Source organism: Megascapheus bottae, chromosome 37, assembly GCF_031878675.1.
Source record: "Megascapheus bottae isolate mThoBot1 chromosome 37, mThoBot2.hap1, whole genome shotgun sequence".
Lineage (NCBI taxonomy): Eukaryota > Metazoa > Chordata > Mammalia > Rodentia > Geomyidae > Megascapheus > Megascapheus bottae.
In genome coordinates, this window is record NC_143545.1 from 1,796,563 (window position 1) to 1,923,119 (window position 126,557).

General features: G+C 57.7%; 10 protein-coding genes and 1 long non-coding RNA gene across 15 annotated transcripts in view; 5 read left to right on the forward strand and 6 right to left on the reverse strand.

The window, feature by feature from the left end:
* The first annotated feature begins 11,207 nt into the window (after window positions 1-11,207).
* Window positions 11,208-30,630, forward strand: Cd9 (CD9 molecule). The gene is made up of 9 exons (XM_090325093.1): window positions 11,208-11,231; window positions 11,517-11,672; window positions 21,597-21,699; window positions 27,952-28,049; window positions 28,463-28,537; window positions 29,039-29,137; window positions 29,463-29,552; window positions 29,833-29,916; window positions 30,541-30,630. Exons 2-9 carry the CDS (start codon window positions 11,607-11,609, stop codon window positions 30,604-30,606), a joined length of 681 nt encoding a protein of 226 aa, XP_090181219.1. The 5' UTR covers window positions 11,208-11,231; window positions 11,517-11,606; the 3' UTR covers window positions 30,607-30,630.
* Window positions 30,631-48,353: 17,723 nt separating this feature from the next.
* Window positions 48,354-59,874, forward strand: Plekhg6 (pleckstrin homology and RhoGEF domain containing G6). Its single transcript, XM_090325101.1, has 15 exons — window positions 48,354-48,517; window positions 49,699-49,848; window positions 50,492-50,656; window positions 51,331-51,426; window positions 51,655-51,705; window positions 51,921-52,070; window positions 53,358-53,468; window positions 53,615-53,764; window positions 55,000-55,137; window positions 55,226-55,345; window positions 56,080-56,212; window positions 56,301-56,416; window positions 58,018-58,166; window positions 58,857-59,486; window positions 59,682-59,874. Exons 1-15 carry the CDS (start codon window positions 48,395-48,397, stop codon window positions 59,689-59,691), a joined length of 2,292 nt encoding a protein of 763 aa, XP_090181227.1. The 5' UTR covers window positions 48,354-48,394; the 3' UTR covers window positions 59,692-59,874.
* A 245-nt stretch (window positions 59,875-60,119) lies between these two features.
* Window positions 60,120-73,040, reverse strand: Tnfrsf1a (TNF receptor superfamily member 1A). The gene is given in 9 exon segments (XM_090325108.1): window positions 60,120-60,628; window positions 60,708-61,190; window positions 61,540-61,653; window positions 61,757-61,833; window positions 62,275-62,353; window positions 63,073-63,222; window positions 63,872-64,000; window positions 65,219-65,372; window positions 72,799-73,040. Coding segments are annotated over 9 exon segments (1,509 nt in total). The 5' UTR covers window positions 72,838-73,040; the 3' UTR covers window positions 60,120-60,344.
* Window positions 73,041-74,711: 1,671 nt separating this feature from the next.
* Scnn1a (sodium channel epithelial 1 subunit alpha) lies at window positions 74,712-87,825 on the reverse strand. Its single transcript, XM_090325104.1, has 13 exons — window positions 87,732-87,825; window positions 86,029-86,393; window positions 82,860-83,139; window positions 81,511-81,701; window positions 77,941-78,044; window positions 77,239-77,402; window positions 76,607-76,705; window positions 76,394-76,511; window positions 75,849-75,927; window positions 75,725-75,782; window positions 75,440-75,492; window positions 75,267-75,342; window positions 74,712-75,073 (listed from the first exon to the last, which is right to left on the reverse strand). Exons 1-13 carry the CDS (start codon window positions 87,795-87,797, stop codon window positions 74,795-74,797), a joined length of 1,932 nt encoding a protein of 643 aa, XP_090181230.1. The 5' UTR covers window positions 87,798-87,825; the 3' UTR covers window positions 74,712-74,794.
* Window positions 87,826-90,059: 2,234 nt separating this feature from the next.
* Window positions 90,060-91,207, reverse strand: LOC150041986 (uncharacterized). The gene is made up of 3 exons (XR_016533662.1): window positions 91,118-91,207; window positions 90,963-91,018; window positions 90,060-90,143 (listed from the first exon to the last, which is right to left on the reverse strand). It is a non-coding gene; the product is annotated as an uncharacterized LOC150041986 (long non-coding RNA).
* Ltbr (lymphotoxin beta receptor) lies at window positions 90,071-95,967 on the forward strand. Of its 4 annotated transcripts, none has more exons than XM_090325084.1 (10): window positions 90,071-90,161; window positions 92,252-92,348; window positions 92,590-92,699; window positions 92,805-92,954; window positions 93,407-93,503; window positions 93,587-93,678; window positions 94,179-94,286; window positions 94,432-94,457; window positions 94,597-94,813; window positions 95,726-95,967. In XM_090325084.1, the coding sequence occupies exons 2-10, from the start codon at window positions 92,338-92,340 to the stop codon at window positions 95,965-95,967; spliced, it is 1,053 nt and encodes a 350-aa protein (XP_090181210.1). In that variant the 5' UTR covers window positions 90,071-90,161; window positions 92,252-92,337. The 4 variants fall into 4 exon arrangements, with proteins under 4 accessions (XP_090181210.1, XP_090181209.1, XP_090181207.1 ...); XM_090325083.1 differs by having other exon boundaries at window positions 90,073-90,161; window positions 92,574-92,699; XM_090325081.1 differs by lacking the exon at window positions 90,071-90,161 and adding an exon at window positions 91,852-92,127 and having other exon boundaries at window positions 92,574-92,699.
* Window positions 95,968-98,036: 2,069 nt separating this feature from the next.
* Window positions 98,037-101,931, forward strand: Tapbpl (TAP binding protein like). 2 transcript variants are annotated; one of them, XM_090325079.1, is made up of 8 exons: window positions 98,037-98,136; window positions 98,355-98,456; window positions 98,996-99,226; window positions 99,322-99,534; window positions 99,943-100,287; window positions 100,378-100,686; window positions 101,314-101,400; window positions 101,537-101,931. In XM_090325079.1, exons 2-8 carry the CDS (start codon window positions 98,399-98,401, stop codon window positions 101,578-101,580), a joined length of 1,287 nt encoding a protein of 428 aa, XP_090181205.1. In that variant the 5' UTR covers window positions 98,037-98,136; window positions 98,355-98,398; the 3' UTR covers window positions 101,581-101,931. The 2 variants fall into 2 exon arrangements, with proteins under 2 accessions (XP_090181205.1, XP_090181206.1); XM_090325080.1 differs by having other exon boundaries at window positions 98,040-98,128.
* Window positions 101,932-102,950: 1,019 nt separating this feature from the next.
* Vamp1 (vesicle associated membrane protein 1) lies at window positions 102,951-108,525 on the reverse strand. Its single transcript, XM_090325100.1, has 6 exons — window positions 108,468-108,525; window positions 105,745-105,871; window positions 105,172-105,330; window positions 104,482-104,533; window positions 104,301-104,368; window positions 102,951-104,089 (listed from the first exon to the last, which is right to left on the reverse strand). Coding segments are annotated over exons 1-5 (360 nt in total). The 5' UTR covers window positions 108,470-108,525; the 3' UTR covers window positions 102,951-104,089; window positions 104,301-104,348.
* A 2,760-nt stretch (window positions 108,526-111,285) lies between these two features.
* On the reverse strand, window positions 111,286-113,820 carry Mrpl51 (mitochondrial ribosomal protein L51). The gene is made up of 3 exons (XM_090325099.1): window positions 113,285-113,820; window positions 112,985-113,095; window positions 111,286-111,585 (listed from the first exon to the last, which is right to left on the reverse strand). The coding sequence occupies exons 1-3, from the start codon at window positions 113,361-113,363 to the stop codon at window positions 111,389-111,391; spliced, it is 387 nt and encodes a 128-aa protein (XP_090181225.1). The 5' UTR covers window positions 113,364-113,820; the 3' UTR covers window positions 111,286-111,388.
* A 2,679-nt stretch (window positions 113,821-116,499) lies between these two features.
* On the reverse strand, window positions 116,500-120,719 carry LOC150041991 (vesicle-associated membrane protein 1-like). Its single transcript, XM_090325155.1, has 5 exons — window positions 120,677-120,719; window positions 120,461-120,614; window positions 117,803-117,929; window positions 117,489-117,647; window positions 116,500-116,863 (listed from the first exon to the last, which is right to left on the reverse strand). Exons 1-5 carry the CDS (start codon window positions 120,717-120,719, stop codon window positions 116,675-116,677), a joined length of 672 nt encoding a protein of 223 aa, XP_090181281.1. The 3' UTR covers window positions 116,500-116,674.
* A 5,175-nt stretch (window positions 120,720-125,894) lies between these two features.
* The window catches only part of Ncapd2 (non-SMC condensin I complex subunit D2), a 17,666-nt gene continuing 17,003 nt past the window's right edge, over window positions 125,895-126,557 (forward strand). Inside the window, exon 1 of the mRNA XM_090325180.1 lies at window positions 125,895-126,126. Within this exon, the coding sequence (XP_090181306.1) occupies window positions 125,895-126,126 (232 nt within the window). The remainder of the gene's footprint in view (window positions 126,127-126,557) is intronic.

Sequence of the window (126,557 nt, forward strand, 5' to 3'; positions counted from 1 at the left end):
ATCTCCAGTGAACCCCCCAGAAAACCCGCAGACTAATGGGGTCAACCCCTTCCGCCACCAGATCGCCCCCCAGACTTCTTGATCAGCCAATCACACCCAGTAATAGTTCTTTTTCTAGTGTTGGGTCTTGAACTCAGGGCCTGAGCACTGTCCCTGGGTTTTCTCAAGGCTAGAGCTCTGCCACTTGAGCCACAGCACCACTTCTGGCTTTTTCTGTGTATGTGGTACTGAGGCATCGAACCCAGGTCTTCAGCCCTGAGTTCAAGGCCCAGAACTGGCAAAATAATAATAATAATAATAATAATAACCATAGGCCCTACAGAAGCAGGAAAACCAGGGTACAAACCGCCCTGGCTTTGTCTCTCCCTTTCCAACAAAACCCTTCTTTTGCATCCTGTATCTCCCCCCAAAAGTAGGAACCCCCCCAATCCTCTCGCCATCTATGACAGCTCTTCTTCCAAAAGGTGGGGAAAAGAAATCACACCTACCTTCTGCTGAGAACAGGGAGGACACACCAATCTCCACGGCCCACGGAAACAGCCTCTCCTGGGCCAGGCCCCGGGCCGGGGGCCTCAGACTCTAAAGCTCTGCCTTGAGCCCCGGACTGCCCTGCTCTGAAGTAGCCCAGAGAAATCTGCTGGGTTTCTCCAGCAGGGGAGATAAACAGAATGCCCCCCCTTCCTCCTGCCACCCCAGCCATGAGATACCCCAACAGTTCTTAATTACCACCGGGAAACAATGCCAGGAAATGATATTAGAAACACTGCCAGCTTTGATAAAGCCCAGAGCCATTTACAGGGAGACCTTTTGACAGCTGGCTTCACCAGTTCACGGCCTGTTCCCCAAGGCTCACCCCCCCCCACACACACACACGCACCCCCAGACTCTTGGGGGGTCTCCCCATTCACACAGACTTCCAATCCTGTGTTCCCCAAGTTGGGGTGAAGTCACTCCAGCTCCCTCTGCACCCGATTTCCACACAGACATGGGGTCCGGGGACAACACTAGCCAACATGGTGGGGATGAAGAAGAAAGATCTCAGGGTCGCTTTGCCCTTCCTGCCCAGCCTGCCAGCCGGACTCACACACCGCCCTGTGGGTCGACACCGTCCTGGAGCATTTGTGTCCCAGGCTGGTTCTCTACCGCTTGAGCCACAGCTCCATTTCCAGCTTTGTGCTCATTTGTTGGAGATAAGAGTCGTAGGGATTTTCCTGCCAGGGCTGCATTTGAACTGCGATCCTCAGATCTCAGCCTTCGGGGTAGCTGGGGTGACAGGCGTGAGCCACTGGTGTCTGGCTATAGCTTGATTCTAAGGCTCGTGGTTCAAAGCCAGCCTGGGCAGGAAAATCCGTGAGACTCTTGATCTCCAATGAACCACCAGAAAACCACAAGTGGAGCTGTGGTTCAAGTGGTAGAGCGCCAGCCTTGGGCAAAAGAAGCTCAGAGACAGTGACCAGGCCCTGAGTTCAAGACCCAATATGAGAGAGGAGGGAGGGAGGGAGGGAGGGAGGGAGGGAGGGAGGGGACCTGGGAATCTTACAGGTCCCGCCAGCAGGCGCCAGCCGCGGAGCTTGAGTGCCAGGCACAGTTGATTTCATGGCGGGGGGAGGCAGGAAGCCACCATGGGGAAATGGAAATGTAATGGAAGGGAATGGAAACCGGCCAGGAACAATGTTTATTGACCCAACCGCAAGTGAGTGGCAGAAGGGGGAGGGCCGTGAGGAACTTGGACTTGAAGCTATCCCCACTCCGGAGTGTAGAGATTGGGGGTTAAGGGCTGTACCCCAGAACTCCAGCCCCCACCACTTAGAGACTCCAGGAAAATCCCAGAGGAGTCAGGGAGGGAGCGTAGCTAAGTCACCATTCAGGGAACGAATGTCCTACCTTTCTGTTTGCAGAGGGAGGGAGGGATGGAGGGAGGGAGGGAGGGAGGGAGGATGGAAATTAAACTTAGAAAGAAAGCCTGATCCCATGGCTCACGCCTGTAATCCTAACTTCACAAGGTTAAGATTTGGAAGATGGAGGTTCAAACTCAACCCAGGCAGAAACTAGAGACCAATGACTCTTATCTCCAATGGACCCACAAAAATGTCAGGCTTAAAGGTGGGGCTCAAGTGGTAAAACTCGGTGCAAGAGAGTCAAGTGAGAACACAAGTGTGACTCATATAGTAGAGGGCCAGCCTTGTACCAAGAAAATAAAGAAATAAAAAGAAGTAAAAAGCTAGCCGGGCTGGGTGACTTCCACCTGTCACCCCAGCTACTCAGGAGTCTGAGGTCTGAGGATCACAGTTCAAAGCCAGCCTGGTTGCTAAAGTCCATGAGACTCTGATCTCCACTGAACCACCAGAAAACCAGAAGTGGGGCTATGGCTCCAGGGGTAGGGCGATACCCTTGAGCTGAAGAGCTCAGGGACAGCGGCCAGGCCATGAGTTCAAGGCCCACAACCAAACGAATGCAGAAAGAAATACAGTTCACAGAGGTAGCAAACACACCTCCTTTTCTTTGAATGGTTGAGATTATTGTCCCCTCGTCACTGCTTAGTTTAGACTTAATTTCTAAAAGAGTGTCCACATTGGTTGTAGGGGTTAGGGGAGTTGTGGCTTTGGGGATAGAGACCAGAAAGAAGTCTGAGGGGGTGCAGAGGGGGTGGGGCTTGCAATGTTCGATGTCTTCACCAGAGACTGGATGGGAAGATAGGGTGTTTATCGTGTAAAAAATATATTCAGCCGATGTGTTTATCATCCGAGTCCTTTTCCTTGAATAATTACGTCGATATCAAAGTTTTCCAAATGGGGGGGAAAAAAAAAAAGAAAAGGTCCATAATGGTGATTAAAAGCTTAAAAAGCACACTTGGAATTTATTTTCCTTTCTTGGGGTTTATGGTTCCTGAAAGACCCATGGAGCTTGCTAGCGTGAGGATGAATAATTCACATCTCCCAGGCTAAGCTCCAGACACAGCGCCATCCACAAATGTGTGTCCTGTCTCCTCTGTACCCCGAGATGTTCACACCCCACCCCGGGAGAAGGCTCGGAGAGACCCCTTTTTAATAATAATGGTGGCTCAGGTCTGGCACCCCAACCACTCAGGAGGCTGAGATGTGAGGATCGCGGTTCAAAGCCAGCTCAGGCAGGAAAGTCCAGGACACTCTGATCTCCCACGAACCCCCAGAAAACCAGCAGGGGCGTTGTGGTAGAGCTGTACCAGGTATCCCAGGAGGGTGATTCAGGGGTGGAGGGGTAGCAGCCGGTCAGGGCCAGAACCAGGGAGAGATGATGCCATTGCCAGACCCCAGCTCTTGGAGGTGAAGGAGCCCCAAGGTCAATTGGATAAAGCAGAGGAAGTACAGAGGTCCCCTCAGCTGGGTTGGGTGTCTTTGGGGGAACAGAAGCTCCTGTCCTCCAGGGACCAGCCCAGGATATACAGATGGTGTCAAGAACTTCCATCCCTCTTCTGTCTGTCTTCCTTTTTTGTCCACTGTAGGATTTGAACTCAGGACCTGGGCTCTGTCCCTGAGCTCTTCAGCTCAAGGTTGGCGCTCTACCTCTTGAGCCACAGCACCACTTCCAGCGTTTTGCTGGTTCATTGGAGATCAGAATGCCATAGACTTTCCTGCCCAGGCTGGCTTTGAACCACGATCCTCATATCTCAACCTCCAGGTGTGAGTCACTGCGCTCAGCTTAACGGTAGTTTGGGGCCTGAAAGAAATAATTCCTAGCTGCCGCAAATTAGACATTTGTTTCTTTTTTTCATTATTCTCAAGTTCTGAAGCTATTCTTATTAAAGAAACCCCCGTCTCCTGAAGGTCCGGTTTCATCTGGATAAATGTACTTCCGCGCCTCCCACCCCGGCCAAGAATCCTGAAGCAAAAGGCGGGAATCATGGTACGTTTGTTCAGACAGATGGGTTTTCTTTTCTGTTTGAATCACACCTGGCATCCCAGCCACTCCGGAGGGCGAGGCCTGAGGATGGTGCTGGGAGGCCAGGCCGGATGGGGTGGGGAAGGCCAGAGATTCTGACCTCCAGGAAACCCACCAACGAGCTGGGAGTGGCTCCACGTGGAACAAGAAAGAAAACAGAGCTCAGGGACAGCGCCCAGGCCCCGAGGCCACCCCCAGGAGTGGCAACACCCCCAAAAATGGCTGCTTGAGTTCAGAGACCGACACGCCCCGATCTAACCCTGACTCAGAACACCACTCCAGCTGTCTCTGAGTCTCCAGCGTGACTCAACCTCCAGGCACTCACCACACGGCAGGGAGGGGGTGCAGGTGAGTCTCCAGCTTGGCCCACTGTGGCTTTCCTGCCACCAAGCCACACCCAGCTGGCCACGTCCCTTGGGGGGCCTGGGACAAAGTGACGGCCAGCTTCCCTGGTTTCCAGGGCCAGGACCCCTCCAGACACCCCCGCCCCCACCCCTACATCCCCCCCAAAACACAGCACCAGGGGTGTGGGGAAAACACACTCCCAGAATGCCTCGCCATTGTCAAGGTCACCCCAACCAAGAGAAGGGGAGGAGATGTCACCATGAGGACACGTGAGACGGGGGGGGGGGGGGGGGGGCAATGTCCTGCGTGGAGTCCAGGAGGAAAGGGGGAGCATAGGGGAGGAAGAGAAGGAGGGAGGGAAGGAAGGAGGGAGGGAAGAGGGAGGGAGAGGAGGGGGAAGAGAGGAGGGAGGAAGGTAGAGAAGGGAGGGAGAGAAGGAAGGGAGGGAGGGAGGGAGGGAGGAGAGGAGGGAGGAGAGGAGGGAGGAGAGGAGGGAGGGAGGTCTGGTGTGTGCAAAGCCCTGGGTTCGATTCCTGGTCCAGTCCACAAGACCCAGGGTGGTCAGCTCCTGGCTGCCCAGAACAAAGGCCGGGAGGGAGGGGGAGGGAGGGGTGAGGGAGGGAGGGAGGGGAAACTTCGGCCTCCAGTGCTCCCCATAGGAGTAGCTCCTAAGGAGAAGGCCAGAATCAGGAGAATCCACTCCAGATCAACCTCCTCCCTGCACGTGTGTGTGTGTGTGTGTGTGTGTGTGTGTGTGTGTGTGTGTGTGTGTGTGTGTGTGTGTGTGTGGTCTCACAGACTCCCTGCCCCCTGACTTCTCATCGGGATCCTCCCATCTCAGCCTCCTGAGTGGCTGGAATGCCAGGGCGTCTGGTCAGGGGCCCTGGGAGTTCTCACCTCTCCTCCCCTCTCCACCCCACCCCGTCCCCACCCACCAGACACCGCAGGGCTGGCTCACGGGGAGCCCTGTTGTTTGTATTCCCAGGCCATGGTAACCAAATACCACAGAGAGCGCCCTGGAAACAGGCGAGCACTGTCTCACGAGGTGTGGGCAGGGCCTGATCTGAGGCCCTGAAGTTTCTGGGGGTTGGGGGGTAGGTTTCCTTCTCCCCGAGTTTCTGAGCCAGGCACAGTGACCCACAACTGTAACCCCAGCACCCAGGAAGCTGAAGGAAGAGGATCACGAGTTTGAGGTCAGACTGCCACCAAATACACACGTGTCCATGCACACATAACGTGTGTAGGAAATCACACACACACACACGAGGTAAAGATAGTCATCTGACATTGTTTTTAACGGGTTTGGCCTCTAGAAAGCAGCCTGGTTTTCTGGGCTGAGGATAACCGATGCATGCGTTGGTTTCCTGGTGTTGTATGGCTGGGTTTGGTCAGAATTCCACTTTTATATTGCATTGTCCACTGTATAAGCAAACTTTGAATCACCAGGCCTTCTGTTGACAGGGCCAACAACTGGACTGTGGGCTTTGAGATGAATCTCACCATTTGTTACAGCAAAATAAATGGAGAGGCAGAAAGAAAGAAAGAAAGAAAGAAAGAAAGAAAGAAAGAAAGAAAGAAAGAAAGAAAGAAAGAAAACATGGGTAAGAGAAGTCACACATAGATGAATGCAAACTAGGTAACAAAACTCCTTTAACCTTTATTTATTTATTTTTTTTGCCAGTCCTGGGCTTGAGCTCAGGGCCTGAGCACTGTCCTTGGACTTTCTCAAGGCTGCAGCTCTACCACTTGAGCCTCAGCACCACTTGTGGCTTTTTTCTATGTATGTGGTACCGAGGAATTGAACCCAGGTCTTCATGCATGCTAGGCAAGCACTTTAACCACTAGGCCAAACTCCTGGCCCCTATTTTTACTTTTTTTTTTTTTAAATGAGGATTGATAAATACTACAGGCCTCCCCCAACCCATTTCTTGGCTGGTGCTCTACCAGTTGAACCATGCGTCTAGCCCTGCTTTTGGCTGGTTATTCTGAAGATGGGTTTGGGTGTGTGTGTGTGTCCTGAGGCTTGAAACTCGGGGCCTAGGCACTGTCTCTGGCTTTTTGTTGCTCAGCGCTTTAAGCCACCGTTCAACTTGCAGCTTTTTGGGGTGTTTACAGGGAGATCAGAGTCTCCTGGACTTTCCTGCCCAGGCTGGCTCTGAACCCCGATCCTCAGATCTCAGCCTCGTGAGTGGCTGGGGTGACAGATGTGAACCGCCAGCCTCTGGGTCGTCCCATCCCTTATGACGTCCCTGGACCCAGGGTCTCATCTAACGCTACCTCATCTCCCATAGGGGATGAGAATGGCCGGGGGGGGGGGGCAGGACAAGGACTAGCTTGTTTGTTGACCTCCTACACTGATGGCAGGCCATTGCCCCCGGACAGTTCCCCTTCCTGCCTGAGTCACTGCACAGGAAGGGAAGGGCAGGGGTTGGCCCAGGGAACCCCTCACCCTGGACCAGGCCCTCCTCCCCCTCCTCCTCCCCTGCTTCTCCCTTCCCCCCCACTCCTCCTCTTCTCATCCCTCCTCATCCTTCCCCTCCTCCCCTCCTTCTCCCTTTCTCCCTTTTCCCCCACTGCACTCCCCCTCCCCTCCCTCCTCCCCTTCTCCCCTCTCCCCCACTCCACTCCCCCTCCTCCCCTTCTCTGCCTCCTCCTCCTCCTCTTTCTTGGTTGACAGCATCCTTGCATTTTCCACATGTCCCCAGCCCTGCATAGCGGGCAATTGCTCAACCAGATTGTGGGGGACCATTAAGCAGAACCCCCTCTCCGGCTCAGTGGTAGGACATCCGCTGGCGGGAGAGAAGTCAAGGGAGAGCACGTCTGTCCTCCCAGCTCCTCAGGAGGCGGAGATCTGAGGATCGCGGTTCAAAGCCAGCCCGGGCAGGAGAGTCTGTGAGACTCTGATCTCCAGTGAACCACCAGAAAACTGGAAGTGGGGCTGTGGCTCAAGTGGTAGAGCGCCAGCCTTGAGCTGAAGAGGCCCCGAGTTCAAGACCCACCACTGACAAAAAAGAAAAAGTCAAGGGAGAGAGTGGTGAGGCCTGAAGTTCAAGCCCCAGCACACGCACGCATGCGTGTAGCTAAGCCGAGTTTAGTAAGACTCCAGACACCAAGGGCAGTGAGAAGGAACACACTTGTGAGGTTTCCATGGTGCTGTGGAAAGATCTAGAAGATACAGAAGGAATCCTTCCTTCTGCAGCATTGCTCAACAAGCCAAAGCACATAGGTGGTGTGGACCACAGGTATTTCAACAGGCCACGGGTCTGCCATGAGGCCCCACATAGCTGGCCTCAAGACAGAAGCAGAGGAGACTTCTCTCCTGAGAATCCATTTCCTCATCTTATGCAACGTCTTCTCTCAATCAGCAAAACCAGCATTCTAGATCTGTCTGACTCTCCAACCCTGGCCAGCATGCAGAGTCTGTGTGTGTGCCAGTCCTGGGTCTTGAGCTCAGGGCCTGAGCACTGTCCCTGGGTTTTCTCAAGGCTAGAGCTCTACCACTTGAGCCACAGCACCACTTCTGGCTTTTTCTATATATGTCGTACTGAGGAATCGAACCCCGGTCTTCATGCATGCCAAGCAAGCACTCTACCATTAGACCAAACCCCCGATCCTTCTTCTTCTGCTTCTTATGAAGCAGCCAGGCACTGGGGTTTCACATCTGCCATCCTAAACGAATCAGGAGGCTGAGAGATGAGGATGAGAGTTGGAGGCCAGACAGGCAGGAAAATCCAGCTTCAATGAACCATCAAAAAGCTGGAAGGTGGAGCTGTTTGTCACCTGCTAGAGCGCCAGGCTTGAGTGAATCAAGCTAAGGGACAGAGCCCAGACCCTGGTGCAAAATAAGGAGGAGGAGGAGAAGGAGGAAGAGGAGGAGGAAGAGGTCAGAGCACTGGAATGACGATTTAGATGGAACCACAATCATATGCCAGTGTCCCCTCTGTCCCCCCCACTTGTTTTTGTCTCTTTCCTAAGTTCAGTTTATTACAGCAACCCCACCCAAGACTTATTTACAGAGATTTCACCACGAGCCAGAAAGGACTCTGGAACCGTGGAGGAAAATGAGTAAGTCAGAACAAACAGTTTGGGAGTCGCTGCTGCCCACCAAAACGTGCAGGAAACACAGAAGAGAGACTGAGTCACCCAGGAGACAGCCAAGCCACATAATCCTAGATTATGTGGTAGATTCCAACCTTAGAAGAAGAGCTGCAAGCCGGGTGCCTGCCATCCCAGGAGGCTGAGATCTGAGGATGGTGGTTCAAAGCCAGCCCGGGCAGAAAAGTCCGTGAGACTCTGATCTCCAGTGAACCACCAGAAAAACCACAAGTGGCGCTGTGGCTCGAGTGCCAGAGGGCCAGCCTTGAAAGACAAAGAGACTCAGGGGGACAGCGCCCAGGCCCTGAGTTCAAAGCCCAGAACCTGGAGGAGCTGCCAAGAAACTTCTAGAAGTACACGTGAATCAAGCCGGCCACTGCCCGGGTGACCCATAGAATGGAAATGTGGGGCTCAACTGGAGATGGAGGGAGGGAAAGCTCACTGGTGGGGTGTGGGGAGTTGGGGGGAATGGCTACCCTCCCCACAGGGCCAAATCTCACCGCCAGGGGGCGGGGAGGAGCCAAAATGGAATCTGATCTGAGCCAGATCTGTTATTCCCCCCCCCCCCCATAAACACACACACACACACACACACACACACACACACACACACGGACAGACGGAAGGGAAGAAAAGTTTGGGGTTTTTTTCCACTCCAACTCACAAGTCTGAAGGCCCAGCCCTTTCTGCGCGCTCTCTGACTTGGGGGGGGGGGTCACCCACTTTTTCCTCTTCCAGTTGAGTCAAACCATGTATATATATATACATATATATATATATATATATATATATATAATATCCTTTTCTCCTTTCCTGGTTGCTTGGAACAGACACACACTTTGGCCCCAATATGTGTGTGTGTGTGTGTGTGTGTGTGTGTGTGTGTGTATTTAGCCTGACCAAAACCGCTCACCCCCACCCCCCGTAAGCCTAACAAGCTCAGCAGGCTGAGATCTGAGGATCAAGGTTCAAAGCCAAGCCAAAGCAGGGAGGAAAAAAAAAAACAACAACAATTCTGTGAGACGTTTATTTCCAAGGAACCACCAAAAAAAGCCCAAGTGGAGCTGCGGCTTCAATGGAAGAGAGCCAGTCTTGAGCAGATAAAACCAAGTTGAGAGCACAAGACTGAATTCAAGCCTCAGTATCCCCCCTCCACACACACACACAAATAAAATAAATAAAATTAAAGCGCTCCCTGATGATAGGTGAAGTGGTCTATGCGCTGCCCGGCCCTTGTTTTCTGAGTAGAAACAACAGTAATAAAATGGTCACTCTCCAAGCTCTCAGGAAACTTTGTACCCACACGGAGGGAAGAGCTAGTGTGTACTGTAAACAGAAATGTTAGCCGAATTCTTCCCTCTGGCAACAGGAAGAGGGGGACAGGGAGAAATTGAACCTCTTTTTTTTTTTTTTTTCTTTCCTTAGACCTGTTCTCTGGAGACAGATGGACTCTGGCCAGAATTGCACAATATGACACTGTCCCACCCCGCCTCTGTCCCCACCACAGAGGACACATTACATGGACACGGGTGAAATTTGACTCAAAACATCCCAAATCTGCTTCTCCTTCCACCAGCTGCTGCAAGTCTTCTGGAAGGCCCCTGGGCCTTTGCACAGCCAAGTCCTCTATCCCCTGGAATTGGCTCCTCTGCCAAGCCATTAAAGCCACACACACACCCCAACCCCTTCTTTCCAACTTGTGCCTCTAATGAAGCTGGGAGGGGCAAAAAGACTGAGTCCAACCCTGAAGCAAACGTAAAGGCAATGAAGAATAAAATAAGAAAGCCACAGCCCAGCTGACTTACAGTGGTGTGGGGAGAGGGGGGATTTGAACTCACGGCCTGAGGGCTGTCCCATAGCTATCTCTCTCAAGGCCACTCTTCTGCTCCCAGCTTTGTTTGTTTGTTTTGTTGTTGGTTAATTCGAAAACCAAAGTTTCTCCTGCTTGGGCTATTTACTGATCTGGATAGCTAATCTGGACTGCAGCTAAGCGAGCCACCCCTACTGCCTTTGACTTCAAAGTCTTCTGGCCTCCTGAGATTTGTCTCTGTCCTGGGTGTGTTTTGCTTTTCCTAGAATAAAAGGACCCTTTTACAGGAATTGCCATTTGGAAAGAAAGAAAAGGAAAACAACCGTGGCCAAGTTTGTTTTCAATTCTCACATCACTTGCTGGGGGTCCGCCCAGGTGGAATGGAGCTGGAGTGGGGTTCTCCCCCCACACCCCTCCACCCAGAGAGCAGCTCAGAGGCTGGGGACCAGATGGAGCAGGGGTGTCCTGGCCCTGTCTCTACCCCTGTGGGCAACAAGAAAGCCACCACGGGCCAGCCAGAACTGGATGCCTGCCTGGGCCAGCGGCCCTGGGGTCACCTTATATTTATTTCCATCCCTCCGTCTCCCCCCTGGTCTTTTTCCAACTCGGGGTGTTTGCAAACTGCTGAATTCCTCTTCCAGTACCTGCTGCGAAATAATGGGTTGATCTTGAATAAAATACAAGTTTACAAAGATGCCAGAGAGAAAGCAAGCCAACATGGGGAGCTGGTAAGGGGAAATACCCAGAACCCCACCTATGTGTCCCTCCAAAGCCAAGATCCGGGCAAGAGGCCGCGTCTGGACCCCAAACCTTGACATTAAGGGCGTATTCTGTGTTTGTTTTTGTTTTTTTTCTTCGTTTAGACCACCCAGGAAGCACCCAGAGTTAAAGGCTGGGCTGAGACAGCACCGCCCCCTCCAACCCCATCAACCGGGAGAACCGGAAAGGCGAGACTTCCCTTTGGTTAAAAGCGGCCGGCAGGGAGGTGAGGGAGGCGGTGACCACCTGGAGAGGCCCCAAGATGGTCAGAAGCAAGAAGAGGGGGGACCAGAAGGAGGATGGGGTGAGTAGTGCAGGAAGCCCTAAAGCTTGGACCCCTGGGTGGGCGTGGCCTTGTCGGGGTGGGCGTGGCCTTGCCGGGGTGGGCGTGGCAGCGAGGTGGTGGGCGTGGTTTGGTGCGTGGTGGGCGTGGCGGTGCCGTCCGGTGGGCGTGGCTGTGAGGCGGTGGGCGTGGCGCGGCGCTGGGCGTGTCCCCGTCGGTGGGCGTGGCGGGGTGGGGCGGTGGGCGTGGTCTGGGTCCCGGGGCGCCTGCGCGCCTCTAAGGAGTGGCACTTTTTTAAAAGTGCAGCCGCAGGCCCAGTCCGGTGTCCGCCTCCGCCGCCGCCGTCGGGTCCCCTCACTCCGCCCGGTCCCCCCGAGTCTGCACGCAGCCCGCACCATGCCTGTCAAAGGAGGCACCAAGTGCATCAAATACCTGCTCTTCGGCTTCAACTTCATCTTCTGGGTGAGTGAGGGAGGAGTGGGGGGGCTCCGATCTTGGGGTCCCCCCTGGGATGTGGGGGGGAAGGGTCCTGGCGCTGCTTTCCCCCCCCCGACGGCCACGGCAGGAGGACGCAGGGGGACACCCGGGCTGGGAAGATGGAAAAAAAAAAACCAAAAATAATAATAATAAAAGTGGGGTTCAGGTCTGTTGGCACCCCGAGTTTCCAGAGGGCTCAAGGATCCGGGCACCCACACACCCATACACACTTCATGGGGGAAATCGAGGCCCCCCTGGCCGGCAGGACCGTGGGGGGCAGTGGGGCCGGGGTCCCCACAAAGTGTCACAGAAGGGGGTGCAGGCGGGAGAAGAAGGGGGGCCCCCCGTTTCCCCAGAGCCCAGCTCTCCTCCTGAAAGACTGGCTTGTCCTGACTGGAGGTTTTTGTGTTATTTTTTTCTTTCCCCTCCCAAGTGTGATAAATATCTTCAAGTCTGGAGAGCCCAGCAGAGGCTGCAGGGAGGGATGGGCGATGCCTATCTCGGGGGGCAGGCGAGGGGGGGCTGGCGTTTCCGGCTGAGAGCCAGCGTCCCACCTGACCTGCAGGCCCCCACCCGTCCTGTCCACCCCCAGGGCCTGGCCCTTCACCTGCACCCCAGGTAGAGCCTGCACCCCCAGACACCCACCAGCCAGCCTGCCGTGCCAGTGAGAAACCCCAGGGAGAGGCCACAGACCCAGCACCTAAGGGATTTGGGGGGGCAGAGGGGTGAGGAGACACCCAGCCGGCGTCAAAAGGACCTTTTATGCCCCGATTCGCCTCCTACAAGCTGACATTGGCAGGCAGGAAAAAAGACTCCAAGCTGCCTGGCCTGAACTGGTGGCTCCCGGCCTGTCTCGGCCTAGCTACTCATAGGTCGTGGAGAGATCTGAGGATCACAAGTTCAAAGACAGCCCGAGCCTTAAAAAGAAGAAAAACAAAACAAGACCGGGAGTGTGGCCTCGTGGTAGAGTGCTTACCCAGCATGGCAAAAACCCGGGTTCGATTCCTCGGTATCACATACATAGAAAATGCCAGAAGTGGTGCTGTGGCTCAAGTGGTAGAGCTGTAGACTTGAGAAAACCCAAGGACAGTGCTCAGGCCCTGAGTTCAAGCCCCAGTAGACACACACACACACACACACACACACACACACACACACACGACGAAAGGTCGAATTTTTTTTTTTAATTTTTATTTTTCTTTTGCCTGGCAACCCCTGGCAAACTATCTCAGGAGAGATAGCCGTAAGAGACAAATTGTAAGTCACCAGGGGCTTGTAACAAAACAACAATAAAACAAAAATTTTAAGTTTCTTGGCCCTGGGGCTGGACATTCAAGCCCGGCCAGAGGGGACGAGAAGGAAGAAAGTAAAAGACATCAAAGTAGACACCCCATCTCTCGCTATTCCCCACCAGGCCTGTCACCATACCAGCTTCCCGGTATCTCTAATTCCTCCTACACACACACCCCAAAAAAATGTCTGCTGGCTTTTCTAGGCAGGGTTGGCCCCACCCTGCCCCACCCTAGCTCTTTGGAAATTTTTTTTCTCTCCCTCTGCCAAAGTGTCTTAGTTAAAGTTCCAATCTCTCTGCCTAGAAAGCTTGAAACTCTGGGGCCAGGGGTGACCCTGTCGTCTGTCCTAGCCAGAGCCACGTGCTGGGGTTAGGTACGATGGCTTAGCTGTCTTCCTCCAGGCTGGGACTGTGAAGCTGTGTTGTAGGGCTGGGAATAATTAAAGATGAGGTCCTGGGATCCCCCCGTTTATGGTGAGGAGGCAGAAAACCAGAGACAGGGGGAGTGAGGTGTGTTCAGAAGCCCTGGGTGGCAATATTCTTTCCTTCCTGTCTCCACCGTGGGGAGGGAAGCAGAAAATTTTAGTGGATGAATTATCATCCACTTGTATCATTTTGGGGGGGTCTTCTACAGTCAAAACCCTGATCCCCTGGAATATAGTTTCATAAAGGAATCTCCCAAAGCTAGCACTCTACCACTTCCAGCTTTTTTTCTTGGTTCCCTGGTGCTAAGAATCTCAGGGATTTTTCTTCCCCAGGCTGGCCTTAAATTATGATCTTCAGATCTCAGCCTCCAGAGTAGCTGGAACGACAGGCGTGGCCAGCCCCCGGCAGATTAAATGATTTATCCAAGGTCAAGAAGCACCAGAAGGTACCTTACTTAGTGGGGGTTGGCTGGTAGAAAGGTAGGAAAAGCTCCCTCCCCCCCAAAAAAAAAATATATATATATTTCTTTAAGACCTTGAAAATAGCCAACACACACCCTAAAAAGAAAGGAGTGGCTAGAGGTGTGACATAACTGGTGTATAGCTCATTTGGCTGCCAATGCAAAGTGAAAAAGGCCCAAAGTTTAATCCCCACTCTAGAAGGTGTGTTGGAATTTATTGAGATCCATTCTTGTATTCTCTCGTGAGACCAGTGATTTGAAAGGCCAGAGGTGTGGTTCAAAGAACAGAGCGCTTGTGTATGTAGCAAATCCAGGGTCCTGGATTCAATCCTTGGTGTTTTGTTTTATTTGTTAAGTTGTTAAGGCAGGGCACGTCATCCTAGCTACTCAAGAGGCTGAGATCTGAGGATCAGGGTTCAAAACCAGCCTGGACACTAAAGAAGGAGAGACTCTTATCTCCAGTTAATCACTAGAAAATGGGGAAGTGTAGCTGTAGCTCTAGGGGCCAGGGCGGTAGCCTTGAGCCCCACAGCCCAGCCAGCAGTCAATCTGGCTTTTCCAGCATCCCCCAGAGCCAGACTCTTCCAGCCTCATTTCGGCAGTCCTCCCGTGTTGGCCTCAAACCTCCCCAGTTGCTTTTTCCTCCTGCCCCTTGAATAGACTGAGCGAGAAATGTCTTCCTTGGATCTGAGTTGTTGGATATCCACAATTATTCCAGGCTGGGAAATAGGGAGATCCAGGCTTTGGCTGAGCCAAAAATAATGTGGTGTGTGTGTGTGTGTGTGTGTGTAGGGGTTAAACTTGAGGCCCTTTTTCTTGCACTTGGTAACCACGTGCTTATCCCTTAAGCCACGTTTCCAGCCTCCCCCCCTCACACACTTTTTCTGTGTGCATGTGTTGACTATTTTCAGGGTTGCATCTAGTTGTATTCCTGAGCCAATCTGGACTGCGATCCTCCTATTTCTGTTTGTCCCCGGGAGAATGCAGGCTCCCACCATTGTGCCGTTACTGACAGCCAGTTGTTCCACGTGGCCCCAGCCTTTGACGGAGATGGAGTCTCATGAATTTAGAGACCCAGGCGGGCCTGGAACCCCTGTTCCTCAATCACTGCTTTTCAAACCAGCCCTCTGAGTTTCTACGGTTGTTGTTTTGAGACCGGGATCTGGTGATCTAGCCCTACTTAGCCTTGAGCTCTTTTTCCTCCAGCATCTGCCTTTATCTTTTTCCTCTCTTTTTCCCCACTCCACCCTACCTGCTATCTAAGAGAGGGCTTTCTGTCCTTCCTGATTAGAAAGGAAGAGTTGATGGTAAAGATGGGACAGTTTGGCTGTTTGGGAAAGTGTCAGGCCTTGAGTTCAAGCCCCAGAACTGGTACACGTGCGCACACACACACACACACACACACACACACACACATCCTTGGGGCTTGAACTCAGGGCCATGCCTTGCTTTCTTAGCTTTTTCACTCAGGGGTGGCACTCTACCTGGGATTCCACGCATTGAGCCACAGGCGTCTGGCACCACCGCTCTCTTTTCTGTCTCTTTGGCATCGGTGCCAGCCTCCCGCCCGACAGTAAAACCTGACGCCATTTCATGTGTTGTTACAAGTTTGAAGAGGTTCGCGGTGGGGTGGAGTGGGGGAGAGAATGTCTGAAAATAACACTGCCTTGCCAGGAAAGGAAATTTCCGGAAGGCCTCTGAGTTTCTGGTGTGGGGAGGGCATGGCGGGATCGCCTGGGCCTTTTCTGCCTCCCCTGCCTGGCCGGGCGTCTCTCGGCTTGGGGCCTGAGCTGGGGGAGTGGACACTGCCCTGCTTGCTTAGAACAGGTGAGCTCAGGCCAGGTGTCTTCACAGTGAAAGAAAAACAGGATCTGGAGCCGGGCATGGTGGCTTCCGCCTGGCATCCCAGCTACTCAGGAGGCTGAGATCTGAGGATCGCGATTCAAAGCCAGCCTGGGCAGGGAAGTCCATGAGACTCTGATCTCCAAGGAACCACCAGCAAACCAGACGTGGTGCTATGGTTTAAGTGGTAGAGGGCCTAGCCTTGAGCTGAAGAGTTCAGGGGCAGCACCCAGGCCCTGAGTTCAAGCCCCACCACCACCAAAACAAGAAAAGCAGGGTTTGTTCAATTCCCCTGTCCCCTGGCCAGATCCCAGCTTGCCAGTTTCCAGGATCCTGATAGCTAGGTGAGCGAGATTCTTACACACACACACACACACACACACACACACACACACACACGCACACACACACACACACTCTTCCCCTGTGTTCTGACTGACAGCCTTAGCCCAGACCTTGCTCTCTGCCCATGATGAAAGCCTAAATTTGGAAGGATTTTGTTAAGCAACTGCATCCAGTGAGCCACCCCTCTTCAGGCTCTGAACCCCAACACCAGCCTTCTGCAGTCTGCTGGGCCCCTACGTCGAGCCCCCCCCACCCGTTCCCTGGAGGGGTGCTTGGGGCTGAATCTTCCTGGGGGAGTGGGGTCTTCCGGGAGTTTCCTGTCTGGTTTGCTTGGAGAAGGAGGTGTGGTGTCTGCGTGGAAGTTAATGACAGCTTGAACACACCACGTTCTTTGTCTTCTCCACATCACAAACCTGGGCTGTTGGATAGGGGAACCCAGATGGTGAGGCTGGGAGCTGAGAGGCCCAAGGCCTCTGTCGCCGTGTCACCCTGTGTGAGAACTGTGACTTTAGTGTCCCAGCCCCCGGGGCAGTGTGACTCACACCTAGAATCCAGCTCCTCTGGGAGGCTGAGATCTGAGCACCTGAAACTTATTCCCCCAATGAACCACCAAAAAGCCACACGTGGGGCCGTGGTTCAAGTGGTAGAGCGCCAGTGTTGAGTGGAGAAAGCTCGGGGACAGCACCCAGGCCCTGAGATCAAGACCCCTGGACTTGAACACACACAACGCACACACACACACAGACACACGCGCACACACACACACACCTGGGTCTCAGGCTCTGAACTATCGAGAGAAAGAAGTTCCTTGCCAGTGGGGATATTCATCTTCATCCATGTTGTAGCTTTCTGGATGGGAGCCTGGGTGCATGGAAAATCCACGGCATTTTCCTGCTTTCCCGTCAAGGGACGTGGGAGAGCTGGGGGGGGGAGAGGGGGCGGGCAGAGTCCTGTCCCCAGATGAAATTGTCTCATCGTGGCACTGGCCAGCATTAATTGTCCCCCCCCCAAAAAAAAAGAGAGCCAGTGGCTTAATGGTTGGTAGTTTGAAGTTCACCCTCCCTCCCCTTTTCCCCTCCTTTCCTTCTCCCCCCTCCTGTCCCCTCCTCCGTTCTCCTCCCCTCCCCTCCCTTCTCCTCCCCTCCTCCGTTCTCCTCCCCTCCCTTCTCCTCCCCTCCCTTCTCCTCCCCTCCCCTCTCCTCCCCTCCCCTCCCTTCTCCTCCCTTCCCCTCTCCTCCCCTCCCCTCCCTTCTCCTCCCCTCCCCTCTCCTCCCCTCCCCTCCCTTCTCCTCCTCTCCCCTCCCTTCTCCTCCCCTCCCCTCCCTTCTCCTCCCCTCCCTTCTCCTCCCCTCCCTTCTCCTCCCCTCCCCTCCCTTCTCCCCTCCCTTCTCCTCCCCTCCCTTCTCCTCCCCTCCCCTCCCTTCTCCTCCCCTCCCCTCCCTTCTCCTCCCCTCCCCTCCCTTCTCTTCCCCTCCCTTCTCCTCCCCTCCCTTCTCCTCCCCTTTCTGCCCAGGCTGGCTTTGAACCTTGATCCTCACATCTCAGCCGGCTCAGCTCTGCCACCTGTTTGTCCTGTGATCTCTGACGAGTGACCCTTTACTGCTGGGCCTCTGTCTTCTCATTTAGGAAAAGAGAGGCTAGAAGCCAGTAGAATATTAGCCAGGGAGCAAACGTGTCAGGTACCGAGTTCAAGTCCTGGTTTCAGACCTTAAAAAAATAGATAATTAAAATGAGGTGGTAGAGTTTGGAAGCCCCTTTCCGTCTGAGTTCAAGCACACACACACGGAACCCTAAAAGAGCAGGCATTTCCCATCTCCGAGGAGCGAAAGGCGTGGAAAGGTGGTCGTTAAGTCAGACAAGCTCTGGCCCCCTGTGGTAAAGTGTGTAAGCAAGCCCGCGTGTTTACACAGTCTCCTGGAATTTAAGGCGAAACATCCACAAACAGTCTTTCACAGCACATGATTTTGGTTAAGACCAGAGTGCCTGCTTTCAGGGGAGGGAGGAAAAAGGAAAAAAAACAAGAATGAGAGATTTATTTATGGACTCGGAATCTGGCAGGCCTGCAGTGGAAAGTTGCATGAGCTGTCTACTTGGAGAAAGAATCTCTCATGCGGGGCAAAATTCTAGATCCAGCTGGTTTTCTCTCTGGTTTGGTTCTAAGGTGGGTTGTTTGTTGTTAGTTGTGGTTGTTTTGGGGAAAGGAGGGGGCACCGGACCACCTGAACCACGCCTCCCGTCCTGATTTTTGCCGGGTGTGTCCCTGGCTCTGGTGAATTTGGGGCCTGGAATCCTCCAGGTTTCCGTCTCCTCGTAGGCAGCCATCCCGGGTGCTTAGCCAGGGGTGGCCTTCTAGAAGTGTCATCAGGGCCACCAATATCAACCCATGTTAGGTTTATTGTCATTATTACGATCAACAGTGTCGTGGTCATTGTTCATTTCCTTTCACCATCACGGAAAGAAATTCAGAAGCCAGGGGGTGACCAGCCAGTGTCTCTCCCTTCTAACCTGTGTGTGTGTGTGTGTGTGTGTGTGTGTGTGTGTGTGTGTGTTTCCTTCAACCCTGGCACTGGACCATTTGAACCCCAGAGATGTGGTTCTTCTGGCTTTTTGGTGGCTCACTGGAGATCAGAGTCTCACAGACTTTCCTTCCCTGGGTTGGCTTTGAACCAAGATCCTCAGCCGGGATAACAGGTGTGAGCCCGGGTGCAGTGAGTTCACGGCGGTCTCTGAAGTTCTCCCCATGAGCTGGTCGTCTTACTCGGGGGTTCTCGCATTCCTTCCGCTCACGGGAGCAGAGTTTTGTGGTTGCATGACCAACGTGGGCCTAGATGCCAGAGAGAGCATCTGCCCCCTCCAAGAAAACTTCTAGAACTTTCCGACGGCCTCCGCGCTTGGCCTGTGCTCTTGTGCTGGGAAGCATTAAAGGAGCTTGTGGTTGGAATCCTGTTTGTTCTTGTTGAAACTGCCCAGGCCTGCCAACTCCCTGCCCGGCCTGGTTGCTATGGAGATGCTTGAGCCTCAGAGGCCCTAAGGAAGGTTTGACTGGCCTGACTTTTGTTTTGAAATGGCAGATGTGTGATCAAGCTTAAGGGGTGGGGTGGGGGGGATGGAGGGAACCCCCTCTCCCCCCAAAAATATCCACCTGACATCGACCGAGGGAGGGCATTCCGAGCAGAAACGAGCCCAGGCTGCTGACAGCTCGCTGCTGGAATCCCAGCTCACCATTCAAAGCCAGCCACGGCAGACACAGCCATGAGAAATTGAACTCCACCAGCCAGAAAAATGCTAGACGAGGAGCCGTGGCTCAAGTGGTGGAGCGCCAGCCTTGAGTGGGAAAAGAAAAAGGCTGAAGGAGACCAATACCAGGGCCCTGAGTTCGAATCTCACTACCATATACACAGAATATAATAATAATAATAATAATAATAATAGTAAAATGATGATGATAAGCACAAAGACAAACCAGGAATGGTTGTTTTCTTTCTTTCCTGGGCTTTCCAAGACAACCTGGATAATGAGAAGTATTTTTGTCCTTTATTTAAAATTTGAAAAAAAACAACACCCGTTTAGCCCCAGGCTAGGTGCCAGTAGCTCACGCCTGTGATCCCCGCTGCTTGGCAAGCTAAACACTGGAGGCTCGAAGTTCAAGGTCAGCCTGGGAAGAAAAGTTCCTACGACTGATTTCCTTCTTAACTCCTAGCTGGGCACAGTCTGTAATCCCAGCTACCCGGGAGGCTGAGATGACGAGAGAGAGAAGCTGGGGACAGCGCCGTGAAACAAGACATCTGGAAAGGAAAATAGGGAGAGAGGGGTGGGTCCATACGCCGCTTTGACATCCCCCAAGGACCTGAGTTCAAAACCCCAGTGCCACCGCCACCACACTGTAGGAAAGGAAGCATGGAAGGATCCCGCCAAGGCTGTCAGGATTTTCGCCATGGAAAGCTTTTTCTTGGACCCAGAAGCTGACAAATGTTTTCCTCCACCTCTTCCTCCTCTCTCCTTCCTCATCTTTTCCGTGTGTGTGTGTGTGTGTGTGTGTGTGTGTGTGTGTTCCAGTACTGAAACTTGAATTCAGTGCCTGGACGCTGTCTCTGAGCTTTTCCTCTCCAGGCTGGCACACTACCATCTGAGCCACAACGCCACTCCCAGATTTTTTTTTTTGCTGGTTCATTGGAGAGAAGAGACTTCCTCACCCTGGCTTGGCTTTGAACCCGAGATCCTCAGATCTCAGCCTCCTGAGTAGCTGGGATGATGGGCGGGAGAAACAGTGCCCGGCTCTTTCCCAACTTTCTATACTTTAAGGGTGTCTGTCCCTAAATATGCATGCATAGCTCCCCAACTCCTCCCTGGACTCTGCGCTGCAAGCTTTCCAGGGGTCCCCCCCTCCGAGCAAGCCACGCACCCTAAGATCCACTGCCTTGGTTGTTGTTGGCGTCTAATTCTTTGGCGTGGGAACCAGCCGGGTTCAATTCCAGGTGTGCGTCTCAGGGTGAGGTTTCTGGTGGCCACCATGACTCCCCAAACTCCTGACTGTCACTGATGGCCTCGGGCCAGGGGTGCTTTTCGGGGTGAGTAATTTGGGTAGATGGAGAGAAGCTGGGGTGTAACACCATGGGAGAATGCTTACCTGGCATGAGAGGAAACTCAGCCATGCTGGCACCCGGGCCACTGCTTCTTGCCTGAGGAAATCACACCTGGCATCCTAGCTACTCAGGAGGCTGAGACCTGAGGATCTCAAGTTCAAAGCCAGCCCAGCCAGGAAAGTCCGTGGGACTCTTTATCTCCAGTGAACCACCAGAACACCGGAAGTGACACTGTGGGGGCTCAAAGTGGCAGAGCGCTAGCCTGGAGCGGAAGAGCTCAGGGACAGTGCCCAGGCCCTGAGTTCAAGCCCCACGACACACCAGGGGCGGCTCTGATGTGTCGTGTGCAAGCCTGTGCGGGGTGTGTGTGTGTGTGTGTGTGTGTCCAAGTCAATAATGAGAATCTTGAGGCAGGCCCCTGGAGAGCCCGTGCTTGAAATCCTAGCCTCCCGGAGAGGCTGAGAAAAGGAGGATGGTGATGAGAGGCCAGGCCGGTCAGGAGAGCTCTCTGGACTCATTCTCCACCCATAACTGGGTCCCAGGCTCAAAGGGAGGCTGAGATTAGGAGATTCATAGTTCCAGGCCACTCTGGGGCAAAATGATTCCGGAGACTCCATTGATGGGGCTGAGGGAGAAAGCAAAAGACACTGTGTGCCCTGAACCAGTGCCAGAAGCCTAAAAGTGAGGGGCGCCTGCCTGACAAGCCCCCAGTTCAAACCCCAGGGAGAGAGAAAGAGATGAAGGGCTCTTGCTGTGAACTGAGCATTCTGAGGAAGTTTACATTGACTGGCTGTCATGGCCATACCACGTCGTGTTTGGTTTTATGCTGGTCCTGGGACTTGAACTCAGAGCCCATGTAGTATTTTTGCATTCTTACATGTGTTGTCCTTCTGGTATTTGGGGGACAACTCCCCCCCTCCTCCAGGAACGGGACTTATGGCCTCGTCTTCTTTCTCTTGCAGCTGGCTGGCATCGCTGTTCTGGCCATTGGCCTCTGGCTCCGATTCGACTCTCAGACCAAAAGCATCTTCGACCAGGAGAATCACAACTCCAGCTTCTACACAGGTGAGGGGACTGCAGGCGTCGTCTCCCCGTCTCCACCTTTAGAGACCCCATGTTGACTGGGCGTCTGAGAAACGCAGTCACTACTGAAGCCGCTCTGGTGTCTTTTAAGTGTGTGTACACAAGGTGTGTGTGTGTGTGTGTGTGTGTGTGAGTATGGGGGGGTGGGGGTCTGTGTGTGAGTAGCTGTGCCCACAAATTTGCATCTGACTGATGTGGTTTCTCTTCACGGTGCCTGCGTTTGGTGTTTCCTGGCGTGGGAAGCCGGCTCTGGCGAAGCCATGGCACCGTTGATGGCTTAAAATCCCTCTTGCCCTCTCCTAATCCTGTGATTCCTTCTGCTTCTTCCTGATCTTCTTTAATCCTAGCTACTCGGGAGGCTGAGAGGTGAGGATTGCGTTCAAAGCCAGAAATGGCTCCAGCCTGGAGAAAAAGACACAAGGACAGTGCCCGGGGCCCTGAGTTTCTTTCTGCCCAGGAGCTCCTCGTGTCTGTTTTCAGTACTTGGGGATTTGAACTCAGTACCTTGCATTTTCTCCATTCACTTATTCTGCTGGCACTTGACTCTAACCTGGTTTCTTGCTGGTTTCCTTGGAGGCAGAATCCCACGCAGAGTTTTCTGCTCTGGCTGGCTTTGAACTCATGATCCTCTGGCTCTCAGTTTCCTGGGTAGCTGAGATTCCAGGCGTGAGCCGCTGACCCCTCAGTATCTTCATCTCCCTCCCAGATTCTCCTGTGGGGGGGATTCAAGACGATCAAACACCACTGGGCAGTGGTTCCGAAACTCCAGACTCTGGCTGGACTTTTCTTTTTAGGCCTGATTTGGGGATTTGGCCATTTTCATTGGCAAGAAACTGAAGTGGAGGAGAGTGGAGAGTTTGGCCTAGTGGTTAAAGTGCTGGCCTAGCATGCACGAAGACCCGGGTTCGATTCCTCGGTACCACATACATAGAAAAAAGCCAGAAGTGGTGCTGAGGCTCAAGTGGTAGAGCTCTAGCCTTGAGAAAGTCCAAGGACAGTGCTCAGGCCCTGAGTTCAAGGCCCGGGACTGGCAAAAAAATAAAAGACAAGAAACTGAAGGGGAGTCGTGTATATTTAAGGAGATGACAGACAGGGTCAGACTCAATGTGTGGGTTCAGCCACTGAAGTTCTTTTTACCAGAGACTGAGCAAAGCCATGGCGGGGGGGTGGAATTATCTTCTCCCAGGGCTCTGGAAGCACCCAGCCACTTCGAGACCAGACCTGGAGCAGAGAGCAAGGGGTGTGTGTGTGTGTGGTGTGTGTGCAGTGGGGGTCCTTAAAAACAGCCCTTTGGGGCTAAGCATGGTGGCTTAAGCTGCTGTCTACTCAGGAGACAGAGATTAGGGACAGCCAACCTCAGTCAGAAAAGTTGTCGGGACTCCATCTCTAATCCTGGTGGGTGTCGTAGCTCCCGCCTGCCGTCCCAGCCACGTGGGAAAACGCACGGAGGAGAATCAGCACCTAAGCTAGCCCTGGGGAGAGCGTGAGCCCTGACCTGGAAAAGGAACTGGGGATAAAGAGCTGAAAGTTCAGCCCTTGCTTGGCAGGTGCAAGCACTGAGTTCAGATCCTAATAGTACCCACAAATAAAAACAGGAGAACTGGTCGTGCGGGTTGTGCAGCCCGTGGGCCCTCTAACTGTTTTCCCAGTTCCTTGTTCTTCCTTGAGCGGGAGCACGGGTTCGGGAGCGTCAGAAAGCAAGTGGGAGCCTGGCGTCCCCAAACTGAGCAGCAAAAAGCCGGAAGTGGCGCTGTGGCTCAAGGGGTAGAGCGCCAGCCTTGAGCTGGGACTGGCATATCCACGTTCCACGTACACACACACACACACACACACACACACACACACACACAGTTGTCACACACACACACACACACACACACACACGCACGCACGCACAGTTGTCCATAGGCCAAAGGCAAAGAGGCCTTGTGCGCGCTCTCTCTCCCTCTCTGTGTGTGTGACACTAGCCTTTTGTGTGCCCATAGCTCTTCCCACAGCAGATGACAGAGCTGGGAGTGCCAGCTACGCCCTGCAACCCTCCCTGACATCATGGCGGCCCAGCCTGGCACCCGGCCCCAGCCTGGCCTCCTTGCAGCTGAGCCAGGCCGTGCCCGCTCCAGGGAGATCCAGCTTGCAAAGCAGAGCGGGGCACCAGGCTGGGTAGCGACCAGCCAGGGTCGGGAGTGGCTTCCAGGACAGCTGGTCGCCACCTCTGGGCATCGTCCCTCTGTCAGTCCAGCCCAGAGAGACTAAGCACACAGCACCTCTCAGCCCGGCCTGCACATTTCTTGGTCCTGGGTCAACCCATCTAGTTAACTCCTGGATGTCATCGTGAAAGGATAACCAAGGCTCGAATGCCCACCCCTGTCTGGGACGTGTGTGTGTGTGTGTGTGTGTGTGTGTGTGTGTGTGTGTGTGTGTGTTGGGCTGGAATCTACAACCTTGTACTCTTGTTGAGCTTTTTCTCCTCAAGCTGCTCTACCACTTGAGCCACGCCTCTACTTCCAGCTTTTTGTTGGTTAAACCATTGGAGAGGAGATTCTCTCGGATTTGTCAACCCCAGGATGGCTTTGAACCTTGATCCTCAGATCTCAGCCCCGAGAGAAGCTAGGATGACCGGGGCGAGCTGTCCGTGCCCGAATTTCCTCCTCCTCCTCTTCTCTTTCTCTTCCTCCTCCTCCTCCTCCTCCTCTTCTTTCTTCCTCTTCTTCCTCCTCCTCTTCTTTTCTTCCTCCTCCTCTTCTCTTTCTCTTCCTCCTCCTCCTCCTCTTCTTTCTTCCTCTTCTTCCTCCTCCTCTTCTTTTCTTCCTCCTCCTCCTCCTCCTCTTCTTCTTCTTTTCCTCCTCCTCCTCCTCCTCTTCTTCTCTTTCTCTTCTTCCTCCTCCTCTTCTTTTCTTCCTCCTCCTCCTCCTCTTCTTCTTCTCTTCCTCTTCCTCCTCCTCCTCTTCTTCTTCTCTTCCTCCTCCTCCTCCTCTTCTTCTTCTCTTCCTCTTCCTCCTCCTCCTCTTCTTCTTCTCTTCCTCCTCCTCCTCCTCTTCTTCTCTTCCTCCTCCTCCTCCTCTTCTTCTCTTTCTCTTCTTCCTCCTCCTCTTCTTTTCTTCCTCCTCCTCCTCTTCCTCTTCTTCTCTTCCTCCTCCTCCTCCTCCTCTTCTTGATCCTTTTCTTTTTTTGACTTGTTCTATAATGTCAGCCAAGAAAGAAAGAAAGAAAAGAAAGAAAAGGAGAATAAACAACCTCAGGCATTAAGGTTAATCCTCAGGGAAGCCCTGAGCCCAGTAACTTTTTCCATGAGTCACTGAGAAAGCCCCGTGCTCGCGCTGCGTAAGAAGGGAACACGCCTTCCGCCATTACGAGCAGGCACAGGCCTGGGTGCCAGCTCTGAACGACTTTTCCCCAAAGGGCAGGTACTGGACAGAAAACCCAAGGTGGGGGGGACCTGTGGGCGGAACTCCTGTGAGAGAGGCCTTCCCAGCATGCCAGAGGCCCCCTGAGAGGAGAGGGGAGGGAGGGTGGGAGGGAGGGAGGGAAGAAGGGAGGGAGGGAGAGAAAAGAGCACAAGCCCTATGGCAGTTCCATAGGGGTAAAGGGGGACCTGCCTTGTTTGTTTGTTTGTTGTACCAGTCCCAGGATTTGAACTCAGGGCCTTTTGACGCTCGAGGTTAGCGCTCTACCACTTGAACCACAGCGTCACTGCTTCTGGTTTTGGGGGGACGTAGTTCATGGGACATGAGAGGCTCGTGAGCTGCCCTGCCCAGGCACATCTCAGCCTCCTGAGTAGCTGGGATTCTAGGGGTGAGCCACAGGGCTTGGGTAGAGTTTCTGGGCACCAAGTTTCTCTAACTTGAGAAAGGCAGCTGAGGGGCCCTCGGGGACTGGTGGCAGCCAAAGAGCAGATTTAAAGCCCAGAAAAGTCCTTAGTTGAAATCCTCCTCTCCCAGGCCTCCAGCGTGACCTAGAAATTCCACCCTCTCCTACGAGGCCCACCACGCTGAGATCTGAGCCCCACCATCCAGAGTCAGCCCAAACCCACGAATCCAGGAGTTGCGTACCTCCAATCAACCCAGGGGGAAAAGCCAGTGCTGGAGGCATGGCTCAAGTGACAGAGCGCCAGCCTTCAGTGGGAAAAAAAAAAAAGCTTAAATGGAAAGAGGGCTGGGAATGTGGCTTCGTGGTAGAGTGCTTGTCTAGCATGCACGAAGCCCTGGGTTCAATTCCTCGGCACCACACCCCCTCCCAAAAAAAGCTGGAAGTGGTGCTGTGGCTCAAGTGGTAGAGCACTAGCCTTGAGCCAAAGCTCAGGGACAGCGCCCAGGCCCTGAGTTCAAATCCCAGGACTGGCCAAAAAAAAAAGAAGGCCGGGTGTGGTGGTTCACGCCTGGCATGCCAGCTACTCAGGAGGCTGAGATCTGAGGATCGCAGTTCAAAGCCAGCCTGGGGCAGGAAAAATCCATGAGACTGTCATCTCCAATGAACCCCCAGAAAACCAGCAGTGTCACTGTGAGAGAAAGCAACCCTGCCTGTGCCCTGCACTCCCTGCTGTGTTTTGGTTGCTTGTAAATCCTGCTCATCTGGGAGCCCCTCCCCAGCCAGCCAGCCCGCCCTCCTTCCCTCCCTCTCCATCTTGCCCTGAAAGCTGTGGGGACTCAGGCCGCTGTGCCCCCTCCCTGGCTGGCATCTCCACGGCAAAGCCCCCATGTGGGAGACACCCCTGGGCTTCCCCCCAGTCCATGACATTTGTGTCCCCAGGGCCATGTCTCGAGGGACAAGCTACCATTTGTCCCCTTGCCCAGTCTGAGCCAGTCATGCAGAAGGACAATGCCCACATTCATGGCACGTGGCTTTGCCAGGGAGCTCACGTGATGGCAGATGGGGAGACGACACAAAAGATCCCTGTGTGCCTTCTACTCCGTGCTCTCGGGGGGCAAGGGGGTCCCCGCTGTGTGCTCTGCCCTTGCTGGGGGGCCACGCGTGGGGAGATGTGACCTCACCACCAGCCGCCGTGCCATGCGTGGCCCTACATGGACCCTCTGGGGCCCCGGGTTTGGGCACCCCGTCGCATGGGTCTGTGGAGTTGTTGTTGTTGTGTGCCAATCCTAGGGCTTGAACTCAGGGCCTGGGCACAGTCCTGGAGCTGCTTTTATTCAAAGCTGGTGCTCTACCACTTGAGCCACAGCGCTTCACTTCTGGCTTTTTCGGTGGTGCCTGGAAGAGAAGAGTCTCACAGACTTTCCTGTCCAGGCCTGGCTTTGAACTGAGAACCAGGATCCTGAGATCTCAGGCTCTTGGCTAGTTGGAATTACAGGTGTGAGCTACCAGAGCCCAGCTTTTACAAATCCTTAAGATTGTAATCCCCAAAAGGCCAGAGGCCTGGCTCAAGTGGTAGAGCACCTCACGTCTGTAATCCTAGCTACTTGAGAGACTCCGACTCCAGAGATCCCAGTTCCAGGCCACCCAGGATGCACACACAAACCAGACCCCTTCTCCACCAGCAACTGGGTGCTGTGATGCCTGAGTTCAAGCCCCAGGACTGGCAAAATAATATATACAGTAGAATTGGCCTTCAAAGTCAGACATAGTGTATTTCCAGGCTGGTGCTTCTACATTTGAGTCCGGTGGGCCTGTATAGCCCAGAGAAGCTGTGTGACCCCCTCTGTGGATTTGGGGACAGGGCACTTGTTATCTCAGAATATGACTGTGGGCAAGGCACCTCTGGACGTGCACACGAAGGCTGTGGAACACTGGCTTTCCCTTTGCAAGATGGCGCCGTCCACCCTCCCCTGGACAAGAAGGCTCTTGGCACCCTTTGCGAGGAGTCACTGCTACCTCAGCCCTGGTTCTCCCTTTGCTAGGAAAGGAAACTGAGGCCCAGTGAGGGACCAGCTCAAATGGTTTTGGGGTTGTTTTTTGTTTTGTTTTTTTTTTTTCCAGTCCTGGGTCTTGAACTCAGAGCTTGAGCACTGTCCTTGGACTTTCTCAAGGCTGGCGCTCTACCACTTGAGTCACAGCACCACTCCTGGCTTTTTCCTGTGTCTGTGGGACTAAGGAATGGAACCCAGGACTTTATGCATTAGGACTTTATACCACTAGGCCCTATGGATTCAACTCTGCTGGGATTTCTGAGCCAGGTTGTGTGTGAGGTGGGGGGGAGGAGGAGGAGGAGGAGGAGGAGGAAGAAGAAGCTGGGCTTCCAGACTCCTCCCCCATCATGGCGCCCTTTCCCCCCCCCATCCTCAGGAGTTTACATTCTCATTGGAGCTGGCGCCCTGATGATGCTGGTGGGATTTTTGGGGTGCTGTGGGGCTGTCCAAGAGTCCCAGTGCATGCTGGGATTGGTGAGTATTCTTCCTGTGTTCCCCACAGTGTCCTGGCTTCCACATTGACTCAGACCCTAGGGCCTCCCCACCCGCCCCACCCCCCAGAGTAGCCATTGTCCCTTTCTCCAGATCCACAGTTACTTTCTGGTTTCTTCTCTCCCCTCCTTTCCCTTCTCTACCTCTTGGGGTGAAAATATTGTCCTTCCCTGCCCACCCCCCCCCACAAATCCACAGTATATGTGTCACCCTTGTACCCCAAGTCTGCAATGGGAGATGATATGCCCCTGGATGGCCCAGGCATGGCTGTGGGGTGCCCCTTCTAGATGGTTCCTTTGTCCCCCACCCCACACCCCGGGGTGATTCTTCCCTGTTCCTTGGTGTTCACAGCTGGCTGACTGGCGTCTCCACCCCATCTGCTCTTTCTCCCCTAGTTCTTCGGGTTCCTTCTGGTCATTTTTGCCATTGAGATTGCCGCCGCCATCTGGGGTTACTCTCATAAAGATCAGGTAGGTGGGGTCCCCACAAGGAAACTGAGGCACGGAGAAAGAACACACGGCCAGTCACTTATGGGGACTAGCAAAGTTTGGCCTAGTGGTAGAGTGCTCGCCTAGCATGCACAAAGCCCTGGGTTCGATTCCTCAGTGCCACCTACATTGAAAACACTGAAAGTGGTGCTGTGTCTCAAGCGGTAGAGGTCTAGCCCTGAGAAAGACCAAGGACAGTGCTCAGGCCCTGAGTTCAAGCCCCAGGACTGGCAAAAAGAAAAATTACTCTAAGACAGGAGCAACCAGAATCAAGGTTCGAAACCCTAGTCAAAGCTGACAAACCCCAGAGATTCTGATCAACTAACCAGAAGGAAAAAGTGGGGGGTTGGGGGAGCAGGGAAGAGAACAGTTCTTAGAGGAGCTCAAAGGAAGCGGCCAGGACTGATTACGAGGTGGGAGGGGAGGTGACCCTTCACGGGTTTGGTCTTCAGTGTGTGTCACACACCGGTCTCCCTGTCACAGGTGATTCATGAGGTCCAGAAGTTTTACAAGGACACCTACAACAAGCTCAAGAACAAGGACGAACCCCAGAGGGAAACCCTAAAAGCCATCCACTATGCGGTAATAAACATCGCCCACGGTTTACCAGGGGGTGCCCCGCTTACGTGGTGTGTGTGTGTGTGTGTGTGCATGCGTGTGTGTGCATGTGCATGCGTGTGTGTGCATGTGTGTGTGCATGTGTGCGTGTGTGCATGTGCATGCGTGTGTGTGCATGTGTGCGTGTGTGCATGTGCATGCGTGTGTGTGCATGCGTGTGTGTGTGCATGTGCATGCGTGTGTGTGCATGCGTGTGTGTGTGCATGTGCATGCGTGTGTGTACATGCGTGTGTGTGCGTGTGCACGCGTGCTCCACTCTCATCCTCCCGTGCCTGCCTTCTCTCTACAGCTGAACTGCTGTGGGCTGGCTGGAGGCGTAGAGCAGTTCATCTCAGAGATCTGCCCCAAAAAGGACCTTCTGCAGACTATCCAAACGAAGGTAAACTGAGGCAGGCCACGCCGAGAACCAGGCAGCAGGCCAGCAGTGGTGGTGGGGCACCAGCTTGGAGAGGATCGGAGGCCCCGGAGCTCGAGACCCAGTCCCGGGGCTAATCAGCAAAAAGTCAGGCTGGGGGTGTGGGCCAGGCGGTGAGCGCCAGCCTGCGCCCAGGATCACGGGGGAAGGAGGGGTGGAGGGGAGCCCCCGGGGTGCCCCAGGGGCGCGCGCTGCGGGCAGGAAGTGGGGCGCACTGCGTGACCCCGGCCCCCTCGTCCCCAAGCCCTGCCCCGACGCCATCCAGGAGGTCTTCGACAGCAAGTTCCACATCATCGGCGCCGTGGGCATCGGCATCGCCGTGGTGATGGTGAGTGGCGGGGGTGGGGAGGGCGCAGGGGTGGGGAGGGCGGGGCCGCCATCCGCCATCCCGAGGACCAGGGCCCGAGCATGCGCAGTGGGGCGGGGCCGCCATCCTGAGGACCAGGGCCCGAGCATGCGCAGTGGGGCGGGGCCGCCATCCCGAGGACCAGTCCCTGAGCATGCGCAGTGGGGTGGGGCCGCCATCCCGAGGACCAGTCCCCGAGCATGCGCAGTGGGGCGGGGGGCCTCCATCCTGAGGACCACTCCGTGACATGCGCAGTGGGGCAGGGCCTTCTCTCTGGGTACAGCCCCTGAGCATGCGCACTGGGGCAGGGCAGCCTCCCTGAGTACCAGTCCCTGAGCATGCGCAGTGGGGCGGGGCCTCCATCCTGAGGACCACTCCCCGAGCATGCGCAGTGGGGCGGGGCCGCCTCTCTGGGTCCCAGTCCCCGAGCATGCGCAGTGAGGCCCAGTGGTAGCGCTCTGGCCTCGCACGCACGAAGCCCTGGGTTCGATGCGTGACCTGGCGCCGGGGCTGAGGCGGCGGAGCGGGAGTGGAACAGTTCCACGAGGAGATGAAAGATGGACGGAGTGGACACGAGCCGGCCGCTCGCCCCCCTGTGTCTTGCAGATTTTCGGCATGATTTTCAGCATGATCCTGTGCTGCGCCATCCGCCGGAGCCGGGAGATGGTGTAGAGGGGAGGGAGGAGGGGGAGGAGGAGGGGGAGGAGGAGGAGGAGGTGATGATGAAGACGATGGAGGTGACGGCGGAGGTGACGATGAAGACGATGGAGGTGATGGTGGAGATGGAGATGGAGGTGATGGAGATGGAGGTGACTGCGGAGGTGACGAGGACGAGGACGATGGCCTCCGCCCCGCCTCCGCCCCGCCGCCGCCCCCAGGGTTTCTGTTGTCTTATGATTATTTTTTTACCACCCACGATCTTCCCTTCACCCTCCCGTCCTCCCCACGCGCGGCCGTCACCCCCACTCTGCGGGGCTCCCCGCCTCCGGGCCCGGGACGGAGCGAGGCCGCGCGTGGCGGTGGCCCGCGGGCCATGGCGACACGGTGACGCGTGGTAATAAAGGGCGTGGCGCGCCGTGGAGCTCCTGCCTCGGTGGCTTCCTCTCCTCCGCGCGGGGGACCTGAACTCGGGGCGCGGGGGCCGAGAGGCTCGGGCCCCGGCCCATGGCAGGCCGGCCTCCGCCCGGGATCCTCCGGCCTCGGCCCCCCGGCAGCCCGGCCACCCGCGCCGGAGCTGGGACGAGCGACCCGGGGCGCCGCCGCCCCCCCACCCCCCGCCCAGGCCCCGCAGCCGATCCCCACTCACCTCTGCCTCCCGTGTCCTGCCAGATCCCAGGCCCACTAATCCGATTTCTCCCCCTCCTTAATTTCATTTCGTGTCTCCCGGACGCCATCTGCTTTTCCCCTACCGAGTGCGGGCAGGATGGAACTTTAGTGCCCTGCAAATCTGCAGGAGCCGCCGGCGTCCCCGGGGTCTGACCCCCCCCCTCTCTCTGCGTCAGCTGGGGACGCAGAGACACAGCCCTGGGATCTGAACTCAGGGGTGGTGACATCCTGAGTAGCTGGGATTAGGACGGATGGGTGGGGTGGGTGGGGGGAGGGATGAATGGGTGGGTGGGTGGATGGATGGATGGAGGGAGGGAGGGATGGGTGGGTGGATGATGGATGGAGGGAGGGGTGGATGGGCAGATGGATGGGTGGGTGAACGGGTGGGTAGATAGATGGGTGAATGGATAGGTGGGTGGTGAATGGATGGATTGAGTGGGTGGATGGATGGGTGGAGGGATGAATGGATGGGTGGAGGGATGGATGGATGGGTGGAGGGATGGATGGATGGATGGGTGGGTGGGTGGGTGGATGGGTGGATGGGTGGATAGGTGGATGGGTGGGTGAGTGGAGGGATGGATGGGTGGATGGATGGGTGGGTGGATGGGTGGATAGATGGATGGGTTGGGTGGATGGATGGATGGATGGATGGGGGTGGATGGAAACATCACACTGAACCCCAAAAATGTGCAATCAATTTGGACCCCCGTATTATGTGCAGTTACTACATATTTAGATGATGATGGTGGTGGTGGTAGTGGTGACAGTGACGACCACGACACTGGGGTGGGGAAAGGAGCAGGAGAAGCCGGCTGGCCACACTCCTTTCCCCGGCCAAGGTCGTCCTCCTGTAGAGGAAGCCAGCCATCCCTTCCGCCCTAATTAGAAGCTCTGACGCCAGGCACGGGCGTCCCCGCCTATGAATCCCAACTACTCAAGCAGCTGAGATCAGAGGTTCACGGTTCAAAGCCAGGCCAGACAGGAAAGTCCAGGAGATGTATCTCCGGGGAGCCAGTGGGGGGGGGAGTCAGAAATGGAGGACGTGGCTTGGTGGTAGAGCACCAACTTTGAATTGAAAAGGAAGGAAGAGCCTGCTGTGTAAGTCCCAGTACACACACACACACACACACACACACACACACACACGAGCAAAGCAAGCAGCGTGTGAAAGACTAGAGTTCAAGTCCTGCCTGGGACACTTATGCATGGCCTCTGACCTCCTGGGTCCTGAGGGCACCGTGGGGACAGGCCAGAGCAGGGCCCAGGACTGGGACTTGAACTCAGGGCCTTGGCTCTTGTCCCTGAGTTTCTTTTGCTCAAGGCTAGCACTCTAACCACTAGGCCACACTCTCGGCCCTCATGTAGCTTTTGTACCTTAATAAAATAGCCTTCTGTCAACCCTGTGCACGACACTTACCCTCACCACATGCCCTGTGCTCTTGATGATTTCCTTTCCCTCTATTATTCTATTTTATGCTATTCTATTGTGTTGACAGAGGCCAGTTCCAACCCACTAATTTAATAGGATCCACTAATAGGCTGTGTCTCCCAGTTTAAGAAATAAATAAATGCAGCCCTGGATGCTCTAGCTCTAGCTTTAGAGATCAAAAAAAAAAAAAAACCATGAGCCACAGAATGGAGTAGCTAAGGAGGCAGAAGTACAAAGAAACCCTTCATTAGTTCACCCACTTACGACACCCGAATCCTCCATCAGCCAGACTCTTCCCCCTCGGGGCTACAAATACAACTATTTCTCCCTGACACTGGGCGCCTCCAGCTTTGATGAGCTCATCCCCCCCCCCTCCCCTGCCTCTCCCCTCCTCATCACTCCACTCCCTCTTTATCTGCTTTAGGTAACATAGAATCAAATGTAAAAACCATCACACCGAGGCCGAGAGTTTGGCCTAGTGGTAGAGTGCTTGCCTAGCATGCACGAAGCCCTGGGTTTGATTCCTTGGTATCACATACACAGAAAAAGGCAGAAGTGGAGCTGAAGAGCTCAGGGACAGCGTCCAGGCCCTGAGTTCAAGACCCAGGTCCTGCCCCCCGCCCCCCAAAAATCAAAATGGAATCACACAGGCTAAAGTTCTAGACTACCCAGATGAAAATAAGCTCAATCTTCTCAGGGTTATAGAAGAAAGTCAAATTATCCCCTCCACACACACGCGCGCACACACACACACACACACACACACACACACGCACACAGCAACCAGATGTTAACCAGTTATTTTCCTATACTATAGGCTAGTCAAACAACCTTGCAAAGACAATAATTTGGAAGTGACCAACAACTTTGCCTTTGTTTCTCCTTTTTGTCCACTCTATATTAACACCCTTTGAGCTCTGACCCTCGACCCTCACTCACTCTTATTTCCCTAAGTAAAATGTCGCCTGATTCTAGAACAGAACCTAAAGCCCATTAAGATTATTAGACTACACTAAGGGCAGCAGCCCTCAACTATAATTCTCTATATGAGAGGCTGAGGTTGGGAGATGGTGGGTTCAAAGCCAACCCAGACGGAAAAGTTCACCGGCCTCCATCAGATCTATTACTCCAGCCACAAAGGGAAGTACAAGTTTACACGAGTTCCAATCCCCACACACCTCCAAAAAAGAATTAAGGAATGAGCCAGGCACCAGTAGTTCACATCCACCATCCTAGCTCCTCAGGAGACTGAGATCGGAGGATCAAGGTTCAAAGCCAGACCACACAGGAAAATCTGTGGGACTCTTATGGCCACTTGACCACCAAAAAGCCGGAAATAGCGCCGTGGCTCAAGTGGAAGAGTGCCAGCTTTGAGTGGAAAAGCTCACGGACAGCAGCTGGGCCTTGAATTCAAGCCCTAGGATTGACACACACACATACAAAAAAGGGAAAAAAATATATACACACGGATGGAGACAGAGGGTTCAAAGAACAAAATTATAATGAGTTTAATGCAAGGCTGGGATGTAGCTCGTGTTGAGTTCAATTCCCAGTACCAAAAAAAAAAAACAAAACCAAAGCTGTTTTAAAAAATCCAAACAAGATTAAACTATTGTTTTTTGGGTTGTTTTTTTTTTGCTCAAGGCCTCTACCACTTGAGCCCAGCTCCACTTTTGCTGGTTCATTGGAGATCAGAAAAGTCTCAGGGACTTTCCCGCCCTGGCTGGCTCTGAACCGCGATCCTCCTGTCTCAGCCTCCTGAGTAGCTGGGATGACAGCTGGAAGCCACCACGCCTGGCTTGCTTTTTTTTTTTCTTTCCAGGCTAACTTTTACCTTTTCGCCTGGGGCTTTCCTCTTCAGCCTGAAGCCACCATGACGTCCCTAAAGGAAGGCGGAAGCCTGTGGTCACAGCCCCAGGCCTGGGATTCCTGTCTGGCTGTCCTGTGGCTCTGGAGGGAGTCAGTCCACCCGCAGGGTGGCTGCACACCCCTGGGGGGGTGACTGGCCCCGGGCAGGGTGTCACCCAGGAAGCCAGGTCCACTCCCCATGGCCTCCAGGGTTTGAATCAGGAATAAGAGACGCTGGGTTTCTGCCCTGCCTGGAGAGCCTCTCCCCACCCACCCCACACACACCTAGGGAACCAACCAGGGGCGCCCAGGGTCTTTTGGCAATCTCAGCTCTGAGGAGGAGGAGGGAGGGGGAAGGGCAAGGAGCAGGGAGGGCTAGGAGGAGAGTAAGGAGGGGATGGGAGGGGAAGGAGGGGGAATGGGGGAGGGGAAGGAGGGGGAATGGGGGAGGGGATGGGGGAGGGTGATGAGGAGGGGGTGGGGGAGGGGATGGGGAGGGTAAGGAAGGGGAGGGGGAGGGGATGGAGAGGATAAGGAGGGGGAGGGGGGAGGGTAAGAAGGGGGAATGGGGGAGGGTGATGGGGAGGGTAAGGAGGAAGGGATGGGAGGGTAAGGAGGAGGGGATGGGGAGGGTAAGGTGGGGGTAGGGAGGGTAGAGGGGGTTGGGGAGGGTAAGGAGGGGGTGGGGGAAGGTCAGGAAGGGGAATGGGGATTAAGGGGGAAGGGAAGGAGGATATGGAGGAGGGGAAGGAGGGGAGCAGGGGAGGATAAGGAGGGGGAATGGGGGTTAAGAAGGAGGGGCAGTGCCCCCCCCAATGGCTGCCATCCACCCACCCCAGGCCACAGAGACCCCATCTCCACAATAACCAGCCAGCCTGTCTTCAGGGGGTGGTGCCATCTTGGGGTGCAAGTAGATGAATAACTGGGCTGGACATGATTGAAGAAACAAGGCACACACGCAGGCCGCCGGCTCGTCCTCCTTTCCCGTTCTCCAGGTTCCTGGGAAGCTGGGAGTCTGCGGGCCCTGGCCGGGACAGATCTGGCTCTCAGGAGGTGACTTATCCACCCTGGGGCGGGCACACCCCGCCTGGCAAGCCCTCAGTTGAGGAGAATCTGTCCTGGGAAGCTGAGCTGACCTCCTCCTTGATGCTGGGACTGCTTCGTCATCCCGGGATGTGACTGACAGCAGAGTAGACAGAAAACCCGCCTGTGATCCCCGCTAACCCAGGAGGCTGAGCTGGGAGGATGGGAGCTGAGGCCAGCAGGGAGCAGGGAAAATTCATGAGACCCTGAATCTCCCGGGGCTCAGGTGGTAGAGTGCCAACCTCAAATGGGGAGGGGGGGAGAAAACTAAGTAATAGCAAGAGGTACTGAGTTTTAAGTCCCAGTACTTGTGCCAAAAATAAATAAAACGCCAAAGCCGGAGCCTGGCTGGCGGGCTGGCACCGTGCCACACGTTTGAGGTAACCATGGCAGAGAGAAAAACAAACAGGTTAGGGAAGAGTGCGTGACTCACACACACACACACAGCTGTGGGGCAGGATTTGAACCCAGCCACCACACCTGGAACCCCAGCCCGGTTCACCTGTGAGCAGAGAGGCAAGAGAGACACCCAGGGACACACACACACACACACACACACACACACACACACACACACCCGAGGCCCAGTGCCATAGCTCACGCCTGGAATCCCAGCCACTGGAGGAGGCTGTGACCTGAGAATGACAGTGCCAAAGCCAGCCGGGGACAGCCATGTCCCTGAGACTCTGATCCTCTAAGAACCTGGCTCAAGGGGTAGACCTCTAGCCTTGATTAAAAGAAACTCAGGGATTAGTGTCCAGGCCCTGAGTTCAAGACCCACAACCAACCACAAAGAAAAAGAAGAAGAGGAGGAGAAGGAGGAGAAGAAATATACTGTTTACCTGACTTATGTAACTGTAACTTCTCTGTACATCATCTTTATCATAACAATTAAAGTGTTTAAATAAAGAGGAAGAGGAAAGAAGTTAGTAGAAAAGAGAAAGAGTGGACAGAAAGCCCATATACTTGAGAGAGAAGATTGGTGGGACCAGAACTCTGGAATATGGAGGGGGGAATATAAATAAATATATATAATATAATATATATATGTATATGTATATATTCCTTGACTCAAGCTCCGTCATGGGCCTGGGTGCCAAGACTCACACCTGTAATTCCTGCACAGAGCAGGCTAAAACTCTGAGGGTCACAGACTGAAGCCAACCTAGGCAGGCACATTCAAGGGATTCTATTAGCCAGCAAAAAAAAAAAAAAAAAGCCAGCAGAAGCCAGAAGCAGAGGCATGGCTCAAGTGGGAGAAATGCCAGCCTTGAAGAAAATGAAAAATTAAAATACAAGGGAGAGCTCACAGACAAAGCCCGGGGCGTTTTTCAGGAGGAGGGAGGACAGGCTGGACAGGTCCCCTGGCCTGTTCTTCTACTTTTTCCTCTTCTATTCTGGCAAGAACATAATTCTCCTCGCCCTCGGCCTCCTGGCTATTTCCTGTCATTCTTGGAGACTAGCAGAACCCTCATGGAAGTTTCCAGCCTCTCCCTCCCTGTGTTAGTTGAAGCCCAGGGCTGAAGGGATTGGGACACTTCCCTCTGAAGTTGCCTGCAGGCCAGAGGCTGGGCTGTGAATCCTGGGCCTGTTTAGGAGGAGGCGAGACATGGTGTGGGTGTGGCCTGGCGTGGGTGTGGCCCCGATGTGGGCGTGGTTTCCTGGGAACATGATCTGTCCGGGGCGTGGTGTCAGATTTATGGGCGTGGCCTGGTGTGGGCGTGGCCTGATGGGGCACAGTCTATACGGGGGCGTGGTGTCAGATCTGTGGGTGTGGCCTGAAGTGGGCGTGGTTCCCTGGGACATGATCTGTCCGGGGGGCGTGGTGTCTGATCTGTGGGCGTGGCTTTATGGGGCACAGTCTATACAGGGGCGTGGTGTCTGATTTGTGGGCGTGGCCGGAGTGGGCGTGGTTTCTGGGAGCACAGTCTATCCAGGGGCGTGGTGTCTGTTCTGTGGGCGTGGTGTGGGCGTGGCTTATTTCAGGGGCGTGGCCTGGCCTGGGAAAGAAGCTTTTCATAGCCCATTACTTGCACAGGCTCTTCTTTGAGCTGCCCGGCCCTAGTGTGCAGATCAGGTGAGGAAATTGAGAACCAAGGCGTCACAGAAGGAAGGGGTGAAGGGGTCCCCCAGTTTTTAAACACTTCAAGGGGGATGGGAGAGGTGTCTTGCACGACGAAGAGTCTGGGTGCATTTTTTGGCAAGGGTTTGTTTTAGCCTGAACAGAATGAAGGTGGGAGAGAAGAGATTTTTTTTTTTACCTTATTTCCCACACAGGAAAGGAAAGAGTGAAATGACAATAATAATAATAACAAGCCCCACATATATATTACATGAAAGTATATAATATATAGTATAATATTTTGTTTTATTATAGCTATTCAGATATGTGAATCTGATGCATATGATAAATTAGAGCTGGTTCTAAATTATAATTTGGAGCTGGTTCTAGACCGGTGGCTCCACGGCTCCCTCTGCTGCTGGCTGTGGTGAATGCAGGGCCTCCAGGCCCAGGGCTGGGTTTGGACAGCGCTGCCTGGGTGTGAAACACTCCTCAGACCCGGCCCTGGCCACAGGGCTGGAAGCCACAGAGAGCCAGGTCACAGCAACAGACTGTCACTCAGTCCCTGTGACTTTCCCCAAAACTATGAGCCTGATTTCAAGGGTCACAGCAATGGCAATCGTTGATGTGTTCCAGCATCTCCTGGACAGATTAATTCAATCCACTGCGCCCCCAAGCAGTTATCATAATCCTAATTATTACTACAGTCTTAAAGATTGCACGTGGCTTTCCGTGACTGACTTAATTACGAGTGTGTCCCCCTCCTGGGGCTTGAACTCAGAGCCTGGGTGCTGTCCCTGACCTTTTCCATTAAAGGCTGGTGTCCTATCCCTTCAGCCACACCTCCATGTTGAGCTGTTTGCTGGCTCATTGGAGAGAGGAATCTCCTGCCTGGGCTGGCTTTGAACCCAGATCCTCAGATCTCAGCCTGCCTCCCTGCATAGCTGGGTTTATAGGCGTGAGCCAAGACACCCGGGAATATTGTTGTGTCTTCAACTTAGAACACTGGCAAAACTGCGTCATCAGAATTCTATTTGCAAGCATTCTTTTTTTTCTTTTATAAAGAACTTTTTTAAAAAACGAATTAGAAACATATCTTTAAGCCATTTTGATGGGGCTGGGAGTGTGGCCTAGTGGTAGAGTGCTTGCACTAGCATGCATGAAGTCCTGGGTTTGATTCCTCAGTACCACAGACATAGAAAAAAAAAAGCCACAAATGGTGCTGTGGCTCAAGTGGTAAAGTGAGAGCCTTGAGCAAAAGCAGCTCAGGGACAGTGCCCAGGCCTGGGCCTGGCCCCCCCAAAAAGTGTAAGCAAAAAAACGTATTAGATGCTGCAACCCAATAAAACTCTCACACACACACGCACACACCTTGAAAGTGTACTTTGGGGTATACGTGAGGTTTCCTAGTAAAGCAAAGAACCCATCTCACGTCCTCGGCTAAGGAGACACTCTTCCAACTTCTGAGCAAACTCGGCTGGCAGGCTCAGGCCGGGGTCTGTGCTGAGACCTCTCCAGTTCCAGGGGAGGCGGACACACTCAGTGATGGAGACGGGTCCTGGAGTCTTACAAATGCACTGCGCCTCCCGGAGTAGAAACAGGAGGGAGAGGGCGGGGAAGCGACAGACTGGATGTGAAGGGAAGACTCACCTGAGGGAGGCCTGGCTCACCTCACACTCAGCCTGGTTCACCTCACACTCAGCCTGGTTCATCCTCACACTCAGCCTGGCTCATCCTCACACTCATCCTGGTTCATCCTCACACTCAGCCTGGCTCATCCTCACACTCAGCCTGGATCACCTCACACTCAGCCTGGCTCATCCTCACACTCACCCTGGCTCATCCTCACACTCAGCCTGGTTCATCCTCACACTCAGCCTGGATCACCTCACACTCAGCCTGGCTCATCCTCACACTCACCCTGGTTCATCCTCACACTCAGCCTGGCTCATCCTCACACTCAGCCTGGATCACCTCACACTCAGCCTGGATCACCTCACACTCAGCCTGGCTCACCTCACACTCAGCCTGGTTCATCCTCACACTCAGCCTGGCTCATCCTCACACTCACCCTGGTTCATCCTCACACTCACCCTGGCTCATCCTCACACTCAGCCTGGCTCATCCTCACACTCACCCTGGCTCACCTCACACTCACCCTGGCTCATCCTCACACTCAGCCTGGTTCATCCTCACACTCAGCCTGGCTCATCCTCACACTCAGCCTGGCTCACCTCACACTCAGCCTGGCTCATCCTCACACTCACCCTGGCTCATCCTCACACTCAGCCTGGCTCATCCTCACACTCACCCTGGTTCATCCTCACACTCACCCTGGTTCATCCTCACACTCACCCTGGCTCATCCTCACACTCAGCCTGGCTCATCCTCACACTCACCCTGGTTCATCCTCACACTCACCCTGGCTCATCCTCACACTCAGCCTGGTTCATCCTCACACTCAGCCTGGCTCATCCTCACACTCAGCCTGGCTCATCCTCACACTCACCCTGGCTCACCTCACACTCAGCCTGGCTCATCCTCACACTCACCCTGGCTCATCCTCACACTCAGCCTGGCTCACCTCACACTCAGCCTGGCTCATCCTCACACTCAGCCTGGCTCATCCTCACACTCAGCCTGGCTCACCTCACACTCAGCCTGGCTCACCTCACACTCAGCCTGGTTCAACTCACACTCAGCCTGGATCACCTCACACTCAGCCTGGTTCACCTCACACTCAGCCTGGATCACCTCACACTCAGCCTGGTTCAACTCACACTCAGCCTGGATCACCTCACACTCAGCCTGGCTCATCCTCACACTCACCCTGGCTCATCCTCACACTCAGCCTGGCTCACCTCACACTCACCCTGGCTCATCCTCACACTCAGCCTGGTTCACCTCACACTCAGCCTGGATCACCTCACACTCAGCCTGGCTCATCCTCACACTCACCCTGGCTCATCCTCACACTCAGCCTGGCTCACCTCACACTCAGCCTGGCTCATCCTCACACTCAGCCTGGTTCACCTCACACTCAGCCTGGATCACCTCACACTCAGCCTGGTTCAACTCACACTCAGCCTGGATCACCTCACACTCAGCCTGGCTCATCCTCACACTCAGCCTGGATCACCTCACACTCACCCTGGCTCATCCTCACACTCAGCCTGGCTCATCCTCACACTCAGCCTGGCTCACCTCACACTCAGCCTGGCTCATCCTCACACTCAGCCTGGATCACCTCACACTCACCCTGGCTCATCCTCACACTCAGCCTGGCTCACCTCACACTCAGCCTGGCTCATCCTCACACTCAGCCTGGCTCATCCTCACACTCACCCTGGCTCATCCTCACACTCAGCCTGGTTCATCCTCACACTCAGCCTGGCTCACCTCACACTCAGCCTGGTTCATCCTCACACTCAGCCTGGCTCACCTCACACTCAGCCTGGTTCATCCTCACACTCAGCCTGGCTCATCCTCACACTCAGCCTGGCTCATCCTCACACTCACCCTGGTTCATCCTCACACTCAGCCTGGCTCATCCTCACACTCAGCCTGGATCACCTCACACTCACCCTGGCTCATCCTCACACTCAGCCTGGCTCATCCTCACACTCAGCCTGGATCACCTCACACTCAGCCTGGATCACCTCACACTCAGCCTGGCTCATCCTCACACTCACCCTGGTTCATCCTCACACTCAGCCTGGCTCACCTCACACTCAGCCTGGTTCATCCTCACACTCAGCCTGGATCACCTCACACTCAGCCTGGCTCATCCTCACACTCAGCCTGGCTCATCCTCACACTCAGCCTGGTTCATCCTCACACTCAGCCTGGCTCACCTCAGACTCAGCCTGGATCATCCTCACACTCACCCTGGCTCATCCTCACACTCAGCCTGGTTCATCCTCACACTCAGCCTGGTTCATCCTCACACTCACCCTGGCTCATCCTCACACTCAGCCTGGTTCATCCTCACACTCAGCCTGGCTCATCCTCACACTCAGCCTGGTTCATCCTCACACTCACCCTGGCTCATCCTCACACTCAGCCTGGCTCATCCTCACACTCAGCCTGGTTCACCTCACACTCAGCCTGGATCACCTCACACTCAGCCTGGCTCACCTCAGACTCAGCCTGGATCACCTCACACTCAGCCTGGTTCATCCTCACACTCAGCCTGGCTCACCTCACACTCAGCCTGGATCACCTCACACTCAGCCTGGCTCACCTCACACTCAGCCTGGCTCATCCTCACACTCAGCCTGGCTCATCCTCACACTCAGCCTGGCTCATCCTCACACTCAGCCTGGTTCATCCTCACACTCAGCCTGGCTCATCCTCACACTCAGCCTGGTTCATCCTCACACTCAGCCTGGCTCACCTCACACTCAGCCTGGATCACCTCACACTCAGCCTGGTTCATCCTCACACTCAGCCTGGCTCACCTCACACTCAGCCTGGATCACCTCACACTCAGCCTGGCTCACCTCACACTCAGCCTGGATCATCCTCACACTCACCCTGGCTAATCCTCACACTCAGCCTGGCTCATCCTCACACTCACCCTGGCTCACCTCACACTCAGCCTGGTTCATCCTCACACTCAGCCTGGCTCACCTCACACTCAGCCTGTTTCATCCTCACACTCAGCCTGGATCACCTCACACTCAGCCTGGCTCATCCTCACACTCAGCCTGGTTCATCCTCACACTCAGCCTGGCTCATCCTCACACTCACCCTGGTTCATCCTCACACTCAGCCTGGCTCATCCTCACACTCACCCTGGTTCATCCTCACACTCAGCCTGGCTCATCCTCACACTCAGCCTGGCTCATCCTCACACTCAGCCTGGCTCATCCTCACACTCAGCCTGGATCACCTCACACTCAGCCTGGTTCATCCTCACACTCAGCCTGGTTCATCCTCACACTCAGCCTGGTTCATCCTCACACTCAGCCTGGCTCATCCTCACACTCAGCCTGGTTCATCCTCACACTCAGCCTGGCTCATCCTCACACTCACCCTGGCTCATCCTCACACTCACCCTGGTTCATCCTCACACTCAGCCTGGCTCATCCTCACACTCAGCCTGGTTCATCCTCACACTCAGCCTGGCTCACCTCACACTCACCCTGGCTCACCTCACACTCACCCTGGCTCATCCTCACACTCACCCTGGCTCATCCTCACACTCACCCTGGCTCACCTCACACTCAGCCTGGCTCATCCTCACACTCAGCCTGGTTCATCCTCACACTCAGCCTGGCTCAACCTCTTTTAAGAGAAGCCCAACCACAGATGGGAGTCAAACACCCTGGCCCCGCCCACATCCCCATGGAAAAGGCAGGGAGGCCACGCCCCCATGTGCCACGCCCCAGAGGCAGCCAGCCAATCAATGGAGGGCGAGGACATCATTTTCTCCTCCCCTGCAGGCTCCACCCCTTGGCCGAATGAATGGCAAGGAGGTCCTGCCCCTTCCCACCCCTCTCCTTTGCAAGCCAGCCAATGAAGGATTAGGATCTCCTCTTCCCTCTACAAACCCCGCCCCTTTCCAGGGCAGCCTATGGAGGGCGTGGATTGGCTGCTCTCTGAAGGCTCCACCCCTCCCCGATCCAGCCAATGGAGGTCGAGTATTGGCTGCTGTCTGAACGCTCTGCCCCTCGCTGAGCCAGCCAATGGATGTCAAGGATTGGCTGCTCTCTGAAGGCTCCGCCCCTCGCCGAGCCAGCCAATGGAGGTCGAGGATTGGCTGCTCTCTGAAGGCTCCGCCTCTCGCCGTGCCAGCCAATGGAGGTCGAGGATTGGCTGCTCTCTGAAGGCTCCGCCTCTCGCCGTGCCAGCCAATGGAGGTCGAGGATTGGCTGCTCTCTGAAGGCTCCGCCTCTCGCCGTGCCAGCCAATGGAGGTCGAGGATTGGCTGCTCTCTGAAGGCTCCGCCCCTCGCTGAGCCTGCCAATGGATGTCAAGGATTGGCTGCTCTCTGAAGGCTCCGCCCCTCGCCGAGCCAGCCAATGGAGGGCGTGGATTGGCTGCTGTCTGAATGCTCCGCCCCTCGCCGAGCCAGCCAATGGAGGTCGCGGACCGCCTTCTCCCGCGGGCCCCGCCCCTGCTCCGTTGTGTGCTTTGCAGCTGCTGGAAACCATGGCAGCCGCGTGTGAGTCAGAGGCCCCAGGAAGAGGCAGCCCTGCCCAGGGCCAGCGGGGGGCCTTGGCCCGGCCGTCACCCCGGGGTGCTGGGGGACTGCCCGGCTCCGGCCGGCCTGCACCCGTGCTGGGGCCATCGGGAGGCTCGCAGGGTCCAGGCCAGCTCAGAGAGGCCAAGTGACCCCCTCACTAGAGCTGCGGCTCCAGGGACAGCGCCCAGGCCCTGAGTTCCAGCCCCAGGCCCTGCCAAGAAAGACTAAACGACCCAGGAAAATAACAAGTCAGGTCTAGAACTCCACAACTCAGACCTTCCATCCGGTCAGGATTGCTGGGCGGGGCAATCTGGGGGCTCCCCGCACCCCCACAACTTGGTCTAGAAGGAAAGGGAAGGGCCTGAGGGCCTTGCTCTGCTCAGAGGAGACGATCGAGGTCTTGATAAGAAGGTCTGCCCCCAGAGCAGGAGGAAATGCAGCTAGAGGTATGCAGGTCAGAGAGGAGAAAGAACTTCCTGAAAATCAGGATTGTCAGAGTCGTCCATGAGAAAATAATGATTTAGAGAGAGAGGGAGAGAGAGACGCTGGCTGTGGCTGGCTGGGACCGAGCCAGTAGAAAGTGGCGGGAATGGTGGGCTGCAGCTGTGGATACTAACACACACACACACACACACACACACTCTGGATGCTTAGAGGAAGTGGAACCTTCTGGAAGGAACCCCGAGGACTCCTCCTGTGACAGTCATGGAGCAGGAATGTCAAAGGAAGTTGGGGGGGAATTCCAGGTATCTACAAAACAAAGTTTTGTTTGTTGTTTTTCTTGGCTCTGTACTGTCAGTACTGGCGGGTCCTCTACCACTTGAGCCACAGCTCCACCTCTGGCTTTTTGGTGATTAATCGGAGACGTGAGTCTCATGGACTTTCCTGCTTTTGGAACCTGGGTCCTCAGATCTCAGACTCCTGAGTAGCTGGGATGACAGGCCGGAACCACCCGGCCCAAATGGTTTCTTTTTACACAGACACGTGCATTGTCTTTTCTCACATTGTTCCCTGCTCCAGGGAAGCTTTTCTTTTCTTCTCCATTGAGCTAGCCCACCACAAAGCTCACCACCTCCAGGAAGCCCTCCATGATTCTTCCACCTAGCTGTTCATCCCTCTACAGTGCTCCCGGCATGTGCTTCCTGTGAGCACCCTCCAGGTGAATGTTCTGTCTCAGAGTCTCCCATCCCCTGTGGCCCTGGGTTTGTCTCTTACTCATGGCTGGAGGAAGGATTGGAGGCCCCAGTTCTTCTATAAGGCTCTGACAGCAGGACCTAATGGCATCTTCCCCACATGGGCGCCTCGGGCTCAAGTCCTGGGAGTCTCCCGTCTCCTGCAGGCATTGCATTTCGGGATGTGATGTAAGCTTTAGACGTCAAGAAGAAATGCTCAGATCAGCAGGAAGAAACAGCAAGTCTCCCGCGGGCACAGTAGCTCACTCCTGTAATCCTCGACGTTTGGGAGGCAGAGATCAGGAGGATGGAGACTTGAGGCCAGCCCAGGCCAGAAGCTGAAGGAGACTCCCCCACCTCATGTCAGCCAATAAAAGTTGCTTTGGACCTGCAACTATTTGGAAGGCACAAACAGGGGGGTCAAGTCCAGGCTAGCCCAGGTTCACTTAAACACTATTGGGGGGGTTGGAAGGGGAGGTTTGAGGGGGATGTAAAGAAACTGTCTCATTAAAGTGCAAATCCTAAGTTCAAATCCCACCAGAATACCTGCCCCACCCCCACCCCCAGGCTAGCCAGGGAGGTGTCTGCTCCCCTCAGCATGGAAGAAGAGGAAAAGGAGCAATCAGACCAGAATTAGACCGAATCTGTGCCTCTCTCTCTCTCTCTCCCTGGGAACCAACGCCAGGCCCGCGGGGCACTGGCAGGTCAAGATTGGAAGGGAGCCAAAGGGTTAACCCTCCCTGCCCGCCCTGGGCCAGCCTGGCCGCCTCACCCGGGCACGGTAAGTCCAGGCTTGCCTCCCTTGCCCTGACCTTGCCCTGGCCCTCCCTGACTCCTGCTCCTGCCCCTTTCTGGGAGGCCCAGCGCTGAGGCTGTCTCTGGGGTGTCATTGAATACTGTCAGTAATTACCACCTCCTCCTGCCCTGTTAACTCTCCCTCCCTCCCAGCTGCGGCCTTGCCCCGTGGTCCAGGCTCAGGGGAAGCCTGGGGAGCCCAGGCCGCCCAGGACAGTGAGATCTGAGCACCTGCAGTTTGAAGCCAGCCTGGGCAGGAAAGTCCAGGAGGCTGGGGACTGAGGCGGGAGACCCAGGACAGGGGCTCAGGCCGGGAGGACCTGCGCCACCTCTTCCCCTTCAGAAACTCAAGGGTCCTGGCTGTCAGTCTGGCCCATTGACCGGAAGGGGCGGGACCCCGGGCCTGGGGGTCCACTTCAGAAACTGAAGGGTCCTGGCTGTCAGTCTGGCCTACTGGCCGGAAGGGGCGGGGCCCCGGGCCTGGGGGTCCACTTCAGAAACTGAAGGGTCCCGGCTGTCAGTCTGGCCTACTGGCCGGAAGGGGCGGGACTCCGGGCCTGGGGGTCCTCTTCAGAAACTGAAGGGTCCTGGCTGTCAGTCTGGCCTACTGGCCGGAAGGGGCGGGGCCCCGGGCCTGGGGGTCCACTTCAGAAACTGAAGGGTCCCGGCTGTCAGTCTGGCCTACTGGCCGGAAGGGGCGGGGCCCCGGGCCCGGGGGTCATCTTCAGAAACTGAAGGGTCCTGGCTGTCAGTCTGGCCTACTGGCCGGAAGGGGCGGGGCCCCGGGCCCGGGGGTCTTCACCACTGGCCGTCAGCTTCCGGAATGTCCGCTTTCTCACCCCACCTTCACAGGACACCGCTGACCACGCATCCAGCGGTGTCGCAGGGCCTCAGTGACAAGGGGTGCCCTCCCCGGGGGAAAGGTGCCGGTGGAGACTCAGCTGGCACCTGGCCCGGCCCTGCAGGAAAGGCAAAGTCCAGCAGCCGCCCTTGCAGCCGGGCACCAGGGCCACCTAGAGATAAAGATGACACTTTGGACTCCAGGTCCAGGGTGCAGCAGGGACACCGGGAGCCGAGGGAGGCCGCCCGGGCAGCGGCTGCCCATCCCCGCTGCCCACAGGTTCTACTGGATCGTCGTGTCTGCGGCCGGCCTCTTATTTACCCTTCATTACTTTGGCGCCACTGCGGGGGTCCGGTCGGGCCTGGCAGCCGGGATGGGAGCGCGGGCGCGGTGCCAGGTCGGGGTGGCACTCAGGGGAGGGGGCGTGGCCACCCGCGTCTCCGCCCCCGGGCTCGAGGGGGCGTGGCCTGCAGGGCCGCTGGAAAGGGGCGTGGCCGCGCGTGTCCCCGCCCCCTGGACTAGAGTGACAGGAGCGGTGCGAGTTCTGAGTGGTGCCTTCTGGTGGGGGGCGTGGCTAACCGGATCTCCGCCCCTCCCAGGGCCGCGGCGAGGTCCGCAGGCGGCCCCGGGAGCAGGGGGCGTGGCTTCCGCGCCGCAGCCCCGCCCCCTGCCCGCCCCGCCCCCTGCCCGCCGGCCCGGCGCTGCCCGGAGTCCCGCGGGCCGCTGCGTCCCCAGTCCAGGGCTGGGCACGGGGGGTGGGTGAGGCTGGCGACGACCTGTGGGCCCCCCCCGGGGCCGGGGGTGCTGGCAGCCGGGCAGCGCGCACCTCGACGCACAGGTGAGGCGCGCTGGGCGGGCCGGGACCTGGGGGTCGGGGGGATGGGGCTTGGAAGTGGGGGGGGGGCGCCGAGGGGGGCGGATCGAGGGAGGGAGGGAGGGAGGGAAGTCAGCTTCCTCCCCGGCCCCCAGAAAGGACCCTCAGGTTAGGGAGGAGGGCGGGGAGGCGGCCAGCCCCGAGGGGAGGGTCGGGGAGGGGCCTCTGTCCACACAGCCTTCCTGGAGCCCCTGCCCCGGGTGTATGTGGGGGGGCTGGGGAGAAAGAAGGGGGGCCCTGCCCGGCGCCCCCAGAAGGCTGAGGACCCCCCAGCCCCCCTCCTGCCAGGCTGGTGTCCCCCTGGACAGTCCCCAAGGCCACCCCTGTCCCCCCCAACCAGTCCCCCTGCAGGTCTTTCCCAGGCTATGCACAAAAAAGGGGGGGCCACCCCGGGGTACCCGGGCCCAAGAGACTCCCCTGAGACCCTGCTGCCAGCTCCTCTCTGCGTGTTTGTTTGTGTACGCCATCCCCGGGGGGCTTGAACTCAGGGCCCGGCGCTGTCCCCGAGCTGTTTCGCTCAGGACGGGCGCTCTACCATTTGAGCCACACCTCCAGTCCGACCTTTTTCTTTGTAATGTTGCTGGTTCATTGCAGAGGCTCTCCCAGACTTTCCTTTCCGGGGCTGGCTTTGAACCCTTCTGTGATGCTCAGATCTCAGCCTCCTGAGAAGCTGGGATGACAGGCGTGACGCCCCAATCCCCCCACTGCCTGACTACCTCATCCGTGCTCCCCCTCCCAATGTCACCTCTCCCTCCTTCCCATCCCTTCCTCCCCTCTCTTGCAGCCTCTCCGTCCTGGACGTTGGCACGGTGACCCTTTGGAGGTGACTGGAGGAAGGGGATGCAGGCCTGGGGTCCCCCTCATAACAGGCCTCCCCAGGGCCTTGTGGCTTCCCGCATTGAGGCCTACACGGGACTGCACCGGACCTCTGCCCACAGTGCTCCCGGGGGAGGCTCCATGCCGGTGAGTCCTGGCCAGTGTCCACAAGGTGACCTGGGTGTGTCGGCAGGGAGGTCACCCACCTTCAAAGTCTCTGTCTTCTTAGAGGTTCAAGACGGCTTGCTCTGTTCTTGTCCCTCATCCTCCTCTTCTTTCAGGAGCCATAGTGTGTGTGGGGGGGGGGGGCCCAGGATTTCACACCCACCCCAATCCCAGACAGCTGGACAGGAGATGAGAGAGAGAGCACAGAGTGGGGAGGAGGGATGGACAACAGATGAGAGGGTCATCGGCTGTGGGAAAGGAACTTTCTAGACTCCACCTGAGCTCTGCCATTGGCTTCTGAGTCAGGGCTGAAGAGGAGCTGGTGTCCCCCTACACCCCTACCCCGGAGGGGCTGGACCAAGGATGGCCTAGGCCCCGCCCTGAGCCCCACCCTCCTGGGAACCTGATCGGGGCAAGAGGGCGTGGCTCCCGCTGTCAATCAGCCTCTGGGCGGCCCCGCCCCCTCGCCCTGTCACCAGCTGGGGAGAGAGAGAGAGAGAGAGAGAGAAGGGAGACTAGGAAATAAGATGGGGTAATTCAGAGGAATGTGACCGAGCCTGCCCTGGGAGGGGCCCTGCGGGGACTCCCTCAACCTCTCCCTCTCTCACACACACACACACACCATCACACAATCACACAATCACACAATCACACAATCACACACACAAATGGCAGCCCCTCCCAGCTGCCAGGGACACTGGCGAGGCAAGAGGGAGGAGGCCCAAGGGTGGAGGCCCAAGCTGACCACAGACACAGAAATCACAAGGATTTTGTGCCTGGAAGCCCCAGGCACAGAGGGCAGGGGCGGGAGTGGGCAGATTCTGGGGTGCACACACCGGAACTCAGGCATGTGCGTGCCTGTCTGCCCGCGCCCGGGGACTGCCAGCCAGGCATGCCTCCACCAGCCCAGCTCAGGATAACTGGAGCCCACAACTACACTGGTTTGAGGAGCCTGGAGGTCCCGGTGGCTCCCGCCTGCCATCCCAGCTGCTCAGGAGGCTGAGATGTGAGGATCGGGGTTCAAGGCCGGCTGGGACAGCAAAGTCCATGAGACTCTTTTATCTCCAGGGAACCACCGGAAAACCAGAAGTGGAACTAGGGCTCAGAGGGGTAGAGCGCCAGCCTTGAGCCACCCAGAACCCCTTCTCCATTTCTCCCCACAGGACCTCAGCCACCAAAAGCCACACTACCTCCCCTTTGCCAAGGTTTTGGCCCAGGCCCGAGGCCTGTCTCATGGGGTGCTTTGGGAACCGGAGCCTGGGAAGAGGCACAGAGATCAGGGGCCTGGCCCACCTCACAGCCCCAAATTCAAGGTAGGGTCCCCTCATCTCCTGCCCACAAACAGTTCACCTCCTCTGAAAACTCATCCACAGCCCAGCCACTCAGGAGGCTTAGAGCTGCAGAGCACGGTTCAAAGCCAGCCTGGGCAGAGACACTTATCTCCAGTGAACCCCCAGAAAACCACAAGTGGAGCTGTGGCTCAAGTGATAGAGTGCTAGCTTAGTCCCAGGACTGGAACAAGCAAACAACACACAACAAAGAAAAACTCCATGTATGGGGGGGGAGCTAACGTCCAAACATTGCCTGAGACTATTGCATGGCTTTTGTTGGTTTTGTCCATCCTGGGGCTTGAACTTGGGGGTCTGAGCGCCGTCCCTGAGCTTTTTCACCCAAGATTCTGGGTTCTGGGCTGGCTCAGAACCACAATCCTCCTATCTCAGCCTCTCGAGTAGCTGGGATGACCGGGGCCCCCAGTCTCCGGCTCAGCTCATCAGGAGGCTGAGATCAGAGGATCGAGATTCGAGGCCACATTGGGCCTCCCTTATTGCTGCTTGCCGCCTGCCAGCGCGCATGCGTGCGCACACACACACACACACACACACACACACACACACAGGAGCCGGGTGAGCTGGGCACCGGGCGTGGTCAGCTCACGCTCTGCCCTCCCTCTGGAAGGAAGTCACCAAGGCCCACCAACTGAACCTGAGACTGCACACCTTCAGCCTGTTCGGGATGCCCCGCCTGCCCCCCGAGGACCGGAAGCACTGGGAGATCGGAGAGGGCGGGGACCACGGGCTGACCATAGAGAAGTCCTGGAGGGAGCTGGTGCCTGGACACCAGGTGAGCTGGACGGCAGAGCGCATGCCTGGGCTGGCGGGGGGGCGGGGGAGCTCCAGGGAAACTCGGATCTCGTCTCAGCGGTGTCACTGACCCCAGGAGAAGGGAGGCGGTGTCCCTGCCTGGCTGGGGGACTGGGGTCTCGAACCGCCAAGCAGGTCCCCCAGCCGTGGGAGACGGTGTCTGTTCTCAGCTGGGCCCCGTGGCTCACGCCTGTCACCCCAGCTGCTCAGGAGGCTGAGACGGGAGGATCGCGATTGGAGGCCAGCTTGGGCTTGGATAGGCCTTGAGAGGCCTCCTGTCTCTAATGCGCCAGCAAAAAAAGTGGGGAGGACGGCTGTGACTCAAGGGGTAGAGCGCCAGCCTGGAGTGAAAAAGCCCAGGGACAGAACCACATGAAGGAAGGAAGAGAGGGAGGGAAAACGAGAGAGAGAGAGGAAGGAGAGAGGGAGGGAGGGAGGGAGGAGCTCTGAGGATGGAAGTTCAAGGTCACCCTGAGGCCTCTAACTCCAGTGACCCAGCAAAAACCCAGAGGGAAAGGCGTGGCTCAGATGGTAGAGCACCAGCACCTTGATCACCGCCGGCCCAGGGCCAGGCTCGGCGGCGGGGGGGAGGTGGTGAGTTCGAGGCCCAGCGCCGGCACAGGGGTCACCGTGTTCCTGCCCCGTCCCCCTCAGGAGATGAGCCGGGAGCTGTGCCACCAGCAGGAGGCGCTGTGGGAGCTCCTGACCACGGAAGCCCTGTACGTGAGGAAGCTCAAGATCATGACAGACGTGAGCCCCCCTCACCCCCCTTCCCGGGGGCCTCGGCCTCGCAGCCCACAGAGGACAGGTGGCCCAGCACTCAAGCCACCCTCCGCTGCACACGTCCTCCAGACCTGGGGGGTGGGTGTGGGGGGGGTTGATGTAGGGGGTACCCCACAGGGCTGGTCTGGGGGTTCAAGAGGGTGGGAGGGGGTGCTCAGACCCTTTCCTCGTCCCTCCCTCCCTCCCTCCCTCCAGCTCCTGGCCGCCGGGCTGTTGAATTTGCAGCGAGTGGGATTGCTGGTGGAGGTGAGGGGGAATTTACAAAAGGGGGAGCCTCCTTCAGGAAGCCCTCCAGGAATGCCCCACCCCATCCCAGGAGGACACAGCCCTCTCCCCCCGCCCAGTTTCCTGGGGCTCACTGAGTGTCACGGGGTGGGAGGGAAAGCCAAACCTCCTGCCTCTTGCCAGGGTCCCCCTCTCCCCCCCAGCCTGGCCCTGTCACCAAGGCTCCTTTCCCCCAGGTGTCAGCTGAGACCCTGTTTGGAAATGTCCCCAGTCTGATTCGAGCCCACCGGCGCTTTTGGGAAGAGGTTCTAGAACCTTCTCTGGAGGAGACCCGCAGCTCAGGCCAGCCTCTGGACCCCCTGAGCCTGCAAAACGGCTTCTTGATGGTAAGTGTGGGGGGGGGAGGTGACCAGGGAGAACCGTTCCCCCCAAATATCCCCCCAGTCTGACCTGTCCCCATGAAGTAGAAACATGGGAGTCTCAGACAAACGCTCGTCCACAACGCTTCTTTCTTCTTTTCTTCTTCTAGTTGATTTTTCCTCTGCACCAGTACTGGGACTTGAACTCAGGACCTGGGGCATCGTCCCTTAGCGTTTCTTCTCAAGACGAGCGTTCTACCACTTGAGCCACAACCTCTGCTTTCTTCGTGCTTCTTTAGATATAAGAGAGTCTCGTGGACTTTTCCTGCCCGGGCTGGCTTTGAACTGTGATCCTCGGATCTCAGCCTCCTGAGGAGCTGGGGTGCCAGGCGGGAGCCGCCGATGCTCAGCTGTGATATCGTTTTTTAAGACCGGGTCTCGTGCAATCCTGACTCTACCTCACCAGCCCCCGGGAAGCTGGGATAGCGGGCGTGGACCACCCATGCCGGGAAGCTATATTTTAAAAATCTTAAATTTTGGACAGACTAAGATGGAGGCCTGAGCGGGGGTTGATTTCTGGGGGTTTACACGAGCACCCGGAAAGTGGAAACATTTTTTTCTTAGCAAAAGTAACTGGTAGCAAGACGCAGTGGCCCAAGCCCAGCTCCTCAGGAAGCTGAGATCCGCCGATCGAGGTTCAAAGCCAGCCTGGGCAGGAAAATCCATGAGACTCTTATCTCCTAAGCACCACCAGAAAACCAGACGTGGAGCCGTGGCTCAAGTGGTAGAGCGCCAGCCTTGAAGGAAGGAGCTCAGGGCCGGCGCCCAGGCCCTGAGTTCAAGCCCCAGGACTGACAAAGGGGGGAAAAAAAAGTAGATCAAGCAAGCAAATGTTTCTGTGGGGGGCAGAAGACAGAGAGGCTCAGACACCCCAGAAAGCCCTGTGGGCAACCCCCAAACTGGCCACCGAGAGACCCCGAATCTTCACACCCCGAATCTTCACAGCCCGAATCTTCACAGCCCGAAACGATTCAGTTCTCTAGAACTTCATCTTTTTTTATTTGTGTGCTTGAACTTCTGGGGTCCCCGGGTTTAGGGGTGTCCCTTGAGTCACAGAAAACCGGTGTCCTGAAAACAGTGGCTGAGTTATTGCTGGTGGAGAGCGAAGCCCAGGGCGGGACAGAGCTCGTACGGCGGCCAGGAGATCGGAGGACAACAGAGGCCCTTCTTTGGGGGGTGTCAGCTTCTCCTGGAAGGAAGGAGGCTTGGGGGGCCCTGAAGTCTCCCCTCCTGACACCTGTGTCCCCTTTCCAGTTCAGCCAGCGATTTCACCCCTACATCCAGTACTGCCTGAACGTGAAACACACCATGGCGTACGCCCGCGCACAGCAAGACTCCAACCCGCTCTTCCACACCTTTGTGAAGGTGGGGAAACTGAGGCAGGGGGAGGAGGAGACAGCGGGGAGCAGGGCGCAGCTCCAGGCTGGGGCTCAGTCAGCCTGATGGGGAAGAAGAGAGCTGGCAGATGGCTGAGTTCTCCCCCCGCCCCGCCCGCCTCCCTCTGCTGACAGTGGTGTGAGAACCACAAGCGCTCAGGGCGTCAGATGTTGGGGGATCTGCTCATCAAACCCCAGCAGCGCATCACCAAGTACCCCCTGCTACTCCAGGCTGTGCTGAAAAGGAGCCCCGAGCCCCGAGTCCGGGAGGCTTTGAATGCCATGGTGAGTGCTAGGCAGGGTTTGGGGTCCTGAAGGTTGGGGGAGACCAGAGGAGTATGCTTACAAGGCTCCAGAGAGGGGGGGAGGGGTGGATGGGTGGGTGGGAGGGTAGATGGAAGGATGGATGGATGGATGGATGGATGGATGAATGAATGGGTAGATGGGTGGATGGGTGGATTGATGGATGAGTGGGTGGGTATGTGGATGGGTGGATGGATGATGGATGGATGATAGACGGATGGATGGATGGATGGATGGATGAATGGGTGGATGGGTGGATGGGTGGATTGATGGATGAGTGGGTGGGTATGTGGATATGTGGATGGGTGGATGGATGGATGGATGGATGGGTGGGTGGATGGGTAGATAGGTGAATGGATGGGTGGATGGATGGATGGTGGATGGATGGATGGATGGATGGATGGATGGGTGGATGGATGGGTGAGTGGATGGATGGGTGGGTGGATGGATGGATGGATGGATGGTGGATGGATGGATGGATGGATGGGTGGGTGGATGGGTGGATAGGTGAATGGATGGGTGGGTGGGTGGATGGGTGGATGAGTGGGTGGATGGGTGGGTGGATGGGTGGATGGGTGGATGAGTGGGTGGATGGGTGGGTGGATGAGTGAATAGATGGATGGATGGGGGGATGGGGGAATGGGGGGATGGATGGGTGGGTGGTTGGATGGGTGGATGGGTGAATGGATGAGTGAGTGGATGGATGGGTGAATGGATGGATGGGTGGATAGATGGGTGAATGGGTGGATGGGTGGATGGGTGAGTGGATGGATGGGTGAATGGATGGGTGGGTGGATGGATGCATAGGTGAATGGATGGGTGGGTGGGTGGGTGGATGGGTGGGTGGATGAGTGAATGGATGGATGGATGGTGGGTGAATGGATGGATGGGGGATGGGGGATGAATGGGTGGGTGGATGGGGGATGGGGGGATGGATGGGGGGATGGGTTGATGGATGGAAGGATGGATGGGTGGATGGATGGATGGGTGGATGGGTGAGTGGATGGATGGGTAGGTGGTTGGATGGGTGGATGGATGGATGGGTGGATGGGTGGATGGATGGGTGGATGGATGGGTGGATGGATGGGTGGAGGATGGGTAGGTGGGTGGATGGGTGGGTGGCTGGATGGGTGTGTGGATGGGCTGGCTTGGCCCTTAGTGGGCTGTCCCTCACAAGGACAGAGCTTCACCGCTCTGTCCTCCCCCCACCCCCGGAGATGGAGGCGGTGGAGTCCTTCCTGCACCACATCAACGGGCAGGTCCGACGCGGGGAGGAGCAGGAGAGCCTGGCAGCCGCCATCCACCGCATTGGACCCTACGAGGTGCTCGAGCCGTCCAGCGAGGAACTGGAAAGGGTGAGCGGGGGAGAGAAACACCGGTTGTGAATACGCCAGGCTGGGGGCAGGGGGGGGACCTGCTGACCCCGTCCTCTGTGTCCCTCAGAACCTGCGTCCTTTCTCCACTCTGGACCTGATGTCCCCCATGTCGGGCGTGGCTCCCGAGTACCTCAGACAGCTGCTGCTGGAAGGGCCCGTGCGAGTCAAGGAGGGCCGGGAGGGGAAGGTGCAGTGGGCAGGGGTGAGGAGGGGCTGGAGGGGGGGCAGCGGGAAAGCTGGGGGGTGGGCCGAGCACGTAAGTGCACCCCTGTAATCCCAGCCACTCCCGAGACTGAGGCAGGAGGATGGGGGGTGGAGAACAAGCAGGGCAATCAGTGGAGACCCCCAAACGGAGAGCAAGACGTCGAGTCAGAAGGTTCTGGGTCCAGCTGATGGCTTCTGCATGGAAAGGGGGGGAGGGAGGGAGGGAAGGAGGAAGGAAGGAAGGAGGAAGGAAAGAAGGAAGGAAGGAAGGAAGGAAGGAAGGAAGGAAGGAAGGAAGGAAGAAAGAAAGACAGGCATACAGGCTGGGCGCCCTGGCTCGCGTCTATCACCCCAGCTACTCAGGAGACTGAGATCTGAGGATCACAGTTCGAAGCCAGCCCGGGCACTAAAGACCCTGAGACTCTGATCCCCAACGAACCACCAGAACACTAGAAGTGGAGCTGTGGCTCAAGGGGTAGGGTGCTGGTCTTGAGCTGAAGAGCTCAGGGACAGCGCCCAGGCCCTGAGTTCAAGCCCCAGGACTGGCGTCCCCTCTCCAATAAAAAAAGGAAGGAGGAGAAAGGAGAAGAGGAAGAAGAGACAAGAGGGAGGAAAAGACAGAACGGAGAAGAAAGGGGAGGGGAGGGGTGCGGAGGGGTGGGAGGGGATGGGGGGCCCTGGGCCTGGCTGACCCCACCCCTGCCCTCCTGGCCACAGCTGGACGTGCACCTGTTTCTCTTCTCCGACTTGCTCCTGGTCACCAAGCCCCAGCGCAGGACGGACAAGGCCAAGGTCATCCGGCCGCCTCTCATGCTGGAGAAGCTGGTGTGCCGGCCACTGCGGGACCCCAGTGCGTCTCCCTGGGCGAGGGGGGAGGGCAGGGGAGGGTCGGGAGGGGGGGCCCAGCCCTGAGAACCCCTCTTCTCCCTGCTCCTCAGACAGCTTCCTGTTAATCCACCTCAGTGACCTGCAGTGCGTGGCCAGTGCCCTCGTGGTCCACTGCTCCAGCCCCGCCGACCGGGCACGATGGCTGGGGAAGACCCAGCAGGCTCAGGTACCCGACAACCAGGCCCCTGGCCGCCCTGGGGCCTGGAGCCTCTGAGGCCGACAGGAAGACCCGGGTTCGATTCCTTGGTCCCACATACACAGAAAAAGCCAGAAGTGGTGCTGAGGCTCAAGTGGTAGAGCTCTAGCCTTGAGAAAGTCCAAGGACAGTGCTCAGGCCCTGAGCTCAAGACCGAGGACTGGCAAAAAAATAAATGCCGGCCTGGCGTTTGAGTATGGCTACAACATGGGGTACAGAAGCAGGCACAGCCCTAGAGTTAGTCATTCCCGGGCCCTGCCCCTGACATCTGGACACCATGAACTTGAACTTCGTCCCACACAAAGTTCAAGGAACTTTGCAACTTTCCCTACCAAGGAAGGGGAGGTGTTCAACAAATTAATCACAGCCAGGTGACCCACACCTGTCATCATCCCAGCTTCTCAGGAGGCGGAGACCTGAGGACAGAGGTTCAAAGTCAAATGGGACAAGAAAGTCCATAAGACCTTTATCTCCATTAAACTAGCAAAAAGCCAAACGTGCAGCTGTGGCTCAAGTGGTACAGCACCAGCCTTGAGTGGTAAAAAAAAAAAAAAGCTTACAGTCAACACCCTGACCCTGAGTTCAAGCCATGGACTGTCATGTGTGCGAAGACACACACACACACACACACACACAGAGTAGTCACACGTGCAGGTATGTGTGACAAAAGCAAGAAGACATCGCCACAGTGTGTGGGTCCTTCCCATAATCGCAGCTTCTAGGAGGCAGAGAGTTGGATGACAGTTCAAAGCCTGGAACGCAGGTGTGAGATCAGGAGCAAAGATGGCTGACACGAGGGTTCAGGGGTGCTGGTGGTTTTCCATCTTGAGGGGTCCTGTAGTCTCTCCTCCCTCCACGGCCGGACTCCCCCTGTGTTTTCTCCGTGTGTGTGAGTCCTGCGGCCTGAACTCAGAACCTGGGCTCCGTCCTCAAGCTCTTCTGCTCAAGGTTGGCGCTCTACCACTTGAGCCACCCCTCCACGGCTGGCTTTTGCGCAAAACTCCAGGCTCACTTCATCGGTGTGATCTTGGGGTTCCCTGGGAGACGGCTGTGGCTCAGAGCTGTGGGCAGCGCCCCCTGGAGGTCAAATCCAGCCCAGGATTGGGGGAGCATCCTTATGCACCCCCTTCTCCTTCCCCTTCATTCCTGCAACCCCACAGCCCCCCCCCCTCACCAACTATTTCAGGCCTATCATCCCAGCTACTCAGGAGGCTGAGATCTGAGGATCGGGGTTCAAAGCCAGCCCAGTGCAGAAAAGGTCCGTGAGACTTATTTCCAGCGAACCACCAGAAAACCAGAAGTGAAGCCGTGGTTCAATGGTAGAGCGCCAGCCTGGAGCAAAAGAAGCTCGGGGACGGCGCCCAGGCCCTGAGTTCTAATCCCCAGGACTGGCACAGAAAGAGAGGGCGGGAGAGGGAAATCCTCGACCTTCTAGTCTATCTGCAGCAGTAAAGGTGGGAAAACTCAACGTGCCTCCCGAGGTTGCTGGGGGAAGAACGGTACTGAGTACAGTACTTGGCATAGTAAGGGCTCAATCAACGGGCACGCCTGACCTCACTGCTCCCTCCCAGGACACCCTGCAGAAACTCAAGTCCAAGGAATTCGTGCGACAGAAGAGGGAGCTCTTGGCACTCTACCGGGACCAAGGCAGGGTATCTCCGAGCACCACCAGGCCCTCCTCACCTTCCCCGGAGGACTCAGAGGGCGGAGCAGAGGGGAGGTGAGACCCCCCCCCCCGTGTGCCCCCAGAGGAAGGGAGGGTCAGGGAAGAGAAGGAACCAGAAATACGGCCTGGAGGGGTCAGTGCTAGAGAACCAGGCTAGAGGTTAGGAGAGGGCAGCGTGGTACCTACAAGAGGAAGAGGGGGAGACTGAAGCCTCCGACGGCCTGGGCTGGCACCCCATGATACACGAACGCCTCGCTGGACTGGGCCGGAGAGTGAAGGTGGGGTACGGATGCGTCCACGAGCAGAGCTGCCAGACCCAGCCTGTAAGCTGGGCATGGTGGCTCACGCCTTGCATCCCAGCCCCTCAGGAGGCTGAGAGCTGAGGATTGAGGTTCAAAGCCAACCCGGGTGCGGGGGGAAAAGGCCGTGAGACTCTGATCCCCAATGAACCACCAAAACAAACCAGAGGTGGAGCTGTGGTTCAAGTGGTAGAGTGCCAAGGCTTGGGCAAAACAGACTCGGGCAGCGGCCAGGCCCTGAGTTCGAGCCCCAGGATTGGTGCACACACATATACAGGAAGAAAAGAAAAAGAAGAAAGCCGTTCGCAGTGGGCGTAAAGGAAATCTCCCCGGGCAGGGCCACATCTGGAGGATGCAACCCAGGACAACTTGAACTTGACCCTTGCACTTGACCTTTACACTTAACCCCCAAGTGAGCAATCTGAACCTTGGCTGTCAATTGCAGGGCCCCTGAAGCCACGGCCCCCGACGTCCCCCAGCTGGTGGTCACAGAAGACAAAGACACAGACGAAGAAGAGGGGGCCCCGGTGCCCGATGACGCTTCAGATTCAGGGTACAGCACCCTGAGCTCCCGTCTGAGCCGCGCCTGGCTCCTCCGGCCTCTGCGGAGAGACCCTCGCCTCACCTTCTCCACCCTGGAGCTGCGCGACCTCCCTCTGCGACCCCAGCCCCCCGGCCCCCAGGCCCCTCAGCGCCACAGCGCCCCAGAACTGCCCCCAGACGTGCAGAGGGGAGGCAGCCTGCCCCGGGGACAGCCCCCCACCTGGTGGGAGGAAGGGGACCCAGAGGCACAGCCCAGCCTGCACCCTCCCTCCCCGGCCCCCACGGACTCGGTGGGGGACAGCTCCCCCTGGGACTCAGAGGAGGAAGAGGGGGGCCCCCGCCGCACCCCCTCCCCTCGCCCCCTTCGGGCTGAGGAGATGCTGAGGGAAATTCGCGAGGATCTGGCCGGCCAGAGGATCGAGGGGGCCCCCGCAGAACCTGGGGTGGGCCGGCCCCGGAGACTCACTCGGGCCCAGCTTCAGAGGATGCGGGGACCCCGGGTCATACAGCTGGACACCCCTCTTTCCGTCTCGTAAGTCAGAAGCCACCGAGGGCAAGCGGGGGGTCAGAACGCCAGGGAATGAGCACATGGACCCAGGACCCAGTTTGAGTCCTGGTCCTGGACCAAAAGGGGAAAAACAGTGGGAGTTGGAGGGGGGGGTCAGGTACAAAGCAGGGACTGGGCTGCAGAAAATCACCCCTCAAACCTCGTCTCCTTCCTTTCCAGAGAGGTGTAAGGAGTTCTCCCGGGGTGCCAACGTCCCCCCAAGAATGCCAGCCCTCACCCCCACTTCCAGACTCTACCTCAGAGGACCAGCGGCCTCCAGGCCGCCACCCCTGCCTCCTTCCAGAGCTCCAGGCCAGCGGTTGTACATGCATGTGTCATAGACGCCCCCGAACCCCACATAAAGGTGTACAGGAAAGACCCTCGGCTGGTGAATGCTTGCTGGGAGCCGAAGCTGGGGGGTCCCCTCCCCTCCATTCCCCCTCCATTCAGAACCAGAGCTTCGTGGAAGGTTTAGTGTATTTACAGAAGTGGGTGGGTGGCCCCAGCTGGAGACCTGGGGGACCCCGACTCCAGGCCCCCGTCCATCGGTCTCCCCTTCTTCCTCCAGCCCCAGCAGTGACCCTCTTCCATTAGTGTATTACAATTGATGGAGACACGCTCGCTCGCTCGCGCCTGGCGTCCCAGCTGCTCGGGAGGCCGGGGTGGGAGGTTCGGGGCTGAGAGTCCAGGCAGGCAAGTCCGAGAGAGAACCCCGCTTCTCCGCGGCCGAGGTGGACACACAAGGCCCCAAGTTCGAGCCCCGGCCTGGGCCGGTGGACATGGAGTTAGCACCGAGGCGGCCGGTGGGCGGCCGGGCAGTGGCTGGCCCTTCCCCGTGGGTGCTCAGGGCGGGTGGCCCCGGGCGGCCAGCGCCTCCTGGATGTCTTCCAGGCATCCCTGCAGGTCCATGGCGGTGAGCACGCGGCCGAGCAGGTGCAGCGTGGCGGCGTGGCGCGGCGTGCGGCGCCTCCAGGCCTCCAGCATGCTGTAGTGCGCCTCGCGCAGGCAGCCGCCGTGCTGCAGCAGCTGCAGCTCCACCTCATGCTCGCCCACCCCGAGCCGTCGCACCAGCTCCTTCCAGCGGGTCGGGGGCACGCTGTCCACCACCGCGTACAGTGAGGCCGGGTCTGTGTCGCAGAAGGGGCGGGGACAGTGAGCCCCTCTTCCCCTCACCCCCCCACCCTGCACCCCAGCCCCCCAACTCACCGTCCAGGAAAGGCCCACAGGCCTTGTCTCCGCACGGGGCAGCGTCTGGCCAGGCTGGGGTGGCTCTGGTCAGCTGGAGGGTCTCAGTCCGGGGATGGGGTGGCAGGGGTGACGCAGGGGGCCAGTCGCTGGGGGCGTAGACAGGGCTGGAGGGAAGGGGGCCCGCGGGATTGGCGCTGAAGTGCTGGGCAGGCACAGAGGCTGGCACGGGCCCGGGGCTTGGGGCAAAGGCCGGAGACTTGGCTTTCATGGCTTCCAGCTCGCCCTGCAACACAGAAAGCCAGGAAGGCCTGGAGAGCAGCAGGACAAGCCCCGGGCCCTCGGTTCTGGAGGGGTACACGGGCTTAGCCCAGATACAATGAAAACGGGGTGCACCAGCCATGCCCACACCCCCACCTGGGTACTAGGAGGTGAAATGCAGTTTGGGGGAAGGGAGACCCCAGTTTGCTCTCACCTCTTTCACAGGCCCCGCTGTCTGACACACTGGGAAAAAGGCATAGAAACAAATGTCACAAATGGTGCTTCTTGTTCTCGTTCCAGTCCCAGGACTTGAACTCGGGGCCCGGGCGCTGACCCTGAGCTCTTGCACTCAAGGCCGGCGCTCTACCGCTTGAGCCACACCTCCACTTCTGCTGACTTGTTTTGTTTGCGGGGGGAGGGGGCGGGGGGGGGTTCATGGGCATCGCTGGTGTTCAGATCCACTTCCTCGCCCAGGGAGGGGAGGACCAGGACACACACGAAGACCCCCACAGCCCTCGAGGGGGCCTGCCAGCCTGGGGGGCCCCAGCCCCTCTCCTCCCCCAAAGACCCCGCCACGGCCGCCCCGGCTCACCTATGGAGTGGAGCTTGGACTTCCACCGCGGGTGGTGACACAAGAAGGCCAGGAAGAGGGAGCCCACCAGACACAGGCCCAGGAAGATGACCAGGGGCAGCAGCACGGCGGTCCCTGGGGACAGTGAGAGGAGGCTGAGTGGGGGGCGGGGAGGGGGAGGGGGAGGGGGAGGGGAGGGGGAGGGGGAGGACTGGTGCTCAGGGTCACACCTCCTCACCTGAGTCCTGGGTGCTGGTAACCGTTTCCGACGGGGGCAGCAGACACGATTTGCTGCATTCCAGATGTTCCTTGCAGCTGGAAGAGAGATGCTGGATAAGGAGCCGCCCTGCCACTGGACGGGAGGAACATTCCAGGCGTGGAATTGAACCCGTGGCTCCCGCCTGACATCCCTGCCAGCCGAGAGGCTGAGATCTGAGGATGGAGGTTCAAAGCCACCCCGGGCAGGAACCAGCAAAAAGCTGGAAGTGGGACCCTGGCTGGAACCAGCCCTGGCTACGCTTTGTGCAAAAATAAGATAAAATAAAGCTCAGGGACAGCACCCAGACCCCGAGTTCAAACCCCAGGACTGGCGCTGGGGTCTTGACGCGACGACGGCTCCCCTCAGCCAGCCTGTGGAAGCCCCCACATTCTGGGCTCACCCCTGGCCTGGCTGGGCAGACCTGGCCACACCTGCACCCTGCCACCCAGCAGGCAGCTGGTGGGCACACACTCACCCACGGCAGGACACACACTCACCTACTGCAGGGCACACACAGGTTGTTTTTCAAATAGAAGCCGGCGTGGCAGTTGCACAGGGTATCCTGGCTGTCCTGGCCTGTGGGGAGAGAAGGGCACAGCTGAAGAGGTGCCCCAAGCCCCAGGACCCCAGGACTGGAAGGGGGCCCTGAACCCTGGGACCCCAGGACTGGAAGGGGACCCTGAACCCCGGGACCCCCAGACTGGAGGGAACCCCGAACCCCAGGACTGGAAGGTGGCCCCAAACCCTGGGACCCCAGGAGTGGAAGGGGCCCCTGAACCCCAGGACTGGAATGGGACCCCAAGACTGGAAGGGGGCCCCTGAACCCCAGGGCTCGGAGGTGGCCCCTGAACCCCAGGACTGGAAGGGGGATCCCGAACCCCAGAACCCCAGGACTGGAAGAGAACCCCAAACCCGCGACCCCAGGCCAGGGAGGGGACCCCGAACCCCGGGACCCCAGGACTGGAAGTGGGCCCCTGAACCCCAGGGCTCGGAGGTGGCCCCTGAACCCCAGGACCCCAGGACTGGAAGGAGGATCCCGAACCCCAGAACCCCAGGACTGGAAGGGAACCCCAAACCTGCGACCCCAGGCCAGGGAGGGGACCCCGAACCCCGGGACCCCAGGACTGGAAGGGAACCCCAAACCCATGACCCCAGGCCAGGGAGGGGACCTGAACCCGGGACCCCAGGGCTAGGAGGGGATCCCGCACCCCGGGGCCCCAGGCCCGGGAGGGGACCCCGCACCCCGCACCCCGCACCCCGGGAGGGCCTCGCGGGAGGCCGGCGCACGCACTCACAGGGCAGGCGCACGGTGCCGTTGGGGCAGAGGCTGCAGCCCCTGCACTCGAAGGGCTTCCCGCCCAGGCCCAGGCGGAACTGGTTCTTCCCGCAGCCGCACACCGTGTCCCGGTCCCGCGTGCAGGGCGACAGCTCCACCTGGTTCAGCTCTGGGGAGCGGGGGGTCCACGTGAGCCCCGCGCCCGGCCGCCACCCTCGTCCTGACGCCGCCGCCCAGGCCTGAGCGTCCGCCGGGGAACGCCGAGGCCCGCGTGCCAACAGACATGCGCAGACGACGCCCGCGCCCGCCGGCGCACGCGCAGAGTCAGCCCGACGCAACGGCGCAGGCGCACAGGATGCCCCACCTGTCCGCGCATGCGCAGATGTCCCATACCGCGGAGCACGTGCGCACTGCTCAGCGTACACGCGCTGCCTACACCTCCAGCGCATGCGCACGCTTCCCCCACCTTCCAGCGCATGCACTTCCCGCCACCAGTGTACATGCGCCAGACTTTCCCACAGCGGCCAGGGCACGCGCATGCGCACACTTCCCACACCGACCAGTGCCAGTGCACAAAATTGTCCACGCACAGTGCCTCGCACATGCGCACAGACACTGCCTCTGTCTGCCCCGGTCCCAGGCTGGCGCATGCGCACACTTCCCATACCGCTAGTCCCCGGCACGCGGTGCACCTGCGGGCGCATGCGCAAGGGCTCCTCCGTCATCGCGCGCCTGCGTCCCCTCATCTCGCGCATGTGCCCGGTCATCCCGCGCGCATGCGCCCCCGCGCTCTCGCGCATGCGCCCCCGCTGGCTCACCGGCTCGACACACGGAGCAGCCAAGACACGCCGTGTGGTGGTTCTCGAAGGCCGTGAAGCTGCCGGGCTCACACACCCGGCAGTCCGTGTCCATGCCCGGGCCCGGGCAGTCCCTGAACAGGTAGGTTCCTGAAAAGGGAGCCGGGGTGAGGGGAAGGAGCCCAGCGGGGGCCTGAGGAGGGGGAGGAGGAGGAGGAGGAGGGGGAGGGGAGGGGAGAGGGATGGGGAGGAGGAGGAGGGGAGAGGGGAGGGGAGGGGAGGGATGGGGAGGAGGAGGAGGAGGGGAGAGAGGAGGGGAGGGGAGGGAGGGGGAGGAGGAGGAGGAGGGGAGAGGGGAGGGGAGGGATGGGGAGGAGGAAGAGGAGGAGGAGGAGGGGGAGGGGGAGGGGAGAGGGATGGGGAGGAACGGAGGGGAGAGGAAAGGGGAGGGGAGGGATGGGGGGAGGAGGAGGAGGGGAGAGGGAAGGGGAGGGGAGGGGGAAGGGGGAGGAGGGGAGAGGGAAGGGGAGGGGAGGGGAGGGATGGGGAGGAGGAGGAGGGGAGAGGAAAGGGGAGGAGGAGGAGGGGAGGGGGAGGGGGAAGGGGAGGGAAGAGGAAAGAGGAGGAGAAGGGAAAGAGGGAAGGAAAGAGGAGGGGAGGGGAAGAGAGAGGAGGGAGAGAGGAAAGAGGGGACAGGAGAGGGAGAGGGAGGAGAGGGATAGAGAGGAGGGGGGAGAGGGAGGGGAGAGGAAAGAGGAGGGGAAGAGGAAAGAGAAGGGGAAGGGGAGGAGGAGGAGGGGAGGGGAAGGGGGAGAGGAGAGGAAAAAGGAAGGGAGGAGAGGAGGGGGAGAGGAAGGGAGGGAAGAGGAAAGAGGAGGGGAGGGGGAGGAGAGAGTAGGGAGAGAGGAAAGAGGAGGGGAGGGGAGAGGGATGGAGAGGAGGGGGAGAGGGAGGGAAGGGGAGGAGGGAGAGGGGAGGGAGGATGGGGAGAGGGATGGGGAGGAGGGGGGAGAAGGAGGGGTGGGGGACGAAAGAGGAGGGGGAGGAGTGGGGAGAAGGGAGGAGGAGGGGAAGGGGAGAGGGAGGAGGGGGAGAGGGAGGGGAGGAAGGAGAGGGAAAGGAGAAGGAGAAGAAGGGAGGGGAGGGGGAAGGAAAGGAGGGAGGGGGAAGAGGGGAGGGGAGGAGGGAAAGAGGAGAAGGGAAGGGGAGGAGGAAGGAAGGTGGGGAGAGGAAGAGGAAGAGAGGAAGACAGGAGAGGAGGGGAGGGCGGGGGAGAAAGCCTGCACCTTGGCCTGACAGCAGGGACAAGGCGCTGAGGAGGGCAGAAGCCGGGGTTCTGAGCCGGGGAGGTCGTCTGCCCTCGCCTACCTTTGTGGCACTTGGTACAGCAGATGGAGCTGTTCCTGGAGTGCACGTATTTCCCGGGGGGACACAGGCTGTCCCTCTTCTGCCGGCCCTCCATGGGGAGAACCAGCCCAGTGCCTGCCCACACCTGTACCGCCACCAGCAGAGCCACGAGCACCTGGGGAAGAGTCCAGAGAAAGTAGGCGTTGAGCCTTAGAAATGGCAAACCCCACAGCTCTCCAGCTCCATGCCCACTGCAAACACGCGTCGTTGGCCACGTGCAGTCTAGAACTGCGGGAAGTTAGTTCTTCCAACTCCAGGCCAAGAAGTCCCCAATCCAAATGATAATAGGCAGGACTGTATATTTGTCCTTATCAAAGTTTGGAACCAGGACAGATGATGACAGAACAACTGTTGATTAAAAAGAATGATTCCCTGCTGCTGCTGCTGCTGTTTTGTTTGCAGCGCGGGGTTGGGTTGCAGAGCCTGGCACGTGCGAAGCCTGCCTGCACTCCCTCCCTAAGCAACATTTCCCAGCCTGGAACCCGTGGACTGCACTTCAAGCCCAATCTTTTCCCCTACCAGGCAGTGTGGGAACCCGGGAACCCCATGGGAACTATAGCTGGGCCCAAGAGTGGACAGTGTGTATGGAGAATGCCCACTGCCAGGGGACGCTGATGGCCAAAGCCAACCCAGGCAAGCAAAGTCCATCAAACTGTTTTTTTTTTTTTTTTGGCTGGTCCTGGGGCTTGAGCTCAGGGCCTGAGCACTGTCCTTGGGCTTTCTCAAGGCTAGAGCTCTACCACTTGAGCCTCAGCACCATTTCCAGCTTTTTCTTTGTATGTGGTAGCAAGGAATCGAGCCTGGATCTTGGTGCATGCTAGGCAAGCACTCTACCACTAGTCCAAACTCCCGGCCCCCATGAAATTCTTATATGTAGTTAACTACAAGTGGAATAGCACCAGTCTTGAGTACAAAAGCTCAAGGATAGTGCTCAGGCTGTGAGTTCAAGCTCCAGGACTGGCCCATGTTTAAAAAGAAGCGCAGGGGGTGGGGAGCCAGCCAGGTGCAGTGGCTCACGCCTGTCATCCTAGCTACTCAGGCGGCTGAGATGTGCAGATTGAGGTTCAAAGCCAGCCCAAGCACTAAAGAGACTCTTAGCTCCAATTAGCATCTAGAAAACCGGAAGTGGGGCTGTGGCTCAAGGGGTAGGGTGGTAGCCTTGAGCTGAAGAGCTCAGGGGCAACGCCCAGGCCCAGAGTTCAAGGTTCACCATGGACAAAAAAGGGGTGGCTGAGAGTGAGACTCAGTGGTAGAGTGCTGGCCTACCACGTATGAAGCCAGAAGCGGCTCTGTGGCTCAAGTGGTAAAGCACTAGCCTTGAGCAAAAGAAGCTTAGGGACAGTGCCCAGGGCCTGAGTTCAGAGCTGCCCCTTCCCCCCCCCCCCCCCAACAACAACAAAGAAAAAAGAAGAGGAGAGAAGGGGCGGGGGAGTCTCCGTTGGTTTAGTTTGATGGCCTGAACTCATGCTTTGCTGTTGTGGGCACTGTCACTGTTTGATGACGCATTCATCATCCCTGTCATTTGCCAGGTGGAACTGGCAAAGCAGCCCTAAAGATTGAAGGAGGGTTTGTACATCTGAGTGTAGGAGAGGTTGAATCATTAGTAACATTCCTGGATTGTGTTAGATCGCCAAATAGTAGTTTGAAAAGAAGGAGCAAGGGAAGGGCTGGGAGTGTGGCCTAGTGGTAGAGTGCTGGCTTAGCATGCACAAAGACCCGGGTTCGATTCCTCAGTCCCAGAGCTGGGCAATGAATCAGCCTCTAGAAACAGCCACAGCTAGCCCTTTTTCCCAGCAGAGCATTCTAGAAGGCGAAGGCTCCCAGCAGGGAAATCGTTTTGTTTTTCTGTTCCTGGCCTCGGTGGGGAGGAAGCAAAAGCAGACACAGATATTTACAACCAAGCAGACTTTGTCCTTTGGTCTGCTAGGACTGATCATGATTCTTAGCTTAATTTGCTGTGACTCACTTCCCAGAAGGAGCGAGGGGTCCCTCAGAGTCATACTGGGGGTCATAAAGGACAAGCTCATGGGGCCACTTCTCAGCCTCCCATCCCCGTCCCCCTAGAACGCCTGCAGCCCAGCCCAGCCCACCCCCAGGGCGGGAGGCTTAGAGACCAGAGGAACCTCCAGATCCTGGAAGTGGAGTGTAATGTCTCAGGGCCGCTCAGCAGCCTGGGAGCCGAGCCAGCAGGGCGGGCGGGGGTGTGTGTGAGTGAGAGAGAGCGAGAACACTGATTTGGAGAGAAGGAGGAAGCATTAACTGTTGGACCTCACTGGCCAATGAGAGGTAAGCCCCCCCCAAAAAAGGAGACAGACAGAGACATGGAGAAAGAGGCCAGAGAGCCCGAGGGAGGCTTTTGGGGGTGTCCTCTCCCATTCTGGAGCCCCAGGGGTTAAGTGAAGATCCGGGAAGAGGAGACTTTTCCCTGAAGCCCGGCTCCGCCCGCCCTGTGACTCAGATGGGAGGGAGGGAGGGAGGGAGAGAGGAGGGGAACTCACTGCTTCCGCGCCTCCCCACACCTCAAGGGTGATGAGTCAGCAGAATTAAAGGGGTGCCCAGCCAGCAGTGGACCCCAGCTGCCACCCGTGCTCCTGTGGGCTCCCCTGTAAAGAGCCCAGACATGGGCGAACCCCTGCCCGGTGATTTCGGGGTGGAGGGGAACTGGGCTGTCCAGCTCTGTCCCCATGAGGGGCCTTCCCGACCCTGCTCCCCCTCCCCACCCCCCTGACCCCCAGTCAGCTCTGCCCCTGCACCTGCCCTGCTTCCTCTCCTTGACTTATCCCCCACATTCCCAGGGCTCTTCCCCAGCCAGCCCCTGACACCCCCAATTCTAACAGAAAGCAAACCATATTTATTCTTTTCTCTCCTCCCATAGACTACTGGCTTTTGGGGGGGTCCCTAGACAGCCCTGAAAGAACAGGACCTATCGTGAGGCTTTGTGGCTCCCCCATCACACACCCATTCTCAGTGGTTTCTACAGAGCCCCCCAAGCACCCCCTTTCCAGGAAATGGGGACCAGACAAGAAGGGGTGGGAGGTGGAGCGGCCACTGGGGGTAGGGGGGGCCACTCTGACCCAGTGGGAAGCAGGGCCCCAGTCTCCACCAGCCACTACCCAGAGCCCAGGAGACCCGGGGAAAGCTCCCTGCTGATACCCAGTGCCTGAGGGGCAGAGGCGGCCCAGGAAGCTGGGGGTGTCAGGGGGTGCTGGCTGCACCTCTCCAGCCCCCCCCACGACTTCCGTCTGATCTGAAGGTGTGACTTCCTGTGCCAGCAGAGGGAAGGGAGGGATGCTGGGCCCCCCCAAGACTGACCCAAACCCTGATCCATCCCTGAGACCCATCCCCGAGCTGCCACTTCCCCCAGGATGCCCCCACCCCACCCCAAACCTGGATAGGACTCGGGGAGCCTTATCACGATATCACTGGGGAGCCTTATCACGGTATCCTTATTCCACATCAGTAAATACAATCTCCCCAAAGAGACCACAAGTTGACATGGCCAGTCAGTGATTTTCATCTTCCTGGGGGAACCCCCCCCATCAGGACCCAGAAAAAGCAGCCTCTGAATATGGATTGATCAACCCATCTGCCTGTCAGCCGGTGGAAGCCACAAAGGTGACCTCAAGAGGGAGAGAAGGCCGGGCGCTGTGGCTCACGCCTGTAATCCCAGCTACTCACACTAGCTGAGGATCACAGTTCGAAGCCAGCCCAGGTAGAAAAGACCTTGTGAGACTCAAAAAAAAAAAAGGCCAGAAGTGGTGCTGTGGCTCAAGTGGTAAGGCACTAACCTTGAGCGCAAAGAGGGGCAGGGTTCAAGTCCCAGCAGGGCTCAAGTCCCAGGACAGCACAAAAGAAAAAGGGAGAGGTAGCCCCAGAGAGCCCCCAACCCCACAGAAACAGAGTTGCCCTGGGGGAGTTTGTAAATTGTTCACCACCTACACGCACACACACACAGGGACACACAAGCTCACACACGCACACACACGCCTCTACGGAAGACGGCCCTAGCATGTGTGCCAGTCTCTCAGGGACCCGGGGACAGATGAATTCCAGCGAGGCAGAGGCAGAGCTTGCTGAAGATTGAGGCTTTCCCGTCAGCCTATGGGAAGCTGCTGTGCCACTGGACGGCTTCTGCCCCCTCCACCCCCAACACACCCCAACATGAGCCACTGGACGGCTTCTGCCCCCTCCACCCCCAACACACCCCAACATGAGTTCATTCAACTCGCCTAGACTCCAACCCTCATGCCTGCCCGCCTGTCTGCCCGCCTGCCTGTCTGCCTGTCTGCCTGTCTGCCTGCCTGCCCGCCTGCCTGTCTGTCTGTCTTTCTGTCTTTCTGTCTGTCTGCCTGCCTGTCTGTCTGCCTGCCTTTATGTCTTTCTGTCAGTCTGCCTGCCTGCCTGCCTATCTGTCTTTCTGTCTGCCTTCCTGCCTGCCTGCCTGCCTACCTGTCTTTCTGTCTGCCTTCCTGCCTGCCTGCCTGTCTGTCTGTCTGCCTGCCTACCTGTCTGTCCGCCTGCCTGCCTGTCTTTCTGTCCGCCTGTCTGCCTGCCTGTTTGTCTGTCTGTCTGTCTGTCTTCCTGCCTGCCTGCTTGCCCGCCTGCCTGCCTGCCTGTCTGTCTTTCTTTCTGTCTTTCTGTCAGTCTGCCTGCCTGTCTTTCTGTCTGTCTGCCTGCCTGCCTGTCTATCTGCCTGCCTACCTGTCTGCCTGCCTGCCTGTCTTTCTGTCCGCCTGTCTGCCTGTCTGTTTGTCTGTCTGTCTGTCTGTCTGCCTGTCTACCTGTCAATCTATACTGCCAGCATTTCCGTTGTGATCTCCCCCTTTATACACTTGAGATCCCCGCTCCAGGCCCTGGCTCTGTTGCCCTGGCTCTCTGTTGCACCCAGACTTGAACTTGTAACACATGGGCGTGGATCACCCTCCCTTCACCTCCACAGCCTGGCATCTCCACGCACGTACGGGCATTCCCGAGCAGACAAGTCACACAGTCCTCCACGCCAGTCTTCCCTCTTGACTGTCCTGAAGGTTGACCTCAAGATCTTGTCTTTGCACATCCCATGCTCTCCCGCTTGAGCCACACCTCCAGCTTGACTTGTTGTTTGTTGGGGGGGGCTGGTTGTTTTGAAGACTCAGTCTTGTGGATTTTCCCTTCCGAGGCTGGTCTTGAACTATGAATCCTCTGAGAGCACACCCTGAGCACAGCTCAGGAATGAATGGATGAGTGAATGAAAGAATGAATGGGTGGGTGGATTCCTTCACCTGGATCTGTACTCAGGATTTATTTTCCACCACGTAATGTTCCAATTCTCTTTTCTTTCTTCCTTTTTTTAATGTTTGTTTTTGGCTGATCCTGGAACTTGAACTCAGGGCCTGGGCGCTGTCCCTGAGCTTTTGTGGTGCTCTGCCACTTGAACCGCAGCTCCACTTCAGCTCTTGAGTGGCTCACTGGAGATAAGGGTCTCACGTGCGCTGGAAGCTGCCACGGTTTCTAGAATGGCCGCTGTTGACATTCCACTTGTTTACTTGGCCAAATTCACTGATTCCTGTGCATGCACGTGTGCGCATGCACACACACACACACACACACCTTGCCCACACTGCACTCTGAACTCCCTGCCCAGGGATGAGAAAGTAGAAAGCTCTAGGACAGTCCTGCAGAGATCTAGCTTGCATCCCGTTGCTCGTGAGCTGCAGACAAGGTTTCTCACGGCCACAGGAGTCGAGCCTTCCCCTGCTCTCTCCCCTTCTGGCTTCTCTTCTGTCTATTCTAGCCTAGTCTTTCTATTAAAATTTAATATCGTTCCTATAAAAGCGACATTCAGAGGAACGTCGGTGACATAAGTCAGGGCCTGAGTACATTTCTTTTGGGGCAGTGTCCCCCCTTCCCTTAATCTCTCAGTTTTCCCCTCCCATCCGTACCCACAAGCTATAGAGTTCATTTGCCAAGAGAAAACAGAATAACATGGAAACAAATCCTCATTTCCATTTTAATCTGTCCTTCTGACTTCTCTTTGAACTGTCCCCCCCCTGTCTTTTTGGGGGGGGACGGTGACTGAAAATCGAACCCAGGACCTTGCCACTGGGCCACACGTCTATTTATTTTTCTTCTCTCCTCCTCCATCGTCTAATTTCCAAGCCACTGGAACAGTCACCGCGGTTGTCTGGCAGGACGCTGAGACTCAGGTAAGAGTCTCACAGACTTTCCTGCCCAGGCTGGATTTGAACCCCTAGCCTCCAGTCTCAGCCTCCCAAGTAGCCAGGGTAACAGGCCGCATCCATGGTGCCCTATCCGACAGGCATTATGGTTCCGACGCAAAAAGAAAAGAAAATTCCATTGCCCTCTGTAATCCCCGCGAGACTCACAAAGAGTGCCAAGAGCTGGCACTTCATACACAGAGCAAACACAGCTGCGTCCACCCAGGGCCCTCAGAGCCACGCTGCGAGGACGACCTTGGCCGGGGCGCCCAGCTAGAGAAGCTCAAGTTCACAGAGCTGTGGCCAGCAACATCTGAGCCCCTGCCAGGGCAGCTGGGTGAGGGGCAGAAAGAGAAGAGGAAAGCGCAGGGTTAGAACTGACATCACCACGCCTGCCTGCTCAGGAGGCTGAGATCTGAGGATCTCGGTTCAAAGCCAGGCCAGGCAGGAAAGTCCGGGAGCCCCTTCTCTCCAAGAAACCGCCAGAAAAACAAACAAACAAACAAACACCAGACGTGGAGCTGTGTCTCCAATGCTAGTGTGCCAGCCTTGAGTTTACAAAAGACAAAAGGTTCAGCCATGAGGCCAGGGCCCAGAGTTCAAGCCCCAGGACTGGCAGAAAAAGGAAGGAAGAAGGGAGGGAGGGAAAGAGGGGGAAAAAAGGAAGGAAAAGGGGGGGAAGTGGTTCTGGGGGAGGGAATGGAAGCGGAGCTCCAGGCCGGGGCTCAGCCTGCCGCCATTCCCACACGCACAGGAAGCGCGAGACCAGGACGACATTTTCCAGTGACGCTGCCAACAGCTTCTTACCAACTTCCCCAATCTGAGCCTGGAACCCCAAATCAAGGGATCACCACGGAGCGGGGGAGGGGACGCCGTGAGGGGGGAAGGGAGCCTCTGTGGGAACTGGCCTGTCACCCCAGAAGTAGCTGCTCATCTAACACCAGCCCCCCACCCCTCCCCAGCCCCCCCATCTGCCTTTCCTACCACACAGCTTGTCAGAGTAGATGCCCAGACTCAGTTTCCCCATATCATAGGACCCCTGCTCAGTCAGATTTCACACACACACACAATCTGATACCACCGTTCAGTACTGGGGGACAGACCGGAGCCCTCTGTTACCCCCAATCCCCCAGTCACTCTGCCACCTTCCCCTCCCCGAGTCTGACCCCAGGTCCCCAGAACCCCCCCCAACCACTGCCGGGCAGTCCCCACCCCCTTCTTCTCAGCCTGTCCTGTCCCCCCACCCACAGGCCAATGGCTGTGGCCCAGACAGGGCCCCACGAGTCCATCCCGGTGGAGGGGGGTCTCCGTCCCTCCCTCCCTCCCCTGGCCCCCAGCTCTCACCAGAGGCAGCGTCGGGCCGGGCCAGGCCGGGAGGCCCATGGCGGGCCAGCTGGGGCCACTCACTCCCCCATGGGCACTGGCCGTGGTGGCATGGGGGGGGCTCAGCCCGGACGGGGGGGGGGCCCGGAGGGGCCTCGGGCAGGAGGACTGCGAGCTGAGATTGGGGGTGACCCCGCAGGAACCTCAAATCCCCAAGGCCAGGGCGGCTGGAGTGTGGGGAACTCAGAAAAATGAAAGCTAGGAGGAGGGGAGGGGAAGGGGGAGGGCCGGCCGCCACCGGAAAGCTGGGGAGGAGCCGGGAGGAGGGAGGGGAGCACACAGGAGGGGGAGGGAGGGAAGGAAGGGAGGGGGAGGAAAAGGGAAGGGGGGACCAGGAGGAGGAGTGGGAGACAGGAAGGAGGGGTTGGGAGAGGGGAGGAGGAGGGGAAGAAGGGAGGGAGGGGTTGGGAGAGGGGGGAGGAGGAGGGCGAAGCGGCAAGTTCTTTGACAAGGTGTGATCCAGTCTGAAGTGGGGCGCCCGTCCCCCCTCACCCCCCCACTGGCCTTGCCCAGGTAGGGAGGGCGAGCCCGGCTGATCCGGTTTCTCAGCCTGCCTGGCGGGGTGACTGCACACTGAAGCCATCCCAGCCGCTCTGGAGGCTGGGAGCCGAGGACCGCGGTTCGAGGCTGGCCGGGGGCAGGGAGGCCCAGGAGACTCTGATCTCCAGGGTGCCAGCCGAAAACCAGAAGCGGCTAGGATTGAGGGGAAGCGCTCAGGGACCCCAAGAAAGAGAGGAAAGGGATTTAGATGGCAGAGTGGCCGCCATGCCACCCTCAGCCAGGGGTCACTGGCCCCTCAGGGAGGAGCCTCCCAGCTGCCTCCGGGGGCTACCAACCTGGACAAGCTTGAACTCAGGGAGCTGCCAGGGGGAAGGGGGAGGGGGAGGGGAAGGGGGAGGAGAAGGAGGAGGAGGTTGAGACCCTATGTGAAAAAAAAAACCATCAACAAAAAGCCAAAGGACTTGACTGGGGTTGGGAGGAGTGGTTGAGGCGGGGAAACAGAACCCCAAGTTCAATCTCCAGGGCCACAAAAAGTGGCCCTTCAGCTTCTCCCAGCACTGTTAAAGTGTGGGGTTCACTGCCTCTCCCCGCACCAGGTCCGGTTCCCTTCCATGTTGTTTTGGTCACTCGAAGCTGGCACTGTACCACTTGAGCCACAGCGCCACGTCTGGGTTTGTTCCAGCTTTGAGCCAGTCCTGGGCTTTGAACTTGGGGCCTGGGCACTGTCCCTGAGCCAGTCAAGGCTGGCGCTCTTCCACTTGAGCCACAGCACCACTCCCAGTTTTCTGCTGGTGCACTGGGGATCAGAGGCTCATGGCCTTTCCTGCCCAGGCTGGCTTTGAACCCCTGGAACCCAGCAAAAGGCACGGAATTCGGGGGTGGGGATGAAATCGGGCCTGTGTGAGTGTGGGCTCCTGACACACGCTGCTGGATGAACTCGTCATTTATTAATCCCCTCGCCATGGAGAGTGAGACGCGAAGACACAGACACGGACAAAACTGGGTCACTGGACAAAGACAGAAGCCATGGGGTTTCCAGGTAGGGTTCTGAGGCATGTGTAGGAGTTCTTTAGTTGCCTGAGGAAGCATCCAGGTTTGTGCGGACACACAAAGCAAGAGAAGGACACAGGTCCACGGAGGATGTTGGACCTGAGCTCCAGAATGATCTGGAAGGCACACACACACAGGGCTCGGGTTTTTAGACCCGGCTGGGCTCCAGCCACCCCAGGAGAGTGAGGACAGGGGATTATCCCAGGCCTGCTGGAGGGGGCTTTTTGGGTGGGTTTCCCCACGCAAGTTCAAGGAGAGGGACAGACATCAGGGGGCATGGGTGGGCAGGCGTCCTCTGTCCCAGCCTGGGTGGGTGGACATGTGGGGGGGGGCACTGGCCCATGCCCGTCCTGGGGCAGGACGGGGGAATTGTGGGTAGCCCCCTGGCTGAGGACACCCCGACGGGTCAGGGCGCGGGCTGGGGGGCACGGGGGCGCAGGGTGGCATAGGCGGGCGGGGGGGCGGCCAGGGCGGGCAGGGGCGAGGCTGGGGTGGAGGCCACCTCGCGGGCCCCCCGCGCCCCCCGCCCTGGGGACCAGTAGCGGCTGCGGAGTCGGCGCAGTAGGAGTAGCAGCGTGATGACCACGAGGTCCAGAAGCAGCTCGGCCATCTCCACCACCGACAGCACCGACGAGCCGAACCACAGACTCCACTGGCTGCCCAGACTCGACAGCAGCGCCACCATCTGCGGGGGACCGGGAGTCCAGGCCCCTGGCTGCCTCCCCCAACACCCCACCCCTGGAAACTGAGGGGGGGACTTCAGGCCCCTGGCCGCCTGCCCGCCTCCCTCACCGCCCCCCCTCTTCTTCCTCAGCTGCTCTGCCTGTCCACTCTTGGGGGATCCCCCCCCTGCACCCCAAGACAGGGCACGGCCATACCGTGACGGCCGGAGACTCGGAGCTGGTCTTGTAGTTGAGCTCTTTGAAGAAGATGTTGAGCTTAGCCACTCCGTCTCTATGGGGGGAGGAAGAAAGTGGGCAGACACCATGGTGGACCGGCTGCTCGCGCCTCCTGCGCCCCCACCGCCCCCCCCAGCCCTGGCTGCACTGACCTCTGGTTCTTGCTGTAGTTGTTCTGCTGGGACAACATGGAGAACACCCATTTCTGGGGAGGAAGGGGGGTCGAAGGTCAGCCTGCAGGCACGGCCACGGGCGGGCTGAGGGCTGAGGATCCCGGTTCAAAGCCACCCCACGAGCCCCTCGTCTCCAGTGAACCGGGCAGAGCGCCAGCCTGGAGCTGAAGGGCTGGCGGGCAGCGCCCAGGCCCTGAGTTCAAGTCCCACGACGGCCCGGCGTTTCCACTCAAGGGCGCGCGCGGCCTCCTCTCCGGGACTCACCTGCGCGGTCACCGAGGGCCAGCGGGCGTAGCCGGCCGACAGCTTGTAGTAGGTGACGCTGGGGGTGGACAGGGCGGTGAGGCTGACGCGGGGCCCCCCCGCCCGGCCGCCGGCCCCCGCTCACCTGCACGGCTTCCTGCACTTGGAGAAGCAGCCCAGGCTGTCCACGGCGAAGGCGTCCTGCAGCTTGTAATAGCAGTAGCCTGCGGGGGCCCAGCCCGCCCTGCGGTCACCGCCCGGCGGGGACCCGCTGCGACCCCGCCCGCCCGCCTCCCAGAAGCTGAGGCCTGGGGGCTCGGGAAGAGGGGCGGCGGCTCCGGGGGGAGGAGGCTGGGGCAGCGCCCGGGGGCAGGGCGTGGGGGGGCGGCGTGGGGGGGCGTGGGGGGGCGGCGGGGGGGGGGAGGACAGCGTGGGGGGCGGCGTGGGGAGGACGGCGTGGGGGCCGTGGGGGGCCGTGGGGGGGCGTGGGGAGGACGGCGTGGGGAGGACGGCGTGGGGGCCGTGGGGGGCCGTGGGGGGCGGCGTGGGGGGCGGCGTGGGGAGGACGGCGTGGGGGCCGTGGGGGGCCGTGGGGGGGCGTGGGGAGGACGGCGTGGGGAGGACGGCGTGGGGGGCGGCGTGGGGAGGACGGCGTGGGGGGCGGCGTGGGGGGCCGTGGGGGCGGCTCACCCCAGGCGCTGTGCTTCTTGTAGTCGCAGAATTCGGCGCCCCGGGGCCTCGGGTAGAGGATGTAGGCGCAGCCGCACTGCTCCACCATGCTCTCCTGGAAGCAGGAGTGGATGCAAACCTGCGGGGGGGGGGGGGGGGGGAGGTCAGGGGAGGAGGAGGGGAGGAGGGGGGACACGAGGCCAGCCCCTGGCTTCACCTCTGACCCGGAAGCACCTGCTGCGTGTACTTGGCGGGGTAGAGGTTCCGCACGGGGACGTCGCTGCCGTTCTCCGTGCAGTCGCCGTAGTCACCCCCGAGTCTGTCCACGGTCTCCTAGGGGTCGAGGGTCGGAGGGCAGAGGGCAGAGGGCAGAGGGCGGCCCCGCAGCCCCATCCTGTGACGCCCCGCCCCGCCTGGCCCCGCCCCGTCTGTCACGCCACGCCCCTTCCGGTCCCGCCCCACCCGCCACGCCCCTCCCTGGCCCCGCCTCTGCTCATCACGCCCCGCCCCTATCGGCCCCCCTGGCCCCGCCTCCGCTCATCATGCCCCGCCCCTATCGGCCCCGCCTCCTCTCGTCATGCCCCGCCCCCGTCCGCTCCGCCCCTCCCTGGCCCCGCCTCTGCTCATCACGCCCCGCCCCTATCGGCCCCTCCTGGCCCCGCCTCCGCTCATCATGCCCCGCCCCTATCGGCCCCGCCCCTCCTGGCCCCGCCCCTCCCGGCCCCGCCTCCGCTCATCACGCCCCGCCCCTATCGGCCCCGCCCCCGTCCGCCCCTCCTGGCCCCGCCTCCGCTCATCACGCCCCGCCCCCGTCTGCCCCGCCCCTCCCGGCCCCGCCTCCGCTCATCACGCCCCGCCCACCCCACCTTGCGCATGCTGATGGAGGTCTCCACGCCGGGCCGCAGGTTGAAGCCGCCGTCGTCCATGAAGGCGGGCTCGTCCTGCCCGTGCACCGTGACCCGGGCCCCGGTCACCGTGGACAGCAGCGGGATGAAGTCGTTCTGCTCCGTGCGCAGCGTCAGGGACAGACCTGGGGCGGCGGAGGGGGGGACGGGAGGGCTGGGCGAGGCGGGGGAGGGGCGGCCTGCCCTCCTCCATCCCCCGTCCACCCCCTCCACCTCCAGACATCCTCGTCCACCACCCTTGTCCACCCCATCCACCCTCCATCCCCGGTCCATCCCGTCCACCACCCCTGTCCACCCCCCATCCATCCCCATCCACCCCCGTCCACCCTCCATCCATCCCCATTCACCCCCCTCATCCACCCCATCAACCACCACTGTCCACCCCCTCCACCTCCAGACATCCTCGTCCACCACCCATGTCCACCCCGTCCACCTTCCCTCCATCCATCCCTGTCCACCCCCCTCCGTCCACCCCCATCCACCCTCTGTCCATCCCCACTCTCCCTCGGCCTCAGCCCGTCACCAGGATTCCAGGCGTGAGCCACAGCGCCCAGCTCAGCAGGCCCTGACCAGGGCCTGCGGTGGGCAGGCGAGGGTGGGCACGGGCCAGGCGGGCCAGGCGCTGCTGAGAAGGAGGAGAAGGAGCTGGCGCTTGTCCCTCACCATTGTTGACGCCGGGCATGGAGGACATCCAGAGGTGAGAGGTGTTCTTGTTGTTGAAGGTGTAGCAGTTCCCGTACATGGGGTGGTGGAAGTGAGAATAATTCCTTTCCAGGACAGAGAGAGAGGGAGGGGGGAGAGGAGCACAAGGGAGGGGGCAGAAGATCAAAGGTCAAAACACACCCTTCCCCCCCCCCCCCCACGGAACTGGGCCTTTTGGAACCATGGTGCCAGCTGGGGCCTCCCCTCCTGAAAGCCACAGCCGGCACCAGTGACGCACCCCCATCATCCCAGCCACTCAGGAGGCTTGAGAGCGGAGGATCGCAGTTCAAAGCCAGCCTGGACAGGAAAGTCTACAGGCCTCTGACCTCCAACGAAGCAGCCAAAAGCCGGGAACAGAGGTGAATCTAAAGCAGGACAGCGCTAGCCTGCCACGTGAGCTAAAGAGCTAAAGGAAGCATCCAGGCCCTGAGTTCAAGCCCCCGTCCTGGCACAGAGACACTTGCAGCGTCACGTGACTCTTGGTTCCCCATTCAGATTCTGAGTCCCTAGACCACAGGCATTTCCGCACACACCCGTCGCCTCTCTGCGTCATCTTGGCTTAGGTGGACAGGAGGGCTCAGGCGACAGTGGACAGCGAGTTGTAGAGAGGGTGGGTGAGGGAAACGGAGAGATGGGAGGAAATGGGGTCAGTGGAGACAAATGGAGAACTTGAAGACAGGGGAAGGAAACCCAGAGCCTCTGTCACAGGACTCATGGGTCACCTTGGCCACGTAGTAGACCCACCCAAATCTCACCTGTGATAACAAACCACAGAATCCAAGACCCTGCCGGGGGACCGAGATGGACAGAGGGGCCCTGTTCTACTAATCCACCATCTTTCTGTTGTTAGTTGTGGGGCTTGAACTCGAGGCCTAGGAGTTGCCCCTGAGCTCTAGAACTCTAACACATGGAGCCATAGCCACTTAGGGTTTTCTGGTGGCTCCCTGGAGATCAGTGAACCCCGTGCTTTCCTGCCCTGGCTGGCTTTGAACCGTGATCTTCAGATCTCAGCCTCCTGAGTAGCTGGGGTGACGCGTGAGTCATCAACCCCCAATTTCTGCTCTTTTTTTTTTTTTCATGCGTGCTGGAATTGGGCCCTTAAATTCAGGCCCTCATGATCTCCTTTTGGCTTTTTACTCCACGAGTTAAGCCACATCCCCACGTCTGGCTTTTTGGTGGTTTATTGGAGATAGTCTCACTGGCTTTACTGCCTGGGGCTGGCTTTGAACCATCATCTTGGAATTGGTGACCAGAGCAGGGGAAGAAAAAGACAGAATTTAGCCTGTGAGAGGTAGAGGAGGAAAGGGAATCAGATAATCTAGAGTGTTCTGTTGGCCTTCAAAACCAAATGGTAGACTCACACCTGTAATCCTAGCTACTTGGTAGGCTGAGTTCTGAGGATGGCAGTTCGAAGCCAGCCAGAGCAGAAAATTCCCTGTGAGACTCTTACCTCTCATGAATCACTCAAAAACCTAGAAGTGCCGCTGTGGCCCAAGTGGTAGAGTACTACTAAGCTTGAGAAAAGTCTTATCTTCTCCAGCACAAACAGGCTGGAGTTATGGCTCAAGAGGTAAAGCACATTCCTAGCGAAGGCAAGGCCGTGAGTTCAAATTCTGCTACTGCCAGAAAAAAAGCCAACACTCACAATGAAGAATGGTGGCCTGGGGATACAGCTCAGCGGTTAGAGGCCTTTGTTTGCCAGCCTTACAGGGACAGAAACCTGGCAAGGGGTTAGCACCAGGCCCACAAACTTGGGGACAGACAGGCAGTTACAAAACCAGGTTGGCTTCCTGCTTTCTCTTTCGCAGATCGCTTGGCCTTCTGCTTTTATTTTGTTGACCTCGAAGATTAATGCATCCGGTCCCATGCGCTTTCATTTCCCAGCCCCTAGCACTGGGAAAAAGACATTTCTTTTCTATCTTTCTTCCTTTTCCTTTCCAATGTGGGCCTTGAACTCAGGGCCTGGGCGCTGTCCCTGGGCTCTTTCGCTCAAGCCTGGTACTCTACCAGCTTTGAGCCACAGGGCCATTTCTGGCTTTTTCTGTGATTCAATGGAGATAAAAGCATCTCATGGACTATCCTGCCCAGGCTGGCTTTGAACTGCCGTCTTCAGATCTCAGCCTTCTGAGCACCTAGGGAGACAGTGTGAGCTCGTTATAAATAACCCAGTCTCTGGTACTTTGTTATAGTTACAAGAAATGAATTATAACCCAGCCTGTGGTTATGATTATAACCTGCCTGTGGCTGCAGAATAGAAGGAAGGATTAAGAAAGGGACAAGCCCTGGCCTGTCATCCAAGCTCCTAGCAACTTGAGCAACGTAAGCAAAGTCCCGAGTTCAAATCCCACAACCATTAAAAAAAAAAGAAAAAAAAATTTGAGTGATTAAAACAATCCAGGTACCAGGTGTGGTGGCTCGTACCTGTAATCCAACTACTCAGGACACTGAGATCCGAGGATCGTGGTTCAAAGCCAGCCCGGCCACTAAAGAATGTGAGACTCTTATCTCCAGTAAACCTTTAGGAAACCGGAAGTGGGGCTGTGACTCAAGCGGTAGGGCAGTAGGCTTGAGCTGAAAAGCTCAGGGACAGCGCCCAGGCCCAGAGTTCAAGTCCCAAGACCCACAAAAAAAAAAAAAACCTCGAGGCCTGGCTCAAGTTGTAGAGCACCTGCCTAGCAATCCATAAAGTCTTGAATTCCGATTCCAGTAACACGTCAGGACAACCCGGCTGAGTGAGGAGAAGACTCCTGCCTGAGGAATAAATGATCTAGACGCGGAGGCGAAGGTGAAATGGGGTTTCTGGGCAGGGAGGCGGGAGCCAAGAGTCACTCATGGGAAAGGACAGGGATGGAGGTGACAGGAGATTAGTGGCAGGTGAAGCTGACTACAGTGTGTGTACCCAGGGTGAGAGGCGGGGCAGGAGCCAGACGGCTGGCCTTCCCACACCCTCTCCAAACCCAGCGCGGCAGGGACACAGCACACAGAACGTCCTGAGTGGGCATCTTGGCTTACCCTGGCCAAGGCAGGGAGAAAAACTAGGGGAAGGTGCAGAACAAAAGGCCTTGCCACCCTCCGGGCCTCCCTAGCCGTCCCCGATCCTGCACGGCTGTGGCATTTGTTTTGTTTTGTTTTTTCCCCTAGTACTAGAGCTTGAACTCAGAACCTGGGGGCCGTCTCATCTCAAAGCTGGTGGTCTGCCATCTCGATCCGCAGTTCCACTTCCAGCTTTTGGGTGGTTAGCTGGAATTGAGTCTCATGGATTTTTCCCCTCCGCCTGGGGTTGGCCTCAAACTGGGATCCTCCGATCTCAGCCTCCTGAATACCTGGGATGTTGGATGTCAGCCCCCCGCCCCCCTTCAGGCTGCCAGGACCTCTTGGCACGGCATGTTAGGTGATCTCTCGAGCCCACCCAGGACAGTGGTGGGGCGTGGACTGGCTACCCTGGGGAAGCATGTCCAGACCCCAGCCCATGCAGGGCCGGACACCCGGAGCTGGACCCTCCCAGGGCTGGACCAGCAAGGCCCTACTCACCCCTGGTTGCAGGGGGCCTGGTTGAAGCGGCAGGTGAAGATGAAGTTTCCCAGCGCTTCCTCCTCCAGGGTCGGCAGGGTGTCCGGCAGCCTGGACAGAATGTTGATGTAGTGGAAACGGTACCACTCGCGCACGGCGTCCACCCCGGACGAGTAGGTCTGGTAGAAGCAGTCGGATTTGTTCTGGTTGCACTGGACACAGACATCGGAGGTCAGCGGTGGTCAGCAGAGGCAAAGGACGGTGCAGGACAGCCATACGCCTGTCACCCCCGCTGCTGGGCAGGCTGAGATCTGAGGATCAGGGCTGCAGCTCAGCCCGGGCAGGCGAGCTGGCCCCTGAGGGGCCGGGATGACAGGCGTGACCCACCTGTGACAAGGCTCACGGTGACTGTGCACCCCACACAGGCCCCAGGGAGCAGACCTGGCTCTCCTCTACCAGGGTGGGGGGCGTGGCCTACCAAGATAAGCCTCGAAGGGGCGTGGCCGCCTGGATGGGCGGAGATTGGGGCGGGGCATGCGGTGGGCGTGGCTTGCCGTGGGTTGAGGCTGGAAGCAGGGGCATGGCTGTGTCATGGGCGGGGCTTTCGGTAGAAGTGTGGCCCGATGACGAAGCTTGTGGGCGGGGCGGGGCTTTGGCTAAGGAGATCCTGGGTGTGGGAGGGGCCCGGAGTAGGGGCTCTGGCGGGTGGGGGCCGGGTAAGCCCTGAGGGGCTGCTTTTGTGGTGGGCGGGGCCTCCTGGGCGAGGCCTGCGGGGGCGGGGCTTTGGGGCGGGGCTTCGGGCGTGGCCTCCTGGGCGATGTCGGGTGGTGGGCGGGGTTTGGGCGTGGCCTCCTGGGCGGTGCCTGGTGGGGCGGGGCCTTGCAGTGGGCGGGGCCTCTGGGGGCGAGGCCGTGCGGGGGCGGAGCTTTGGGGCGGGGCCTCAGTAAGCACTGACTTGGGCTGGTTTGTGGGGCGTGGCCTCCGGGGCGAGGCCGTGCGGGGGCGGGGCCTGCGGGGGCGGGGTTTTGGGACGTGGCCGTGCAGGGCGGGGCAGCGCAGTGGGCGGAGCTTCGGGGTGGGGCCGTGTAGTGGGCGGGGCTCTGGGGCGGGGCAGTGTGGTGGGCAGGGCTCTGGGGCGGAGCTTCGGGGCGAGGCCTGCGGTGGGCGGGGCTTTGGGGCGGGGCCTCGGTAAGCACTGACTTGGGCTGTTTTGTGGGGCGTGGCCTCCGGGGCGAGGCCGTGCTGGGGCGGGGTTTCGAGGCGTGGCCTGCGGGGGCGGGGCTTTGGGACGTGGCCGGGCGGGGCGGGGCCGCGCAGTGGGCGGAGCTGCGGGGCGGGGCGGGGCCGAGCCCGGGTGGGCGGGGCCTCACCAGCTGGAAGCCGATCTTCCAGTCCTTCCGGTCCACCTGCGGGTTGTTGTCCCGCATGCTGGAGGCGGAGCCGCTGCGGGCCCCGCGGCGGTGGCGGTGGGCCGGGGGGCCGCGCAGGCGCCGCAGGGGGTGCGGCAGGGCCCGGCGGCGGAGGTCGCGGGGCCCCCGGCGGCGGGCGCGGGCCTGCAGGACCTGGGAGGCGTTGTACTTGTACAGGTCGAAGAGCGTCTGCTCGGTGATGCGGTCCAGCTCCTCCAGGTCCTCTCTGATCTCGGGGTACCTGCGGGCGGGGACGGGCGGGGGTCACCCCGGGGGCGGGGTCCCCCGCATCCGCGATGACGACCGGTGGGTTTGGGTCCAGGGCTGGCGCTGCACCCCTTGAGCCAGGCGCCCCGGCCGGCTTTTTGCTGGCTGGTGGGAGGGAGCGGCGGGGATGCCCGGGCCCCCACCCGGCTGGGTCCCCTTACAGCCCATCTCCTTCCACCCTCTGCCCCAGCAGCAGCCGTGACTCACGGGCAGCACCCGCCAGGCTGGCCTCACCTGTCCACACCCAGCCGGCCCTGCCCGGCCCCGGCTTCTCCTCCACCCCTGCCAGGCTCAACACCACGCCGCCAGGAGCCGGGACGCCAGACCCACGAAGCCTGGCGGCGGCCTGCCATGCCACTGCCCAGGACATGGGCGGATCGGGGTTCGAGGCCAGCCTGGGGCAGGACAAGACTCTGCTCTCCAGGGCATCGCCAGGAAAAAAGAAAAAAAAAAACAATGGAAGTGGAGCTGTGGCTCCACGCGGTAAGAGCGTCAGCCTTGAGCGGAAGGAAGCATCGGGGACAGCGCCCAGGCCCTGGGTTCAAATCCCGCCACCGACACAAACCCAACTAACAAACCAGGACCCCCACCTGGGACTGCACGCCGGCTGCCCAGGTAGGAAGATCCTAACTCAGATTCGATCCCCAAGGGACGACCCCCAAAACTAAAAGCCAGAGGACAGGGCCAGGGGCCTCGGGGTAGCGTGTGTGCCCGGCAAGTGCAAGGCACACGCGCGGTCTCCTTTACCATCCAGAAAAGTAAAAAGCAAAACTAAATAAATGTAAACCCCACTTCCCCGGACTCGTCAGGATTCCATGAGATACATCTAGAAAGCCTCGAGCACCGGGGCCGGGGTCGGGGGGTCGGGGGGTGCACCCATCAACCAGGGTACCCCTAGGCCCGCAAGCCCTCCCTGAGTCGCTGTCTTCCTAGAAATCCCTCCCCCTTCCAGAGGGGCTGTTCAAACACAGACACCCAGAGAGAAGGAGGCTGAAGGAAAAGAATCACCCCGAGATGAAAAGAAACCCGTGCCCAGGGAATTCCCTTCAAACCGGACAGTCCTCTTAGGAAGAGGAAGAAGTCAGACACCCACGGCCCACGCCTGTCATCCCAGCTACTCAGGGGTCTGAGATGGAAAGATCAGGATTCAAAAGCTAGCCCAGAGAAGCAAGAAAAAAAACCAGATGTCTGGAAGAGACTCTTTATCTCGCATTAAGTAGCAAAAAGCTGGACGGGAGGCGTGGCTCAAGGGATAAAGCCCTGTCTGGGGCACACATACACGGGCTCTATCCTGAGGCTAGAGTATTGTCTCCAGGTTAAGACTGTCCCAGTTCTGATTGGTCAGTGATACGCCCTGGAGTAGAACGTGGTTGGGGGGGGCAGGAGCCCCATAAAAGGTCTGGTACGCCTCAGACTCCATTTTCACTCCATTGATTACAGCTGGGCTGGGGTTTTCTGGCTCATCTCACTTCATGCTTTCATGCCGCTATTGGGGCTTGAACTCAGGGCTTTGCTCTCTTATCCTTGTTGTTCGAGGCTGGCACTCTGCTACCTGAGCCACGGCTCCACATCTGGCTTTTTGCTGGTTCCTTGGAGATGAGAGTCTCCTGGATGTTTTCCTTCCCCGGGGCCTCCAACCTCAATCCTCCAGATCTCAGCCTCCTGAGCAGCTGGGAGGACAGCGTGAGCCACCAGCCCTGGACTCGTCACAGCTCTGGGATGGTTAGTCCCCGGGTGCCTAGCCAGCCAGGACTGGACCTTCTCTACAAGCTGTTGAATTATCCATGAGTTCCTTTCGCCCCAGCTCCTAACACTGGGTCTGGCGTCATGCCTGTGACCTCAGGTGTGGCCTGACTGACCGAGGGAGCCATAAACACACAGGCTTTCCATCCCCTCCCCTTCAGGTCTCCAGACCCAAAGTGACAAAGAGAAGTAATGAAACACAAAACCTCAGGGCACACCCAGGCCCGGCCAGAATCACCTTCAGCCTGAGTCTTTGGACAGCTGTTCTCTCTGCTGGGCCCAACTCGTCTTCTGTCTGCCTTTACTTCCCTAAATCTTCATACAACCCCTCCCCCTCAAGGATCAACCTTGTCCCCCTCCACAGTACCTGCTTGCCCTCCCCTCCCCTCCTCACTCCACTAGACTCTGGGTGTTTGTTGCTTGGTGTCAGAGGAAAACCCCAGGGCCTTTGCACATGTGAAGCATGTGTTTTCCCACTAAGGCACACTCCCTACCCTAGGTTTTTCTTTATCTTTTTTTTTGGGGGGAGGGAGGGTTGAACTCAAGGCCTGTGCACTGTCCCTGAGCTTTTCTGCTTAAGAGTAGCCGTCTACCACTCGAGCCACAGTGCCACTTCTGATTTTTCTCCTGGACTTTCCAGCTTAGGCTGGCGCCGAACCACAATCCTCAGATCTCAGCCTCCAGTGCCCGGCTATTTCTCTCTCTTTCTTGCCAATACCAGGGCTCGAACTCAGTGAACCGGCCCTCTACCACTTGAGCCACATCTCCACCCCTGATTTTTTTTGTTTGGCTGAATAATAGAAGATGAGAGTCTCCTGGCCTTTTCTTCCCCTCCTCCCTTGGCCTGACCTCCGTGTGCGATCCTCCAGATCTCAGCCTCCTGCCTGAGGTAGCTAGGAACGGAAGAGAGCCCTATGGTTTCCTGTCACCTGGCTTCCAGAAGGGACTGGACTGAAGGGGAAGCAGAGAGGAAGAGGAAGAGCCAAGGAAGATAGCTCCACTGGACAAAGACATTAAGTCCCCACAAGCCAAGGCTGCTTCTGTCTACCTGGAGACAGAAGGAAGGGGTTCGGCCCTGGGGGGGCGGGGTACGGGGGAGTCAGGCTAAGGCCAGGCTCACCTGTACGGGTTTAGGGTACACACGGTGATGGCCGGGAAAACCAGCTTGTCGGAGTTGAGGTTGATGTTGAGGTTCACCGGGTAGCTGAAATATTCCTCGAAGAGCAGCGCAAACTGCCAGTACATCATCCCGAAGGTGCAGAGCCACAGCACCGCCCAGAAGGCCGTCTTCATGCGGTTGTGCTGGGAGCACACCAGCCGAATGGCCCCGTGGATCGTGGTGTGGTTACAGAAGAACTGGAAGAGGTCCCGGTAGGAGCGATGGAATTCGATCAGTGCCTCTTCCTCTTCTGTTGGAGGCTGTGGGGGGGCCGTGGGTTCGAGACCCACGCCCGGCTCTTCACGTTTGTCTCCCTTCATGGAGCTCTGGTGGAAGGGAAAAGACAAGGGATCCAGGCGGGGCTGGCGTGAGGGTGCTAAGTACTGAGTACCTCCCTCCTCCAGGACCCCCACTCTGGGTGTGGGTGCCCGCCTCCTCTGGTCCCCTTCAGGCCTCCAGCTTGTACCCCTCTTTGTCTCTCTCCTGCTCCCGAGCCAGCTCCTCTTGCCTCCTCCCACCTCTGTCCTGAAGCTGCCCCGGTGCGGCTGGGGCAGGGACCGGTTCCTTTCCAGTTGAATCTGGCAGCTGGGTCTCTCCACCCTCTCACCTGACAGGTGTTGGGCCCCGCGAGCCCGCCCTGCCTGGATGAGAGCGGCTAACAGCTCATTACCATCTCAATTAAAGTGAGCAGGGCGGGAGGCGGGGCAGAGGAGGAGTCGGGATGGGAGTTGTTCTAAGACCAGCAGGCTCCAGGGGACCCTGAGGAGACCATTACAGGGGAGCCGGCGAGGAGATCTGGGGAGAAGGTGGGTGCCAGGCCGGGACTGCAGGTGAAACTTACAAAGCAGTGTGTGTGTGTGTGTGTGTGTGTGTGTGTGTGTGTGTGTGTGTGTTGGGGGCTGGGCACTGTCTTTGAGCTTTTCTGCTCAAGGCTGGCGCTCTACCACTTGAGCCGCAGCGCCACTTCCAGCTTTTTGGTGGTTCACTGGAGATGAGAGTCTCACAAACTTTCCCGTCCTGGGCTGGCTTTGAACCGTGATCCTCGGATCTCGGCCTCCTGAGTAGCTGGGAGGACAGGCGGGAGCCACTGTAGTCCACCATGACGGATCAGATCTTCAAACAAGCTAGAGAGTCTGCACCCTAAATGAGGTGGGGGGGGGGGGAAGCGGGGTGAAGCCCTGGGACCCAGCCTAGCTAGACTCTGGTGACTCACACCTGTCACCCCAGCTACTCAGGAGACTGAGATCTGAGGATCACAGTTCAAAGCCAGCCCGGGCAGGAAAGTCTGAGCCTCTCATCTCCAATGAACCAGCAATAAAAAGGCCAGAAGTGGTGCTGTGGCTCAAGGGGTAGAGCTCTGGCCTTGAGAAAACCCAAGGACAGCGCTCGGGCCCTGAGTTCAAACCCCAGGGACACACACACACACACACACACACACACGTGTGACAAAACCGGACAGAAAAACTGGAGGCCAGATGATAAGCTAGAAGGGAAACAGAAGAAGAGATCTGGGGTACAGAGGCAGAAGAGAAATGAAGAAAAACCAGCCCCAGTGAGTATGCACCCCACTCCCAGGGGCCAGAAAGCCAGCAGAAAAGGAACCCTAGAAAGGGAGGCACCTTCTGATTATTGGGGGGTCCCTGCCCCCTGGAGATCAGTCTCACCCCAAGGTCCTGAGAGAAGAAAGGAGGGTTCCCTGGCCTCTTCTTCTTCCTCTTCCTCCTCCCCATCCTCTCTCCCTCCGGGCTCCGTCCCCCCCCTCCCCTGCAATCCTCACTTTGTCCAGGCAGGGGAGAGGCCCAGGTGAGGCGGGGAGCTGGGCCGCCTCCTGGGACATTGTGTCCTCTTTTGGTGCCATTGGCTGTCAGTGCTGGAATGTGCTATGCCCCGATGCGGTCACAGTGCTGGAGGAATGTGGACAGGCTGAGAGGTAACCCCGTGGGCAGGAGGAGGGCACCGGGGAAGCAGGGAGAGGCACAGACGGTGAAGAGTTGCCAGGAAGGACAAGCTTTGCATCGAACCCCAAGGGGAACGCAGCCGGGCACCGGGGACTCCTGCCTGTTACCCCAGCCATGCAGGAGGCTGAGATCTGAGGATCGGGGTTGGAAACCAGCCTGGGTGGAAAAGATTCAGTGGAACCCCCCCTCCCAAAAAGCCAGCAGTGGAGCAGTGGTTGAGTGCCAGGCTTGGACAGGAAAAGCCAGATTACAAGGTCCTGAGTTCAAGTCCCAGTACTGGCTCCCCCCAAAAAAGAAAGAAAACTAGAGAGCCATGTAGGACATTTCCTGATGAGAGTCCAGGCCCCACGCTGGTGGAGGGGGGGGCAGGCTGGTCTCCCCTGGACACCACTGGCCGCTCTGCCCTCTCTGGCAGCAGGCACGGGCGTCGGGCCTGGGTCCTGGCACACAGGTACCGGGCATAGCAAGATAAAGATCCCGAGAACAAGAAATAAGCACCCAAGACTGTGGGGATGGGGGAGGGCGACGAGGGGGAGGAGAGGTGTGGAGCCAGTGACATTCCAGGCACAGTGGCAGCGCAACGTCATTTTTGTGTGTGTGTTTGTTTTGTGCCCGTCCTGGGACTTGAACTCAGGGCCTGGGCGCTGTCCCTGAGCTCTTCAGCTCAAGGCTGGCGCTCTACCACGTTGAACCACAGCATCACATCCAGTTTCCTGGGGGTTCAATGCAGATAAGAGTCTCACAGACGTTAGTGCCCGGGTTGGCTTTGAACCGTGATCCTCAGATCTCAGACAGTGGTGCTTAAAGAACAAAATGTGTTCCTAGGCAAAGAGAAGAAAAGTGCCAGACACCTGTAGCTACTCAGAAGGCCGAGATCTGAGGATCACGGTTCAAAGCCAGTCTAACCAAGCAAGTCCATGAGACTCTTATCTCCAATGGGCTACCATAAAGCCAGAAGTAGAGCGATAGCTCAAGTGGTAGAGCACCAGCTTGGAGGGGAAGAGGCAAGGGAGAGACTGAGGCCCGGAACACACACACACACACACGCACACACACACACGCACACACACACACACACACACACACACACACACACACAGGCTCCAAGCCTCGGGCCCAGCCCGGGCTGTGGCTGTCTTATGTGGAGAGTTTAGATCAGCTAGAAATCTACTTTCTGGGTGTTTTCTTCGGCCTCTGCCAGGAAAATGTCTCAGGGAAGGTGAGGTGGGCCCTGCCTGCCTTTTCCAAATAAAGAAACTGACTGTCCACAGGGCTCGGCTGAGCGTCCACTCAGACAACGCGACATCAGCCAGGGGATTACACTTCTCTTCTGGAATTGTTTGCTGAATAGCTACCATTTTTTCCCCTCCCTTCCTTCCCTCCCTCCCTCCCTCCCTCCCTCCCTCCCTCCCTCCCTTCCTTCCTTCCTTCCTTCTTTCCTTCCCTCCTCCTCCTCCTGCTTCTTCCCCTCCCTGCCCCTGCCTCTCTCTGTCAGTACTGGGCTTGAACCCAAGACCTGGGCACTCTCCCTTAGCCTTCTTACTCAAGGCCCTACCACTTGAACCACAAGTCAATTCCCTGCTTTTTGCTGGGTCACGACATAAGCACCTGTCCCCCAGACTTTCCTGTCTTAGTTGGCTTTGAACCGTGATTCTCGGATCACAGCCTCCGGAGGTGCTGGGGTGACAGGTGGGACCCTGCCCCAGCTGTTGGCCCCAGGCTCCCACATCTGGATTTGAGAGCTGCAAGAAACTGCTGGTTCCATCCTTACGCTGTCCCCGCACTGAGCTCTCTCGCTAGCTCTGTCTCGAATCTGTCTTCTCAAAGGGGTCTGGAAACGTCTAGAAAATCCATTCCACCCTGAGCCGGGTCTTCTTCTCTGGCATCCTCTCAATCCGGTGCTCTCCCCACTGCCTGACTGATCTAGAAAGTTCTAAAAGCCCCCTCTTTGCCGTTCTCTATGTGCTAGCCCGTACCTGAACTCCAGCCCCAGTCTTAAAGCAAGATGGCTGGTCATTTCCATCTCAAGGCCAGGCCTGGTGTGGACAGGGCGGTGACCTTGACGTGTCCTTGGGGGACCAGCACTGCGTTGGAGGCCTGCAGTGGGCCGAGCCAAGCCTGTGGTGAGAAAACCAGGTGATTAAGAGTCTCACACACTTGCCCACCCAGGCTGGCTTCAAACCGCCGTCCTCCAACCTCAACCTCCTGACTTGCTGGGATTATGGGCGTGAGCTCCAGCCAGCCAGCCATTTATTTTTCCCTAATGCTGTACAAAGCTACAATGATTAACCACAAAATTCCTCCCAGGGGCCAACAGTGTGGCCTAGTGATAGAGTGCCTGCCTAGCGTGCACGAAGCCCTGAGTTCAATTCCTCCATCCCACAGACACAGTAAAAAGCCAGAGGTGGTGCTGTGGCTCAAGGGGTAGAGTGCTGGCCTTGAGCAAAAGCAGCTCAGGGGCAGTGCCCAGGCCTTGAATTCAAGACTCAGGACTGGCAAAATAATTAACAACAACAAAAATAAATAAATAAATAGAAGAAAAGAAAAGCAACGGACTGGCAAAATAACTAACAATAAATAAATAAATAAATAAATAAATAAATAAATAAGAAAAGAAAAGCAACAGTCTGCCAGAATTTAAAGTGAGGAGCAAGGTCAACTGGTGTCTGCCCGCCTCCACTTGCTTCTGATTGGCTGGAGCTGATAGAGGAAAGAGCAAGAAAAGGATTCTGGGAAATGTAGTCCCCATCGTGAAACCCAGTCTCAACCAGGGGAAAGGTAGAGAAACTGAGCCCAGGGGCCTGGCTGCTTGGTTCAGGGTGAGAGCTAAAGTCTGGGGAAAAATCCATGTGCCAGCAGGCAGAGGAGCTCAGCAGCCGGCCAGGGCTCAAAGGAGATGGTGGTCACCTGTGCCAAAAGGAAGGGCTGTGTAGTCACCTTGGGTCCACAAGGATCTGGAAGAACACACATAGGTGGAAACCTCGCCTGGCAGCCTGCAAACCAGAACACAGAGAGGACGTGAATCACACGCACGCACACGCACACACACACACACGCAGGCAGGATGCCATTTCCCCGTCTTGGTGCCTTACCTTGACTCAACAGATAAAAGAGCCAGCCGGGTACAGTGGCCGGGTACGCCTGTCATCCCAGCTGCTCAGGAGGCTGAGATGGAAGGATCACGGTTCAAAGCCAGCCTGCGGCTCTTTCTCACCCAAGCAACCACACAAAAAATAAAAAAAACCAAGTCAGGAATGGCGCTGTGGCTCGAGGGCTAGAGCACTCAGCCTTGAGCCTGAGTTTAAACCCTAAGACCAGCACCCCCCCTTTAGAAAAAGCCTCCCCCCCCACCTCAAAAACATCACAGGTACCCGAGCTGCAGGGTCGAGTCCCCCTTGGTCGGTGTCTGGGTTGGGGTTTTAGGGAATGGTGCTCATGTTTGCTTTGCTTTGCTCTTTGGCTCTGGCATTCATCCACCATCCATTATTCTACCTCAACCACAAGAAAATTAAATAAAACGCATCTGCTCCTCTTCAGTCCCCTCTGTTCCAGCTGGGGTGTCGCCTGCTTCTGTTGACCCCCCCCCCCAATCCTCCCCACCCCCTTTTCTTTCCCTAGCAGGGCCTCTCCCTCCTCCCCCTGATCCTCCCCCCTTCTCCCTCCTCCTCCTCCTCCTCCTCTAGTCCAGGCTTGGGAGGGAAGGGCTGGTTCCGGCCTCCCTTGTCCTCACGTGCTTTCCCGGCCAGGCTTGTTCCTCTTCCCCCACCCCACACCCCCATCTTGATTGCGACAGGCTCCCTAGCTTTCCAATCCCCGCCTCCTCCACCTTCTCCTCCCCTACTTCCTGAGCCTGGCTGCGACAAGCCTGGAGGCCAGGACTGGCGGCTCCGGCCGGCCTCCCGGAGGCTGGCCTCGGGGGGCCCCATCACTGGCCTGGGGGGGGGACATCTTGAATGTTCTTGCTTCGCCTCCACCCTTTGGGTCCCACTCGATCTAGGGGTGTCCACACCCCCCCAGTTCCCACACTACCATGTGCCTGACCCGGGCCATTGCGGCCTGGGGCCTGGTCTTGCTGGTCCTGGCTGTATCCGGGTCTCCGTTGGTAAGGGAGGGGCCTGCAGGGGTGGGGTGGGGGGGGAAATCTCCACCCTCCCGCCCTTCCCCACCACCACCCTAAACTGACCTCTGACCTTTTGCTTCTCCCCCCCCCCTCCCTCCCCTCACAGGTCCCCAGCTCCCCGAGGCAGAATCACACTTGCCGGGAGAAGGAAAAACAATACTACAATTCCCGTTTCGGGGTGTGCTGTTCCCGATGTCCCCCAGGTAAGAATCCAGAGACACCCCCAGAACACACACACACACACACACACACACACACACACACACACACACACACAGGCCCCAGCCTGGGATTTGAAGGTGCATGGAGAGGTGTCTGGGTGGCCGCTGGGGTGACAGAGGCGCACGCAAGCAGACACTGAAGAGAGGGTGAAGAGGATGAGGGGGCCCTGCCACCCGCCCGCCTGCACCCCCTTCTGTCGCCCCCAGGCATGTATGTCTCCAGGGACTGCGAGCCCACCCAGGACACGGTTTGCGCCCCCTGCCCCGACAGCTCCTTCAACGAGCATTGGAACCACGTGAAGCAATGTCAGATGTGTCGACCCTGCGACGCAGGTGAGCGGTGGGGAGGCGGGGATCGGGGTGGGGGGCTGTTGGGGGGGCTGGTTCTCCCCCCCCCACTTCTGAGTTGACCCTCCTCTCCTCCACCCGCCCCTCCAGTGCTGGGCTTTGAAGAGGTGACCCCCTGCAACAGCACACACAAGAACCAGTGTCGCTGCCAGCCGGGCACCTTCTGTTTCTTCTGGAATTCCAAGTGTATGCACTGCCAGCCGCTGCAGTGCCCGCCCGGCACGGAAGTGGATTTGGCAGGTCAGGGGTCACACCGGGCACGGGAGGCCCCGAGACGGAGGCCCGGAGAGGGAGGCCGGGTATCTCTCTAGGAAATTCAGCTTTGCATAAAAATACCTCCAGCTCAAGGCTTGGTGCTCTACCACTTGAACCACAGCGCCATGTCTGGTTTTCTAGTGGTTCCTGGGAGCTCAGAGTCTCACAATCTTCCCTGCCCCGGGCTGGCTTTGAACCTCAATCTTCAGATCTCAGCCTCTTGAGTGGCTTGGAGGGCAGGCAAGACTCTTGTCTTGAATAAACGACAACCAAAGCCGGGACTGGAGCTGTGGCTCAAGTGGTAGAGCACCAGCCTTGAGCAAAAGAATCTCAGGGCCAGCGCCCAGGGGCCCTGAGTTCAAGTCCTAGGTCTGGCAGTTGAGGTAACGGGCATCTCCGATGCCCACGGCTGACCTCTCTCTCCCTTTTCATGTCAGCTCCCCCTGAGGAAGGCAAAATGCAATGCCAGCCCTGCAAGGCCGGGCACTTCCAGAACGCCTCCTCCTCCAGCGCCCGCTGCCAGCCGCACACCAGGTGAGGCCCCCGGGGGCCCCACACTCCGGACCCCACGCCGGGCTGGGCAGGAGTGGGGACTCACCACCCGATTCCCTCCGCAGCTGTGAGGACCAAGGCTTGGTAGAGGCGGCGCCTGGCACAGCGGAGACAGACAGGGTCTGCAGAAGCCCGCCTCGGCCCCCCGACGTGCCAGGTGTGTGTGTGTGTGTGTGTGTGTGTGTGTGTGTGTGTGCACATGCGTGTGCATGTGGTGAGACTTTTTCCTGAGGGTTCAAGAGACCCAGGATTCGGTCCCTTAAGACCCCAGGGAAGAGAGGAGAAGGAAGAGGAGAGCGGGCGGGCATGGTGGCACACGCCTGTCGTCCCGGCATGGCCCAGTGGCAGAGCCAAGTGAGTTCTCGGCTCATGGGAGCTAACGCAGTGGAATAGAAACCCTGCCTTCCTTGGATGGAGACCTCGGGAGGCTGAGCTTGGAGGATCTCGGTTCGAGGCCAGCCTGGGCAGGAAAATCCAGGAGACTCTTATCTCCAAGGAAGCAGCAAAAAAAAAAAAAAGACAAAAGTGGTGCTGTGGTTCAAGTGGTGGAGCGCCAGCCTTGAGCTGAAGAGCTCGGGGACAGCGCCCAGGCCCGGAGTTCAAGTCCTACCCCACCCCCGTGTCCTGTCTCCCCCACCACCACACCGGCTCTCCCAGCAGGCACCTTGGTGACAGTGATGGTTCTCCTGGCTCTTCTGGTCCTCGTGTCCAGCCTGGCCTGCGCCTGCGCCTGGAGGAGCCACCAGTCTCTCTGCAGGAAGCTGGGTAGGAAAGGGCAGGCTCTGGTTCCCTCCCCATCTGGAATCCCAAAGTAGACAGAGATCTGGGGGGTGGGGGGTTCTGGAGGGGATGGGCAGGGGGGGGAGTTTGGGGGGCTGGCACCCTCATTCATCTCACTTTTCTCTTGCAGGAAGCCTGCTCAAGAGACGGCCGCAGGTGAGGGAGGGCAGCTAGGAGGGGGGAAAGCGGCGGATGGAGCAGGTGCAAAGGCCCTGAGGCACAGGCTGGGAGGAGGCGTGCAGGAGGAGGGGTGGGGACTGAGCCCCCGGCCGTCCTCGCTCTGTGTCTTTCTCAGGCTGAAGAGTTCTCCCCCGCGCCCGGCCCCAAAGTCAACCCGCCTGTCCCTGACCTGGTGAGGCCACTGCTGCCAGACCCCGAGGATGGCCCCCCGCCCCTCCCAGGGGCCCCCAGAACCCCCGTTTTGGAGACAGCAAGGCTCCAACAGCAGAATCCTCTGGATCCACCGAGAGAGCCAGAGGCGGAGGCTGCAGAGCAAGGCCCGGTGGGCACCGGTAAGCAGAGGCAGGCCTTGGGGCCTCAGGGAGGAGCGAGTGTGGGGAGAGAGGGAGACCAAGTCCAGAGGGAGGCAGAAACTGGAGGGTGGCAATTGGAGGCCAGCCTCCAGACAACATTAGTAAGACCCGCCCCCCTCCCCAGTCTCAACCAATGAAACCGCGGGGAGGGGTGGTGAGCACCTGTCTGTCAGGACAACCCAAGGCATAGAAACCTAAACAGTGAGGACCCGGAAAGCGAGGCCTCGTGCACCAAATAACAAAGCCTGGCGCCAGCCCTCACAGCTGTCACCCCAGCCACTCAGGAGGCTGAGATCTGAGGATCAAGGTTCAAAGCCAGCCTGGGCACAAAAGGACCTGAGACTTTCATCTCCAATGAACCTCTAGAAAACGGGAAGTGGGGCTTGGCTCAAGGGTAGGACGGTAGCCTTGAGCTGAAGAGCTCAGGGACAGCGCCCAGGCTCAGGGTTCAAGTCCCATGACCCACCAAAAAAAAAAAAAAAAAAAAAAAGCCAAGCCAAGTGTGTGGCCTGGTGGTCGAGTGCTGGCCTGGCCTGCACGAAGACCCGGGTTCGATTCCTCAGTGCCACATACACAGAAAAGGCCACAAGTGGTGCTGAGGCTCAAGTGGTAGAGCTCCAGCCTTGGGAAAATCCAAGGACAGTGCTCAAGCCCTGAGTTCAAGCCCAGGACTGGCACACATTCGCATGCGCGCACACAAATAACTGAAGCAAAAAGGGCTGGAGGCGTGGCTCAAGTGGTAGAGACCCTGCCTAGAAAACAGCAGGACGTCAGTTCAACACCAGGAAGGGGAGAGGAGTGGAAGGAGGGGAGGGAGGGGGGGAGGAGAAGGCCGGGAGGCGGGAGAATGGAAGTCAGAGGCCGTCCTCCCCTCCCTCCTCCCCACCTCAGGAGCCAACGGCATCCACGTCACGGGCGGCTCGGTGACGGTGACAGGAAACATCTACATCTACAACGGACCCGTGCTGGGAGCCGCCCGGGGCCCCGGGGACCCCCCCTGCACGGCCGAGCCCCCGTACCCCACGCCCGAAGAGGGGCCGCCCGGGCCCTCAGGGCTGTCCACGCCCGCACAGGAGGACGGCAAAGCCTGGCATCTGGCCGAGACAGAGACACTGGGGTATGGCACCCTGTGACGGGGAGGGGACACGGGACTCCACGGGGCCTCCATCCATGGGGCCTCCACCCTGGGGCCTCCACCCCGGGGCCTCCATCCCCGGGCCTCCACTCCCGGACCTCCACTCCCGGGCCTCCATCCCAGGCGCCTGGACAGCACTGACTCTCAGAAGGACACGGCAGGGGCTGAAGCCTCACCCCGGGTCACCCCCCCTCCCAACCTGCCACCCCCCTCCACCCCGGCCCCCCCAGCCTGCACCTGTTTCGTCCAGCCCACCACGTGACACTAAACGCCCACCGCGCCCCCAGCAGAGGCGAAGCAGGGCACAGCAGGGACTGGGCTTCAGAGGACCCCCGGGGGAGACCAGGGGGACGAGGTGCTCGAACACCTCCCGGGCAGAGGGGAGGGGGGGAGGGGGGCGGGAGGGGGGGAGGAAGAGGACAGATGTATTTATGAATTGTAACCACGTGCAAATACAGAGGAAACCCAGACCCAGGTCTCTTTGGTCTCTTTGGGCGCCGGCGGCTCGGGCCTGGGGTGCTGGATACTCGGGAGGCTGAGATCTGAGGATCGAGGTTCGAAGCCAGCCTGGGGCAGGAGAGATCTCCAAGGAACCACCAGAAAACCCCAAGTGGCAGAACGCCAGCCTCGAGCTGAAGAGCTCAGGGCCAGCGCGCAGGCCCCGAGTTCAAGACCAACACTGGCAAAATAATAATAATAATAGTAATAATAATAATAATAATAGATGGTCGTGGGGCTGGGGGCGTGACTCAAGCGGTAGAGGCCCCTGCTGAGTTCAGATCCCAGTAGCACACCAGGGGCCCTGTCTGTTCTTGGGGGTTCCCCGGCACCCCCACAATCCCAGCCCCTACGGCACACTGGAGGGGAAGCCTGCAAAGAGACCCCCTGCCCCTCATCTCGTCTCCACTTGGTGGGGCTCCAACCCCAGACCTCAGGCCTCTCCTCTCCCTACACCAAACCCAGAGCCGGGCGCTCGGGGCTCCCGCCCACCATCCCGGTCACTCGGGAGGCTGAGATCCGAGGACCACGGTTCGAAGCCAGCCCGGGCAGGGAAGCCCGTGACTCTTTCCGGGGCGACAGGCGTGGGGCTGAGCTGGCTGACTTCACCGTGGCCGTCTCTCCAGGGAACTCAGAGCAGTGACTCCCCCCCCCACAGCCTGTGTCCCCCCAAACCCGGGCGTGGGGGTCAGAGGACAGGCTGGGAGGAATGGTGAACTCCGGTCACCCACTCACTCTTTCTCAGCCGAGGGAGGGTGGGAAAGACGCCTGAGTCTTCTTTTGTCTTAAAGTCCCTCGCGGGGCTCGAACTCAGGCCGCTGGGCTCCGTCCCTGAGCTGCTTTTGCACAAGGCCTGAGCTCTACCACTTGAGCCGCAGCCCCACGTCTGGCTTTTTGCTGGTTCAGTGGAGATGAGAGTCTCACGGACTTCCCCGCCCTGGCTGGCTTTGAACCGGGAGCCTCAGATAGCTGGGGTGACAACAGAAATGCCGGGGGACATGTGTGGAGCCCCAGCCTTGAACAAAACCAGGCGCAGGGACTTGAGTTTAGGCCTCAAGGCTGGTAAAGAAAGAAGGGGGAGGAGCAGGAGGAGGAGGAGGAGGGGGAGGAGGGGGAGGGGGAGGGGGAGGGGAGGGGGAGGAGGAAGGGGAGTAAAGGGAGGAGGAGGGGAGGGGAGAAAAGAGGAGGAGGGGAGGAGGAGGAGAAAAGGGGAGGAGGGGGAGGAGGAGGGGGAGTAAAAGGAAGAGGGGAGGGGGAGAAAAAGGAGGAGGAGGGGAAGAGAAGGAGAAAAGGGGAGGAGGAGGGGGAAGAAAAGGGGAGGAGGAGGGGAAGGAGAAAAGGGGAGGAGGGGGAGGAGGAGGAGGAAGGGGAGGAGGAGGATAAAAGGGGAGGACGGGGAGAAGAAAGGGGGAGGGGGAGGAGGGGGAGGAGGGAAGAAGAAAGGAAGAGAAAGTTGCTTCCCATGGCTTCAGCTCCTCCCCAGGGCCTCACCATCCGAGCTCCCGTCACGCCTGTCAAGTGCGGGGATCCCAGCCCCCCCTGCCCCCCCGCAGGGCCCCACATTTCCATAGACAAAGCCTGGCCCGCGCCTGGCTCTGTGCAGTCCTCAGGACTGGGGTGTGGGGCCCCCCATGTGCTGGGAGCTGCGAGGCGGGGTGGGGGTCAGCAGGTGTGGGGGGAGAACGACTGGATGGGATTCACCTGGGGCTCTTCTTGGGGCGCGGGGAGGGAGGATAAGCAGGGGGACTGGCTGCCGCCTGGTGACATGGCAGCAACTGAAAGTGAAAGAGGACGCGGGGCGGGCGAGGCCAGCGGGAGCCCCATGGCGGCGAGGTGAGGGAGCTGTCGGTGTCCCCGCGCTGCTGGCTAACCCAGGCTCACCCGCAGGGGACCCCAGGAGGCAGGGGGGGCGACCCCGCACCCCCAGGGCCATGATACCCCGCTGGCTTGGGCTACTCTGCCTGGCTCTTCCTGCAGCCATGATACCAGGTGAGCTGGGGGGGGCACGGGGTTCATACGATCACCCCAAAACCAGAGCCCTGGACTCCGGAGGGGCAGAAGTGGCCCCTGGGAGGAGGAGAAGGGGTCTTCAGGACCAGGAAGCGGGGGGGGGGGGCGGTCAGGCCAAACCTCAGAGGCAGGTGGGGTGTGTGTGTGTGTGTGTGTGTGTGTGTGTGTGTGCGCCTGCGGTTTTGAACCCAGGGCCTGGGCGCCGTCCCACTCAACGCTGGCGCTCTACCACTTGAGCCACGGCTCCCCTCCAGCTTTTTGCCGGTTCATGGGAGATCATTGTCTAGTAGACTTCCTTGCCCCAGGCTGGCGTTGAACCACCGAGCCTCAGATCGCAGCCTCCTGAGTGGGTGAGGTAACAGGTGTGAACCGCGGGTGCCTGGCTGGTTTCCAAGACGACGGAATGGAGGGACCCCTCCCCCTCCCCCAAAGACAACTTCTCCCCTCTGGGAACCGGGACAAAGCTCGGTCTGTGAGTTCAAACCCCAGCCCTGGCTCACCCCAGCCTTTTCCTGCAGGGGACCCAGCCGTGGAAACACAATGGCAGCCGGTGGACGTGGTCTTGGGGTGCTATTTGGTGACGGAAGATGGCCCCCCGGGGGCTTTCGGGGGCAGTGCCATCAGGGAGAAGGCCCGGCTGGTACTGAAGCAGGTCCCAGTGCCGGCCCACGACGCCCTGGAGGGCCTCGGGGACTTCGAGGAGGACACAGGGACCGAGGGGGACCCCTCTGTCACCTTCGAGGCTTCAGGTAGAAAAAGCCTTTGCCCCCAGATAGCCCGGATTCCCCCACACACACAGCGGGGCTCCCCTGGCTTCAGCACCCTCTGCACCCCTTCTCTGCAGTGGCGCTGGCCCGGATGCCCGGGGCCGAGGCCTTCGTCCACGCCGAGTGCAACGAGCAGGAGGTGGCCTGCGAGATCGCCCCGTCCTGCCCCGAGGCCGCCTGCTTCGTCGTGCAGGCCCGGCTGGCCGGGGCCGGGCCCAGCGTCTCCCTCCTCATGAAGGCTCTGGAGGGGGCCGAGAACCCCGGGTCTCCAGGGAAGATCAGGACAGCAGGTGAGGGGGAGCGGTGTGTGCTCGTGTCAGTCCTGGGACTGGAACTCAGGGAGCCTGGGCGCTGTCCCTGAGCTTTGATGCTCAAGGCTGGCGCTCTACCACTTGAGCCACGGCACCACTTCCGGCTTTTTTGCTATTGTTATGGTTTTGCCAGCCCTGGGGCTCAAACTCAGGGGGCCTGGGTGCTGTCCCTGAGCTTTGATGCTCAAGGCTGGCGCTCTACCGCTTGAGCCACGGTGCCACTCCTGGTTTTCTGGTGGTTCACTGGGGACGAGAGCGTCACAGACTTTTCTACCCAGGCTGGCTTTGAACCGCGATCCTCAGATCTCAGCCTCCTGAGTGGCTGGGGTGCCGGGCAGGTGCCAGGCCTGGGGACGTGGGGTGACGCCACACCGTTTCCCTCTGCAGTGGAATTCCAGGTGACCACAGAGACCCCCTCTGTGACTCTGCTGCTAGGTGCCACAGGCTCCTTACACTGCAGCTTCTCCATGGCGCCCGGCCTGGAGCTGGCTGGCGTCCAGTGGCGGCTGCAGCATAAAGGTCACGGCAAGCTGGTGTCCAGCTGGACGGCGACAGCAGAGCCGGGGCAGGCCACGCGGGAGGAGGCCACGCTGGACCCCGAGCGGCTCCTCACGGCCGGGGACGCCACCCTCAGCCTGCCAGGCCTCACGCTCGAGGACGAGGGGACCTACATCTGCCAGGTGACGACGACCCAGTACCAACTCCAGCAGGTCATCCAGCTCAGCGTGCAGGGTGAGCTCCCAGCTCCGCCTCCAGGGTGGCCGGGACTCCAGGCGTGCGTGGCGGCACTGGGCCCCGATCCCCCCTCCATTGTCTCCGCAGCTCCCCCCAAAGTCCGGCTGAGCGTCACCCAGACGGCCGCCCTGCCCACGGTGGTGTGCGCTGTGAGCGGCTACTACCCTCTGCCCGTGGGGGTGACGTGGACACGCGAGGCCCCGGGGGGAGCCCCAGCACCAGTCCCCGAGGACGCCTCCTTCTCCAGCCTCAGGCAGAGCGCGGCTGGGACCTACAGCATCTCCTCCTCACTTCGGGTGGACGCGGCCCCCGAGGGCGCCGTCTACACCTGTGAGGTGACCCACAGCTCCCTGGAGGAGCCCCTGAGGGTCAGCACGAGGGTGGACCCACGCACAGGTACCCCATGGCCCCCCCACTCCTGCTGCCATCTTGGGTCTGTCCCGGGCAACCCTCTAGTACAGCCCAATAGTCATAGGTGAGCTCTTCACTTACGCATTTATTGGCATTTGCCAGGTCCCTGGCTGGCCTCGAACTCCTGCCTCACTGGGACTGCAGGTGTATGTGACCCTGCCCGGCTCGGCTCCTGTATTATGTAGGCACCAGGCAACACTTGGCAAAGGTTGGCCTGGACCAACTTCTGCCATGGCTCATGCTCTGCTCTCCTGGCTACTCGGGAGGCTGAGATCTGAGGATCGAGGCTGGAGGCTGAGATCTGAGGATCGAGGCTGGAGGCTGAGACCTGAGGATCGAGGCTGGAGGCTGAGACCTGAGGATCGAGGCTGGAGGCCAGCCCGGGCAGGAAAAGTCCACGGCACTCTCTCGTCTCCAATGAAACCACCAGAAACTTGGAAGTGTCCCACGAAGCTCAGGGAACAGCGCCCAGGTCCCGAGTTCGAACTCCAGGGCCAGACATTTAAACAGTCGGGTGGAACGAGGCAGAGCTGGGGGCGAGGCGTGATGCAGGGATACACTGACACGCGTGTGTGCCCATCCCGGGCTCCTCTCGCCCCTTCTCGCCCACAGAGCGCCAGGCGGGAATGGACGCCGTCACCCTGACCATAACTGTCTTTCTTGTCATCCTGCTATGCTGGGTGCTTTGGAGGCAGCAAGGTGAGTGCTCCCGAGAGAGTGCTCCCCCCACCAGGCCTGCTCCTCCCCCCATCCTCAAGATCCGATTCCCCCCCCCCAAGCACTGCCCACTGTCCAGTTTGCCGGGAACAAACTAATTGTGCTCCCCTCCTCCCAGTTTTCTTCCCGAGGTCAGCCAAGCCCCTGAGGTATTCGGTGTAAACGTCTTCATCCTCCTGACTCAGGGGTAACGAAGAACGGGGATCCCCCCCCCGACACCCCGTCCTTCCACTCGACTGCATCGTGGCTCATGCTTCTAGTCCCGGCTACTCAGGAGGCTTGGGGATGGACGGAGGTTCAAAGCCAGCTCCGGCAGCCAAGTCCCTGAGATTCTGATCTCCACTGAGCCACCAAAACCACAAAGTGGCGCCGTGGCTCAGGTGGTAGAGCGCCAGGGATGGCGCCCGGGGCCCTGAGTTCAAGCCCTAGGACTGGCACAAATTCTCTCTCTCTCTCCCTGGAAAGTCAGAGGGCCTTTCTTCCCAGAGTGCCCTGGACTGACCAGCCTCAGGGGATCCCTTGAGGATCTGATCAGAGAGGAACGGGTACGAGGGGGGGCAGGGGATGGGGTGGAGTCAAAATAAAAGCCCCTGACGTCCACTCAGACAAAAGCTTTTCCGTTCCCTTGTCTTTCCCCACGCTCGGCCCAGCTCACCAGTCCCCAGTCCTGGCTGCCCTAATATGCAGTGATTAAAGGTGTGGCAGAATCGGGGCCTCTGGCTCATCCCAGCTACTGAGGATGGAGGTTCGAAGCCAGCCTGGACAGGAAAGTTCATGAGACTCTATTTCCAAATAACCATACAAAAAACACAGGTGGAAGGGAGGTTGAGAGAGTGGCCTAGTGGTAGAGTGCTCGCCTAGCATGCACGAAGACCCGGGTTCGAGTCCTGGGTACCACAGACATAGAAAAAGCCGGGAGTGGTGCTGTGGCTCAAGTGGTAGAGCTCTAGCCTTGAGAAAACCCAAGGACAGTGCTCAGGCCCTGAGTTCAAGCCCCGGGGCTGGCAAAAAAAAAGGTGGAAGTGGAGCCGTGGTTCAAGTGGTAGAGCACCAGCCTTGAGCTGAAGAGCTCAGGGACCAACATAAAATCACCATGGTGTCCCCAGAGGAAGAAGGCTGCCCTCCCCACCCCCACCCCTGGCCTCAGGTGTGAACAGGGACACGCCCACGGCCCACGACACTTCCACCCCCCCCACGGCCTCCCACCCAATCAACACGCCAGCCGGTGTGGTGGGAGGCGTCTGTATTTTTTCTTTGTGGCTTTGGTGCAGAATACATGGATGGAGTTGGCGGCTGAGCCCGCATGCCTCGGTGGAGAGAGAGATGTTGCCGTCGGCCCTAAGTCTGAGCCGCGGGTCGGGGGACAGACACACAGTGGAAAGCCCATGGCCGCTCCAGGCCACCGGGAGGAGGGGGTGGAGAGCTTGGGGGCCCGAGGGAGGGGGTGCTTGCATTGCTGTGCCTGCGTGCGCATGAGTGGTGGGAGGGAGGGGGACAGCAGAGCCGGAGGACTCAAGGTGGGAAGAGAGAGGATAGACGGACGGACACCCCCAAACACAGAGCCAAGAACGTCGGGTGAGCCCTGGTGAGGCTGAACCCCAAGAAATGACCCCCAAGCTAGGGCAGGGCCCAGGGGCGCTTCTGGGGTGACTCTGCCTCAGACAAAGCACCCCAGTCTAGTGAGCAGAACAGATCTCCGGGGGGTGGGGGGGGACGGGAGGCAGGGAGAGAGCGGCCTCCATGCTTCCTTCCAGCTCTTCAGGCTCCACCCGGGGTGGGGATGGGGGAGGAGGGAGAGGAATGAGGGGGTGCAGAAATGAGGGAAAGGAAGAAAGGATGGTTTTGTCGGGAAATGCTGCTGCATGAGAAATGGGGTGCAGCCCAGCGGGGCCCCCACCGGAGGGTACAGGCCATAGGGGCCTCAGCCTGGCGCCCCCCCCACCAGCCCCTCAGTTTACCCCAGGGTCCACTGTGTGTGTGTGTGCCCAGGGTCCAAGAAGGAAGAGGAGGTGGCCAGGGGAATTCAGTGGTGGCCAAGGGTCCCTAGGTGCCAGGGTCCAGGCCCGATCCCCCCCCCATCCACCCCGGAGGCTGTCGTACCCCACAACAGACCAAAAGAAAAAAGAAGCACAATTGGTCGATTCCTCCTGTGTGTCAGAAACCACAATCCACGGCCTCGCAGGCTTTGCTGGGATGTGGTTATGCAGTGTCCACACACAACAGAGAATGTTCCAGAAAACGCAGGAGGGAGGGGCAGGTGGGGGGGAGCGAGAGGGGGAGGACAGAGACAGATCAGCTCCTTTCATGAGAGAGAAATCGCCACTGTGTGCTGCCCCCGCCGGCTGTGGTGGCCTTTGGGGGACACTCCTGCCCTGGCTGGCCACTTTTCAGTTTTTTGGGGGGGGGACACAGGTCAATGCCCAGTGGCACGGGGGCAGGGGCCAGCTGGTAACTCCAAGTCCGTGCCCCGAGCAGCATTTCTAGTGCGAGGGCAGAGTGCCAGTAAATGCAACCAAAGAGGAGGCGCAGGCTGGAGCGGGGTGGACGGGGGGTGAGAGGATGGAGAAGCCGGGCTGGCGTGGAGGGCGGCAGGGGTACAAGCAGGACTTGAACTTGCGTGGCAATGGAGAACAGGGGAAGGGGGGGGCACACTCTCAAGTAAAAAAGTAGACTGGACAGAGGAATCGGGGAGTCCAGGATGGAGAAGAGACAGACAGACGGACAGACAGACAGACAGACAGACAGGAGAACAAGAGGGCGAATTACACCACGTTGACAGGTGTCCGGACCCCAGCCAGGGACAAAGAGCAGAGTCCACCCTCTTCCATTCACCCTAGGGGGCCAGCCCCCTACCCACAGTGCCTTGCAGCGGGACCACTTACCCATCCGCCCTCCGCGAGGTTCCTGGGCTCTCTCCCTCCTTCCCACCCTCAGCCAGGGGTGTCCATACCTGGGTGAGAGCACCCCCATGCCCCAGGCAGCAGGCAGCAGCAGGTGAGTGGACAAGCAGCAGGCAGGACTGGGAGGAGACCCCTCCCCCCCAGCCACCGCGGTGATACTTACTTATTATAACTACCACGACGATGGCGCAGATAGCCCCCAACATAATCATCATCTGAGGAGGCAGAGGGGCAGGTGAGGGGCTGGGGACACATCTGAAGCCATCCTTCCTCCACCCAACGCTAGGGACCCCCGCAGGTCCCTCGGGGAGGTCCACACAACCCCAGCCCCTCGCCCGCCGCTCTGTGGGCACAGGGGAACAGCAGCTGGCATTATTTTTGTCTCGTTTTGGTGGCCCTGGGGAAAGTGGGCGCCGGGGGCTCAGGCCTGGCACCCCAGCCACGCAGGAGACTGAGGTCTGAAGATCCTGCTTGCCCAGGCAGGAAAGTCCCCCAGCCTCTTATGTCTACAGAACCACCACAAAGCCAGTTGGGGAGCTGTGGTTCAAGTGGTAGAGCGCCGCCACGCCAGCAATTGAGTGGAAAAGGCTCAGGGCCAGCGCCCCCAGGCCCCGAGTTCAAATCCCACTCAGAAAAGTTTACAAAAGGCAGAGTTTGGATCTGTAATCAATGAGCTGATGTCCTGGCGCCCCCTGGGGGTGCACTTGGGTACTGCATCTGAAGGGAGGCTTGCAGATTTACTGCCCCAAGCCCAGCAGAGCAGAGACCCACTGGGTCCATTAGAAAGAAGCCATGGAGAGGCCAGTGGTTTTCTCGCCTTCTGTGAGAGACCCCGGAAGCCCAGGAAACTCACCTTGCAGTTTTTCCACCAGTACTTCCGTTTTAGCTTGGCGGCGCTGCTCTCAAACTGGGAAGCTCCGGCTTGCAAGGCATCGGCTCGGTCGTCCAGCTCAGAAAGCTTCTGGTCTCGCTCCAAGACCTTGTCCACATTCACACGCATAATGTCCACCACCTGAGAGGGACGCAGAAGCTGAGCTGCAGGCCGGGCGCTGCCACACACACACACACACCTGACATCCCAGCTAGCCAAGAAGCCCAGATCTGAGGATGGCGGTTCAAAGCCAGCCTGGGCAGCGAAGGTCATGAGACTCTGATCTTTGATGAACCATCAAAAAGCCGAATCCCTCAGGGATGGTGTCCAGGCCCTGAGTTCAAGTCCCAGGACTGCCACAAAAAAAAATGAAATTAAAAACAAGCAGCTGTTGAGATTCTCCTGAGAGGTAGGGAAAAACTATGACTGGCGGGTCACAAGTCTCATCTGTGTAATTCTAAGAGGTTTTCTGCTCTCAGACAGACAGACAGACAGACAGACAGACAGACTGTCCCCTTGGGTTGAGAAAACTGTCCAGCAATGGCATCCACCTACCTCTTCCACCTGTGCCTGGGTTTGCTGCAGCCGTCTGTTGCTGGTTAAGTTTGGAGGGGGGCCGGGGGGTCCCCCTCCTGGGGCAGCCCCTTCTGTCCCTTCAGCGGGGGGCTGAGCTGGAGCAGACCTGAGAGAGAGGTGAGCCGGGGTGCAGAGCAATGAAGACCAGAATCGAATCCGTCTGCAGCCCCATCTAGCCCAAGCAATTCCATTTAGTGCCATTGAGACATCTTGTTTGTGAGCAGAGGGCGGTGACACATGCCTTTAACCCCAGCTACTTAAGAGGCTGTGATGTGGAGGATCGTAGTTCGAAACCAGCCTGGGCAGGAAAGTCCATGAGACTCTTATCTCCAATGATTCACCAAAAAGGTGGAAGTGGAGCTGTGACTCAAGTAGTAGTGTCGTAACCTTGATTGAAAAAGCTCAGGGAGAGCCCAGACCCTGAGTTCAAGCCCCAGTGCAGATACACACATCCCAGAATCTCCCTAGAACAGTCCTGGAAAAAATACACTAGTCAGCAAGTCACCTCAAAGGAAATCCCTCTGGGGCCGGGAGTTTGGCCTAGTGGTTAAAGTGCTTGCCTAGCATGCATGAAGACCTGGGTTTGATTCCTCGGTACCACATACATAGAAAAAAGCCAGAATTGGTGCTGAGGCTCAAGTGGTAGAGCTCTAGCCTTGAGAAAGTCCAAGGACAGTGCTCAGGCCCTGAGCTCAAGCCCAGGACTGGCAAAAAAAGAAAGGAAATACCTCGACTAATGACAACAGAAAGAACACCGAGGGCCAGGAGAGTGGCCTTGTGGTACAGTGCTTCTCCCAGCATGCAGGAAGACCCAGGGTTCGATTCCCTGGTACCATATACATAGAAAAAAAAAAACGGAAATGGTGCTGTGGCTCAAGTGGTAGAGCTCTAGCCTTGAGAAAGTTCAAAGAGAGAGTGATCGGGCCCTGAGTTCAAGGCCCAGGACTGGCCAAAACAAAACAACAAAAAAGAACACCTAGAATCCCCTTTCTTTCCCTCCTGGCAGTTTTCTCCATCTACAAAAATCATGCATAAATCTCTGGGAGAGATTCTGCTGGACAGATTACACTGATGTCTTAGCATCTCCATTTTCCACCTTTTCCTTCAAAACACAAAATAGACACCAAGCAGAAGGACCCATGAGTGCGCGATGCTACCGCTGAGCTAGCTTGAAGCACCCACTGCACTGAAGGCGTAACTCAACGAGAAAGAGGCAGTGGAGTTGGAAGCAGTCCAGGCCAGTGGGACCAATGTCAAGGTTAAGGTCAGAAACCTCATGATTTCTTGATGGCCATGTTTTTCTAAACCCCCTTGCTGGCATCGTACACCAATGCAATCTGGAACTAGGGACCTCAGGCGCCCCTCCCTCCCCAACTTGCAAACTCAGGCCTTGTCCAAAACGCACAGAATTTCATCTTTTTTTCTTTTTTTTTTTTGGGGGGGGGGTCAGTCATAGAGTTTGGACTCAAGTCCTGGGCGAGGTCCCTGAGATCTTTTGCTCAAGTCTGGTGCTCTACCACTCCAGCTACACAGCCCCACTTCCGGTTTTCTGGTGGTTCACTGGAGGTAAGAGTCTCATGGACTTTCCTGCCCAGGGATGGCTTTGAACCATGGTTCTCAGATCTTAGTTTCCTGGGTAGTTGGGAGTAGCTGGGCATGTGCCCAGCCGGAATTTCAGCAGGCCAGTGGCTTATACCTATAATTCCACGTACTCACTCAAGAGGCTTAGATCTGAGGACCAAGGTTTGAAGCTAGCCTAGGCAGAAAAGTCTCTAATAAACTACCAAAAAGCTGGAAGTAGAAGTGTAGTTCAAGTAGTAGAGTACTATTCTTGAGTGAAAAAGCCAAGGGACAATGACCAGACCATGACATTCAAGCCCTAGTAGTGACATAAAAGAAACATACAAAAACCCTGCAGAACTCTGCAGAGAAAAAAACCCAAAAGGGCTCGTGAAGGATTTGGGGGTGCACGCCACCTACTACGGCTGGGAATCACAAATAGTACAACGAGGTGCAGGAAGTTATAACCCTTATATAATGCAACTAAATCCTGCTCTTGTTTGCTCAGAGAAGCCGAACGGCTTGCAGTTACCAGAAGCCAGGACTCCAGGGATGAATGAGAAAAGGTGGGGAAAAAAAAAAAAAAAAGAAATCTCTGTCAAGCCTCTTGTCCTAGAAAGCCAAGCCTTGGTGTGTCATACCTGCCATGCCAGCTACTCAGCAGGCTGAGATCTGAGGATCCAGGTTCAAAGCCAGCCTGGGGCAGGTCAAGTCCATGAGACTCTGATCTCTAATATACTACAAAACACAAGGTGGAGGAGCTGTGTGGTTCAAGTGGTCGAGTGGCTAAGCTAAGGGACAGCGCCCAGGCCCCGGAGTTCCAGCCCCAGCTCCTGGCTCAAGTATCCTGGGAAGTCCTCAGCTTGTCTAACCACAGTGCTGCCCTGCAGAGGGGAGAGGGCGGTGGGACCCCTGGCCGGCCTGTGGGGTGCTGGCTGTGGAGATGGGGTGCTGGCCCCCCTCCCTGTCCCCGGGTGTGTGTGTGGGGGGGTGAGAGGCCCGGCCTGGCTCCCCGCGACGCCGCAGCTGCTGCAATGCGCCATTTTCCGTCCCGCAGAGCCCCGCGCTGGGCGGGGGGGGGGTTGGGGGGGTCAGCAAGGAGGTGCCCAGCACCCCGATATCAGAGATCAGAGTCAGCTCACATGTTTCTGGTGGAGGGAGCTGGGGATCCGTGTCCTCTGCGGAGGCTGCGGCGGCGCGGCGCGGCGGGGAGAGTGGACAGCAGCACGGCCGGGCCCCGCCTCCTGCTGACCGCCCGGAGGTCCAACTGCGCCGGCGGAACTCGCTGCGGCGGCCGCGCTGGACCCGGGCTTTATAAGTACCGACCACGCCCCCTGCAAGATACTGACAACCGCGCTGTCCAATCGGCAGCCAGGATGGCTTCCAGGTGTGCCCGTCCCTTCCTCAAGATGAACCAATCACAGCCCTTCTTTCATTCATGTTCTAACATTCCCACACTGGCCAATACAAAGGCAGTTTACTTTATCTGTCTAGGTGAGTGACAGGGAGGGAGTGGGAATACCGCCCCTCAGCCAATCGCAGAGCTGGCCGCTCCTGTCAATCATCCCGCTCCCGGCTGAATGGACCAATCAAGCCGGGATTCGGGAGTCCTGGGCGGGCCTCGGCTCAGGCTTAGGCGCACACACTTGGCCCGCGGCCCCGGCCCAGTCTGGGCGGAATTGCGGGACGTGGGCACCGAGTTCTGGGTTCGGATCTCATGGGAACGCAGGCTCATTTCTTCACCCCGAAACCTGGAAGCCATCCGAGGCCCCCCACCCCTTGCTCAATTATGCACTAAGTCCAGTCCGCTTTTCCTAATGGGTTTGTGCAGGCGCTGGGCTTGAACTCAGGGCCTGTGCGCTGCCTCTGAGCCTTCTTCAAGGCCTGCGCTCTACCACTTGAGTCACAGCTCCACTCCCTGCTTTATGTTTTAAAATTAGTTCTGGTGGCTAATTGGAGGTAAGCGTCTTGACTGATTTTCCTATCCTGGCTTCAAAGCTGGATCTTTGGACCTCAGCTTCCTGAGGAGCTAGGATTACTGGCATCAGACACCAGTGTCCGATGTTTTCTTTTTTTTGCCAGTCCTGGGCTTGAGCTCAGGGCCTGAGCACTGTCCTTGGGCTTTCTCAAGGCTAGAGCTCTGCCACTTGAGCCACAGCACCACCTCCAGCTTTTCCTGTGTATGCCAGGCAAACACTCTGCCATTAGGCTATGCTCCCGACCCCTGAACTCAGGGCTTTGAGCTTGCTAGTTGCTGACCTGAGGCAGCCAGACACCCTTCCATGAAATGCATAATCGTTTTATGATATGCTTTTTGTAAAAAGTTACACATAAACTGTGACTGCGCTTGTTTTGGATTTTACTATTTCCTTAGTTTTCTGTACATGTGTAGTTTTATCATTGTTCACCCACATGTACACATTTAAAAAAGACTGAAGCATTGGGCTTTCCTTGTTTCATTTTTGCTGGTCTGGTTTTGGCTGAGTTTTTTTTTTTCTTTTTGTGCAGGTACTGGGGCTTGCACTCGGGGACTGAGCAATGTTCTTAGCTTTTTCACTAAAGTTACACCACAGAAACACACCTTTGCCTCCAGCATTTTTGCTGGTTAATTGGAGATAAAGAGTCCCATGGACTTTTTTCTACTTAGGCTGGGTTTGAACTGCAATCTTTACATCTCACTCTCATGAGTAGCGAGGATTACAGGTGTACAGATGTGAATCACAGGCACCCAACTATTCTTGTTTGTTTTTTTTGGAGGGGGGGGGAATAGGCACAGTCACGGCTCTTGAACTCAGGGCCTGGGCACTATCCTTGAGCTTTTGTGCTCAAGTACTTAAAGCCACAGCTCCACTTCTGGCTTTTTGCGGGTCGCTAATTGGAGAGCAGCATCTGACTTTCCCGTCTTTGAACTGTGATTCTCAGATCTCAGCTTCCTGAGTAGCTGGGATTACAGGTTGTGAGCCAGTACTCACACACCAAGTGTTTATCCCATCTTTCTGAAATCACATCAAAATGACCAGCTGTAAAAACTTGGAAGCAGTTTATAAGCTCTCAAAAGACAAAGACAGGGAGAAAATATTTCTGGCAGTGTGAATGCCTGAGTTTCCCCACCAACCATCTCCTAAGACAACATTAAATCCCTACATTACACTTGTCATCCTGGCTACTCAGGAAGCACAAATCTGGAGGATCAAGGTTTGATGCCAGCAAAGGCAGAACAGTCTAAGACTCTACCTCAGATTAACCCAAAAAAATGAAAGATCGGGGGCATAGCTGAAGTAGCCCAGCAACAACCATCAGCCAAAAAAAGAAAGAAAAAGCCACACGAAGGTAGTTCTAACCCAAAATCTGGTACTAAACAAGATAGTTGAGACAGCAATACAGGGGGAAATATACTAGAAGACTCCTACATAAAGCAGGAAGCCCAGGGGACTATGCCCTTACATGGCAACCACACTGCCTTAAGAGACTGCTAGGCGATGCCCCTTACCTCTGCGGCATTAATAGCAATGCTTGGTGCTGGCAATTCCTGTCTACAATCCTAGCTAAACAGGAGGCTTAGATTTGACGATCACAGTTCAAGCTGGGAAAGTCTGCGTGATTCTTATCTCTCAATTCACCACCAAAGAGCCAGAAGCAGAGACGTAACTCAAGTGGTAGAGCAACACCCTTGAGCAGAACAAACTGAAAGGTGCCCACACTAAGTTTACTGATACCAAAGAAATCAAACAAGAAGGTGCCAAGAATGAGGAGAAAGAGAGAATATATAAAGGGAAAATTTTAAAAATCGAGCCAAATACTCCATTATCTGATTAATAAAGAATCTAAAAAGAGCCAGGCACTAGTGTCCTGAGAATGGAGGATGGTGGTTTGAAGCCAGTGTGAACAGAAACGTACCCAAGATTTTTTTTAATCTCCAATGAATCACCCAAAAACCAAACCAAAGCAAAAACCCTCCAATACCCTGCACGGACACCTGGCTTTATTAGGGGAGCCCTCTCCCCAAGGGTGGGTCCTGATCCCCTGCTAGGCCGGCCACCCAGGCCTCCTTCCCCACGGTTCTCTAGCGGTACTTCCCGTGCCGGTTGAAGTGTTTGTAAAGATAGTTGATGCGCTTGTTAAGGTTGTGCAGGTCATCCAGGAACATTCTGCTCCCCACCATTTTCTTCTTTCTGATACAGCGCTGCAGTTCGTTCCCTTTCCAGCCCCGGAGCCACACGGGACCCCGGATCAGGTCTTTGGGATGCTTTTCAAAGTTTCCTGGGGAATGAAGGGGAGAGAATGGAGTCATTTCAAGACCAGAGGATGGAGTGTCTGCTGGTGAGCCCGGAGAGGTGCCACATTAATGTCACCCAGCACTGAGGAGGCTAAGGCAGGAGGATCAGGACGTTGAGGCCGGCCTGGGTGACATATGGAGACCAGAGAGCCTGAGCTGGACCAACTAAATCTTTGATCTCAGTTGCATCTTCCTGAGTGGATCTTGCCCACAGGGAGGGAGAGAAAGAGAAGAGAGGGTGAGAGAGGCATGGAGTGAGAGGGGGAAAAAAAAAAAGAGGAATAGGAAAGAAAGGGGAAGAAGAGATATGGAAGAAAATTACATAGAGAAGAAAGGAAAGGAAGGAGGGAAGCAATGAAGAAAGAAAGGTAGATACCAGACTTTGGACCATCAGTGTTCTGGGAATTCAAATTCTAGTCTTGCCATATACAAGTTTTGAAAATCTGACTTCACCTCTGGCTCCTGGTTCCTTTTCTGTAAGTGAGCTTACACATGTAGGCTACTCAGAAAGGAACTCACCATGGACAGTCACGCATGTATCTGCTCTTCCTACACCAGAGACAAAGATGGCCATTCCAGGACAGAAAAATGGAGAGTATGAGAGCCCCCAAAAAAAGCCAAACTTGAGACCTGAAAGAATTCAGATTTCTGTCCTGGGTGTGGGATAATTCTACCCTAAACTGCCAGCGAGCCTGGGGGTAAAGAAAGGTTTATGCAAACTGTTAGCTGTTTACTGTTCAGCTCCACCCCAACTTGTATACAATTGGTAGATGCCAATACTTTACTTTTGGCCCATACTTCCCTATGTGAAAAGCAATAAAAGCTTCGGTTAATGGAATCTTGGGACCTGAAGCTGGCTTAAGGCTTTTAGCCTCTGGCACCCCAAACCTCAAGTCAGATCTCCCCTACTGCCTTCTCCCAAGTCACAGTGGGTTGCAACTAGAGAGTTACCGTGGGAAAACAACACTGGTCATATTCAACGTTCACAGGTGATGATGGAACCCAGTTGCATCGAGGGGAGAGGGGTGGGGTTAGGCCTGACAGGGAAGAACCAGGGGCCTCACGGGTGGGGAGGGTGTGGAGTTGGGAGAGATGGGGGAAGCTCAGACAGGGAGATCTGGATCAAGGGACACTGGACTCACCCTGCGATAGTCAATTAAAGCTAAGAACCTTTTATGAGTGTGTGAACCCACATACTCGGGGGGGGAGGGGGGGGGCTTGAACTCAGGGCCTGGGTACCGATCCTTAGCTTCAGCCTCTTGAGTGGGTGGGATGACAGGTTTGGACGCCAGCAGGTCGGCGCGCCCCCACCCCTGCCGAGCCCCCCACAAGAGTGGGGGTGTGTGTGGCGAGGGGTGGGGGTGGGGAGAGGCCGCCCCTTACCGAGGATCCCGATGTTGTCGTAGACGCCAAACAGAGCCCGCTTCTTGTTCCAGCGGTCAACCGCTCGGCGAGGCGGGACGGTGAGCCGGATGAAGTAGTTGCTCGGGACACCTGCGATGGGGCGGGGGGGAGGGGGTCGGTCAGTGGGGGGGGGGAAGGGGGGAGGACGGGGGACATCAGTCGAATCAGGGCGGGGGGAGAGGACGTCAACCACCCAGAGCCGGGCCCGGGACCGAGGTCGATCAGCCACAGCCGTCGCGGACCCCGGATCTCGGGGCCCCCCCCCTCCCCCAAACTCACCCAGGGAGAAGCTCCGGCAGGCCCAGGGCACCCGGCCCCACAGAGCCCCGCGCGCCGCCGAGCACACCGCCGCTGCCATGGCTCTCGACTCGCCAACGCACACCGAGACGAAGGAGGAGGAGGCGGTGGCCACGCGTGACCTTCAAGGACTCCACAGAGAGGCCAGGTTCCCCCCACACACACCCGCCGCGGGACTCACAACGACCAAGCGCTGGGGGCCGCCATCTTGAATCCTACCCAGGGAGCGTTGCGTTTCCGCCGCTGGCAAGCCCCGCCCCGCAAGTTCCGGCAGTCGGCGGCCCTCGCGCGAGGGACTTCCGGTCCGCGCACCGGAAGTTTGGGAGCGCTCCGAAGAAACCGCCGAGGGGAAGTTCGCCTCGTCCCGGTTTCCCCGAGCGCTCTTAAATAAAGGAGCGCATCATGGAGCCTGGACCCTGTGACGCTCTCCTCACGGAGACACGGGGAATTTGAAGTGTCACCGAGCGGAGGAGAGGGCGGGACGCGACATTCCTGCCAGGCACTGCGGCGGGTTCCACGGGGGTGACGCGGCCCGCGACAGCCTCGCCGGCCTGGGCGGGGCGGAGCCGGGAGCTAAGCCCCGCCCCCGCTGCATCTTCCGCGCTGTCATTGGCCGGCTCTCCCAGCAGGCGTCTGTGATTGGTCGGCCTGCTGCGATTGGGGATTTTTTTTTTTTTGAACGCTCCATTGGCGGGTTTTACCGTCCAAGGGCCCGCCTCAGAGGGCGGGACTTAGCCCTCATCCTGCTGCCGATTGGGCAGCCCGTCCGCCAATCTGGAAGGACTCCCTCTCTGATTGGTGCGCTCGGTGCACTCATGTTTTCAAGGGTGTAGTTCAGTCTGGACTTGGGAAAACCATCACCTCCGAAGGGTTGAAAATGCAGAGACAGGTCCGATGCGACGCGTGGCCCCGCACATCAAGTTCAGGTATGATTAATAGTTTACCATCACCTCTTCCCATAGGGTAAGAAGAGGTGATATTTGCCGAGCCCTGGTGGCTCCAGGCTGGCACCCCCAGCTACTCAGGAGGCTGAGATCTGAGGACCCCGGTTCGAAGCCAGCCCGAGCAGGAAAGTCCGTGAGACTGACTCTCCAGTAAACTACTCAAAAAAAAAAAAAAAAGCCAGCAGTGGTGTAGCCTTAGCCTTGGGCACCAAGAGGACAGCAGCGCCCCAGGCCCTGAGTTCAAGTCCCACCACCTACAAAATAAGGGTGACAGGAGACACGCCTGCAACCCCAGCCCTTGCTGACTGGGAGGCAAACGTGGGCAGACTTGGGGTCTCAGGCTAACCCGAGATAAAAGCTCAAGTGGTTCCGCATCTGTCTACCAAGTGCAGGGCTCTTGAGTTTGAACCTCCGCAAGCCAAGAGTGAAAGGACAAGGTGGCTTTGGACCTGCTTTTGGTGGTGGTAGTGAGCTGGGACTTGAACTCAGGGCCTTCCAAGCTTTGCTTTGCTTATCCACTCCAAGTTGGCGCTCTGTTATGTGAGCCACACCTCCTGCTGGCTGATTAAAGCTAGTGTCCCCAGAACTCTCCTTCCTGGGTTGACTTCAAGCTGGGATCCTCAGATGGCAACCTCCTGAATAGCTGGGATTACAGCAGTGAGCCAGCAGCTCACTCAAGTGTTCTAGCATTTGTGTTACATCCCCAGTGTTTCCTTTTTATTTATTTTTTTTATGAAAAAAAAAAGTAAACTTATATTGGAAAGTCCAAGGTCAAGATACGGGCATCAGGTGAGGTATTTTTCTCTTGGAGTTGATTTAAAAAACACATGTAAGGTGGAGGAGGCAAGGGGATCACAAAGTTAATACCAGTGGGCTGGTCGTGAGTTCAAGGTCAGCATGATGCACGTGGACCCTGCCGGCCAAGGGCAGAGTATGTAGCTTAGTGGTAAAGGGCTTATCCAGCTGCACAAAGCCTTTTATTCCCCAACACTTCAAATGAATAAAAGAACAAACAAGCCAAGCGCCAGTGCCTCACTCCCGTAATCCTGACTGCTAATGATGCTACATCCCAGGATTATGATTTGGAGACCCAAGTTCAAGCCCCAGGACCAGCAACTCAAAACACGGGGGGTGACAGATGAAGAGGAAAAGGACAGGTGTGCTGTGCCAGCGGCTTCTGGGCTCACCCATTCCCTGCACTAGGAGGACTAGGAGAGGCAGCAGATGGGGAAATGCTAGTGGGGAGGGCTGCCTCCCCATCCTCAGAGCCTGCCGCCTCTGTCACCCCATGACGACCCTGGCCCCGGCCTCCCACCCAATCAACACGCCAGCCGGTGTGGTGGGAGGCGTCTGTATTTTTTTTCTTTGTGGCTTTTGTGCAGAATACATGGAGTTGGCAGCTGAGCCCGCATGCCTCGGTGGAGAGAGAGAGATGTTACCATCGGCCCTAAGTCTGAGCCGCGGGCCGGGGGACAGACACACAGTGGAAAGCCCATGGCCACTCCAGGCCACTGGAGGAGGGGGTGGAGAGCTTGGGGGGCAAAGGGGAAGTGCTTGCGTTTCTGCACGTGCACGGTAATCGGGAGGGGAAGGAGGCAGAGGAGGGGTCAAGACAAAATGAGAAAGGAGACAGATTAATACCCCCAAAACACAAGGCCAAGGATATCTGGTGAGCCCCAGTGAGGTTGAACCCCAGGAAATGAACCCAAGCAAGAAGGCAAAACCCAAAGTAAACAGTTGAACGAACCCCCCCAACGATGGAAAATCATGGGATGACAGTAGGAGAAGCAACTTGACTTTCTGAAAGAAAGGGGTGCCAGGCCGGGCTCACGAGCACAGAAGAGAAAGACCACCATTTGCTGGTCCTGCCCGGTGTATTGGGGCTTTTCTGGGGACACCCCTGGCTCTGTCTCCTGCTCTGGCTGGCCACTTTTCAGTTTTGGGGGGACACAGGTCAATGCCCAGTGGCACGGGGCAGGGGCCAGCTGGTAACTCCAAGTCCGTGCCCTGAGCAGCATTTCTAGTGCGAGGGCAGAGTGCCAGTGAATGCAACCAAAGAGGAGGCGCAGGCTGGAGGGGGGTGGACGGGGGGTGAGAGGATGGAGAAGCCCGGCTGGCGTGGAGGGCGGCAGGGGTACAAGCAGGACTTGAACTTGCGTGGCAATGGAGAACAGGGGAAAGGGGGGGGGCACACTCTCAAGTAAAAAAGTAGACTGGACAGAGGAATCGGGGAGTCCAGGATGGAGAAGACAGACAGACGGACAGACAGACAGACAGAGAGGAGAACAAGAGGGCGAATTACACCACGGTGACAGGTGTCCGGGCCTTGGTCGCTGACCCCAGCCAGGGACAAAGAGCAGAGTCCACCCCCCTTCCATTCACCCTAGGGGGCCAGCCCCCTACCCACAATGCCTTGCAGCGGGACCACTTACCCATCCGCCCTCAGTGGGATTCCTCGGCTCCCTCCTTCCCATGCCCCAGGCAGCAGGCAGCAGCAGGTGAGTGGACAAGCAGCAGGCAGGACTGGGAGGAACCCCCCCCCCCAGCCACCGCGGTGATACTTACTTATTATAACTACCAAGACGATGGTGCAGATAGCCCCCAACATAATCATCATCTGAGGAGACAGAGGGGCAGGTGAGGGGCTGGGGACACACCTGAAGCCATCCTTCCTCCACCTAATCTCAGGGAGGTCCCCACAACCCCAGCCCCTCGCCCGCTGCTCTGTGGACACAGGGGAACAGCAGCTGGCACCATTTTTGCCTAGTTCTGATGGCTCATACCTGTAATCCCAGCCATGCAGGAGGCTGAGATCTAAGGCTCGTGGGTTAAACCAGCCTAGGCAAGAAAGTCCCTGAGACTCTTCTAAGTTATCACCTCCAAGTGGAGGTGTGGCTCAAGTGGTAGAGCAGTGTCAGCCTTGAGTCAGGGATAGCGCCCAGGCTCTGAGCTCAAGTCCCCAAACACTGCAAGCACTGTATAAATATGGGGTCCTTGTGTGGCTGTGCGGGGAAGCTGACCACTCTGAGCCACCCAGGACAGTGAACAGCAGGGTGGGTGGAGCTGATGCCCTGGTGCCCTCTGGGGGTGCACTTGGGTACTGCATCTGAAGGGGAGGCTTGCAGATTTACTGCTCCAAGCCCAGCAGGGCAGAGACCCACTGGCTCCATTAGAGAGAAGCCATGGAGAGGCCAGTGGTTTTCTCGCTGTCTGTGAGAGACCCCGAAGCCCAGGAAACTCACTTTGAAGTCTTTCCAGCAGTATTTACTTTTTAGCTTGGCGGCGCTGCTCTCAAACAGAGAAGCTCCGGCTTGCAAGGCATCGGCTCGCTCATCCAGCTCAGAAAGCTTCTGGTCTCGCTCCAAGACCTTGTCCACATTCACACGCATAATGTCCACCACCTGAGAGGGACGCAGAAGCTGAGCTGCAGGCCGGGCGCTGCCACACACACACCTGTCATCCCAGCTAGCCAAGAAGCCCAGATCTGAGGGTGGCAGTTCAAAGCCAGCCTGGGCAGCGAAGTTCATGAGACTTTCCAGCAATGGCATCCACCTACCTCTTCCACCTGTGCCTGGGTTTGCTGTAGCCGTCTGTTGCTGGTTAAGTTTGGAGGGGGGCTGGGGGGTCCCCCTTCTGGGGCAGCCCCTTCTGTCCCTTCGGCGGGGGACTGAGCTGGAGCAGACCTGAGAGAGAGGTGAGCCGGTACAGGGCAATGAAGACCAGAATCGAATCCGTCTGCAGCCCCATCTAGCCCAAGCAATTCCATTTAGAAGACGGGTAAATAGAAGGAATTCTAGTGCCTGGGAGCATGGCCTAGGGATAGAGAGCTTTCCTAGCATGCATGAAGCCTTGGGTTCGATTCCTTGGTACCACATACACAGAAAAAGCTGGAAGTGGTGCTGTGGTATAAGTGGTAGAGTGCTAGACCTGAGAAAGCTCAACGCCCCAGACCCTGAGTTTAAATCCCAGGACTGGCAAAAGAAAAATACATAAAAGGACTGCTAGTGTCTGGGTGATTCCCAGAGGGGAGAGGGTTACAGAGGCCAGGCCAAGCGGAAGTGTTCTGCAACCATGTTTAGATAAGGTGCAGAATGTCGTTGAGACATCTTGCTTGTGAGGCAAGTGCGGTGTCACACGCCTATAAATGCTGTAAAATAAGCACTCAGAAGGGTAGACTGAAAACCCATCTGAGCTATACAGTGAGGCCCTGTCTAAGAAAGAAAAAGAGGGATCCAAGAGAATCCTTGTTTTTCTTTTGATTGCTTGTGGGGCTTGAATCGTGGGCACAGTCCTTGAGCTTTCTCAAGGCTAGTATTCTACCACTTGAGCCACAACACCACTTCTGGTTTTTTTTCCTGTATGTGATACTGAGGAATTGAGAACCCACAGCTTCTTGCATGCTAGGCAAACACTCTGCCAACTAGACTACACTCCCAGGCCAGGCCTGAACAAGATTTTTTTTCCCCCCTTAAGCTCATTCGTTTAAGGCTGGCACTCTACTACTTTGAGCTTTACTTCCATTTTTCTGATGGCTCATTGGAGATCACAGTCTCACAGACTTTCCTGCCTAGACTGGCTTTGAACTCTGATCCTCAGATCTCAGCCTCCTGAGTAGCTGGGATGACAGGCGTGAGTCACCAGTATCCAGCTCCCGGGCACATCTGGACAGAGAAGGTAGGAATTTTGGATCTGGGACCCAAAGCAATTGCATTAGTCATGCTAATTGTTCCAAGGCCTAGACAGGAAACGAATACAGTGGAAAGAGTCCGTGCCAAGACGTGGAAGACTCTCTGTTCCTTTCTTGTCTTCATCTGGTAGGGCATCAGGACACCAAGTCTCCCGTGTCACAAGTAGAAATCTTGGTCTATAGCTGTTTATGCAGAAAAGGCCATTCACTCTTGCTCTCCACGAAGCTAAGGAGTCTCCAGTGGGCAGTCACTCAGGTAACCACAGCTACTCAGGAGGCTGGGATCTGAGGATTGTGGTTTAAAGACATCCAAGGCAGGAAGAATCTGAGAGACTCATGTTCAAGGAACCACCAAAACCCTGGAAGTGTAGTTGTGGCCCAAGGAGTGTGCCAGCCTTGAGTAAAAAAGGTCAGGGACAGTGCCCAGGCCCTGAGTGCAAGCTCCAGTGCTGATACAGTGATGTCTTATTACCTCCATTTTAAAAAAGCAACCTCTTCCTTCAAAACACAAAGAAAAACACCAAGCTGAAGGCCCCAAGCGTCCCCAGCTCGTGATTGCCGGCTCGCCCCCTCAAGAGTTCTGCAGTTCTGGCTAAAGATGACATTCTGACTGGGTGCTGGTGACTCATGCCTGTCATCTCAGCCACTGGGGAGGCTGAGATCTGAGGATCAAGGTTCAAAGCCAATCCCGGGCAGCAAAGTCTATGAGCCTCATCTCCAGCTGATCACTGGAAAGGTGGAGGAGCTGTGTGTGGCTCAAGGGGTAGGGAACTGGCATAGAGGGAAACAGCTAAAAGACACCGCCCTGGCCCCGAGTTCAAGATCCGGTACCGGCACCAGTTATCCCTACACTCATGTGCACAGTTGAAAGGGAAGTTCTCTGCCTGTCTAGCCACAGTGCGGCTGCTTTGGGATATTAGCCATGTCGTTGGTGATGGCTGGGGACTAAACTGTGTGTGCTGGGGGGAGAGAGAGAGAGAAGGGGAGAATGATCTAGGTCCCTCCATCTCCAGATCTTCCGGCAGGGCCCTCTCCGGCTGGCCCAGGCAGGGTCCTCTGCCCAGGATGGCAGGCCACGGTCGTCTCTGGTCTTTCTGAACGGTTCACCTGGCGCCAGGGACGCCGGCAGGGGAATTTTCTGGAGCTCTGGGGTCATAAACTGAGGGGGGGTGTATGGGTGGGAGTGGGGGGGGATCCAGGAGTCAATTCCGTGCCCGTGGTCCTGGCAGGTACGCCCAGGCCTGGATGACAAATGGGGTCCCCCAGTATGGGGAGGGGTCCCCGAGTATGGGGGGGTCCCTCCCGAGTATGGGGGCATGGGAGGGGGGGTCCATCCATACCAAAAGAAGCGTCATGCAGAGCAGAGGGGAGGTGCCCGAGGCCCCTGCCCGTGGGGTGCTGGCTGTGGGAATGGGGTGCCGCCCCCCCTGCCCCGCCCGGCTCCCCACTGTCCCCCCACCCTGCTGGGGTGGTGGAAGCGGGCAGTCAGCCAGGAGGTGCCGAGCACCCGGAGATCGGTCGACTCACATTTCTCGGATGGAGGGAGCCGGGGATCCGCGTCGTCTCCGGGGGCTGCGGCGCGGGGTGGGGGGGAACCCGGCGTGGAGACCCGGCTGACTGCGGGGATGCTCGCCGCTGCCGCCGCGCGGGACCCGGACTTTACGAGCGCTGGCCACGCCCCCTCGGAATCACGGACAAGCACGCCGTCCAATCGGCAACCAGCAGGGCTCGGGGCGGGAATACCGGCCCTCAGCCAATCGCGGAGCCGGCCGCTCCCGTCAATCATCCCGCTCCGGGCTGAATGGACCAATCAAGCCGGGACTCGGGAGTTCCGGGCGGGCCTCGGCGCGCGTCCCCGGCCCGGGTCTGTCTGGGCCCACAGAGCTGCTGCAGAGCCCACGGAGCGGGGTCGCAGGACGTGGGTGGGGGCCGGGTGCCAGGTCCCCATCCCAGGCCTGTTTCGGCTATTTCTTCACTCTACCACGTGAGCCACAGCTCCCCCCGCACCTCCCCATTCCGGTGTTAGCTCCTTAGCAAAGCTGAGATCTGAGGATCCCGGTTCAAAGCCAGCCCAGGCAGGAAACGCCATGAGACGCCTGTGTCACCAGTAATCACAGAGAAAACAGGCTCAAAGCGGTAGGGCCCCTAGGCTTGACAAAAGGAGCCCAGCCAGGGACAGTGTCCAGGCCCACAGTTCAAGCCCCAGGACTGGCCAAAAACGAACACAAGATCTCACTGATTTTCCTGTCCTGTCCGGCCTCAAACCGGGACCCTGGGGCCTCAGCCCTGTGCCTCACCCAGCATGACCTGTGTGAACCACAGGCACACAGCTGCTGCTTCTTTGGCGAGGAGGGGAGGCGCTGGGGTTGGCACAGTCCTAGCCCTTGGACTCTAGGCCTTGAGCTCAGTAATGATGCATGCTGCTGCTCTGAGGTTAGCTGTCTCTGAGTCCTGTGTACATCACCACCCAGGGTTTCCGTGACAGAATTTCCTACTGAGACAGAAATGTTCCTCTCTGCAGCATTCTGGAATCTTCTTTCCAAGCTTCATCTACTCACTTGGCAAGGTAGGATGATCCTGAGAATATCTGACAAACGCAGTGTGACTGCCGCATGACTTAATAGCTGCGATATGTCCCAGTGTAGACGCTGAAACGCCAAAAAGAAATATGCCTCTTAGGATGAATGAAAAACATGCTGCTTCAAGGCTTCTACTTCCTTCTATCCATCCACTGCAGTCACCATCCTGCTGCTTCCATCCTTGTGCGTTGACGTTGAAAAAGACAATGTATTAAAATTATGAGTTAGGGTTCGAAACTCAGGACTGTAATCCTAGCTTCTCAGGAGTCTGAGATCTGGAGGATCATAGTTCAAGCCAACCTGAACAAGGGAGTCTGTGAGACTTTTAGTTTCCAATTAACTACCAAAGAGCCAGAAAAGGTATGGCTAGAACACCATCTTCCTTAAGCAGGAAAAGCTGGACAGTGCCCAGACTGATGTGAAGCTCCAATACAGACACAAAAGAAATAAAAGATTTGCAGAGAACATACAAGCCCAAGACTTGTATCTTTGTTTCCTCCTGCCTGAATTCCTGGTTATATCTTCTCCTGAAAGCTTGCAGGATATCTCTACTTCCTAAATACAAAAAGTGACAAGAATTGGAAATGATTCCTGGGCCAAAAGGAGCTGCCCAGCAACCAGAAGGAGCCAGAATAAGCTTGGATGAGTAACTGCCTTCCACCCAGGCCTTGGGGAATTTCCACAGACACAGTGGCAAGAGAAATAAATTGAGGTCCCAGACAAACAAGAGAGTGCCAAGAAGAACTGAGCGAGAAAGAAGGATGTAAATAAGGGAAATTAAAAAAAATAAAGCCAAACACTCCATTATCTGATTAATAAAGACTCTAAAAAGTGCCAGATGCCAGAGACCTAGAATCCTAGCTGCTTGGGGGCTGAGAAGCAAGGACAGTGCTTTGAAGCCAGTATGGGCAGAAAAGTCTACAAGACTTTTATCTCCAGTAAATCACCCAAAAAGCTCAAGTGGGGCTGTGGCTCCAGTGGCTTCCCCATGGTCCCCAGCGTGTCCTCTAGTGGTACTTCTTGTGCCACCCCAGCACTGAGGAGGCTAAGGCAGGAGGATCAGGACGTTGAGGCCAGCCTGGGTAACATATGGAGACCAGAGAGCCTGACCTGGACCAACTAAATCTTTGCTCTCAGTTGCATCTTCCTGAGCAGATCTTGTAAAGAAGACATGTTCTCAGGAGGGTGAGATCTGAGGGTTGCTGTTTATAGCCAACCTGAGCAGAAAAGTCCAGAAGACTCTTATCTCCAAACTCAGTAAGAAGCTAGAAGTGATGCTGTGACTCAAGTGGTAGAGTTCTAGCCTTTTGAGCAAAAGAAGCAAAGTGACAGAGCCCAGGCCCTGAATTCAAGCCCCAGAACCTGCACAAAAAGAAAGGGAGGTGGAGAGAGAAGAACAGGGGACAGAGGGAAAGAAGGGGAGAGAGAGTGGAGGAGGGAGGGAGAAGGGAAGAATTTATACAGAGAAGAAAGTAAGGAAAGAAAAAGAAGTAAGGAGGGAGGGTGTTGGGGGCGAGTATTGGGGTCATGGACCCGCCTAGGAAATGAGCAATTAGCATGACTTTGGGCTATGTTAATCTCTCCTTGTTTAACGTATTGGAGACTTGATTGCGGTTTTGTATGAATGCAACACCTGGGAGTTTCCTGGTTTTAAGAAAAGTATTTAAGATTGGAACAAAGCCTTAAGCTCACAGCCTTAGGCTACGTTCCTGGGCTGCTGACTTAGGCTGCATATTTTTCTTGTCTTCTTCTTTTCCAAGTCCTCACTCCCTAAATCAGGAATCTCAGTTCTCTGCTGGCTGGCTCCAGCAGGAGGGAGGGAGGGAGGGAAGGAGGGAAAGAAGGTTACATTAGAGTATCACATCACAGAATCTGGAGCATGAATGTTTTGGGGATTCATTTTTTTTTTTTTTGCCAGTTCTGGGGCTTGAACTCAGGGCCTGAGCACTGTCCTTGGACTTTCTCAAGGCTACAGCTCTACCACTTGAGCCACAACACCATTTCTGGCTTTTTTCAATGTATGTGGTACTGTGCATGCTAAGCAAGCACTCTACCAATAGGCCACACTCCCAGCCCCTGGGGATTCAAATTCGAATACTACCTCTGGTTCCTGGTTCCTTTAATGTAAGCAAGCTTACACATGTAGGTTACTCAGAAAGAAATCCACCATGGAGAAAGCAGTCACGCATGTCTGCATTCCCTATTGGGCAATGAACCACTGTTGACGCCAGAGATAAAGATGGCCGTTCCAAATAGGAGAATGGAGAGAGGAAGGGTGGGGTAATTCAGTCGTCATATTCAGTGTTCATATGTGAAGACAGAGCCAGTTATCTCAAGGGCGAGATGGGGAAGAATGGGACAGGATTCACTGTATTTGAAAAGTGACATAGTCAACTGAAACCCCTCGGTACAACTAAAGAGAAATTTTTTTGACCAGTCCTGGGGCTTGATTCTCAAGGATAGAGCTCTACCATTGGAGGCTATTATGTATGTGGTACCAAGGAATTCAACCTGGGTCTTCCTGCATGTTAGCCAAGCACTCTACCACTAGACCACACTCTTTCCCCTAAAGATAATTTTATGAGTATGTGAACTCAAACTGGGGTTTGAACTCAGGGCCTGGGTACTGATCCTTAGCTTCACAGCTCAGACTGGAGCTTTACCATTTACCACTTAAGCCACACCTCCATTTTCCAGCTTTTTGCTAATTGTTGTGCCCTGAGACAGAGTCCCCAAAGAAAACCACTGAGATAGAGGCGTCCGAAATGCAAAAGCAAGGTTTACTACAGGTTACAGGCCAGGCAGGGGACCCGTCCACGCGCACCCCAACGCAGTGAGGCAATGAGGTGGGGGGTGGAGCCATCGGTCAGGGTTTACACAGTCTTTTTAAAGGCAAAAATCACAGGTTTACACCCATCAGGTGGTCGAGTGAGATACTGTCAGAGAGTAGTTTTATGGCTTGGGAAACAAATGCTTTATGATGGTATACGTGCAGTCTAATTTTGACACAAAATAGGTTGGTTCCTGGAGCTTATGGACACCTGTGTGACTAGGGCTCAGAAGTTCCTGTGTGTGCAGCCTCTGGGTCCTTGGGGATTTTTTGAATCAGTTTTTTTTATTCTGCTTACTGAAGGAGAATAGTTTTGGGTCTGGGGGTAGTTATTTTCCATCTCTACACTAATAAATTACGAAGAAGAGTCTCCCAGGCCTTCCTGCCCTGGGTCGGCTTCAAGCTTCCTCAGTCATCAAAGCTCAGGCTCCTAAGTGGATGGGATTACAAGCGTGAGGGTACCTGGTTTTATTGACAATATGTTTTTTTTACTATAATAAAATGCAGTGTGGCCAGCAGCCTCCAGCCTCCCCCCTCAAGGGTGGGGCCTCCCTTATCAAGGATTTCCATGTTGTCATAGACACCAAACAGAGCCTGATTGCTGTTCCAGTGGTCAACCACTCAGGGAGGCCAGATGGTGAGCCTTATGAAGAAGCCCCTCAGGACACCTACGATGGGCGGGAGGGTCCACGGGTGTGTGTGCGGGGAGGGGGAGATGACAGGAGACATCAATCAGAGCTGTCCACACGTGGGGGGTGGGCATCAGTCAATCAGGGCTGTCCATAGGTGGGGAGGGGGGGTGGACATCAGTCAATCAGCTGTCCACAGGCGGGGAGGAGGGGTGGACATCAGTCAATCAGGGCTGTCCACAGGCGGGGGAGGGTGGACATCAGTCAATCAGGGCTGTCCACAGGCAGAGGAGGGTGGACATCAGTCAATCAGGGCTGTACACGGGGGGGGGGGGGGGGGGGGGGGGGGGGGGGACAATCAGTCAATCAGGGCTGTCCACAGGCGGGGGAGGGTGGACATCAGTCAATCAGGGCTGTCCACAGGGGGGGGTGGGGGACAACAGTCAATCAGGGCTGTCCATGGGGGGGGGAGGGGGGGTGAAGGGAGGGGGACATCAGTCAATCAGGGCTGTCCACAGGCGGGGGAGGGTGGACATCAGTCAATCAGGGCTGTCCACAGGCGGGGAGGGGGGTGGACATCAGTCAATCAGGGCTGTCCACAGGCGGGAAGGGGGTGGACATCAGTCAATCAGGGCTGTCCACAGACGGGAAGGGGGTGGACATCAGTCAATCAGGGCTGTCCACAGGCGGGGAGGGGGGTGGACATCAGTCAATCAGGGCTGTCCACAGACCAAGGTGAGAGGGGGAGAACGAAAATCAAGCAGAGCTGTCCGCGGGTGCAGAGGGAGGACGTCAGTCCATCAGAGAGGTTCCCGGGCTGGGGGTCGATCAGCCACAGCGGTCTGGGAACCCGGATCTCGGGGTCCCCTCTCCCCTAAACTAACCCAAGGGCCCCGCGCGCCGCCGAGCACAGCGCCGCTGCCATGGCTGTCGACTCTCAAACGCACACCGAGACGAAGAAGGAGGCGGTGACCACGCGTGGCCTTCAAGGACCCCACAGAGAGGCCAGGTTCCCCCCATCGCGGAGCTCACGGCGACGAAGAGCTGGGGGCCGCCATCTTGAATCCTACCCAGGGGGCATTGCGCAGCCACCGCCGCTGGCAAGTCCCGCCCTGCAAGTTCCGGCCGTCAGGGCGACCTTCGGAGCAATTTCCGGTCTGCCCACCGGAAGTTGGAGCGCGCTGAGAAGAAACTGCCCGTCGGGCGTCAGTAGTGCAATTCATCCGGTCCTTGTTGCTCCAGAGCATGGAGCCGAGTCCCTGCGGTGCCCTGGCTGTTCCTTACGGGGACATGTGGGATGATTTGATGCTCGGAGGAGACGACAGGACCAGACGTCCCTGCGAGGCACCGGCACGGCCTCTTCCGGCGGACCGGACCCGCGGCCGCCGAGGGTGACGAGAGAGGGGGCGGAGCCTAGCGCCGGGCCACGCCCCCTCCCGGGCGCGCGCTCCGGCTGCCGCGCTGTCATTGGCTGGCTCTCCCGGGCAGCGTCGGGATTGGCCAGTTTGCGGGCCGTTGGGGATTTTTTTTTTTTTTTTGAACGCTCCGTGGGTCGTTTTCTTACCCGCGCAGCGGCCGGGCTCAGA

Coding starts and splice junctions, on each gene's coding strand:
- Cd9 (XM_090325093.1), top strand. CDS start 11,607: ATGCCTGTCAAAGGAGGCACCAAGTGCATCAAATACCTGCTCTTCGGC. Junction 11,673..21,596: donor GCTTCAACTTCATCTTCTGG/GTGAGTGAGGGA, acceptor TTTCTCTTGCAG/CTGGCTGGCATCGCTGTTCT. Junction 29,917..30,540: donor TCGGCATCGCCGTGGTGATG/GTGAGTGGCGGG, acceptor TGTGTCTTGCAG/ATTTTCGGCATGATTTTCAG.
- Plekhg6 (XM_090325101.1), top strand. CDS start 48,395: ATGCAGGCCTGGGGTCCCCCTCATAACAGGCCTCCCCAGGGCCTTGTG. Junction 48,518..49,698: donor CCGGGGGAGGCTCCATGCCG/GTGAGTCCTGGC, acceptor TTCTCCCCACAG/GACCTCAGCCACCAAAAGCC. Junction 53,765..54,999: donor GGGAGGCTTTGAATGCCATG/GTGAGTGCTAGG, acceptor CCACCCCCGGAG/ATGGAGGCGGTGGAGTCCTT.
- Scnn1a (XM_090325104.1), bottom strand. CDS start 87,797: ATGGGGAGGAGGAAGAGGAAGAAGAAGAGGCCAGGGAACCCTCCTTTC. Junction 77,403..77,940: donor CATGCCCGGCGTCAACAATG/GTGAGGGACAAG, acceptor CCGCCGCCCCAG/GTCTGTCCCTGACGCTGCGC. Junction 75,074..75,266: donor CCGAGTCTCCGGCCGTCACG/GTATGGCCGTGC, acceptor GGTCCCCCGCAG/ATGGTGGCGCTGCTGTCGAG.
- Ltbr (XM_090325081.1), top strand. CDS start 92,056: ATGTGCCTGACCCGGGCCATTGCGGCCTGGGGCCTGGTCTTGCTGGTC. Junction 93,679..94,178: donor TCGGCCCCCCGACGTGCCAG/GTGTGTGTGTGT, acceptor CGGCTCTCCCAG/CAGGCACCTTGGTGACAGTG. Junction 94,458..94,596: donor TGCTCAAGAGACGGCCGCAG/GTGAGGGAGGGC, acceptor TGTCTTTCTCAG/GCTGAAGAGTTCTCCCCCGC.
- Tapbpl (XM_090325079.1), top strand. CDS start 98,399: ATGATACCCCGCTGGCTTGGGCTACTCTGCCTGGCTCTTCCTGCAGCC. Junction 99,535..99,942: donor AGGGAAGATCAGGACAGCAG/GTGAGGGGGAGC, acceptor TTCCCTCTGCAG/TGGAATTCCAGGTGACCACA. Junction 101,401..101,536: donor GGTGCTTTGGAGGCAGCAAG/GTGAGTGCTCCC, acceptor CCCTCCTCCCAG/TTTTCTTCCCGAGGTCAGCC.
- Vamp1 (XM_090325100.1), bottom strand. Junction 105,331..105,744: donor CCCAGGCACAGGTGGAAGAG/GTAGGTGGATGC, acceptor CGTCCCTCTCAG/GTGGTGGACATTATGCGTGT. Junction 104,534..105,171: donor ACTGGTGGAAAAACTGCAAG/GTGAGTTTCCTG, acceptor CTGCCTCCTCAG/ATGATGATTATGTTGGGGGC.
- Mrpl51 (XM_090325099.1), bottom strand. CDS start 113,363: ATGGCAGCGGCGGTGTGCTCGGCGGCGCGCGGGGCTCTGTGGGGCCGG. Junction 113,096..113,284: donor CTGCCGGAGCTTCTCCCTGG/GTGAGTTTGGGG, acceptor GCCCCATCGCAG/GTGTCCCGAGCAACTACTTC. Junction 111,586..112,984: donor CGACAACATCGGGATCCTCG/GTAAGGGGCGGC, acceptor TTCATTCCCCAG/GAAACTTTGAAAAGCATCCC.
- LOC150041991 (XM_090325155.1), bottom strand. CDS start 120,719: ATGATTGACGGGAGCGGCCGGCTCCGCGATTGGCTGAGGGCCG. Junction 120,615..120,676: donor CCGCGATTGGCTGAGGGCCG/GTATTCCCGCCC, acceptor CGTGATTCCGAG/GGGGCGTGGCCAGCGCTCGT. Junction 117,930..120,460: donor GCTCCCTCCATCCGAGAAAT/GTGAGTCGACCG, acceptor CCTCTCTCTCAG/GTCTGCTCCAGCTCAGTCCC.